At 38.8% G+C, this 144,179-nt stretch overlaps 1 protein-coding gene and 1 long non-coding RNA gene across 3 annotated transcripts; both read right to left on the bottom strand.

The window, feature by feature from the left end:
* Positions 1–43,737: 43,737 nt before the first annotated feature.
* Positions 43,738–127,255, bottom strand: LOC140311592 (uncharacterized). 2 transcript variants are annotated; one of them, XR_011916914.1, is made up of 6 exons: positions 126,576–127,255; positions 109,277–109,420; positions 89,953–90,246; positions 84,183–84,253; positions 62,451–62,527; positions 43,738–44,165 (listed from the first exon to the last, which is right to left on the bottom strand). It is a non-coding gene; the product is annotated as an uncharacterized lncRNA (long non-coding RNA). The 2 variants fall into 2 exon arrangements; XR_011916913.1 differs by lacking the exon at positions 84,183–84,253.
* sox2 (SRY-box transcription factor 2) lies at positions 84,510–86,753 on the bottom strand. The gene is made up of 2 exons (XM_072388996.1): positions 85,380–86,753; positions 84,510–85,200 (listed from the first exon to the last, which is right to left on the bottom strand). Exons 1-2 carry the CDS (start codon positions 86,342–86,344, stop codon positions 85,191–85,193), a joined length of 975 nt encoding a protein of 324 aa, XP_072245097.1. The 5' UTR covers positions 86,345–86,753; the 3' UTR covers positions 84,510–85,190.
* Positions 127,256–144,179: the final 16,924 nt, after the last annotated feature.

Below are 144,179 nucleotides of genomic sequence, written 5' to 3'. Positions count from 1 at the left end.
AACTACTACTACTAACAATAATGATAATGATAATAATAATCATGATATTGAGCATGTGGAGCACATGATTCAGAAGATTTGGCTGTAAGTTGATAAAGTTTTTGGTTCCAATTCAGGACTGTACATTACAGGCAATACACTTTCAACATCTGTTTCCACTTACATTATAATGTGTTTAATTTTCATAAGTCATAGTGTTACCACCCTTATGACTTATATCGAATGTAAAATGTAAAATTCATTTTAGTGACTGGTCCTAAATTCACTCTGTAACACACAGTATAAAGCTACTTAGTAGTTACCTCAGTGACTTGTGCATCTAATAAATGTTCATCCATACACTGTGTGGTTTAGTGAGGTGGTGGAGCTATGATAGTGGAGTATTTCGTGTCTATTCTGGTAACCTTGGTTTCTGTGCACACTTTCAGAAATGGAACATGTCTGAGAAATACCACAGAGTAGATGATTTGTCTACATATATGTTGATAGTTACCTTAATTTCAGTATTATCGAAGAGAAGGACAGGACTCTTCCAGAGTGTATCATTTGTGGCAAGAAGCAAGCTAATGACAGCATGAAGACAAGCAAAAATAAATCGGGAAACAAAACACAGAGACTGTTGGTGAAAGTCAGGATTTTTTTCAATGGAAAAAGCAGTTGGCACTATCAAAAAGACATTAGGAGAATGTTTGAAAGAGCACGCCGTGATCAGAACAGAGCCACAGAGGCACCGGCTGAATGCTCACTATTCATTGCTAAAGCTAAAAAGCCTCACAATATTGGATAGCAGCTTTTCAAAGGTCCACAGCTTTTTGGTAGTTACGTTAAGGGGGTCATCAAGGAAAAAAGGATAGGATGCCACTGATATAGAAGATACCGAGACACAAATCCAAAGGTGTTTGATTTATACTTTCCAAGTTTCCTTGGAATTGTTACTAAATATATAAAAAAGAGTGTTACTTTTCTTCAGCTTTTGGGCAGTAAAGAACTGAAATCTGATGCAGAACATGCAACTTTTTCTCTGGACGGGTAAGTAAAAAGCTTGTGCTGTTAACGTTGCCTATGCAGCCTATGCTGTAACTTTTCTCAGGCAATTCCACGATGTCAGCTATATGCCAGCGACGAGGAGATAATCCAGAACCCATATGCAAAAAGTGCTACAGTTTAAAAATGTTTGCTGGATGTTCGCTAGATTCTGTCATTGCTGATTGCGCGATGAACGCAACATTCTGCTTTGGAGAAACTAAGGTGGCCTGATGCTGCATGCAGCACACACTACCCAACACATCCATCACTCAAATGTGACACAATGTCTTCTCCATGTGAAACCACCTTCTCAAGTTCTGAAGTTACTTTTAGAGATATAAATTATAGATAGATGTTACATTTGGTTAGATATTCTATGAAAAGATAACTTACAGTGAATGGCACCGTTAGTTGTTAAGCATTAGTGTTTTATGGACCCCACCTGCGTCGTAATAAAAGCTAATATTAGCTACATAAGGTTAAAGGCTGTTTGTATTTAGTCTGATAGCGGGATAGCATTAGCAGTTGTATCTGGCTGACATTATCTTCAAAACCTCTTAGTATCACGTTACACTTTGATTGAAATCATCTGATCTCAGTAACATGACACCAAGTAATTTCTGTCCAGCTAGCAAAGCTAGTTAGCAGTTTTGGCTCATAAACTTATGTGAATCAACAGTTTTCAACAAGGACACAGAAAAAATGACGGCGGTATATGTAAATAAAAAGGTGAAATTTAAAGTAATAAAAACGTAACTCTTTCATAGGGTGACTATATAGCACTAGCAACAGTTATGTATAGTTGTTAGTTATAGTTATATGTATAGTTATGTGTATTATATTCCATTTCTGTTAATAAATCACCATCATTATTACACACTGCTCCTTTAAGTAACCTATAGCACTTTTCTTTTTTTCATTAAATAAAGCTTGCAGTATTGAATGTTGGAAATGAACTCCTGGTCAACATGAAATCTACCGACTGATATTACAGTGCACAGAAGTCTCTGTCTTAAATATCAGACCAGTAAAGTAGCATAGATTTGGAGTTAAATCCAACAATTTACAGCATATTTGTGCAGTTTTGTATTTGCATTGCATGCAGAAAATATCATATTACATCCCTGACACTGTGTAATCACACTGGATTTAACTCGCAAATCTGAAGCAAATGGTTGACTCAGTATTTTGATTTAATTTAATTTTTCTCCATCTTGCAATTTTTATTTATTCATTTCCACTGCTGCGTTGTTCATGTGCAGCCTAATCTTATCTGGGTCCTGCTGGCTTGTACCTTTGACTAAGACATTGAGGAATTAAGGAGGAGATTAAGGTGTGTCGGGTAATCTATATGCATGTGTTGATTTGTAAGGTGGAAACAGGGATAAAGATGACTTTCTGTGCCTCTCTGCAAGTGTGTGTGTGTGTGTGTGTGTATTTGAAGATTGCATAAATCATACTTTAACTTTTGAAAATAATCTGTGTTTTCTGAGCCAAGTTGCTTTTCAGACTGATAGTCAGACACAAACACACACAGACCCACACTGGACTTTGCATATACATGCTTATTAGGTCATACACAGATGCTCTCGTACACTGCCATTCATTCTCACAGTGATTTGTTTTGTCCGTTAAGATTAGTTGTCAGTCTCTTTGTTAAACAGTTGATTTATGTGTTGGTAGTAAGGCCTGTTTGGCTTCTATGTGATTTGCGTGTATGTATGACTCTTTGGGTTTGGGTGTGCGGGGAGCCTCGGGGTAAAGCAGCACAACAGCTGCGAGAGGCCTCAAAACAATCCACCCTTCCTGATTTTCTCTGTCCATTTTCCCTCGCCCAAATGTAGAAGTGATGGAGGCATATCAAAAGCATCTCTTGTTCTTGTACACATCGGTTCTACAAACTGTCTGAACTGACAACAGTACATAGAGCATTTCATATCTGAACACCATTTCTAACTTTGCACTGTGTAGTCAACAGGACATTATAATGTGAGTCAGAGTTTTACACAACTGAACAAGGAGGCTTCTGTCATATTAAAAATCATTCCTAAAATGAATGTAAATATAAATAATGACATTGTCATGAACACAGTACAAGGTGCAGGTTCTGGAGCTGTCCTCGGGACATGTGTATGCACAGAATATTATGTGCATTGATTTGTTTCTCTCCCACAATTGAAAACATGGATGTTAGGTTAATTGGTGACTCTAAATTGTCCTTAGGAGTGAGTGTGAGTGTGTTTGTGGTTGTTTGTCTCTGTGTGGCCCTGTGATGGACTGGGGACCTGTCCCCCGATGACTGCTGGGATAGGCTCCAGCCCCCCCGCGACCCGCCCGACGGATTGACGGTATAGGAAATGGATGGATTTGTTTCTTTTTTATTGAAAATAGAATTCTAAATATTGGAGGAAAAAAACAGTTAACTAAATTTTTTCAGCAGAGTCAACAGAATTCTGAGCACTTAAAAAATCAATTATACCTATCACACCTGTATGATTAAAATCCATTGTTTCAAAATATATGATCTGAATGTTGCAAACCTACACATGGCACCATGTTCCTCCTCGCAAACAGAGTCTGTCACAATACCTACCACTTCAGCCTACCTGTCATTTCAGCCTCTTGTGAACTTTCCAATTTTTTGCACCGTTTAAATAAGAAGGGAAATAGGAAGACCTGGAATTAGGAAAGGTGTTCAAGCAGTTCCATCTCTATAGATATCTATACAATCCATTCATGCATTCCTTTTCCATATCCTTTCTAGGATCATGGAGGAACCGCAGCAAATCCCAGCTTCCATCAGGCAAGCGGCAGGGTACACGCTGGACAGGTCTCCAGTCTGTCACAAGGCCTACACAGAGACAACATAGAGTACCTGAAGTAGCCAGGGAAACCCAATGCATGCACAGAGAGAACATGGCAACTTCCAGCCAAGATTTGAACTGGGAACCTTTTCAATGAGAGGCAACAGTTCTAACCACAACACCACTATCCTTGCCTGCCTTACTCCATTAAAAATTAAAGCAAAACTGTGCTTTTTCTACTCTCCTTGTTTGGTTTGGGGTTGTTTTTGCTGCTCTTTCCATTCTAACACTTTCACTCTTATGTAACTGTAACAGGTGGGCATGAAAGGAGAGCCCCACAGGGAAGGGGGCAGTATGATAGATTGATAGAGAGCACGGCTGATGCCAGCCTCTCTTTGACAAGGAGATGCAGCTGAAACAGACGTTGCGCCCTCCTTTATTTGTGTGTGTGTATGTGTGTGTGGGTTGTTATACTGCTTTGGCAGGGATGGCACAACCATCTGCCTGGTCAGGGTGGTGTGTATGTGTGTGTGTCTGGGGGAAGACAGGCCGAGATAAACGAGTGATTGAGTGTTTGAGACTGCCTGGTGTAAGTGAATGGACCACTGGCACTGGCCGCAGTGCACACACACAAAGTCAGCTGTATGAACATTAGGCTACAGTTGACCTGCTTGGAGACAGACTGGTTGCCATTTTTATTTACAGCTCAGTGTGTGTGTGTGAGTGTGTGTTTATGATACCGGGGAACTCTCCATCTCTGTCTCTTTAAAGACCTTGTGTGGGGAATAAATATTCTCTTTATGCCGTAGACAGAGTTGCCATATTATCTATTGTTTCTACACCAAAACAGTCTCATTATCTGATACAAACTCAGAATTAGCAGTTTAGAGGCTTGTTATTTATGTGAAACAGTGAAGTCTGTCTGGATAGAATGTGTTTTCCCAATAGAAACTAGGCCTTCATGTAAGAAGTCTGAAGATAGGTCCTATAATAGAACCTTCACAGAACTGTACAGCACGTGTTATTGTAGTTTATATACCAAAGAGTGTTTGAACCATAAAAGCTTCTGACTCATTCTGAAGTACTCTCACCTTTGCTATGCACATTCCCAGACCTGAAACTGCCCTGGAGTACCAAAGGGCTTAGATACCACAGGTCACAGCTTTGGTTTCCAGCCCAGCACTGTTAGATTTTGCTGTACAATACCAAGACATGGACCATTAACTAGATAACAACACACTTACACCATAATCAATTATTTTAATTTTTTCTTAAAGATATTTTTACCATAACAAATAAAGATTGATTCCATGGAGTTGTTGGTCCACCTTGGCCATCTTTCTATCTGAATAGGTTACATTTTATCAATAAAGTCGAATACTAATAAGAATGAAAATAGAAGACAGAACCACCAGAATGGGTTTAAAAAAAGAGAAATTGGTAAATACACGTATACAATGAAAACCATGAGTTTTGAGTAAAGTTGCTACAGTATTGTTGGCAAAACATTATTCTGATGACTTCCTATAATCTACAGCAATTTTCAAAAGGAAGATGCTGTGTCTATATTGTTCATAGAGAAACTTATCATCAATTCTGATTTTGACTTTGCATCACAAGTTGATAGAACTCTTATCACACCCACTGAGACAGCAGAGCACAAATAGCTGGTCTGTTCTGTTGTTTCATCTCTCTTCACTCTGTCTTTTCATCTCCCTTCATTTCTCTTGCAGAGACACAGTTAGAAAACGCTGAGCAGTGAGAGCAACAGTATCTGCTGTAATCACACTTGTCTGTCTGCAGGCTATTGACTCACTGGTTAACCGAGACCCTCTGTGTGTATGTATGTGTGTGAGTGTATGTGTTATGTGTATGCGATACCAATTTTGTATGTGTGTGTAGAGTGTGTGTGTGCGCACACATTTTAAAGACATCGTGTTTTCATACGTGTATACATTGTTACGCACACTTTCATCCTGCAAAAGCTATTTTTTTCCCCAATAGGGAATTGTGGCTCATCCTTGATGCTTTGATAATCATAAGACTTAAATCTGATGAATGCTTTATGTTGACTAAATTCTTATTTGGACATTAATTTTCCTTTGAAACATTGTTTTCTGCTTTTGAATATGAAAACTGTCCCAACTGAATCTAGTCTCCATCACAAATCTAAGGTAATAGATATGGAGTTGAACATATGATTTGCCCCACGGGCAAAATCTCTACGTCCTTCTGTTTGCACCCTCCATCCTCAACACCCTTCAGTCCATCACCTATCCACTTTCCCCTCCTCCCTTCACTTATCTCCTTCCACACTGCTTCCTTCCCTCCCTCCTTCTCTTCCTACCTGCCAGCTGCTGCTCAGGGCCTCCTGGCTCCTACAGTCCTCCCTCAGACAAAAGAGTGGATAAAACAACAAAAAACGAATGACAGCCATGAACTCCTTTGTTACCAGCATCTCTCTGTCTCCAGTCATTACCTTGCTCCAATCTAGTTGTCTGTTGCTCTATCCCTGAGGGACTCTTCATGGACTCTGGTGCCTCTTGTCTTGTCCAACGGTTATCCAGCCTGTACTCTACTCTAAACAGCTTAAACTACAATAGCCTCCTTTCTAACTGAAGGTGAAAACACATAAACAGTTCAGACTACATCTTCAAGACCTCAGCAAGGTTTTCTACGAACTTTATGCTTATAAGTCCAGTTTGTAATATTTATTTATTTGATTACCTTAAAGTTTGTACAAAGTTAAATCAGAGATTTGCATATTATATTCAGTATATTGGAAGATAACTTCTGAGACTTCTGAGAGTTAATTATTTAGTGAGAGTATTAAATTGCATTTTGGACATTATGGACATTTGTGTCCATACATCAGAAATACAACAAAAAGTTAATCCTATCAGTTGACGATTCACATGAACATTAATTTTACTGACTCAAGTAAAATGCAGATTAATTTATGTGTCTTCATTGACCACCTCCACTGTATTTAGAAAAAAATAATAAATCCTTAATTTGCTACCAGCAACACACTCAAAAACAAAAAATTGGAATAAAGGCCTGTTTGTCATGTTAAATATTAATACATTTAGGAACTGAGGATTCTAATTATTGCAAATTTGCAGAAAAACCTGTGTCCATCCTTGCTGAATAAAGGACTTCAGCAGCTCAACAATATGTGGTTGTAGTTTTCTGATTTTCCTCCTCAAGGTGCTTCATATATCATGAAGAAGATATAGCTCTGGACTGCTGGTAGACCAGTTAATCACACAGATTCAGATTACATTAGTGGATACAGTGGCAGATTGTACTGTGTGAAAACGGTTTTCCAAGGTTCCCCCTGAACCTATGTGGCTTTTCTGATCACAGTGTCATGATGCTTTCTCATGCAGGGACACCTAAAGTCACATACATCCAACAGTGATTTCTGTCCTTGGCCTTTATACACTGAAATTTCCTCTGACCCCCCTCATATTTCACAATTTTATACACTGCAGATTTCTAAAGACGACAGTTCATTGTAATTTTACATTGACAAACATCTTGCTAATTTAACTTTTATTTAAATTTCTGTGGCGCTGTTACACCAGATCAAATTCCTAAGTACGTTATATATTTAGCAAATAAAGAGATTCTGATTCTGATCTTTTGGTGCTCATGATTTGATTGAAAGGATAAAGTTGTTGGGGAATTTTTCTTCTATACTCAACCCTGACACCCTCACCTGTCATACATTAACCTCCTGAATCTACAATCTTTCAGAATGGTGATACTTATATTCCATGAACTTTGCCCCTTTACTTTTTCTTAGTGTGTTGCTGCATCAATTTCTGTCGCGGTGTGTGGAGCGAGAAGGGAAGACCCAGTTTTCAAAGTAAAACTCGATTTATTTACAAAACAAAAAGCACAAGGCAAGAACCAAGGACGTGGCTGAGTCGGATATCAAAATACTTAACAAAACAACAAGACCTGACAAGGAATAAATAAACAAGACTATGACTTTGAATAAATAACGTGGCGCAAAAACCTGACCTGAAAAGATTTGAACAAACGTGGCGTGAACATGAAGGAAAGGTGAGGATTTCACAACGACTGTGAGTAAACCTGGAAACTAAATACTGTGGGGAGGTGATTGGTGACGAGGTGCAGCTTTAGAACAGAAACAGGTGACTTCAGTGAAACTCAGTGACAGGGGAAAAAAACATGACAAGAATATAAACCAAAAACCTGAAAACAAAACAAAACTCAAGACTATTTCTATATGTGTTTACATTCTCTAAAGACTCTGAAGGTGGTAAAGGAAGTAAATCTGTACTTGTGACCGTTAAAAACGGTTTAAATGAGATTTTAAACGAGAAACATATTGCATTTACATTTTTTTGCATTTTGGAAAACTTTAAATCTCTCTGAAAAAGGGATATGTGAAATCCATAAACAGACAAGCGCACAAAAAAGATGTGCTTAAGTCTTTTTTTTGTGTATTTCACACACATGCATTAACATATTATGAGCTCTGATTGGTTGAGGGGTATTTGAATAGCTTTAGTGTGCTGAAAACAGATTCAATAGTTGCAAAAAGGCGTTGCCAATAAGGTGGACTTCAGTAAATTTCACTAGATAAAAACATCTCTGTTTGTCTCTGTCTCTGTCTCTGCAGCTTGTGTAGTTCACACAGTAAAATGATTCCAGAAGTGGAAGCAATGGAGCATAGATAAAAAAAATTTTTTTTTAAAAACAGTGGTCTGGGTTATGGGGATGTCGACTGATGTCCAGTATTTAAAATATATTAATTATGCTTGGCTGGAGTTGACCAGACCTAAACAATGTGCTTGTGTTTTTAATACTGTGGCAAACATAGATGAGCTGAACGGATGCACCAGCAAGCTGAAAAAGCTGTGCTGACCAATAAATCTGCAAATAGGATAATCTGTTAAACCCCAGTGATTACATTATATCACAGTTACTGTGACATTTTATTGGCTTAACGAGTGTTTGTAAAACAGTCGTGATGTAAAAGTATTCTTTTAACTAGAGTTTGTAGTTATTATATATATATATTATTTGTATAATTAATATTATTAGGAGTATTTCAGCAAACTCAGTATTGACAGAGTCCATCTGTCCTCAGTATAGAGGGGAAATGGGATGGAAATTTAACTTATTTTTTTTCAATAATCACTGAAAGTTTGTATTCATCCTGAATATTTTGGTTTGAGAACTCAAAAGTAATAGCGTAAGACATTTTCCGATATGCATCATCTTTTTTTTTCTTGCTCCCTGGAATTGAAGTTTATTAAATCACCACCTCACAGTGAAGTTTCAAGTGCAACTTTTTTTATAAGACTCATTTGCACTTTGAGGTGGTAATTTACTGTATGATTGCCACCTTCCATGTGGGAGTCCTGAGTTCAAATCCCCTGCATGAAAGGTACTGCCTCCAGTAGGTGTCCTTAGGCAAGACCCCCTTACCCTACATGCCTACCTGTAAGTCACTTTGGATAAAAGCGTCTGCTAAATGCATAAACATAGTCATGTTTTTATGATGTGCATGTTTTGTCTAGCACATGGAGTTTTTAACACAGATATGTTTTTTGCATCATTTTTCTAAGAAAAATAATAGATAAGCATGACGGATAACAGAGTTAAAAGAGAAAGATGTCTGAACATGATTAACCACTCATGATACATGATGACTAACAAACCTAAATGTTTCATTAGTCAGTCCATTATTTTTGCATTACGGTAGTAGTTCTAAATCTGGTGTCGTCAACCCTGTAAAAGAGTTCCCAAAGATCATGTAGGATGTGCAAGATTTACTAGATTACTTATTAAAGGAATTGTTTGTGTTCGGCCTCTATGTTTCCAGCCTCAAGGATGTGCATAATTCAGTTGTAAGGATTGGTTCTTGGCTTACAGAAATATTGGCAGGAAAACATATAAAAATGTTTCGTATGATCAAAGGACATGCTGTTGCACCCAGTCTGAAAAAACACACAGTTTCAGCAACAATTTCATCTATAGATCTATCTATGATTACAGAGTTTCTCTTATTAACCTCTTGCCCTTAGGGACATCAATAATACAAGAGGAACTAATTTTGAATTTGACACCAAGGATTACTGGCCTTTAGCTTTACAAAATACCTCCTCGATCAATTATTGAGAGAGCAAATCCAATATGGGAGAGGTGCAGGCTGCACGCACAGACCGACAGATCAACAGAATGAGAAACAACTGAAGCTGAAATGGACTGAAGTAGGTGATTGTCACATAAACATCAGTTTGTAATTGGGGTATTTTGAATTGTCATGCTGTTGAGCCGATTTGTGACGACATTGTGAAGTTTTCTTTTTTTTTTTTTTTTTTTTTTTTTTCTTTTTTTTTTTTTACAGACAGGGATTTAAGCTTGTGTTTTTTGAAAAAAAAAAAGCAACAAAGGTTTTTAAAAAAAGAAAAAAGCTTATATTTACATAATGGCATGCTAAATAAGTCATAAAATATTTTTTCAAACAAAGTCAGCAAAATTACATGAGATGTTTCTCGGATAAAATGAAGATTTCTTTGTTAGCAGCAGCTGTTGGAATATATCAGGTTATATAACAAATATTTATTCTATGCAAAATATTTACTCCATAACATAGATACCAGGCTAGATCAATCTGGGAAAACTGCATTCTTAAAGTAATTATAAATTAAAGCTGTGCATCAAATGTCACTTTGAGTGACATGTAAAATCAGGTGCAGCATCAAATAACAGCCTGGTGGCACTCTATCCTGCTTCGTGGTACCCCTCCAAGCAGGCCTGGCAAGACAATCATTTAATTAGAGCCAGTCAGAAAAAAAAGAAAAAACAAAAGACACTTCATCAAAAATTTATGTGCAAGCTCTTAAAATTTCTTTATATTGAAACCTTACTTTTATGAACTTGGAAAAACAGACTGCACTGATTTGCACATTTAAAAAAAAAATGTTGTCAATGTTGATTGTTATTCAGACATTTTGATACTTAAATTACAGTCAGTCATGTATTTTATTGTAGGAACATAGTCCAAAAAAGTTGTGACAAGCCATTTTTACCACTGTGCAGCATCCCCTTTTAACAACAGTCTATAAAGTCCTGGGATCTGAGGAGACCGGGTGTTGAACCTTTGGGAAAGAACAAAAACATCCCGTTCTTGGCTGATATAGGATGACATGCAGTTCTCAATGCCAGATACAGCTGAGCATGCACCCTCCTTCATCCAGAGCACAGTTCATTTATCCACGATAAAGTGGAATTTCCCCTTTCCGGATACTGTTGTTTTCTCCCATTTCTAGGAAACAGGCTCCTCCAACCAGCTCCTTCAATACTCGTCCTTTTTTTTGCCACTCGAAAGCGCCTCAGTTGTGCACCACTCTGGGCTGAGTGTTGCCACATCCAAAACACAGGAAACAAATTTATTTTTTATCATTTAAACGCATGACTTACTTGTAGTTACTTGCTTGAATATGTTTTTGTCTGTGAGTTTTCAATTGAGAATAGAATCTAATGGATAAAAAAACATGGGTGAAAAAGACTGGTGTGTTCAGCCAGGATGCTATCAGTTGCCATATTTTTCTAAACTCAAGACCCCCCTCTACCCATCCCACCCCCTCCAAAACCTGTTATGAAACACTTTGATGAAGGATAGAGGACAAGCTAAATGTGATCTGCTTGGGACTGGTGCGTGAGTATGATGTGGTGTGAGGATTACTGGTGCTAATACCAGGTGTTAAAGAGCAATCACCCTACCCATACACACGCAAATACACACACAAACATGTACACGTCACAGCCTGTTTCCAAGCACCTCAGCTCTCCATCCGCGCACAGATAGACAGAAGACAAACAACACCCACGCATGAGCATGTGACTCGTTATGCATGCATATACACACACACACTCAGGTATGCAAAAAACATGCACACCTATGGACTCACAGAAACACATTCAAAGAAAAAAGACATACATACATTATCGTTTACTTTTCCATGCACATACACACAAACACACATATAGTGGTGCATTTACAGAGCTGGCTGGCTGCCTAAGCTGCTAATTACAGCTGTGTGTGTGAACTCTCACTCTCACTGACTGAACAACCCAATATTAAACATGAGAGAGAGAAAGAACCTCAGGGTAGTTCCTCTATAATCCATATTTAATGGCTTATTATGGTACAGCTTGTGGTTGTGTTCTGCTTGTGTTTTCATTACACCGATTAGAAGAAACCTTCTGTTCTGTAAATAGTTTCTGGGTGTACATGATGATGCTTCCCCTGAGTTGTACAGCTTTTGACCTTCATGTCCTTTACTCCGTGATATGAATACAAAAAGAAAGTTATGAATGTCAAAGCCCATATGCCACAAAGGATATTGAAGAGTGAAAACACAACCCTAACCCCCCCTTCACTGGATTTCAAAGGGTGCACAAATAATTCTAACTTTAATTCCAATAATCAGCCATTGCTAAGATGTTATTAATTGGATCTTATTATGGAACTCATTATGTTTCTAGTCATTAAAAAACATCTCCACAGACTTATTTATAGTCACCTTAATAAAGTTATGTGTCTTTTAGACACAGACTTCCTAAATTTTAAATGGTGTGGGCAAAACAAAAAGCACCGTTTAGCTCCAATTTTTACACAACTCCCTCTCACACCCAGCTCATCACATGCAGAGGCCTTTCCGCAAAAGAAGTCCTTCAACATCTGAAATAGATGCACCAGCAGAGCCTGGTAATGTCACTGTCGCAGGGCTTGTCACAGTAACTGAGAAAAGGCTTGTTGCATAAGAGAGAAAAGCCTCATCTAACACGTGGTTAACATTAACAGAATGTATTTCAACACGTAGTTTTGTTGTGTATCTGCACACCTGATGAAAAACAATTACATGATCTCACAGAAGTGCTTGAAATAAGCACGCAACATGTTGAAAAGATGTCGTACCATGTCAAAAACAATCTCAACAAAATAATCCATTGGTACAGTTATTGAAATTCTTTCTCACTTTATGAAGGAAGTAGAAAGATCCCAAAAATGCATTTATTAGCAAAGGAAGAGACAGTAGTGGTGCTGAATGAGTGAAAGATTTGCCTCTAAGAGACTTTGAGTCAACATGTGTGTGGAATTTTTTGCTCCATGTCACAGTTCATTACTGTTTTTCAGAATGTTGTTGCTTTCGCTTGTTTGATTAGGGTTGGGCACCAAAGACTGTTTGGGTAGGATCAGGGAGAAAGGGGCCCTATATCACATGTTATTCTGAGGTATGGAGGAGAAAATACTCTATGTTACGTGGGAAACAACAGGACAGCTCAATTTCTGCTCTCCAACATTGTCACACAGTGGTGCTGTCATCATCACTCTGGGTGGGACTTTTAGTAGCCAAACAGGCTGGTCTGACAGACATAAATGAACATGACTTCAAGAAAACCATATTGTGGTGTTTAAATTTAGTGTCATGCTCATTTATTTCTATGAGATTACCCTTAAAATTGACTCATTTGAAATATAACCAACAGGCCATAAACTCCACTTTCCTGGTTCAGTGTTGTGGATTTTATTCCTGTACTACCACTCAAACTGCAGTGGTATTTGATTTATTTCTTTTTTAAACCTTCCCAGTCAGCAAAATTTCAATGCGTCATGACCCTGTAAGTTGAAAAGTGGTTCAGAGGGAGTGCCTAATGTGATCAAATGTGATGAGAGCCCCTGAGTGTGTTTGTGCTGTGTCACACCAGATATATAGTTCAGACTCTCATTTCCTTCTGTATTTGAGCATCCTTCTTAGCTTCTTCTCAGTCAAACTCTGTGACTTATATTTAGAAACTCAATTTCGGGTTGAGTTATAATAATAACATTGAAAGCAAATCAGAGAGTATAAAAAGAAGAGCTATTAAACTTGAAACAGAGAAAAGATTTATACCTGATGACGGGAATAGTTTGCGCCAACACTGACACCACAGACACTACTGTCTGTCATACTCTGTGACCCCAATTATACAAACATGGTTCGGTTCACATTTATTGAGCTCTTGAAACAGTTGTACTTATACACATTTTTCAAGTTTGTCCAACCAGAGTTGGTGGAATTAAGAATAGGCACTTTACTACCTTGCTATAGAAGTCAGTGTGCTGTTAAAACAATATATGAAACAGAATATGCTGCAATGGGCTCTCACTGGAAGAATGAAACACTAGTCTTCCAAGGATATCCCTTCAGTTGGTGCCAAAGATTCCCATAATTTGTATCCTCATCAAACCATGTAGAGACTCATTGTATCTTATGAATGGGGGCATTACCATACTAGAAACGATGCCAGCAAAATGCCCCTCTCAGATAAATTAGATCCACTCACTGTAGAAGTAAAGGGTTCAGCTAACCAACCAGCTTCATAAGTGAAAATAGCTACAGAAAAAATGCTATCTTTGCTGGAAGGAGACTAAATAAAATGGAATAACCTTCTTTGCATGAAAGAAGGCAACATAAACACCACACTAGACTGAAGAAAAAACCATCAAGTTTTAAACACTTAGCTAAATGGCAGTTGACCCTTGTTGAAACAGGACATCAGGCTAACAGCTTTGGCTTTCCACACCCTTTTAGTGGAAAACTTAGTTTCTAGTTGTTTGCTTATTCACTCATACCAGTATTTCCCAATGACTAGGTCAATATTCAAGTTATCTGCATGCATGCTTCACTGTGTTTGTATATGTGTGGGTTCTGGGTTTGTTTGTGTGCATGTGTTGCTGTGCCCTGGTGATTCAGTTAAGCCTTCCCTTAATCTCACACCTGTGGAATTTTCCCACTTTCCCTCCTCCTTACCCAGTATTCTTCTTCTTCAGTAGGCTACATTAGTTTTTAATGGAGAGAAAGTATTTGACATTTAATGACCTGACGTTGTGAAAAAGCAAAGTTATTATGGGGAATGGATTTAATAAATATGGTGAATTAAAACATAGGATAGCATATTTTCATTTCAAATATGAAAAATGAGTAAATGAGGTGTGCAGAGGATTACTTATATTGTACAACCCTACAGAGGTTAATCATCTGTCAGGGCAGTCGGGCTTTACTCTAAAGAGCTACTAAGCAACTGTCAAATCACTGTTTAGTTTTTAACGTGTACAACTTGTTAATTCTCACACCTCTCATTTGCAGGGTTTTTTTTGGACTGATGCCGCTGTCAGCCTGTACAGCATCTGCTCAGCATCAAATGGAAGAGAAAATCAGCAGTTAGCTAGTTAATGGGACATTTAGTACATAAAGAACCATATTTCCCTCTTGAGTTGGTAGATTGGAAAGAGAACATTAATGACACTGATCCAAATGAATACTAGAAAATACTTTAGAAAAGCATATATCATGAGCTTAAACCTTACTTCAACTGCAGAAGGGAATGATTTAAAAGATTAACTCAAGGGGTCAGAAACTGTAGAATGAAATGCCATCATTTACTTTTTTGTTTGCCACAGAAACCCACAAGGTTTGGCTACAGCTGCAGAGATGCAACTGCTTTGTGTGAGCAATCGTTGCTGTCTGGTTAAAACAGAACATTCTCTTTGAATCTGGCTCATGCTTACATACATTAAAAGTTATTTTGAATTTTAATTAAAGTCTGTGAATACCCACAGTCTGTACTTTTAGAAGAGGGAGAAGAGGACAATAATCACACCGTGTGAACACGCATATGTGTATATTCCTGTATAGTGTGAATAAGACAGATGCGTCTTTCCTTCGTCTGATGCTCCATCTTATGTGTGTGTGCAAGCATGCATGTCCTCCGATTATGCCTATTCTTTCTGCTCACATGTGTGTGTGGGCCTGTGTGTCCCACAATACTGTTAGTTTGAGGCGATGACAGAGAAGGAAGGTAACAGTTGTAGATTTTCCAGATGACTGCATAAACTGATGGCTCAGAATGATATAATACCATAATGACCAGACTGAACAGGTCAGACAGCACGTGGTTCTATCTATAGTTATGAAGGTTCCCACATGTAGAGTCTGCCTGCAAGATAATCAAGACCAAAATTCTACAAAAAAAACACCTGATCTTGTCAAAGGGCATTTTTGTTTGACATTCCGAGATTTTTGAAAATATTACTTTAATGTCAGTATTGTCCTCTGTATTCTGTGTTTTAATCTATTTGATAGTTTTGTTTTATTTTTTTTTTGACTAGATTAAGTTTTTACATATTTGTTTTATTGTTTAATTTGATATTTTTTGTTCTGCTCAGCTCCCTCTACAGATTTTACAGTCTGCAGTATTGTTGCAGTAAGTTTTATCATAATTTTCTATGATATTTACTGAATAAACAGATTTCAATCCAAGCTCATAGTTTACTTTTTCCTCTACACTCTTTTTCTTGCAGTATTTTTTTATAGCAAGTTTAAGCTCCCAATATGTAACATGTCTTAATTGTTGCAGTTCTTTCATTGATCACATAAAAATGTATTATTATTATTATTAATAATAATATTAATATTGTTGTTAATAATGATATTTATATGGTTATTAATATTATTATTAATAATAATACTTATTATTCTATGTATTGTATTTACTATTATGAGACTTTATTGAATGAATGACTGGCGATAAATATATATATATATAATATATATATAATATATATTTAGGCTTGAAAAGCAATTTTGAACATGTATGAAAGAGACTATGTAAAATAACGTTCATTATTATGCATAATCTGCTCTATATAAGGTATCTAATAGTTATGTTTCCCTATCAGCTGTACATATCTGCTCTACTGAAAACTGTAACACCTTTTAGTGAACAGTTTGAAGTTCTTATTAAACTTCAAACTCTGCTCAGCATTTGCTGATAACTCCAGAGCTGTCTTATTTACTTGTTAAATCATGTTATCCAGAGGTTTATTCATTAATACATCCAGACTCTCAAGCCAACAAACATTTGAGGTATAGCATCCAGCAATTTTAGTTGCTCCAATCTAACTGCCTCTTAAAATGTCAACATCACATTTTTAATACTCATCTTTGTTAGATATAGGAGCAACATGCACATCAGCAGCTTGAGTGCATTTTCCTGAAGTGGAGAGTAAACATACAAAGTGCAAAACATGTCTGTGACACAGGAATTTTCCAACTCCAGAAAAGTGTAACCTGAAAATTAAGGCTTGAACCTTTTGTGTCAAGCCCAGGCCAGCTGCTAAGAGTGCGTGCTAGTGTGAGGATATGTTCATGTGTGTGCATACGAGGAAGTGGTGGGGATGAGGCTCTGTCAGCAGGCAGGATTAGACCCAGAGCAGCTTCAACAAGAACAACCTTTTCAGTACTTCTCATCAAAGATTCTCAGCAGAGGTGTGTGCTGTATGCACAAACACACACACACACACACATAGCCAACCTTCCTGCACTGTTTGACACTCTGCATGAGCAAATCAGTATTCACACTGGGCACAACACACCTGTTGGCATGTGTGCATGTGTGTGTGTGTTTGCATCAGTGTAAACCTTCCTCCAAGCAGCAGGGTTTTAGTGAGTACATTTAGAGATCAGAGGTTTCTCAGGGCGATAATACACTAAACTCCACTCCCTCCCTCCCAGCCAAACCAAATACAAATACACCTGAAAACACTAACACAGGTGTGTATGTGTGTGTGTGACAAGGGGTGGGGGGCAGGGAAGGAGGAGGAGAAGGGGTGTGGAGGAGGAGGGAAAAGTGAACACACAAGCACTTGCTCTCGTATAAGGAATAAAACACACACAACATTACTCTCATATCTCATATTCTCTCTCTCTCTCTCTCTCACACACACACACATACATTGATCCAGGGCTGGCAAGCACAGGATTACGGCTCTGTGGTGCAGCTTAGCTTCAATGTGAAATGTGAGGAGGCCTTGGACTGAACTTTCAGACTAATTCAATAATTACAGCTGTTATGAGCAAGAAGATCAGCCAGCATGTCTGTCTCTGTACCTGTCTTTCTGACAAACATGTCTAACGATTTCTCTGTCTATAACTAAGACTTTCTCGCCCATATGTCCAACCAACGCTATATTTCCAAAAGTATTGGGATGACTACATTGACACGCACATGAGCTTTAATAATCTCATTCTTAATCTGTAGGGTTTAATATGGAGTTGGCCTATCATTTGCAGCTATAACAGCCTCAATTCTTCTGAGAGGGCTTTCCATAAGGTTTAGGAGTGTGTTTATGGGAATTTTTGACAATTCTTCCTGAAGCGCATTTCTGCATTTCTCAGACACTGATGTTGGGCGAGAAGGCCTGGGTCACAGTCTCTGCTCTAATTCATCCCAAAGGTGTTCTGTCAGGTTGAGGTCAGGACTCTGTGCAGCCCAATCAGGTTCCTTCACACCAAACTTACTCATCCATGTTTTTATGGACCTTGCTTTTGTTCATTGTCATACAGGAAGGGGCCATCCCTAAACTGTTTCCACAAAGTTGGGAGCATAAAATTGTCCAAAATCTCTTGGTACGCTGAAGCATTAAGAGTTCCTTTCACTGGAACTAAGGGGCCAAGCCCAGCACCTGAAAAACAACCCCACACCCTAAACTCCCTTCCACCAAACTTTACACTTGGCAGTCCCGTGTCAGCATGCTTTGCACCACCACAGCTGATGCCCATTCTATGAAGCTCTTGCCACACTATTCTTGAGCTCATCTGAAGGCCACAGGTAGTTTGAAGGTCTGTAGCGACTGACTCTTTCAGCTCACCTTATCCATTAGCATCTGCTGACCGTGCTCTGTGATTTTACATCGCCTACCACTTTGTGTCTGAGTTGCTGTTGTTCCTAGTTGCTTTCACTTTGTTATGATTATAATACCACTAACAGCTGACTGTGGAATATTTAGTATTGAGGATATTTCACAAATTGACTTATTCCACAGATGGTAACCTATCATGGTATCACACTTGAATTCACAGAGCTCCTGAGAGCAACCCATTCTTTCTGCCTGCCTGGTGCTTGATTGTATACACCTGTGACCATGGAAGTGACCTGAATTCAATTATTTGGTGAGATGTCCCAATACTTCTGATAATATAGTGTATGTGTCTGTCTCTCCCAAGCTATCTCTGCATATTTTACCTGCCTCCCTCCATGCCTGTCCATTCTGTGTATGTTATTTTTTTTCCTGCAATTTTTCCATCAGCCTGTTTCCACAAGTGAACTCATAAGTACAACTGAGATATTTTTCTTTAAATCTTGTAAAATGGCAGATAGCGGTGTTGTGGGGCCTCCATGATCGCCTCTATCTTGTGTGTCTCTGTGTATGCGTGTAACCTGGTAATTATCTGGTCACACAGGGTTTAGAGCTCGGCTGGTGGAAAGCTGGGTACACTGTAGTTGCTGTGGCAACATAATATGTAGAACTTGCTTAAGGTCTTAAACTCCACCCCCACAGACCTCACCTGTTGTCATACTTTGAGAAAGTTTGCATGCGGATATCTGGCCGACCAGGTTCAACTGACATTTACTAATGACTTTTATGGTTTAGTCATGCCTTGTTTATTTACTAATTCTACAATACGTGGCAAAAAGGAATGCAAGGAGTCCCAAGGAGGCCTTAGAAAATGACTGATGGCTTGCTTCACTTTATCTGATGTTTTAAAGGTCATCCACGATGATATCAAGGTTGATGTGGGTAGGTCTGAAAATATGAACTCAAGTTTGCTCAGAAGTGCTTTGTCATAGCTTAACATGGGCATTTAAAAACTGCTACCATAAGAAAAAACAATAAGATGGCATGACATCATCTCCACATAGAAAGGCCTGAGTGAAGAAACTGAGAACCTTCGTGCTATGAGGCGACTGTGCTAGTCACAGTGCAGTCCTATACATTCTACCTTTTGTGCCATCTGCGTTAAAGTTTCCATGCATTGGCATGAAATTGGTCAACAGTACATTGTAGAGGTGTGGATAATGGCAATTCTCCTGCAACTTACCTGTACTTCTTCAGCTCCTTGTATTCTTTGCTGAGGTCTTTTTATCAGCCATTTTAAGTCAAAGTGTAAGCTATGACTTCATTTCACTGTGCGTGAGAGCAGCACATGAGCAAAAGAACTTCAGAGCTCTGCTCCACAAGGCTAAACCTGTCGACTATTACCTTTTTATATGCAAGGTAAGCACAACGTTTATAGATTCTGTTGATATATACCATTCCAAAATGTTGTCATTTAACTTAAGGAAATTATTCCAGCTTCAAATAGCATAATTTTTCCCTTTTATACGTGACAAACGCCATCCTCTTTTTCTAACACAGGGTGCTGTGAGAACAATTTCAAAAGTGTTGGCTAAACAAAATATGAATCTAACGTTAAATAGTAGCTGATTTGGGTAATAACATACTGCTGTTTAACCACTTCATATCAAACGGGGGTTTCCCTTTGGAGTCCCGATTGCTCCGTCTGCATTCATCATCCCCATCCAAGCTGGTGGTTCATTTATTCTGTACTTAGTTTGTTTCAGCCTTTAGGGGTTAATACATTGATGAAAAAAATCCAAATTAAGAGCGTACTCTCTCTTTTTTTTTTTTTTAAAAGAGCATGTTGCAAAAATAAGCCAAATATACCAGCAACAGTTAGAAAAAAACAGGAAAAGTCTAAGTTATGGAAGAATCTATGATTTCATGTAAGATATTCAGCTTTGAAAATCAGTATGTGAATATGTATTTCTCACACAAAGCCTCCATTCAATAATTCAAACTAGAAAAGATGAACTAAGGTCACACAACAAAAGTTGAGCTCACCTTGTTTTTGTTATTACAGCAGATTTTGTGGTCAGTGAATGTTTACTGTATATGTGTTTATGTAAGTGACTGCATGCAAGTGCATTGTCTTCATCTGTGTTCAGAAAAGTGCATGGACATGTGCATGTGGATGTTGAGTGTGTGTGTGTATGTGTGTGAAATCAGATGAGCTCATTGTAACACTATGAATGGTAATCATCATACAGCCTCCTCTCAGCAGCCGTGTGTAACCTACTGAAACCCAAACAAGATATAAAGTGTGATAATACACACACATACATACACACGTGCACACATTCGGTATGATAGGATATGCACAGCTATTGTGGAACTTGAACCCTCATGTCTCACTGCTAGGTGATCTCATGTTTTGGGTGGTTTGAGGGAAGGAAACGGGGACAGTAATAAACACAGGAGCACTTTTCTCAAGACATATTTTCTTTATATCTTGAGAATGTTTCTAGTCATTGTAGAAGCAGTTACCCATACATAAATTTGCTTAATTTGGTACACTAAATGTCTTATGAATGGTGTGTTAGTCTTTAATGTTAAGATATTTGAAACAACATAAACTTCAATGATTGGTTCAGTTATTACATGTTGTTTTTTGGGTGATCCTATCATGGGTGGATATTACCTCAATTAATGATGAGAGGAAAATTATCCAGGTGACATACATATGTGAAATTTTTTAAAAGCTTTAAATTATTGATTTCATGAACATTTCACAGTTTTTCTTAAACTGAAAATGTGCTACCAAACTTTTGTTCAGTGCAATCAATTTCAATGATCACAACACGATATCAGCCTTTTTTTCTCTTTAAAAATAATCAATAAATCGTTTGAACAATGTTACAACCTTTGCTTCCCTAGAAAATGAAGAAGCTTGGGAAGTTCACAGCTTTTCTACCAATAAGTTGTTGAGGAAGGGCTTGCCTACAAACAGATGTGATGCATTCAGCTTTCCCCCACACCGAGTCTACAGATCCTCAGATTGCAAGAAAAATATGTATTGAGAAATGTAAGGACTATTGAAGATGACAAGAGCAGTACTATGAGCCAAAGTTCTGAACTCACATCCCATGTATGTCTCTTGCTATTCAGATCCAGGGATGCTGTAGCATTCAACTGACACAACCCTGTGAAACTATCTGTAACTAAGGTTTTGTTTCTCTAATTTTTCTCTGTCCCGTGGCTTTACTCGTCTCTCTTTAGTTAAGTTTAATGAAGAAATTTGGCCAGAAGTCAGTTTTGCAGTAGCTATACTTTGCCGTAAAGCTGCAGGGTGATATTATAAACATATTCCTTGTAGCTAAACGGCTCCTTTAAGAAAAGAGGGAGGCACTGGGGTAAGAATAATTAAAAAAAACACAAAAACGAATAAGGGAAGACTAGGGAAACAGAAGGGGAGAGATGGAGGGCAGTCACCTGTGGTGTGGGAATTGAGCAGTACTCTCCACAGGGGTTGGTGGTCAGTCCACCCCCCCCCCCCCCCCCACCCCCACCCCACTTCATTCACCCCTTTTTTAGGTCCTTTTTTTGGAAACAGCTGCAGGATTGGAGGCAGGAGGTTTGTGGGAGAGGCGGATGGGTGCAAAGTGATGGGAATAGAGTAGCGAAGCAAGAAAAGACAGGAAACTTAAAATAAAAAATAAAAATAAAGTCACTGCACGTAATAAATTACAGTTTCTTTTTGTTGTTGAAATTCACAGTGATTGTTGATATTAATACTGCAGAGATCCAACAACTCAATCCACAGAATTTGACAGTTGTGACACGTGCGCTAATGCTAATGCCTCCCTGTTCCTTTCTGTATCTGCTCACATTTGTCATGCAAGAAAAAGAAACTCGTTTCGTTTGGGTTTAATGGATACTAATAGCAGAACTTTTATTTGACCCTGTGTTTTTGTGCCACTGTGTTTTCTGTCACTGCCAATTTACTACAAATGTGTTAACAGAAGTTTGGTGACAACACACCTAACGATACATGATGACATCTTAAGAGTGCTTGTGTGTGTGTGTTACCCTCTCCCCCCAGGCAGCTGCTTCCAGATGACCCCAAGCAGCGAGCTGTCACTGGACATCTGCATCACACACACACAGGTTTGTGTGCCTGTTCATGTACATACAAGTGTGGTGGCCTCTTTTCTGCTTGGTTGGGATTCTGTCACAAGTATTTGAGGCGTCTTGCGGCCGCTCACACTCTGACAACCACTGACACTAACAACAGGAGATGGACAGATGTAAATGTGAATGCGGGTTGCTGATGCTAATGATGAGAAAGAGTTGTGTTACCACGGTGCCACATAAATGTAAGCAAACACACAAAATGGCTTTCAGTAAAATGCTTGTTCATCATGCTCTATTTTTTTGGTATCTGTTGATATTGTAAGATAGAGTTATGCATTGTGAAAAACTGTTAGAAAATATCTTTATTTTTCTTATTACCCACAAACTAGGTACCCTCCACCCAGAGTTCCTAGTTTATGGCAGCATGGTACCTTTGGTGGGAGAGTAAATACTCCAGTGACAAATCCATATTACTTTAGAGCACTATTTCACATACCAACAGGGCTTTCCAATGTCAAATGCAAGTTAGCTCAATGTTTTCTTCATCCATGAGGAGAGCAAGAGGTTAAACAAGACTTGGACTAGCTTTTACTTGCTTTGAAAAAAAAGGTTGCAAACAGTTGTGTTGCTGTTCTTGCATAATGCTTGACTGTGTCATCAAAGTCTTCAACATCTCAAAACATCACATATAAAGTCACAAACAATATTTTCTTCTATTGTGCTCATAATCCACACTCAACTGCATCTTATGGGATAAAATGCTAGCTTTGTCATTATTACTTATTAATCACATATTTTTTGCTCTGATCTTAAAGAAAAATAAAAGCCATGTGTGACAGCTGCCCGTCAGGATTAACTGATTTACCTTGTGTGTGAAACAGACAAACAGTTTAAGAAAAACCACACAAAGTTACCAGCATTTCATAGTGTTCATGTAAATTCTGATTTCCCGTTACTCTTAGCTTTGCTTTTACACCAAAAATACTTTCCAATAACAAATAGCTGTTTCCTGTCAACGACACAATTTTATAATAGAATAAATCTTAAAACTATTAGTATGACATAAATTAATATTTTGAATGTGCTATGAGTGTATGCATTATATTTTGCTGTCATTTGGATTCGGAAAATATGGCTTAAAAATGTAATTCATGATGTTGAGAAGAAAATGATGAAGTACTACATTTTGAATATAAGAAATTTTTAAATAAGTAAAGGTAAAATCACAAATCAGTTTCTTCCTGTGCTATTGTTGACTGTTTTGCAACTGACTGTATAGATCAGGAAATTTAAGGTCCTGATTTAGTTTTTTAACATAATCAACATAAGATAAGGTTGCAAACTTTATGTTAAATACCAAACAAACTAATCTAGAATGTTACTTAAAAGTAGAAAAAAATATAAATGTATGTTATAATTCCGTAAAAGAGCTTAACAACAGAATACATTCATGCAATTTACATATTCACCCCTTTAGATTCACTGTACATGCAGACAAGAGCAAGTCATGAATGACAAATAAGAGAGACACAGACAGGAAGTGAGAACATTTTTTAACTTGTTCTGCAGTTCATACAAGCTGCACGTCTGACAGAGTTTTCCAGCAGTCTCCTCTAATCTGTTGAAACAATGTGCTGAGGTGTGTGTGTATGAGTCTGTGTGAGTAGTGCTAGGTAGGACAGGGTCCCACACCACCGTGATTGGGGTTAGAGGTCATTGGGGAACCAGGGAGCTGTCATGCTCCATTAGACTGTGCTTTGGGACAGAACTAAACCAGATTGGGGCATACTGAAAACTTTCTTTTATTCCACTTAACAACCCCATTTTACACTCATCTGGACACTTACAGTCCATGCATGACCACACAAACACACACACAGGTTTGTACTGTATTTAAATGCATTGTACAATCATAGATTAAAAACAAAGAATTGCTCATATAGTGCACACAATCAGGAGCATGCATGCAGAGAAAATGTTCACAGTGTTAAAAAGTAAATGCTGATTTTGTTGTCCTAATATAACCAATAACCAAGGATATGTAACATGAAGTGAATCATGTCTAATTTTAAACTAATTAAATTTTAGCTATGGCCTAGCCAAGTCCAAAAAGGTTGAGATGGTGTGTCAAATGTCAATAAAAAAAATACAATTATTTGCACAGCTGATAAATCCATGTTTTATTCACAATTGAACGCAAAAAACACATTTCAATTTCAAGACAAATATTAGTTTGTCTTGAAACTGATGACAGCAACACGTCTCAAGGACAGAGACAACACAGAGACACAACCTTTTTGGAATTAGAGTTGTGATAAACACTTAATACAATTATCAGACTCAGTTGCCTGCTCTTAGATAATCACACAAAAATCTGTCACATTGAGGTACTATATATTTTGATATTACTTTGCCCATAAGGACTTAGTTAAGTCACATGTTTCTTATGGGTTAAAACAAAGTCTCAGACAGTTAGTACATTTCTATGGTTCTGGGTACTATATTATATCATATATTACTATACAAGCCTGATAAAATCATTTCAATTTAATCCATGTTGCTCATTCGGACTAGTATCATATTGATGTGAGCAAATGCCTTGTCATGAGATCATTCTTTCTTGTTTTGTCTAATAAGTTATCGGTTGTAAGATGTGGTAATAGTCTTCAAGATGTGGTAATAGTGAGTCAAAGCAGTTGATTTGAGATTTTTTCACACTTATCCAAGTACTGAATTGATCAAAGGTTAGTTCTTACACAGACAACTGTTACAATCTTGCTCTCGTTTTTCTGCTGCTATTTTTTAATGCAACCTTTGAAGGTAAGTAAGAAGACCATGTACCCACTCCTGATACTGCACTGACAACGCCTTTTGTCAATCAAATTGCTATTATTTTTTTAGCTCAACAACATGATGGACAAAGCTGAGAAAGTTGGAGGTGGAAGACTTTAAATGCATGCCTAAAAAAATTTTATTCAGTTAACATAAGTCTGACAATATAGACGGTGCTTTATGCAGAGAAAATACAAGAAGAACAGATGTTCACTGACGTCACAAGTGCCTGACAACTGATTATATCCTTGATATATGAGAGCCCTTGGTGGAAATGTGCATCGCTCACTGCACACATTATGAGTGCTGGAAATGAATTGCGAATTAGAAGTGATCATAAGTGGGCCTATTACATCAGTCTTCATTTCCTATATACTATCAGACTTGTCATGGCATTATCTTGAAAATATCAGTGATACCAGTCATAGGAAGAGATCAGCTTCTTGAACCACTGATGTCTTTGTCATGTTTGTCTGCACCAGACTACTCTAAAGATTAAATCATAAACTACAGTACCAACCGAGAATTTCTGACTTATTTTCTGACACAACTTTCAGTCTTGTACCATTCTGCGTGGAAACTGACTGCGTGGAGACCCACTGTAACCTTTGACAAATGTTGATTTGCAAAGGTTACAGTGGGTTTGTTCTTTTTATTCTAAGGCTTTCCGCCTTCTATGTACAGACTGTTCCCTTAATGGAAGGTGCTCTCAGCTGTCCGCAGCCTATTCATCACTGCAACAGGCTGGTTGACTTAATGTCTGCGAACTCTGTAGCGAGACATGTGTTGATGGAAAAGAAGATTGACTTGGGTAGTAGGTGTGTGTGTGTGTGTGTTTGTGTGAAAAGAGACACAGAAAGGTAGTCTTTTATCTCTCATCTTGTCTGGTTGCTCCAAGGTATGATCGATTAGTTGAGTGACTGAATTCACTATTAAAAACACAAGAAAGGGACAATTTTGCTGTTAAAAGTGTATTTCAAGTGCAACCGAAACCTACAGTCTGTTTTCCTCACAACTATACCAGATTCAGATGTGCTTTCTCTGTTTAATGTTATACTGGGTGAAGATATTGATGTCATAAGCATAGTTTTCAATGTGTATATTGTAAGATAAATCAGATGGGATGTACAGCGATGTTTTGTAGTGATTAGTTGACTGATTAGGAAATCACTGAATTTCTACTCAGTCAACTGAAAATAATTTCAAAAGCTGTTTTGGGGTAAAGGGCATGGTTTAATTCTAATCTTTCTAACACTTTCCACAGCTTCACTTTCAACATCCACATAGTTTTGTCCTCTTGAGCAGCATCACCCTGTTGAGCAACTTCAGCTTGTCGATAAGGAGACACAAAGGCCACCTGTGAGAGCTGCAGTGAGATATTAGGATTTCCAGCAGGTCTGTGTGAACTGGGTGGTGATGGTGCAAGCCTCTCCTGAGCAAGCACTGCATGTTTGGTCCCAGTCTAGTGGAAAAAACCTGCTTAACCTGTCCCCTCTGCTTTGCTATATGCATATGCGTGTGTGTGGGCTACTTACCTCACGAGCTGCTGCAGGAAAAACATCCGAACATTCATCAAAACAGCAAAACATCGATGAAGATAAGGCTGTTCTGTTTTTGTATGATAAATCTGTTTTTGAGCGTGTTCTCCCCTCAAAGAAGAGGGCAAGGGGTTTCTGTTTGTATGACAGAGGGAGGTAACGACATAGGGCAGGACATACAGACAGTGAGCAGGCTGCGACTAGTTTTAAAGCCATATGCTTTCCAAGTATCCGTCTCTGATTGGAGCTCTCCTGGAACCCTGATAAGAAAAGCTTCAGCAGGGTTTTTTGTGTGTGTGGTTTTCAAGCTGCAGCTGTTAAGGCATTTTTTCCCCCGAGGTCTGATAACGCACATTAAAGCCTTGTAGAGTTTGAAATCTTTATGGCAACAAGAACCAAAATATGGCAACAAGTTTGGCTAAACAAAATAAGCTGTTTGTCAGTGCCTTCAAAACTGACCCATATGAATCCCTCAAAAAATAAATAAATGAATGAAATAGAAATTGAATAGAAAATAGAATAGGACTTTGTGGATGTGCAGTCAGCATGTTCCATGAATGCATATCCAGAAGGAAATACTGTACGTATATATGTGTCCTTTTATTCTCTTAATATACAACACAGAACAGGTTCCCACCGAGGCTTGGAAAAGAGGCACATCAAACAACAAATCTAGTGTAATGACTGAAGAGTGGCCCTTTAAAACAACTTGTTAACTAGCAGACTAAATTACCACAGAGAACAACTATGCTTTTATTTTAAGTATAGGTATATTTACATGTACTCAGAGACAAAGGCAGTTCCAACAAATACTTCAACCCAATAGGTGTGTCCTCTAAATCTGCACCTTCACAGACTGCAAGGGATATAATATACCAGATTTATGTTTTCATTTTCATGCATTCACTCTTCCTTCGGACTGATTTGTCATTGCCGCATCACAACCACTTGATTAGGGTTTGATATCACAGTTCCCAGGTCAGGTTTAGGCATTAAAACTACTTGAGTGGTAAAGGTTAATGATCAAACTACCTGGTTAAGTTAGGAAAATATCAAGGATTTTGGATAAAAATGTTCTTTCACAATGCTTTTGGTATATTACAAAATGCGACTACGTTGGTTGCCTTAGTGACACGTTAACAGGGGTTTAACATGCACTTGTTCAGACGCCTGCCAAAGGTTATGTGCTTTTAAAACAATGTTTGAACAATTCATGGGGTGTTTCTTTTTCTTTTGTGAGTGGGATTGTTTGGTAGTTCACATATGCAACTCGCTGCTGTGCAGTCAGAAAGCCATATTGTACAGTTACTGTATGTATCTCAGTTCAAACTCACAGCAACAGTTCATAAATCTAAGTGGCCAAGTGAGATTATTCAAAGCCTGAAACTTTCACTTTATTTTGCATGACATTTCACAGATACATGTGCACACCAAACTGATCATTGATAAAACATCTACCAAACTATTAGATATCACTATTACCAAACTCAACTGCTGCCCCTAACCGTCTTTATGTAAGTAGCATGAACAATCTTAAAGAGGTCCTAATTTAGAGGTGGTAGAAAAATGTCAGACTTCAGACTTACTAGAACAAATCTCATATGTTAGCAACAAACTGAATAATGTCCACGGACAACGTAACCTGCTGTCACCATTTCACCCAAATTTTGCAGCAACACTAATTAAAGTATAGCTCATCAACAATCACAAGGAAATCTATATATAATAATGACAGTGTTTCCAGCTTGTGAATAGTATTTAGTCAAGTGTTAGTGGGATTTCATGTATCCTCATGAAGCTTCTGTTCCTCTCTTTTAAGGGAGCTAAACTTATAAGTGCAAGTGTGAAAATGCTTGATGAGGGATAGGCCGAGACTTTAAAGTGTTTAAGTCTTTCATCCCTCCTTCTCAGAGACATTTTAATATATTACACATTACCAGTACAGATGTTGTCGAAGGCGACAGACCAACACGCGCTTGGCATCGGCATGTAATTGTGCTGTCACTCGATTCCGCTGCTTGTTTTCTAAGCTAGAAGATGATTGGAGCTGATAAAATGAACCTCTAAATATAAAGTTGAAAAATCATTAAAACCATGTAAATATTCCCCTCCAATCCCTTTACTCTAATCCTCACCATGGCCAATGAAACTATTCATTAGAAAATCATCAGCTTTGCAACATTCCAGGATTTTTTTTACTTTAGGCTTGTATGTTTGTGTGTGTGTGTATGCATCAGCATGTGGGCATATGCATGGAAGACAGAGAGCCTTGGCTTGGCTCAGGTATGCATCCATTCGCTAGTTTTAAACTGCTTATTTATGCAAATCACTGCACCATTTTTATGTAGGTGTAACTGACAATATTAGGTCTAATCCTGATTTATTTTACAATCTTAGATATTGTCTTTTGTCCTTGTTCAGATTTGTAATCTATGAAAAGTATTTGTTACCTGGCAGAAAATCTGTCATTTCAACTTTTCTAGCTCAGCTTTAAGTTCAAGAAAACATAACATTTTCAAAGCCTTACAACCAGAAAATTTGCACTCCTGATTCAAGTTGAGGAAAAGGGTCTTCTGGTTATAACAGGATAAAATATTCTTAAGAACTCTTATGCTTAAGATGTAGTAATAGAATAGAAGCTTCCAGTATGGAAGTTTGTTTACAAAGTGAAAAACTGGTCTAAAGCTAAGGGGCTGAAACACAGACTACTGTAACTACATGTGTATCCACTACATAGTGAGTTGATGGTGTTGAAGTTAATATTAAATTATTAAATTAAAGAAATAGAATTACATCCATCGTGTATATCAGGGCCTGTCATGGGTGTACCAGACTGTTAGGCTTTTTGGGCTGATTTAAATCTAAATTATAGGCGTGGAACTTCTCCAACACCAAGTTGGGAACACAAGTGCCTCCTCCAGTTCTGACTAACAGAGGTAGTCTGGACCCAGATCAAACCAAAACACAGTTTTGTGTTTTTCTGGTGTCAGCAGTTAAAAGTAAAATGAAATAAAAAAAAAAAAAAGATTGAAGAAGATTAGAGGAGAATAAATGTGAAATTGTTTGTAGTTGTTGTTTGCTGCTGTTAGGAATGACCTAAAGATTAAATAGAAATTATGCGAACTCTATTCTTTCTTTTTTTCAATTTATCTAAGTAAAAATAAGATACATGCAAAATGGACAAGATGACAACATTGGGTGCAAGTATGGGGAGAAGCTTTGCACAATGTTGTGATAGAACGCATGCAAAGCTTTTTAATGAGCTTGCGTGGTTGTGATGTCCATTCAAAAGTGAATGGAAGGGAGTTTTTGTCTTCACTTGTTTGAGTAACAGTAATTAATCTTTCATTACTTTCTTTCAGGAAGCTTAAGAACACATTTTGAGATTATTTCAAGATGTATTGACAAAAGTTTACAGAAATTTAAGGATGAAACACAAATTCAAAATCGAGCCAAGCTGACTTAGGGCTTTCGCGTTGTGACAAACAGAAAGGCAGAAAAACTACCTGCCAGCAAGATGGAGGAGAGGGCCTCCATTTCAGACCAAGCAGTGGGTATCGGTGAACCTTCCCCCAGGTGTGTGTGAGTGAGTAAGAGGCACCCTCCTTGGCAGCCAGTTTAAGGAAAGATTATCTTGACAAATTGGATAAACATCTTGTGTGTGACAGGATGCTGATGGAGGGTCCGCCTGCCCACACACACATACAGAGTCACACACACCTCACCTGGGATAGTTGGTTTGTTTAGCCACAGACTGCATGTGCATATGTGTGTGTGTGTCAACCCAGCCTCAAGGCAGGTAACAACAGGTCTCCCTTCTCAAACAGAGAATGCAGGTTCTCAGGTGTGTCTGCCCGCTCTGCTTCAAATACTTTGCCACATCGCTCTGTGCGTGCTTGTGTGCGTGTGTATAGAGACTTACTCGATAAAGTTTAAAGTGACCTCATTGTTGTTTTCATCTTACATAAGTTTGGTGTAATTTCCTCATGCTGTGTCCACCCTGTGTGGATGAAGGGATGTAGTCTATTATTATTCTAAATTATTCATCTGATGAAAAACAACACATGAACACATTTCAGAAAATGCCAATACATTCACGCAAGGACAACAAAACAGGTCTGTGAATATTGCATTTTCTGAGTTTAAAATTTTTTTTTGGCAGGGTTGTCTGTTTCTTTCAGGACTGGTATGCAATATATTCTAAAATCTTATGTGACTGCTTTTGTGTAATTTTGTGGAAGCTTGCAAAGCCATGTTGTACTTAATGTATATATTGATGTCGTGTACATTTTACAGGTTTTTTTTCCACTTCCTGTATCATCACTGTCAGGACTGCATTAGGATCTTCAGTTATCAGCTGGGACATGAAGTGTTAAAGATGGGCTAAAAGAAAAAAATACTACTGACATGATATGAAGTGGAGTACTCTGCATTTTACCAATTAAATGCTATAAGTTTATCTAGTTTAGTAAGTACTTTATAACAACAGGCAGGACAGTCATGGAGAGTTTAATATATCCCCTTACTCCTTTTTGGTCTCATTTTGATGGACCCATATCTTTTTAAACACTGGATTTGGTGATTCTTCAGCACTCGCCCTCTCTTTTTATCTTTACATCGTTCCATTTCCTCTCTTCTCCACAGGAGTTCAGAGCTCTCATATTTGGAAGATTTTTCTGGAGCATTTTGTCTTAATTAAACTACCAGACCAGCTTCAAGCTTCACCAGAGGAACAGAGAGATGACTGTGATGAAGAGAGGGACACTGAAAACAATGTGTGCTTGTGTGTTTGAGTGTATGTGGGGTGGCAGAGAGGGGTCACTAGCTTTACTGTTAGCATTTCACCGACACGCTTGATTCCCTTACTTTCACACTTTCCATTTTTGGCATTTAAGGCTCTTATCCAGAGTGACGTTAAGTAAGTAAAAGCTAATATTATATCTCCCCATCATGGTTGATATCAGAGTAATGAAATACTACAAAGTAAAACCTAACCAAATAATTTAGTGGGGTGGTGGATTTAAGTTGGGAATGCTGTGAGGTAATAATCAACATTTTTTCATACACGCATCTCCTTGATCATAAAACCACATCTTAAGTTTTCTAATCATTATTCATAAATCTAGATTTATCAGAGTAAAACACAGCTGGTTCGAATGGGGGGATGTTTCCAGCCTGAGGACCTGCTACTGGTCCTTTAATATTCATGATTTGTACTTTTTTTTTTTTTTTTTTAAGTGGACGGGGTGAAAAAAGCTAAAAGTAGAGCTGTTTAACATATGTAATGTAGCGATGAAATTCTTTGAACAATATACGGAGTACCTCAATGTTAAATAGTAAAATGTCTGAATCAGTCAAACTGGATACTGGGGGAATTATATGCTGTCAGTTACCTTGTACAAAGTCACTGTGATGTCTGATTGAGCCCATGTGTCAACAGACTTCCTGATCTTTCTGTTTGATAATAATATCATTCAGATGGAGGATTGTTCCACGTATTTTGTCTCCTTGTAAATTAAAAAAAAGACAAAGACCAAGAGCACACGTCAATAGTTTTGTAGCATTTTGAAATAGAGAAGGTAATTGTGCAGAGAGTTCACATCTTTATCTACTTTACCTGTTGACTGTGACATGACCGGAAGAAAACAAACATTTGACAAGGAAGACAATGGATCATTTAACATGAAGATGTCAACAAAAGCATCTAACTGAGACAATCTCTGTCCCTAAAAGCCTACACTGAAATCATCAGACAAATTCAAGTAACAGGCTACAAACATGAAGGCAAAAACCTCTCAATTCAACCAGAGAGATCACATCTGGCATTAACAATCTCATGTGGTGCTCTGCATATGTAAAAAGGAAACGAGAATCTTGTGTGAAAATGGTTTAAGTAACAAACATGTGGCTGTGAGGAGTGGGTATCACCTGTCAAACTGTGTCAAGCAGTCATGAAAAGATAACTCGCTCTTCTTGTTCACTTCTTGTAGTCAGCTGCTTCTGTGTCTTTAAAAGCAACAAATAAAAAACTAAACTGTGGCTTAGCAATGATGAGCAAATATAAAACAGTGGAATGGATTTTCAGAAATTCAAACAAATATTTCATGAGTTTGTATTAAATAGCGAAATTTGCCAACTCTTCTTGCTATGCAGGTGCCACTTAATGTGGGGTTACAGTGTTTATCTGTGCCAAGATATGTATTAAGATGCAGTAGTCAATTTTTGGAAGGTCAAAAACCAAAACAAAAATTAAACCTTTGCCCATAAGATGAAATCCGAGTAGTCTACATCAAGAACAGAGCAAGATGAACACATCTGCAAGGACTGTCAGCAACAGTGGCAGGATTTACAACAGAATATAACAGGGATATTCAAGGTAAAACAACAGAACAAGATGGTTTCCTGCATGGCTTGAAGGGAATTTTTGAGTCGCAGTTGTATACATGTGTAAAGAAATATGTAAAATGCCTACAGAACATATTGCATGTATTTCAAGGTAAGATGCGGTGCAGAGGAATAAATGTCCTTCCACTGAATTCTTTCTCAGAAACAAATAGACTGATAAAGAAAGTCCGGTGATCCTTGGATTTCCATTACCAGGATGACTTCAGACTGTCCACCCATCTAACTTTCAGGATATGGTACATGAAAGTTTCTATTGCACTGAAGGCTTTAAAACTTTAAACTTTGAAAATACATCTCACTTTATTACTTAAATACCCTTGATTTAGATTAATTTTTTTAAGTAATGCTGTGCCACACTGGACTATGTGTCAATGTTTGTAGTGGTTACAGAGTGGTGGTGATAGTCACTAACAGACAACTGAAAGGATCTCTTTTCACTGAAAACAGGGTTCACTATTCTAGTTTTAGCAAACAGTGGTAAATGCAGACCCTCAACACTAAGTAATAACACACACTCAGTGGATACTTAGCATCTCTATGTTTTATTCTTACTTACACACACACTCTAAATAAAACCACAATTGTCAAAGCCTGCTCAGTACAATTTTGTCGGTCCATGCTTTACTAAAAATACATCATAGAAACAACCTAGTCTGCGTAGTGTGTGTGTGTGTGTGTGTGCGTGTATGCAAGAGAATGAGGCCACTAATCAACTAACAAAGAGCTCATGGAAGAGAGAAGAGGAAAAAAGACAGTGTGAGAGTGTTGAGAAGAAAGAGGAAGAGATAATTCACAACACAATTCTACATTGAAAGGGTACTGAGACAGAAGATAAATGAACAGATAAGAGTGGAGAGCTGAAAAGAGCAGTGTCATGACAAGGCAGAATAAATGTAACTAGTACTAAAACACAACTTCTGTAAATCCAGCCAGATTTTATTGATGTTGAAGAATGCCAACGATTTTTGTCTTTTATATAACGCCAAGCATGACTTTGATGACACTGATACATCTGAATTGGAGGTTTACTATCATGTCTGTGCAATGCTTGTATTGCTTGTAGATGTGAAAATACTTTTAGACTGATATAACCATAATATAGTCATGTTTAAGATAGCCATGTTTTTGTGCTGGCAAAGGCTAAATCTGCATTCTTTCATGTCATCCAGCGTACCTTCCAAAGTAATGTATTTCAATGGGGTGAGTGGTTTCTGTTTCCAACATATTTTGATTATTTAGCCAAGGGTGCGGGACACGGCAGCAGGAAAAAGGCTTTTTGATGCAATGCATTATTGGGTAAGTTGTAATGCAAACCATCTACAGCTTGGTTTTTAATTGTAAACATAGAGAGAATAAAATGTGTCTAAATGTAACCAGTCAGTTTTAAAGGACCAAACCTATAGTGAAAAAGTAATTTTGTATAAAAATAAATGATGAAAGTGCAGCTCATGCTTAAATTCATGAACTTTATCAACACCATACTGAAGTATTTCAAAAGCAACAAGCAGTGTCTCGTTTTCTGAGACAATATATAATGAGCATGGTTGTAGAAACTGCACACTGAGTAAAAACATATTTTAAAATGTTTTTTATTTCAATTTCAACCTAAAATATTATAAAGTGTAGGGCTTTGAATGAGTTATGTCATTTTCAAGTCCTTTCGTGTGTCTTTTGTCAGGACTGAAGAACAAAATGTTGCCATTTTTGCTGCAAATGAGAACAAAACTAAAAAAACAATGATTTCACATGGATGTCACAAGATACCAAAGCTGCCTTTTCTCACAATGTCTAAGGAAACAATATGTGATGAAACTATATTATTAGATAGGCCCAAGTATTCAGGTAGATTGTTTTGTAACATATTTCAAAATCCGGCCTCTGACATGTGAACAGTGGTGCAATAGTATGCATTTGGTGCATCAAAAATGACAGAACATGCTTAGCAAATCAAGAGTTAAACCTGTTAACCTAAGCAAAAATCGTGATTAAAAAAATAGGCCCAAATGCACAACAATTACACAATGAGGTGAAAGTAAACAGTTTAGTTAATGGGTTCAATTTATGAGACTGGTATCAAGGACAAAAAGGGTGAGGTAAAAATTTAGTCCAGGTTTACAGGCAAAGGTCAAAACAGGCTTTGAAGAGCTGGAAAGCTCTGGTGAGGTGAACAAAGGTTGCATGGAAGTGAATGGAGGGTAAATTGTGAGTCAACTGTGTACACTGAGGGGAACAACGCTGGAAGTGGAAGCAAGGATCGGATGATGCAACTGGCTGTAAAGCAGGGCATGTGGGACAACAGCATTATGTTGAAGAGGTTTTTGTATGAAAAGAAGAGTATATATAGAGTATATATGGGTAAACATCAACAGCCTGATCCCAGATGTGTTCAAATCTGAGCACTGTTCTAAAAAAAAGATGTGAAATACTGAGCTATCTTGTTTTTGAAGCTCTTTGACAAGATAGTTCTATAACTTGAGTTCAGATGGACTATGTTTTCCCCTGTGGTTCTGCAGGGCTAATTTACAGCTTAAACACAGGAAATGACCTTAATCCCTCGAGCTTCCCTTAATCTGCAAACTCTTTCTGTTCTTCATGCTCCAAATGATTGGGCAACACACATATCCTCATAGAGCCACACACACAGTCCTGAGCTGCTCAGTGGTCAATGGCAAAGGAGATCCTGTTCAAGGTGATTAAGCTTTCTCCTCAAAGCAACAAAGAAACAATACAGAAGACTAACGGTAATATCTTAGAGGCTGTCTGGCTGCTGTTTAACCTCCATGCTTTAAGTGAGGAGGGTTGTCAGTATCTATCTTCATGTCAGCATTTATGAGCTCTCCAAAAAATGTGATGGTGTCACCAGGAAATTCTACACATTTAGTTTCTGTCTATCATTGTGTGTGTTTTGACATGTTTTAGAAGAGGCTATGTCTTTGTGTTTATTAGGGTATACATGAGCCATACCTCTAAAGAATTACGTTTGGCACCCTGTGAACATGAAACTGCCAACTGAGGAGTCCCTGCCAGTTGATTTTTGGGATGTGGGCCCTCTCACCTTGGTGATGATATGAAGGATACAGTTAGGGCCAAAAACACTTAGCCTCGAGTGCTGCCAAGGTACAGAGCGTCCTCCCATGAAATGTCATCTGGCTTGTTTTTAAGTGGATAATGCATTATCTGTTGCCAAGACAACACAGCACCAACCAAAATTATGTATTAGATTTTTGGCTGTGCATAAGATTCATTTTCATCAAATAAAGCATAGACTTACACACAAATATTTGCAAGGAATTACTTTTTTTTTTCTTCAGCTGAGATGTGTCTCCATGTAGCACACCTTTCTGTTATAAGTAGTCATAGTCATGTAATACGAGAACTCATTTCAGATATTTTGCCCATTACAGATTACTTCTCAGCTAAGTGAACAAATATGTTTTTGGGCTCAAATGAATTCCTCCCTACCGGCAGAAATTTAAGACAAGTTTGTGAAAACACAGTAAAATAAATAAAAATGATTACGAATTGTGCATGTATGCACTAAAACTGAAAACAATTACCCCTATTCTGTATGTCCAAGAATAAATAGGATGGATGATGACTGTAATGAAAGACATCTGTGTAACAGACTAGACACTGGAAGCTGAGGGAGATGGGATGAGAGACAGAGCAAGACAGACATGACTGAGTTTCTCCTTGTTATCCTATGTAGAAAAGAGTCTTGTCTGCTATTATCTCTGACACTGAGATTGGATTGTTGTGGCAAGCAACACCATCAACCCAAGCAATAGCCTGGACTTCATTTGGACTCTGTGCTATTACTCATTCAGCAAGACTTGAAGGACAGTCTGACATGAAGTCAAATAGTTAGTTTATACTTCCCTGTAGGATGCTCTTTTTCATGACTTCTTGGAAATGTCATGGGGTTAAAAGAAGATTGTGAAATTCTTAAACACTTAGGAAAAGACAATTATGTAGCAATGAGAAGTCGAACTTGCACTAAGCTGTGATGTGGGTCTGCAACACTGACACCACAAATGTTTTATAAATATTCTTCAGAAAGTGCTTTGAATACGTTTGCAATATTATCATATTGTTACATGAAAATTATGTAACATATCATATTAGGGATAATATGGAATATTACTTTACTATCAAAGTTTGAAAGTAAGACAGGACAGAGAAATGAAAAAAATAAATATGGAGTTGCAGCAGGCTACTCATACATATCCTCCTGTCCTCGTATTTATCCACATGATAAATATGGATAATTTTCATCCAGTTAGTACGACTGGATGAAAATAACCTGGTGCCCCTATAAAAGTTGTTGCTGCAAGGAATTGTGGGACGGAATGGCCCGGTGTATCCTATGCTGAAGGAGATCATTAAGGAAGCATTGGAGTGCCTTTCTTTAATATTTAGAGGATTCAAACAGCTCTTATCTTGACTTCTTCTTGAATATTTCCAGGTTGTTTCACTCAGTTAGGAAGGTTCAGGTTCAGTTAGGAGTATTTGACCAGCTTGCATGATGATGCAATGTGCTATATATCCACCCACTTTCTGCTAAATGACAATCTGGAACTGTCAATTAGTTCTGCTTGATGACACCGTTCACCTGTGAGGTCTGTGTACACCCTGTTGATTATGTTGTTTATAAAGAGCTGCATAGGAGGAGGTTGGTGCTATTCCACAGATTTTCAGGAAAGAGACTACTAGTTCGAGTCCTGGATGATATTTTTTACAGTCCTCACACTTTTCTGTTTCTCCCCTAATTTTCTATTTTGTTCTCACTTTCAAATATCACAGTTTTTAAAATACATAGTTTGGGTTAAATATTCACATTAAGGGTTCTATATTTTAACAAATATTTATTTTTTTAGGGGAGAGTATTAGTACACTCTTTGGTCTGCATATAAAATTATCATTGTGCAAAATATTTTACATTGACATTGACATTCATCTGCCTGTAGATAGTTTCAGAATTACTTTTGGGAAAGAAGTCAGTGTGTGAAAGCCGGAAACATCCGATAAGAATTTTTATCAGTAACAAAAGGTATTCCTCAAGGATCAGTTCTGGGACCTGTTTTATTTACAATTCATATTGATATTGCCTCTGCACTAGAAAATTGTAACCCTCGTCTTTATGCAGATGACACTGTTTTGTATTGCTCTGCTGACACTGTACAACTTGCAGTTCAGAACCTGTAGCTCTCTTTTACTGCTATTCAAAATTCACTTGTTGATCTTAAACTAGTACTCAACGCAAACAAAACAAAGTTCATGTTTTTTTCTAGAGCAAGAGGTATTGAATAAGCACTTATTAATAACACTTGTGTTTTTATTCACAAAGCTCTCACTGGACACTTACCACCATATATATCATCAATGCTGGACTGGACCAGGGAAACTTACCAAACCCGCTCAACTGACTATCCTACACTTAAAGTCCCACGGATCCACTCTGAACTAGGACAATCTTTTTTTGTGCACCAACCGCATGGAACCATCTTCAAAACATTGTCATGATTGACACTCTCACTGCTCCTGGACATTGTGAAACTTTGCTCTCAAACCACCTTATTTCAGTATGCACCTGTTTTTATGGAGTATTGTCTCCTAATGTTTTAATTTAGTCTTTGCTTTGTCTGTATTTTTTCTGATGTTGTATCTCAACATCATTATAAATGAGGGAAACCTCAATGATTTTCAAGGCTTAAGTAAAGGTTTGAAATTAAATGAAACATTAAACCATAACTCAATTTCCAGCTGCCTAATTAATCTAAAAGCAAATATTTAAAACATAGAAAGTAATAAATGATGATATGAGACATTCTATACATACTCTGTGTTCACATAATGAAATAGTCCATCTGGATTGCTGGATTAAATAATAGTTTTCAGTCTCGAGCATGTTTTTTGATAGTTGAAAGGGTTTTTCTTTACAAAAAAAGCCCAACATAATGTCTACATGAAAGAAAATAGATCTAAAAACAAAGCAAGCCCTCATCTCTGGATACAAACTAATAGACAAGACTGTAATGATCAGCACAAGCACTTTAAACTGAATTTTTTAGGAGGTAACATAAAATAGAACAATTTGGTATGACAAGGAACTGTAACCATAACGTGATGCACAATAAATCAAACTGATTTCAAGTAGATGTTACTGTGTCACAAAGTCATAAGCAGCATAACAGCTTGTATTTGATTGCAATACTCATTCTCACATTGCCTCGCATTGCAGTAAGATCTGCTTGTCTTCCTTCCAAGTTCTAACAAATAATTAAGCAGAAGTCTTCTGCAAGAGTGAATTTGGTTTCTTTATTTTATGGCAGCTAGACAGAAAGAGAGAGAGTATAGAGGTGGGGGGTTATTTCAGAGGACTTAAGGGCATTCCAATGTGTTAAAGGTGCAGGTTTTCAATTACAGTGCTGGTGTGTGTTCATATGACAGTCGCATACACCTCTATTCCACACGCAGTAAAACATACCTTTATGACATAATAACTGACAAGTTAATATGCCGCACTGTTTGTTATTCTTGTAAGTGCTACATCAGATGTGAGAGGTCTGAGACATCAGCATGATTACAGTAAACAGAGGAGAGGCTCATCTCTACACTCAACTTCTATTATACTTACTGCAGTACCAAGCTGAAGATTTTCCACTTTCACACGGCTGTCAGTTGATGTAATAAAGCACAGAAATACAGATAAAGGATAAAACAAGATTCAACATGGGAGAGTGAAGTTTGTATCTGACTTCCTGTCATTTGTTTTTTTCCTTGTTAACATGAACTCATTCCCCAGGTTTTATCAGATATATGTTAGAAACTAAACTGAACCTAAATCAGTTGTCTCATTTTGCATCCTCGTCAGTTCCTTTAACATTTGTCAGTAGCAGCTAAAATCGGTTTGGTCATATTGTGTCTTTCTTTGTATCTTCTTGAGTTACCGGTGCCAATGGGAAAGTTATCGAACTGAGCTTTCCCAAGCCCAAGTAATGCCTGGAATAAAGAAAATCCACATAAGTTAGGTAAGGGAAGTAATAAGGGAGACACCAAAGATGACAGGTAGGAGCTAAACAAAGAGAAAATACGAGTACATAGGGATAATTTCTTCCCTTTATCTTCATGAGGAAAAAAAAAAAGCTGATGAGGATGCATCAGGAATATCAGGAATGCAGTATCATACGCATTTTTAGGACATCCACAATACAACTTGTGTTACAACTTTAAAATTCCAAACCACTTGCACATATTCCTTGATAATGGAGTCATTGAATATGATATCGTAAAACTTCTGAGATAAAGTCACAAACAACATTAATTTCCTGATTAAATTTCAATGTTTGCTAGGTGATAGTTTCAATGTAGTTATATGATGCAAATTGAAATTGGAGATGAGATTCAGCTCAGTTTTCAATAATTGCAGTTTAATCCATAGAAGCCATCAAAACCAGCAGGTGGGATCCAGAGTAAGCCACACTCGTATGCGTGTTTGAATTGGTTGAGTGCGTTCGTGTTTTTCCATTGGGAACAATGATTTTGCTTGTGTTTGTGACAGCTTGACCTCTTTCTCTCTCACACACATTAATGCACAGGGGATGGTTCTCGAATAGGGTTGGAGGTTAGCAGTCGGTTACACGTGACAAGTCATGGTTAATTCCAGCAACACAAAGGATACTCTGGGTGCCAGCAAATACCCTCTTCGACACTGTCACACACACCAGATCATCCCATCATTCCACTGGTCCAGTGAGTGAAGTGAAAACCACTCAAGATTAAAAAAATAACTTTCATTAAGTCACTACAACTTCAACTAATACTGTTTAAATTTGGTTTAAGTCTAATTTTGTAGTCAACTGTAGCAAGTGGATTTACATTACCTGTTTTTTTTTTTTTTTTTCTCCAGTAGGCCTACATTGATTTTCAAATATGTAAACTGTGTTTATTACATCACAATAAAGATTTTCACAATCCAGTTCATCTAGATTTATGCGAGAATAATGTTCCACTTCTGCTGCACAGCTGCTCACGTGCATTTAAACAGTAATGATAATAAAAGTCTGTAAATGTAGTTCAGTTTTTGCCATTTTTACTGTTATGGATAGTAGCTGAGGAAGCTGAAAACACAAGGTAAGAGGTGTACATAACATTCAGCACAGGCCGTTGTTTGATACCAACCATCCTGCTACCAATGAGGTTTGTTAAAAGTTTTTATTCAGAGACTGGGATGTCCATTAAACACAGGGCTGTTGGTTTAGTTCCCTGCTCTACATCTCCAAATATCCTCAGTCAACAAACTAAACACCACAGTACTCCTTAAGTCAGGTCACATCCTGATAGCTTGTTTGCTTTAAACTGCTAGGGTGTCCATCTTAGTAATTTATTTAATCTAATTAGATACTTTGAATAACTTCCTTTTTGGGAGAAATTGGTGAAAGTATTTCTTCTCTTTGTAGTTTGTATTTTCCTCTAAATCCATACATCTTTGGATATTGTAAAGTCTGACACCAACCCTGTCACTTACAGGAATTTTATATTGGTGTGACATTTGAAAGTAGCCTATCTATGTACAAATCTGTCTCTTACAAAGAAATGATGTTAAATTAAGACATTTCTTGCTGCTTCTTTATTTAGATGTGTTATGGGATAATGTGTAGGCCACCCACCTTCCTTTGTGACAATTTACTGTAAAATTTATATTTCGTAAGACTAAAATTGACAAGTAAGTTTTAATGAAATATTTATGCTACCTGTATCACCTTCTTTTTAAACTGAAACAACACTAAAATATTACTAAATTGAAAATTAGAACTAGTCACGAGAGAAATTGAGAGTGAGCTGTTGATGAAATAAATAATTAGATTTTTCTTTCATTAGTTCATTAGTAATACAAGCAAAATCTTTTACAACAGAACAAACTTTGAAAAACAGTTTCTGTGACTCCATCGTGCAAATACACCTCAGTCAAACATACTTTTATTTATTTTTTTCCACATTTTTACAAAATTGAGGTGTCATCATATTCGATATTTCCATACTCTTTCTAAGATGCAGCTTAAAAACATGCATTAGAAAATTTAAACATTTGAGATACTGAGTGCCTTTTTCATATGAAGCATCATTAATCTCTAGGACACACTCCATTTGCAGCCTTAGATTCCGTTTGCCTGCTTCATCTCCATGGTTGCTTCTCTCTTCAGCTCTAGAAAACCAGTGAGTGCTCACTGAGGTGAAGTGCATTGTTATTGGTGTGCCAGCACAGGAATGCTGATAATCATCATTGTGGACTCATTTAGCCAACAATTCAATGTTGTGGATATTCACCAATACATTAAAGTCTGCTCTCTGTCATTAATGTTGAGACATACATAATGTTTAACATACTGCATATCTGTAAAGGAACCTAATATAAATAATAATATCAGTTTATGTGTGTTATTGTGTGTGTTGCTACATACATTTTCAAAACAAACCAAATTCTGAAACAAAAGTTTTAGTTTGAGTGTAAAATCCATCCATAGCAACACTGAATGCACGAGTGTCTGTGCTCCTTAGTTCACTGCGTTTACTGATTAATCTGTCATCCATCACTATCAACTCATCTCCGCCCCATAAACAGAGATGTCGGTGATGGATTATCCTGATTTGTATCAATAGAAAACACTTAATCATTAAGGTCAAACACACTAATGTGGTTTTAGAGTGAGAACAAACAAATGTGTGTGTGTGTTTGTGGATGTGAGGAGGCTAAAGATGAACGGGGGGAAGAGTTGTTTGGTCTGATGTAACTGAGTCAGTTTCATCACCTGAGGCCTCGAGGATGAGGAGAAGGAAGGTGAAAAGAGAGAAGGGAGAGGAAGCAACATGAAGAGTCTAAAATGACTCACATACAAATGCATGTACTGGATGTCGGCTTCCCTGGGCACCCTGTATGACTGTGAGTTATGACCACAGCTATGTGATAATTTACACACACTGCTACAGAAAGTTATGTGTGTAAAGATTTACTTAATCGGATTTAATTTATGTTGTATCAAAATGAATGAAAGTCTTTCACTCTGGACAAATACTTTAAGAAGCTTTGACTTCATGTATATATATATATTTAGTAAATGTACAAGTATGTGTTTGATGTGCTTAATGTTAAGAAATATGTATAACAAAATATAAAGGACCAAAGACTGATCGATCCTTCCCAGAGACAGTGAGGTCTCTTAAAAAATATCTTTAAAAGTACATAAATAAACAAACAACACTGAAAAAAACACAGTGTACAGCGAGACAACAGATATCTGAACTTTATAGTGATAAATATATAAAAAAATTAAATACTGTCCATATGGACACAAGAGAAAGTTGACAATATAAGATATGATGTATGTTACACAATGTGACATAAATGTGACAAAACACCAAATACTGAAATGCAGCAAAACACATCCAGAATAGAAACAACAGGGATTGATCTGCGTTATTTCAAGGTTTTCTCCAGGTCTTCTTCAGAGACCTGTCCAGCTGAAGCCTCCGTTTAATTTCACTCTATGTCATCCCAGTTCACCTCCTTTCAGTTTAATCCAGTTTTCTTCACCTAGAAATGGATCTCACCCCTTACAGTAGACTCCCATTTACTACTGCGTGTGTGTGCATGTGTGAAATGTCGGCAACTTCTTCATCTCTTTTGCTGGATTGATGTTACACCATCAGCATCACCTACAGAAAGAAACAGAAACAGTGTAAGTGTTTATTGTGGAGACAGACACGAAGACAGATTCCGATTGTTTTCTTCTTTCTTTGTAGTATAACCATACTGAAGTGCTGTGATGAATAAAAAGAAAAATACCTCACTAATCTGCTTTTCAGAAAAAATAAGCTAAATTTTCTGTTGAAAAACACATTCATAATCATAATAAAAGTATTTTGCTTACTGCAAGGGCACATAATAAATTCTAAAATCAACCAACTGAAATCAAACATGACATACTGATGGAGGTACAGCAAAGAGATGAAGAGTTTTAGTTAAGTCAAACCAATGTCTCACACACACACGTGCGCGCACACACGCACACAAAATTCAATCATGTTTCTGCTGTTGCCCCGGGGAACACACAGTGGAAATCTCACTACAGTGGAAAATCACCTTTTCCGTGTTATTCTACACAGAAGCCACAGTATGACTACACGCACGTACACACACACACACACACACACACACACACACACACACACACACACACACAGTCAGGCTGGATTTACACATGGAACCAAGATCTCTGATTTATTTTTTTCATTTAACTCTTTGTGGTGCACAACTCACACAGTCATGCATGTCAAGCCAGAAGAGCCAGTAAGGAATGCGACTTTCATACAACTGTGAAAAATCAAATCTGGGCATCAAAGAGTTAATAAGATCTTCGTGAGAAAAAAAGGGTTTGGTGCTGGAAGCACGCTTAGTGAAGTTTGCATCAACATGATATCCGACCTGACTGCCAACAGTGGTTTAAGGAAAAACTCTGAGTCATAATATCAAGTGATACTCAGACTCTGAATTGTTATTTCACTGAGCCTAATCATGAGAAAAAGGTAAGAGGTTGCATCCACAATTCAATATTAACATGCTATTTATTTTGTACACTAAAATACTTTGAGATTTTTAGTATGACTGAAACTTTAATACAGACTCTAACACATAAATAGTAAACTATTCCCTTGATCAAAGTAATAGCTCAGCTGTGTATTTTCAATTTAAATGTAAAAATAAAGTTTAATTTTTGTACATATATTTGGTGCTACAAAACCTCTGGCCTCATTGTTCATAAACAAATCTAACGGGAGCATCAAAAACAATATTCAAAGTCCCTAAAAGAGGCAAGGTCACAGTTTTACTCTGATGCCATCAGAAACAACCCAGGAAATTCCAAACAGCTTTTCTCCACTGTCAACCATCTTCTCAAACCACAACCCCCTCCACTTACTAGTACTACAGCAGAACAGTGCAAACTTTTTCACCTCCAAGATTGCACTCATTCGCTCTTCTCTTCCTGGTCCCCTCACCCAAACTGTTCCCCCAACATCTGCATGCCCACAACCCCTGAGCTCCTTTCCCCTGGTCTCTTCAGAAGAGGTACAAAATATCATCAAGAAGATGAAACCCACCACCTGCGCCCTGGATACCCTCCCAACCTCCCTGGTAAAAACTCATATCACTGTCCTAAGTCCCCTGATCACCTCTGTTATAAACCATTCTCCCCAAACTGGCCACACCCCCTCCATTTTGAAGACAGCCATTATCAGACCACTTCTCAAAAAACACACCCTTGACCCACAGATCCTCTCAAACTACAGACCCATCTCCAATCTCCCCTTCATATCTAATCTTCATATCTAAAGAGAAAGCAGTGGCTACCCATCTTCAGAACCATCTAAAACTCAATAACATCTATGAAAAATTCTGGTTTCCACCCTGCTTCCACCCTGCTCACAGCACAGAGACTCCTGTAAGAGTCACAAATGACCTCCTGATGTCATCAGACTCCGGCTCCCCCTCCCTCCTCATTCTCCTGGACCTATCTGCTGCATTTGACACTGTCGACCATGCCATCTTATTAAACCGACTCCACCTCACCACTGGACTCACTGACACTGCCCTCAGCTGGTTCCATTCATATCTCACAAACCAGACAGAATACATCTCCATTGGCCGCTCCACTTCAAAGTCACCTGTGGTGTTCTCCAGGGGTCAGTTCTTGGTCCCATCTTCTTCATCCTCTACCTCACCCCTCTTGGTCAGGTCATCAGCCATCATGGTCTTTCATTTCATTGCTACGCCGATGACACACAGCTCTATGTCAATGCCACTGCTGCAGCCCCACCCTCATCAACGCCATCCTCCCTGTCTCAACTCACCACCTGTCTGGAGGACATAAAGGCATGGATGGGGTACAACTTCCGCCAACTCAATAGCTCTAAAACTGAAGTCACCCTGGTCAGCACTCCTCACCAAACCAAATCATCACCAATGACCAGTATCACCTTTTCTAGCTCCAATATTCCTCTCTCATCATCAGTCACAAATCTTGGTGTAAAAATGGACCCCCAACTCACCTTTAAATCCCATATCAAACATCTCTACAAGACCTTTTATCACCTCCAAAACATCTCTAAACTCCATCCCATTCTCCCCCTCTCAGATGCTGAAAAGCTTGTCCATGCCTTTATCTCCTCCAGGCTGGACTATTGTAATGCACTTCTCATCGGGATCCCGAGCAAGAGCCTGCAGAGGCTCTAACACATCTAAAACTCTGCAGCTAGGATCCTGATGAGAGCGCGCAAACATGAGCACATCACCCTCATCCTCCACTTACTCCCTGTCTCAACCAGGAGTACAAAGTTTCCCTCCTCACACCAATGCCTCTATGGACATGCCCCCCCCCCCCCCAAAAAAGAACTTCTCCATCTAAAAAAAACCTGTTTCTCCCGCTCCACTCTCTTAAACTTCTTCCACATACCCAGAACCAAACTCAGGACCATGGGAGATAGGGCATTCTGTGCTGCTGCCCCACACCTGTGGAAAGCCCTCCCTGACACATTGAGGGGACCACAACCCATTGACTCTTTTAAAAGGGGCCTAAAGACATAACTTTTTAGCAAAACATATGGTTGTTTTTATTTCTTCTTTTTAAACTGTAGCTCTTTGAGATCTTGCGATATAAAAGGCACTACAAATAAAATTTATTATTATTATAGATATTAATGATTTTGATCACATCTGTGTATAAATGGCATTGTTTAAAGGATACAGTGGCAACATCCCTGCATCTAGCTTTGAGGCTAGGTGTTACAACCCAGGCATTGTTAATAGAGTGAATGTCCTTCAATAAGAAGGTTGCTGGTTTGATTCTCAATCCCTCCTGCCCTCATGGTGTCAAACTGAACCCCACACTGGCTCTGATATACTTGTCAGTGTGTGATTGTAGGGGGAAAAAAAGTGCTACCTATACAGAGTTCAAATATACAGTATAACAATGAAGCACTGTATGAGTTTTTCTGTGAGTGGGTAAGTGTGTTAATCCACAGCTGAAAATAATCCATAAAAATATTGAGTCAGAGTAGCTGCTATCCACAGTGCTCAACTGTTTTGAGGAATTTTACTTTTACTGAGCAAAACTGAAACTTTCCCACAAAAGAAAAAAGAGCTGTCATTGAGAAGCAAACATGTTTGTATTGTTTTGCTTGGTCACATAAGTTGCCAACCTAATCCTTAAACACTCTGGATAGAACTGTGATATGTGGTTATATCCTTAAATGTTTGGCAACTTTCAAAGGATGCGCAGGTCAGAATAATCTTATATTTCAGGGGCAGGTTGACATATAAAGCCAGACAATACTCATCAGGAAGAGAAGCATCACACTTTGTTGGACAAATATCCACAGAAACTGTGAATCACTGAACTGAAGAGACATGAGTCAGAAGCGAGTGCAGATGTGTAATGTTCCGCTAATATTACAGACATTTCAGAGGCCTGTGGTGTAATTCAATGTGTCAGAGAGGAGTGAAAATAATGTGTTGAGCATCAAATTGCTCCAGCTAAATGGCCTCTCTCCAGAGTGTGTTTAGGAAATTAAAGTCCAGAGATTTTTTTCATAATTGTCTAGTTTATCATTTTATTACAGCTAGCTTTTTTCTGATGGGCTTCCTTTATGATTTATCAAATACAATTACTGCGTGACTTATTTCAGGAGTCTCTCCATTGCTGAGGACCATTAATGTATGTGTGTGTGTGTGTGTGTGTGTGCGGGTGTGTGTGTGTGTGTGTGTGTGTGTGTGTGTGTGTGTGTGTGTGTGTGTGTGTATGTGTGTGTGCGTCCCAGCTCTGGTGTATCTAAATAGCATTAAGTAATTGGAAAAATTGGAAGAGAAGCTGGAAAAGCTAAATTGTCTATATGGGTTTATACCTCCATCCCCCCACTTCCCTTTCCATTCATCCTTGTCTTATTTTATGTCTCAGAAAGAAAAGTTTCTATGTTTAAGGTAAAACACGAGATAATGAATTTCTATTATTACAGTAAAAATCCAAAATAGTTTACGTTTTTAGATGCTACAATATTTCTGCAGGAGAGTGGAAAGTGGGGAAACAGAGGAAGATGAAGAAAGGAAGAAAACAGAAAGATAGAAAGAGGTTAATTCCATTGTATCCTCTTCCTGTTAATGAAGTGTAGGTGATGTCCTGGTCAGTGCAGCTAATTGAACAGCTGGGATTGCAGCATCTGCTGATCCTCTGTGAAAATAGGGTCGTATGTATTAGTCATTGTCATTTAATTATCATTTTCTATAGGGATGTATGGGTGGCAATCTAAGCAAAGACTTGCTGGAATGATGCTAAAACTCCAAGTCCAAAAAATAAATATTAATGCCTGTAGTTGCCTAAAACTGAATTTAGAAGTGCATTCTGGTTGTTTAGTCTTTAGTTTTGTGTTTAATTTTGTCACCATATTCTGATTTTTAACATAAGCTGTATCAGCATGATTCACAGTTGAAATGAGAGTGTGGAGATTGTTAATAAATACTGGTTTCAAGTAATATCTTAATAATTCCTGAGTGGCTTAAGAAAGCAACAGTAACTATAGATTCAACAGTTGAGGATGCTCATCACACTTCACACTGACAGACTACATATGTCAGTGGATGCCATGTGTCATGAAAGCAAGGATACATCAAACACATGTCATCAGTCTGATAAACAAGTTGTGCACCAAAAACTGGCATCTTAATAATTAAAACTCGAGGGATTTTTGTGGAGCAAAACCTAGTAGGAAACTGGCTCATCAACAGGGGGCTGAGTGATTTCATGTAGTATTACTGTGGGAATTTTATATTTCATATATATACATAATAATCTAAGAGAAAAAAGTATTTATAAGTCATTGAAAGTGTATCTGGGAACAATGCTTTCTCATAATTTCATGGGTATTGTGCGTGTTGCTAATATCTCTGTAACTGCTCTAATGTCCATAAGAAACTGCTAATAATGATCAAAGGTGCTCTTGCCCAAATGATGCAGTAATTCTATGGCAAAGCATGTGTACACAGAAAAACTATGGGATCTTTTTTTGGACACACACATCTGATTAATGACTCTGGTATTACTTGTTATTTCCATAAATTCACACCTTTTTAACAATATTTATTTAAAAAAAAAACAATATTGTTTTCTACAATATTATCTATGTATTTTGGTGGATTTTTGTGGTCTGTGATAACAGCTTGGTGCGACAGCTTTAAGCCTGTATTACACTGTCAAGCATAATAAAAGAAGGTTGACACAGACGCATCATTTCTCTACAGGTCAGCAGTTTCCATAACTCATGTCCATGGAAGCCATGACAGCACTTCACTTTTAATAATTGCTTTGAAACATTTGAAAATTTTTTTTGCTGCTAATTAATTGTGTAGGAAATATCTTAAATAAGATTAGTTAGGAAAAATGAGCTAATAAGTTTGATTTTAGAGTCACCAATTAACCTAACATGCATGTTTTTGGACGGTGGGAGGAAGCCAGAGTGCCCGGAGAGAACCCACACATACACGGGGAGAGCATGCAAACTCCACACAGACAGGCCCCAGGTGGGGATGGAACCTGGAATCTCGCTGTGAGGCGACGGTGCTAACCACCATACCACAGTTGGGGTACTGTTTATTAAACTTGACTTCTTTTATGTTTATGTTTATGCATTTAGCAGACGCTTTTATCCAAAGCGACTTACAGGTAGGCAGATAGGGTTAGGGGGTCTTGCCTACTTGTCACATACTGCCGCTTGGGCAAGAGCCCCTCATGCACTTTACTTTAGTATTGGTTTCTGGTGAAAAGGAAGCTGCTCATCAGTTGAACCAGTTATCCTGCAGCGGTAAGGGTTGGGCCAGATGTGGCAATAGTAAACAGTGACAGGAAAACATTCTAAAGTGCTGATTTACATCAATGATTTACATGGACTGTGTAAAAAGAAAGTTGGAGAGAGGAGGGGTATAAACACCAGATTCCCAAGCATTTAAAGGCGACCCTTTGGGTTTGCCCTCTGCACTGAAAACTGATACAACGGGTTCCAATCCAAGCATCAGTACGTGATGAGTTAGGAGTGTGAACTGGCTGCGATGAACCAACCCTCCACCTAACATGGTTGTGCCAGATTCCAGCTGCAATGAGGCTTTCTTCCATCTTTAATGCACTTGTGTGCTGGATGTGATTATATGATTTGGAGTCTGCACATACTTTCATAGTGATTCATACATAATTACCTCTGTAAGACTATCTCTTTCTTATGTCGTTTGCATATTTGAGTTTTTTTAATAGATTCTTTATGGTATTTCTGTGTCTGACTTATATTTAGCAGACATTTAACAGTTTGTATAATGTTCTTGAGGTTGAATGTTTCACCTTTACTCTTCTAAAGCAACTTTTTGATCATTGTAACCAGTCAACTCAATATTTCTCTCATCTGACTGCCTCCTCCAGTAAGTTTTAAATTTTCAGCAGCAAAATGTTGTTCTGCTTTAAGGAGTTAAACTTTGAAGAAGGAGTCTCTTTCTTGAATGCTAGTCTCTCAGTCCTTGATGATGTATAACTTCTTTGATTGCGGACAACAACCAACTCCAGTTCATACCCATACTTTAGTCGCCTCTGGGTTGTAACTGAACATCAAAACCAACTTTCTCCCGGCTAAAGGGGACAATTTGGTCTCCAGATCTTGACAAAATGTCTACACTGTTTAATAACTTTATTATCTTGGAATCATCAGATTTTTTAAAATGTCTCTAAAGACAATATTCCTCACTTGTGTCTATCTATGATTGTCTTTTTCAGCTTTGCACTGCTTGGATTTTCCTATTATACCGTTTGTTGGTCAATCTAGTGAGTGTAGTGTAATGTAGTGTAGTGTAATATACCCTTATACCCTTATTAATTTGGCAGAAGGAGTGAACCATCTGCAGTTAGTCGTGATCATTAACAGGAAGTTAACAGGCTTTAAAAAGTTAAAAGCTATTTTGGAACCTTCAACACCACAAAAAAAAATCATCTAAGTTGGTATAAGGATATTTTTGACCTGTTTGAATATTTCTCACCGTGTTGATATCAGAAAATGCCAAATAAATTAAAACTTTAGATATATATGCCAGACAATCTGGCAATATGAATTGGTACTCTACAGTGCCTCAGTTTGCCTTCAAATGGTTTTCCATATTCTTTTAACTTAACTGTAGTATGTGTTGCATATTCATGCGATGAACAAGCAGCAGCAGTGCTGCACTCTGCAGTCACTGCTAATGGAAGTCAGTAGAAATCCAGCATGTCTTTATCAGTACAAAAACAAAACTCCTCTCCGCTTCTGTCACTTTTCTAACCCCACCAAACCCCTTCTTCCTCCTCCCACCCATCTTTGGTTGCCTTTCCAACTCAGTGGGACACTCTCTTTCTCTCTCCTCGCCTCTCTCTGTCCCTCTACCTCTCTCGCCCCCTCCCTTGGGGCAGAAGAAAACCACGCCTTGAGGCCCTGCTCCCATTGTGTGCCCTCCGCTACTTCTGTTTGGGGCCTTTGTGTGCTGGTAATCAGCCGTGGGGCCATGCTCAGCCCCAAATGTGTGTCTGCGAGTGTGCGTCTGTGTGTGTGTGTCTGTGTCCCTTGCCCTCATTACGTAGCCACACTGGGAGACCAGCATGGGAAGTTTCTGCTGCACTATACACCTCCCTCCATCCCTCCATTCTCCCTTTCCCTCCCACTAGCTGTCCATCACTCACTTCCTCCCCCTCTCATCTCGCTACTCTGAGACTTAAAGTAACACTGGCCACAATTTTCAACTAAAACTGCACCTGTTTCATCCTAAATTATAAAGTGATGCTGGAATAGAGAAGAAAACCTTTGCTCTGTTAAGAAGTTGTCAGGGTCACAGAGTCATTTTTTGTGTTAAAATTAAGTCATTTTGTCATGAGAAATTATTCTCAGAGTAATTGAAAAAGTCTTCCAAATAGATTTTAGACTGAACAAAACAGCTAACAAAGCATTAACCTTGGAGGATCTCTGCATATTGAAATTCTTGAGAGCCAAAGTTTTACTAAAACATCTTACTGCCTTTCAGGCAGGCTCATGTTTACCGCACTGTTAGCATAGACTTGAAGAGATATTTGAACCTATTTCATATTATTTCTGAGCAGTTATTATTTTTTACAAGCCTGAAAATTGTTATGAACTACGTATATACACACTCCAGGTATCAACGTTCTTTCTTTGCTGTGTAGAATCATTACTATTATGATATAAATACTGTATACAGCAAAGCTAGCTTATGTGACAACTTTCAAACTTTTATCAAGAGTCTTGTTAAATAGCGAACAAACAGGGTAATATAACATTTCCAAAACTTCAAATTTGAACTGATAGTAAACTACATTTTACAGTTAAATACTTTCTTTTTTTCCTTTAGTATGCAGGTTCAGTCACAGCAAACATGGGTTAGGGTTCTATGCTGAGGATGACAAAGAAGCAACTGAGAAGAAGAGGCAATTTCATGGGATATTAGTATTCTATTGTGATTCATGGATGAAAAACTGAAGGATTGTCTCTTTGATGATTATTTAATGTCACTGTCGTTAAGATAAGTCAGCTGGACTTAGTGAACTGTCTGTTGGCCTTTCATGCTACCCTCCATCACCCGCTGAGTGCCCCTTTACCCTTTTTGTCTCCTCCCACTTCACCTCCATCTCATCTGTCCATCCCTTCTCTCTCTCTCTGCCTCTTCCCCGTCTCCTCGTCCTCCTCCCAGACATAATATATCACCTGTCCCTGTGCGTGTGTCTCTCATCTAAACACATACACTCAAAGAGCTGTGTTTCTGTGACTCCAGAGGACCTTACTCTGACTTACTTTCAGCTCCTTGAGACTTACTCTAAACTAAACCATGTCTACCACTAACCTATGACTAACTTTAAACATGTTTTCACCTTTAAGTTCATGTTGTTGGAACTGGTTTTATGTCTCTGTAGATAGGACAAGTCCTTACATTATGTGAAGAATCCCTATGACATGAGTAATACCTTCCCAAAAACATGCACGCACACACTCTCTATTGCTGTCTCTCTATTCAGTCAACAGCGACACTGCTATCTCAGATTTCAGTGTGGGACTGAGAACATCTCTCCACCCATGTCAGTCTCCCCTATCCTTCTTCACCTGATTTTCACAGACTGTTCATCCTTCCTGAATCCTCCTCTCCTTTCCAACAACTTGGCTCTAGGTCACCAGCTTGCTGCCTTACTGACACATATTCCTGTTACAGCACATAATGAGGGTGTATGCTTGTTTCCATTTCCTCTTTCAAAGTCGAGTTGAGGGAGCTTGAGAAGCTTGAGAGATTTTCCTCTTCAGGTCCACTGTCTACTATAAGTCGTTTATTACTCAAAAAAACCTCTTCAACCACATTGTCACTATGATACCACTCCTGGTATTGTATAAACAGCAGGAAATATGCTATAACAAAGTGTAAGAAATTACTTTTTGTTTATTATTGTGGAAGTGGTGCTTTTTTTGAAAAAGATCACAGATAAAAAATAATAATAATATCATCGTTTCTGTAGTTTTGAATGTGGAAACAAATGCATTAAACTCACTTTTTTCCTCCAGTCTAGCTACCTCATCCTCCTCATTTGAGGCACTATTACAGCATCACCAGATTTCCTAATGGGAGAACAATGCAAATAGTGATAGGTCAAATGGCTATTTAACTCAATATATTATTATGCAATAATTAAAAAGAGGTGAACTTGAGGTGTAACCTCCTGAAACATTCCCTGAGGTTGAGCGCGTTCACTCTGCAAGACCTCAACTACAATACAGTCGATATTTCTTGAAACTTGAAATTTTTCTTGCTTTTTAAAAAAGGAATCTCACAGAAATTTCCACAAATGCTAAAATAATCTTCTAGTGTCTACAGTAACGTCTCCACTTCAAAATACAAAAGAGGGACATTCTGAGCTCGCCAAGACGTCTTAGTCACCTTTTAACGAAACTTTGGAGCTAAAACAGTAGTTTGTGGAATGACAAAACTGAAAGACGTGTACTTTGTTTCTGTGGTCAAACATTGAAGAAGTTAACGGTGACACAAGGAACTTCCACACAAAATTGTTACTCAATATGATGTAACAGTATAGGCTAAGCAAAGTAGCCAGATGTAGAGAAGCTGATATCTGGGCGCCATTGTTGTTATGGTTTCCAGCACATGCTCATTTCACCAAGAAACAGTGGACATGAGCAAAGTAAGGTGAGACACCCAAAACCTCAATTTGTCATGCACACATAGATACACTGAGAACTAAGATTTTAAAAATCTTCACTTTGGAAAGAATTTTTAAACATTCAGGATTTCTAACTTACAATTACGTTGCATTGCAGATAAGAGGTGCAAACGTAGAAGAAGAAGTTTGTTTTGTAAAATATGTGTGAACAGGGCCTAAATCAAACTTATTTCAAAAGCCGGCATCAATGATATCACAGAGGATGTCACATCCCATAATTCATGAACGTGAGTAAGGGACTGAACCAAACTACTCTATGTAGGGCAATACTAACACAAATGAATCATCTGCATAAAGAATATTTCTAATAGAATCAACAACAAGTAAGATGAAAAAAGGCCAACACTCACCTGGAACATACTCGATTTATTGCATGGGAACATACAGAATAGCTAAGAGTAGCACCACAGGAGACATGGCTGCAGGCCCCAAAGCAAATTTAGGTCATTATCTCTACAGGGGACCAAAAACCCTCTGAGGATCTGAGGAAGTTTACCTGTATTTCAATGACAAAAAAGGATGAGATTTCATCTTTGCAGAAGCACTACTGAAGAGGAAAAAAATGAAATACAAAAGAGAGCAGCTTTAACAAGGACCTTCTACTAAAACCTTACCATGCCAAATGCTTGGTAAGAAAACATGATTTTACATAAAACAAAGACAAAAAAGACTTTATCCCCAATAAATCACTGCTATGAAAGATTGGATAAGAAACTATGACCACAAAATATCAATTAAATCTTCTGAATTGTGTGTAAGAAGTGAAATACAGAGACTGTGAGTGTGTATGTGTCTGTGAGTATGAAAGAGAAGTAGATGGTAATTAGTGGTGACTCAAGGCTTCTCTGGCCATAATCCTCTGAACAATCTACACTCATACAGGTGTTCACTAAATCCAATTACTCAGAAGAGAAGGAGAGGAAAAGCAAGAGGGCTAAATTATTAGTAAAACTGAATAACATTTAAACGTAACCTTTGTTGCTATTTGATTTATTAATAATACAGCTGTGTGTTAGAGCCTTCATCTAATTAAAAAATGCTACGAAAATGCCACTTTTCATTAACTCAGGAATTGAGTACAAATTGAAATATAAGCAGCAAAATCAACCAGATTTTTGTTTGATTTTCCACTACCTTATAACTGAGTAGTCTAACAACTTTGTTCTTTTATCTAAGGTCAATAGGGCTACCAACCTGTAGTTTATGCACAACAATAACTGACAGTAAAGTGGACTCATGGGACTCTATGTTTACAGAGCACGACAACAAAAGATGAGACATTATATTTCAAAAGCTGGGAGAGCTCTTAGCGCAGATAGCTGAGCTTTGGTTCATGCATAATTACCTCTGTAAGACTCTCTCTGTTATGTCTTCTGCATACTTGAGTTTTTTAAATTTAAGTTAAGAGAGTGTGTGCAGAAGATCCAGTATGTGTCACTGTTGTATTGTGCAGACCTCATCTTCTGATCATTTGAATGGTTCGCTGACCACAGAGCTCTAACAAGACATTTGCAGCTTATTCAAATCAGCGCACCACTCCATTTGAGTTTTTGTTACCCTTACTGTACAGTTATTTGTAACCGAACACCTGGTCTTAAACCTCATGAGACTAAAAGTCTGTTTTTCTGATGAGCCTGAGTAAAACTGCTAATTATTCTGAAATCTAAATGTAAAGTGTCACCTTATTATTTACTAGTTTGTCCCCTCTATGGTTATATTTGTCTAAGACGTAAGTATATGTTGTCCCAACAGCACCAACAGCTCCCGTCTGGTTTCATCTAAAATTTGATTTTATAACTGATTTTATCATTTTTGATAACTGATGTTAGAATATGAACTGCTCTTTTCTCTGAACAGACCTGCTCCTCTGATGACTAACAAAGTTGGAAAAGAAAACAACAAAAAAATGGATTTTCCTCCATACTTGCCCTCAGACCATCCTGCAAAGTGTAAATAATAGACAGCTCATACCAACAGGCAGATTGTATGTATATATATATACATACAATCACAGTGTTAACAAATCTCTACCACAACTAGTTACTCCTCGGTGCTTTGTTTTCTCAGTTCAGAACAAACACATTACTGGTTGTAAGAAACTTTGCAAGCAGGGCCATCAGCACAACTTCAAACTTTGAATTGAGGTTGGGTTTGTACTTTAATAAATGCAGCATTTCAGTGGTTTTAACATCCATGTTAAAAGCTGGTTGTTCAAAATGTAAGACATTTGATACTCACCATAAACTTGACACAAATCTGTCAAGCCATACTTTTTTTTTCACACTGAATACACTGAAAGTTTATGCTATGGTAAAATACATAATTGCCCTTATGTCTGTACCACCAGATGTGCTGTGGAATATTTCAAAAGCATCCCAGAAACAGCTCTCTAACGAAAATATTGCTCTACTCTATTTTCTGATTGACACTGCATCAAGCTTCAAAGAGCATTTGAGCCAAACAAGCGGTCAGGCAAGGATATGACGTAAAAGCTGGTCAACTTTATTTCTAAATAAAACACACTTTTGCTCTCAAAATAATATATATGATGCCCACACCAGGATCAAAATAGCATGATAATCAAGACTGATACAATTACAGTCATATTACATAATATATTTAACATTTTTGTTTCATATTATATTTGTGTAAAGCAATATACACTATAGGTTTGACACAAAATGTAGTTACATAGACCACGTGGGAAGCTACACTATGTGTTACAATGTAGCTGTATGTCCGTCTGAAGAGTGCTATAAAGCAATCTTAGGAGAGGATGGAATAATCTCCATTGACACTGTTGTCAAGGATTTAAATCCACCATGCCAGCATTTTATTTGATAACTCACGAGATGGTACTACAATTAAAGGTGAGCAACTGGGGCATAACCAAGGAGTCTTAGCACCATTATACCACAATCTCTGCATGAAAAGAGATTGTGTATTCACATAAATGCTATTTGAGATCCAACACTGTCTCATTGAAGTACACTGAAGTCACTATTACAAACTTATCTATTGCTTCATGTACTGGGAATCAGTGTACATGCACAATAAAATACTTGAATAATACTTGTAATCAGTGCTTTTGTGATAGTTTCATGAAATGCAACTGTATTCACAAGTTTAAATAGCCAAAATAGTCTATAACTGGAGGCTGGAGGGGGTTGGTAGTGGAGTTACACAGGACAGTCAGCAATGAGACCAAACTCTTAAGGCACTTACTTGAGTTTTACACTTCACTTCCCAATATAACATTCCCTCTGACTAAAACTTTGCAAAAGATTAAAAAAATGTTATGCAGACATGAAAAACATATTACTTTAAAAATGATGTTGCATTTCATAAAAAGTGTGTCCATTAGCACAAATAAAATTATTTGTGTGCCCATTTCAGGTTTTTCTGTGAGACCAGGTTGTGTTATGTCTGAATTTCCCAGAATATAAATGCTGAGTTGTTTGAATGCTGCCATGCTACTGGTATACTTTCAGCACTTTCATCATATTACATGCTATTCAAGTGTGAGGGGAGTAAGTAAGGTGGAAATAAGAAAGAGGAACACCCGAGATACTTGCTTCATTCCCTCCAAACTTGTAATGGAGGTTTGATTAGCAGGCATGTAATGTACTTTACCCCCATGGCTGGAGACAGAAGAAGGGAGGAGGAGGGTGGGGGGAATGGAGAGGGATGGAGGCAGCGGTATAGCAGGAAGGAGGAGGAGTGCATATAGGCTGCCCTCTCAGCAGGTCTCCCACCCCTCAAGCTCTTACACTTTAGTTCTCTATTCCTTCAGAAAAAAATGCAAACCCCCCCACAACTCTAAAACCTAACATCGCCTCCTCTGCCTATGCACACACGCATAAAGCCTAATGCTCTCTCCCCATCATCTCCTCCTCCACTCCTATAGCTGCACCATGCTGTGTAAGTGCTGGGTGTGGGTGGGGTAGGATGAGGTTGGAGGTCAGAAGCAGGAAGACTTTTTTGGAACGGGGGGAGTCAACCCCCCACTAACAAACTGCATGTCTGCATGCAGGAAGTTGTTTGAGCACAGAAACAATGCAAGTTTGTTTGAATCCAGCAGGGAAAAGTCGGCTGTGTTGACACTCAGCTGGTTTTAGGGTTAAAGGCTAAGGAAAATGTTGAGGTAGCATCCACCAGCATGCTGCTTTTACTGGCAGAAAAGGACTGAAACCAGAAGTCACCAAAAGCAGAAGGATCTTGCAGCTCAGCTGTCAATGTATATGTTGTAACACCCACCTACTTTGCCACATATAACAAAGAAAACAAAATGTATTGATGTTCTCCTTAGTTTTACCAAAGAGCCTTTGGTAAAATTTAGTTTAGTGAGAAGAAAGCATGATTTGTGGCAATTCTGTCAGCAGACCAAATTTCATATAGCTTTCACCGTAAGTGAAAGCCCAAATAAATACCATGTATGTTGTTTCTTTTTCAGTTATTTTAACAGTTACTTGAAGTTTAAACATCCCTGGCACCTCCCTAAATGTCAGGACTGTACCCTCAGTCTTACTAAAAGTAAATATAAAACTGCTTTGAATCTGATTTGATAAATGGACAAAAGAATTAAACAGAGTTTCTCTTCATCCCTCTGTGCCTCCCACCATACCAGATCAGCGCTTCTCTGTCCCCCTCTGGCTCGCTGTGCTGTCGACTCAGGGTGTGAGCAGAGCGACATTAATGTGTGGAGACACCTGACAAGCCCGCTGGCCTTTAGGGCTCAGCCTAATCACTCTAGACCCGAACCCATCAGGAATTAAACCTGCAAAACCAAACAGTCACTGTGGGAGCTGGCTGGCATCTGCTGGAGCCACTCGATGGGCCGCTGAGGGAGAGGATGTTGCAAATAGGGTGTCAATGAAAACATGTTGCACGCAAGGGACAAAATGAAAATTTATGTCCAAACTTGTGGTTCAAATCTACAATTGTTCCTGTAAGCAATATAAAGCAGGACTTTGATTTGAAACTGTAAATCTGACAGGACTAAGATGTCAGGGTTGAATCCTGCAATCACATACCAACATTTCCACAGAGAATCATCTAAAAAAAAATTAATTTTGTATGTTGAAGGACAGAAGAACAGAGCAAATGTAAGTATGACAATATAAAGAAGATATGACAGTGAGAGGCCAAGAGTCAGTCTGAAAGTGTCACTGCAATGTGTTTGAACTAACATTAGAGCTGTTGTCCACCATTCAGAGTAGGGTATTGCGTTAAATTTAAAATTAATGGGGATTTTCCAGTGTTTAAAGTACAGTAGCTTGTTAACTGCGGTATCTCTTAAGCCACACAGGGTCCCTCTCCACTCTCTTACTCTCTCCAGATGCCCTCATTAATTTTAGATTGGCTCTAAATGAGTCTCCTTCATCACACCCAAGGTTTTCTAAATTAGATTCATTTAAATTTAAATTGTGAAACAGGCATGGTTAATGAGAGAATCTTCATTTTTGGGGTTATTTCAGATGGGCAGATAGTTTGGCAGCTCAATGCTGTGTGAACTAAAACCACAAGAAAAGGCAGACGGGGTGTGAGGCCCAGCGTATTTGAGCTTTTTGTTTTCATATTTTTAAAAATCTCTTTTTATATTTTGAAGAGATTTTTTTTACTGAACCAGAAGGATAATGTGTGACTTAAATTGTAAGCATCCGACATTTATAAACCTCTTGGATATAAACATCTGAAATGTTTTTTGTGTGGCAAAAACAAACTCAGAGAACAAACTAAATTGAAAATAAATGTTTTGGTCATTTTTCTTGTTAGAAAAAAAGCTGAGCAGCATCTATCTGCTAAAAGCATAAACACAACCGACCCTTGTTTGTTTCCTTTGTTAACACCTAATTTAACACTCTTTAAACTAATGTGTCACTTTCAACACATCTGTGTAGTTTTCAGCACCCCATGTGCCAAAACCATGTTACAAGGCACACATGTTGACCAAACAGGTGTCTCTATCAACACATGATTCCCTGGCAAAGCAGCAGGACGCCTCTCAACCTAAACTGCTAAATCTGCAGTGTTGAATATGTCACATCTGAGAAAAAAAGAACGTGAGGTGGGACAACAGAGCTTCACCCTCTCCACCCCTCACCCCCATGCACCCATCCATTCCTCTCATAAAAAAGCCAAATCACACAGTGCTTTACAGCTGTACGTCTCCTTACAAGGCTTCTTACAGCTCTCAGCGTCCTATAGCAACCCCCAGCTTCTCCACACCAGGAATTTGACTGTTAGGAATCTAAGTGCCAGGCGTTTAAAACCTGAGGAATGCTATTGTTCTGGTCACAGCTGCAATAGTTCTGGCCTGGCTTCTGCTGCCACTGTGTGTGTGGAGAGGGACGAGGGGGAAGGAGGAGGAGGAAGGAGGGCGGGAGGACTCGAAGGTGTGAAAAAGGCAACTTTTAGTGTTTCCAGTGCTCTGTGGTCTCATGACAAAGCAGCACATAGTTGACAGCAAGTTGACACATTCCTCAGACCTGGACATTTGCAGAGCTCTCGCACTTCCCCTCCCTCAACTATGCACCCTCTTGTTCTGTCCTTCTCCAGCATGATGTACTGTATCTCAGTTTATCTATATTTCTCTCTTATTGAAGATTAGATAAATGTACACAACCCATATGCTTAGAAATGCCAGACACACTGAGGTATGTATGCACATATGAATGAACTCATTATAAATTCAGCTGGTTTACTGCAGTGGGGGGAAATTACTATAGAGGGCTGTGAAAGCATGACTTTTTATTCTGTTATGTTGTGTTTTTAATTTGTGCAGAAAGTTTATTTAGTTTCTGTTTGTGGCAATGTTCTGAATCTCTGTTGGAGTCTGGATTCTTGCAATGTGCACCTCACTGCTCAGACCAAAATCGCTGGAATTCTCCCTATACCACAAAGATCTCACTTTATCTGGCATTCTGACATGACATCTGTCATAATTTGGCACTGCACAAATAAGATTGAAAATTTAAGTGAACGTTCTTTTGAGTCTACCTTCTTATCAAATTGTAACAGTCAGAAATGCTAAACACAAGGCTTTTACACAGAGTCCACAAAGTCCAAAAAATGGACTGATTTCCATTTTTTTTTTTTAAAGAACATTTATAAATACTGTAATGTTGATGTAAAAAAATGTAAAGTAAATTAAAGGAAGTTTCCCTGCAGGTCATTATTCCAAAATATTACCTGTGAGCATTTAGAATCTCCACAGGAAACTGTCACTGTTTGTGAATAAACTTAAAGCAAAAAAGTGGATCTCTTTTACTTTTGATGTCATCTATATAATATTGTCAATAACTACAAGTCTGCATCCTGCATTAAGGCCCAACATTGTGCATGCTCAGCAGTTGAATAATCACTCAACCCTATTCTATCATAGAAATATTTCCTCTACACACTCACTATAAGAGAGAGCAGTAGTGAGGTGGCAGAGCTACTCTTCTCTCTAGTAATTACCATCCAGCTGCTTGGTGGAACAATGCTTGGCTCTCTTCCAGACGGCTGACTTCATACACTCTGTGCCACGCTCAATTTGGAGCGCAGCGGAAGCTGGGCATGACTGGCACCCTCCAAGGCATTGCTGTCTCTCTCTATGAGAGAGACAGTGTGTGAGCATGCATGTGTGTGTGAGTGCGTTTATTTGGGTGCATACCGACTGGTTCCTGTTTTCCATGAAGTTCTTCTATTGTCCGGTTTTCCTGACTGTATCTTCACCCTCTGGGTACATCCCTGAAAAAGAAAAGAAAAGAAAAAAAAATTATATAAAAAATTCAAATGCAAAGCACATACTGAGATGTGGAACTCTGGAACTCCTCAGCAATCTACCCTTGATTGAAAAAAAACGTGTATTGCTGGCTTCATTATTTTGCTTTTTTAAAGGTGTTCAAGGTGTCAAGCATCTGGGTTGGAACAGCATTTGCAGTGATGGCCGAATAGAAAGGGAAGACTGCGACCTCTAAAAGTACTACAATATTTATTGGGTCATCAGGGCCCCAAAAAAATCTTTTCCGATTATTTAGTAGAAGAGATGTGGGTGAAATCATGGGAGGAAAATTTATAAAACACTCAGACTTGGTGAAAAGCTGCTGAGACTGAAAGGTCAGAGTTCACATTGAATCCTTGTACACCCACAATAGCTCCCAGTGTCTCTTGATCCAAGGTTGTGTTACCAGGCAACAAAGACAGATCAGGGCTAGCAACTTGCTGACTTTTTTCATGCAATCTGCTGCAGTAAAGTTTACTTTTAAAAAGTTTAAAGTAAACCTTTAAATGATGTCAAAGTTTGGCGAAAACTAATGTAACTGCAAATCAACAGTGGCCGTCTGAATATGAAGAACACCCTCATGACACGGGTCAAAGGAAACTATTGTTATCCTTCCTCTGCAACACACATGCACACACACACAAATAGACAGTCTGAAGAGGAGGGATGAGGGTTGATAAAATCATCCCTGTACAGTGTAAATACACACGCAAACAAAAGCATGTATACAAACACACACACACACACACATGCACACACTCCCCTCAACTTCAAACTTGGCTCAATAGTGTGCAGTACAACTGGGTTCTTCCTCCTCCAGTACAATGAGGACCTGTTTGGGTCCAGTATGCCCAGTTACCCTGATCCCACTGCTTAAAAAAAGAAAAAAGAAGCCACACAAACAAACATACACTTACACACACTACCAGTCCCAGTCTGGCTCTGACTGTTTTGGACAGAGGGGCATTTAAAGACCAGAGACAAACAGCAACAGTAGCTAATTGTTGTACAACAGTTCAACAAGGAAATACTATAGGAGCATTAAAAGAGAGAGCCGCACAATTCTTTGACTGTAACATGCTATCCAGCTGACATGTTGGGATTCGACCCGGTGACATCACACTTTATTTGACCAGTATAAATGGTACAAATTTTTCTGTCGTACAGGATTAAAGTATTAAACACTGCACCTTTTAATCAGTGATTAAAATCAGTGATCACCCTCTTACAAGTTAGATTTTAATACTGGACAGTTGATGCTTAGATTAAAACAACACAACGACAAGTGCAATGAAGTGGGTGTTAGAGAATGAATCATAATGTAGGAACTAAGTGACAACTCCATCAGTAAAACTTATACTAAACTGAAGAAGCAACATAACATATATTTTGTCTCAAATCAATAAGGAGAAAAGCCATTTTTTCCCCTCATGTTGTTGGTCCCCAACAGAAATATCAGCTGGTTAAAATCTGATGGAAATCTGAACTCTTACAATAAGTATTCATTTGAATCGCCCCATTAACAGCGATGAAAAAAGGAAATGATAAAACAAAACCTACACAGAGCAGCCTTACCTGTTCTAACAAATCAAATATTTGTATTTCTGAATTGAAGTTGACAGTTTCTGTTAGCATTTCTTTGCCTGTGATCACATGGCCTGTGCCATTATATCTAAACCCATAATCACATCCATATTAATGTCTGCCCTAACGCAGTCACAGCATATTCATATGAAAGAACACAGCAGAAACAGTAATGTCAAACCCTATTTGCAAGGCATATGGCTGAAGCCGGTACAGCGTGGCAGAAGGCCATGCCAATGCAAACAGAGGTGTGTTTCTGATTTGACTGCTTCCCCGCAGCTGTAACAAAGTTAATACAGACACACAATACAGTGTTGAATACAAGGTTGTAGTAGCAACTGACTAAGCACAACAAAAATAAAAAGGACATAACAGTTGGCTTAAAATGACTTCACAGTTGGGTTTAAATTACCAAAAAATAAATACAAGTACTTTCCTTAAAAGCAAGTAACTGCATTCCTCTCTAAAATACATCTTATTCTTCTATTAGTTTTAGTTTCCTGGATTTATGTCAATTTTGCTCAACAATTGAAAAAAAAAAAATATATATATATATATGTTTAAAATAAGTTCCAAGTTGGATCAGTTCCTGTGCAGGTGAACTTTAAAACAGCTTGCAGTGTATTTAAATGCTAGTAGATTTTAAATGTATAGAAACTATATGAGAGTCCTGGTATATTTATACAATGTGTGAGCTTACATGTGTACATGTATTATGAGTCAGTTTTTGTCATTTTTCTTTTATTAAAGTAATTAGCATAGGTGTTGGCCTCCTAACTTGTGTACGCAAGTGCATGTGTGATCACTTCTGTGCATCTGTACGTGTAAAGGCTTGAACTAACGTGTCTGTGTGTGCAGGACCCCAGAGCTGGGCCTCCCACAGTTTCCAGCAGGATTGTGGGTAGTTGGGAGAGGGTCTGGATTCTGGCTTTGTTTGTCTCTGTGTGCTGACATCACTGTGCTGATGGCACCAAATCCCTGTTCTACTGCACACAGCACTTTCTAAACAATACACCACCACACGCGTGCATACATACACACACATACACTGAGCCACATGGTACAAGTAATGCCAACTAGGCCCAAAAAAGAAGCTTTTTCTTTTCAACACACATGCAGACATCCACAAATGTATGTATGCACACAGCTAGCAGGTGATGCAGTGAGATCATCATACTTCTGCTTTCTCTACAAACTTCAGCTAGCACATGTAGTTGTAAAATAGACGTTTGACCTGGTCCTCCACCGGTTGATAAAGTTTTATACTCTCCCATGTCTTGACTTGAAACAACTAGAGGCTCAACTAATCACAAAAAAAAATGTTTCAGTTTTATGCTCAAGGTTCTGTTAATTTAATCAAACATGCTATCTATTTGCAGCATGCTACACAAGAGAAGAGTTTGGGAAGTTATCCACTCATGTTTTTATACATATTAAGTATTTCACTGTCACACCAGAGCTGCAGTATTTCTATACATTTTGGCCATTAAGCTGTTTGCTCATGAGCTCAGCTATCTGACTGTGTCTTTACATAGCCTGGTTAAATATTAACTGAGAGCCTTTCTTTTCCCTCTAGCGCTGTCTTTGGTATGTATGCAGCTCAGAGAAAGGCGGGAGGAGTTGGGTAATCGATTTGACGACACTTCCTCCCAGTCTGGAGGAAATGGCTGCCAGTTTTTCTCATCACTTAATTGTTTATTGGTTGCCTTCGTTTGTGCCATATAGAGAAACAAAGTCATCTTTTCCACTGGGCATTACTGTTAACAGGAAAAAAAGTTTTCAAGGTGGCAACTGAGTACAACAGTAAGTCTCAGCTTATTATAATATTCTTCAGAAACATGGAAAAAATAAAAAACTTAGTGTGTTTTTAGGACATGGATTAGAGTTGCAATACGTGACTTATTCAGCAGAGGAAACCGTTATTACATTTTTCTCAAACCTTTACAATCTCTTACTCAAGGACACTTCAGTGGAGCAGCTGCTTGCTGACGCAGTTTCAACCCTCATCCTCTGGGTGAATAGCAGTCTCTAAAACCACTCATCCTACTTGATGCCCTTGTATGTTTTTGTACTTTGCAGGGCATGGAGGGACTTATATGACCCTACAGACACATTTTTACACACAAAAAGAAATATACATGTGCGCACATACACCTACACACAACCCATTGCTCCTAAGGACCCAGTAAAGGTGTTAGGACGGACCCAGCACTCAGAGCCTCTCAAAGCCAATTAAAGCTTATGATAGCTCATCTATTTTCACTATTCATCAATCCACTGCGCACACATTTTTTACAAAATGTCTTCAGGCGTTCACATCATTACTACATTCCTCACAGCAAGAAATTAAAGGATGGATATATACCTACTATAGTTACATATATATCAAACGTAACAACAAACATATGGATATCAAGGCCACCCAAAGCTTAGCTAGGACTCCAACATGATAATAGTGATGACACTAAGGAATTCTTCAGTAACTTGCAGGAGTCTCAGCTCAATACAAAGGTTTTGAACTTGAGAGTTTTTCAACATTGTATTTTTAAAGAAACAATCCACTTTACATGTTTACTGTCATCTTTTTTTCATTTATTCATTTTTTTTTAATTATCATGAGTGTTATCAATCAACCTGACTGTAATAATCACACTCTTATGAAATACACTTGCATAACTTGATTGGCTGTTTTGATTTGTTGAAACATACAATTTTTCTGATCGTTTAAAAATATTGTAACATAATGATGCGTCATGATTAAAAAGTTATAATATATCAATTAATTACAGTATTATACTCCTAGGAAAGTAAATAAGTTTAGTTTTTGAGATCAGAAACCTGCTGAAAGTGTTCTTGTATAGTTACATATCGACAAACCTAAAGTAGATCATAACAGTAACAAAAAAGTTTATATTATATATAGTTTAAATTATATGGTGAGTTGCTTGATTTGCAAAAAAAAATATGGGCAGAAGTGATACAGAATATCATTTTAAAATAAGACAGTAACTGATTGTATACTAAGGCAGATGCACAGCGTAAGCACAGTTGCCTTAATGTTCACTGACTCTCAAACTCAATCTCCCAACAGAGAATATTTTTATAAACTTTTAATGACCACTCCAAGTACACACCCTATCCTCTGAGTAGTGCTGTTTCTGTCACTAACACACACATACATACATACTGGTTCCTGTCAGGGCTAACTAAGCACAGTGGAGGGCAGGACAGCATTTGGATTGGTTGGACAGAGGTTGCCGGGGGTTACGGTGGATTTGGTGGACCACCTGCTGAGGCTCAGCCGCCAAATGACTGAAAACATTTACATCAGAAACCATCCAGGATAGAGACAGAAAGAAAGCAGGGGGAAAAAATGGGGGAAGTGAAGAAAAGAAATAAAGTTTGTACTCAGCACTTTTTGGGGTTGTGTTACTATAATCATCACAGCTGTTAACTCAGGTTATCTGACTCACACAGGAGGCAGCATTGATGCAGTCTCGCTCACTTTCAAACACCAAATTTCATTATCCTATTTTCAGTATACGCTGGCCATCTGCAGAACTTTTGTAAGAGAGGAGAACGTTCCAATAGTTTGTTGTTTTACAGACATGAGCTCAGCTGCCCACTCATTTGTGTTTTACAGTTAGTGAGAATGAGAGAGCTGCACCTGCAGTGGCAGTGTGGTGGCAGTGGAGGACCTCTGTGTTTGCGCCAAGAGCTGCAGTTGTCCGGGACTGATGGGTAGAAACCACTATCCAATACCCGGAGAGTTTAAAGTGTGAGACTGCACACAGCCGGGGCTGTTTTTGTGCATGGGGAAAGTTTGGCCTACAGTCACGGCAACAACAAAGTTTCACTGACAATAGCACAAAAGTTTGGTAACCGTTGGACCTCGTCTGGGCCACAATTAATGGTTTTGTTTTTTGGGGTGTCTGCACAGTGCTGGTGTTGCGCCAACTTTTGTGACGTACACGTTGTGAGGACAAACCTGCACACTTGGAATGATAACAAATATCAGCAGACAGACTTGAAGTCTGAAGTACTTTTAGCTGTACAATAAAGGGACATTTGCTGGAAGTACAAGGTATTTTTACATTTTCACTTCAGCAAAATTTTCATTTTTCAGTATCTAGCTCTTCAGATTATGTTTTCATTATCAACTAAAATGTGAAAGTGAGGCTTACATGGTATTACAAAAGGAAATCAACTTCACAAATTACAACTTAATCAAATACAAAAGTTAGTGTTAGTGTAGCTTTTCAAACTGCAACATTTGTTTACATAAAAGATCTGATTATTATCCTTACTTTATTATTACTTTTTCCGAAACTAAAACCAGCTGTTGGGTCCTTCCTGATAAAGGAATATTACTAAAAAGTATAGAAGCTATAAAAGACGCAAAAGCATCCTCCTTTAAGGTGTAATAGAATATTCGTAATGACGGTATTGATTTGCTTACATTTTCTTTCATTAAGATCCGATTTCCTTCTCTTTTCAAAGATAGAATCTCTATTAGCATAAATCAGCTGTTGCTGAAACATAAGCTTACTGATCATCATTCTAAATGAATGGAAATTATTAGAGCTACTGAACTGCAAGAAATCTAAATATAACAATGTCTGATACCTCTCATAATCAGCTTAATTTCAATCCAAGAAATCTAAAAAGTTCTGACACCACGACTGTTTTAGAAGCAGAGCTTTGCAATGGCCCTTGCCCCTCCAAAAACATCAAGTCCCCCTCCTGATCCCCTCATGTAAAAGGGCCCAGGCCTGTATGGGGGTCCCCTCAACACCCCTCTGTGTGTGAATATGAGTGAGTGTGTGTATGTGGTATGTGTGTGGGGGGGAGGGGGGTTACCATGACCCGCAAACTGACCTCCTCAAACTTCAAACTGAATACTTTTGGCAGTTACCACGACGACAGAGCTCTCCAAGCCTTATCCTACTTACTGAGACGAGACGAGGAGCGAGGAAGAGGAGGAGGTCAGAGGAAGGAGAGCAGGACCAAAAAGTAAAGAGAAAGAAGCGGGAGAGAGGGTTCGGTGTGGCGAGAGGGAGAAAGAGGCTGGTGGAGAGGCAGAAAGGGAGGGGGAGGATGGCAGCCAGGCAGAAAGGGAGAGTTGCTGCTGTTGCATCTCTGTGTTTTTCATGAGTTGACAGTTTACAGGGAGATTATTCACAGTCTGGTATTTAGCCTTATTAGGCCACTGCTCCCAATACATACTTCCCCTCCTATTATCAACAGCCCCACTGAAGCTTTTTTGTGTTTGTTCACTTGTTTGTAGATTACATTTACTTCACTTTTTAATCATCTTCATACAATATGAATTCTTTTTTTTAATTAAATGCACATTGTATCCTTTCATAAAGTGAGGTCATTATTTTTGTTACTCAGGGACCAAGAAGTAAAGCACTCATTTATATTCTGCATAGACAACACTTAACATTCTATGTAAACAGCTACAGTCTGCGTGCATAATAGCTGAAAAATAAACTGCCAATAAGCACTTTGGTAGAGGTACCGTGTGCACACAGTTTAATGGACCTTTAACAGTCCAAGTCAAAACTTGATCTGTATGAATCTGCTGACTTTCAGATTCTGGACAAAGTCAACATTTCAGTTTGTTAAAAGAATAAATAGGATCTTTTAAAAGTTAAGATTAAAACAATGACAATGAGATTAAAACTGGGGAGACGTTATTTTTACTGTCAAAAGAAAGAGGAAACTACGCAGTGGTGTTTCATGCTTTTATTAACCCATTTTTTTGCGAGTTTTTCCTTTTTAATTGGATGCTGTCAATTAATGCGAGTTCTCTGCAATTCTGCTTTTGATACACAAAAAGCAACATTCTCAGTTGGCTTCTCCTCTATTAGGGGAGAGCATTGTCTAATAGCCTAGATTCTAGACAATGATGTATTTAGAGCAAAAACGTTTAAGTCATTAGAGAGACCAGAAAAAAATGTGTGAATTCTATAGTTATAATTATGTTTGCACTGATTATGGCTGACTGATCTTCACCTGAATTACACATTTTAGCAAACACAATTGGATTAAACTAATATAACATAATTCACAGTATAGGTTAAAAAAAAAAACTCCATTACTTTATTTAACTTTATTGTTCCATTTAAAGAGATGAAAAGTAAGGTGTGGATTGTAGAAATTCCCCAGCCTATATAAAGTGGGTTGGTTGGAGAAAATTATGCCCTTATCGTATCAGACTGGTTAGCGTGCAATCGATCACTCCCGCTTTCACAAGACCTTAGAAGATGGAAGTTAGAAAAACGCTCCCAAAAGAATTCTTGAAGACTTATGTTGTTTTGTTTTGTTTTTAAATCCACAAAACAATTAGGTCTGGAAATGCTTAGATGTGTTGGCTTGTTTCACTTTGATTGAAATGTTCCTCTGACTCAGTTCAGAGTAACAGTCTCCAAATACAAATGCCACACTTGCAATCAATTCCAGACCATTTACCACCTGAATTGGTAAAGAAATAACGGAAACAGCCCACTCCTGTCCATGAAATAGTTGAGTCAGTTGTCCAGTTATATTTGAGCTCATGAAAAAAAGAGCTGTAATCCCTAAATCTTTCCTCCAATTTGTGTATGGATGCCTTTAATTCAAACTGAGAGTCTGCACAATATCATTAAAAAACCACAACAAAAGGTGAAAAATTATTTCTAAACCTCATTGTAAAACAAATTTCAGCAAAGATTAAACAAAGGTCAACTGTGTTTTGAGCAAAAATGCCTCTTCACAGCCACATTAAACCTTACCCCAACTGTTAAACATGGTGGAAGAAGCATCAGGATAGGCTGCTTTGCTATCTCAGAAAACTCAAATGAGAAAGTTGTTTGAGACCACAATGTGAAGTTTTGGAACGGCTGGGTGATTGAACAATTTAATTATCCAAAACCTACAAATAAATCAACCTGGGAATGGCTGAATAATAAGAACATGTATCAAATCAGAAGCTCTTTTCGAATATTGGAGCAAAAAATGTCCTCATTAACCAGTCGCTGTTCCTCTTTGGCACTTATACATACCACACAGAGGAGGATTAGCCCAGCATCAGCGTGTGCTTACATATATCAAGCCGGTGTTGCGGAATCAGCTGAAAGATTACAGCTTTGTCGATTGGAACGGCAAACTCCGCAAAACTCCGCAAAGCCAGCTGGACCTTACACACAAGTGTTTATTTGTTAAGGAAAACTGAAGGTGTGATTAAGATTGATATGTTGGAAAAAACGTGGAATGAGCACCTCCTCCCCCCTTTACAAGGTTTATTGGCTTATTTGTAGACTCTTTTTCGTATTGACTTTAATGTTTGAACCTTTCCAGACTACACTTCTTCACAAGTTGTAAACTTCCTCGTATATAACATTTTATGGTTAATAGCTTCCTTTGAGTATTACAGAGGGCTCACTCCATGCTGTTAAATATCCCATAGGCAGTTTTGAGAACATGGCCAGAGGGCCATTCCTGCCTATGGAGCCTCACATGCAGCAAGTCCTGTCAACCAAGCTGCAAGTGACATGGACAGAAATACAAAAAGAAAGATTGTGTTAAAGAAGACCTGTCATGACTGTGTGTGGATGTGCCTGCAATTGTAAATGTCGGACTGCTTGTGTTTGCCTTGAGAAAAGCAATTCAGAGGGATCTGATGGAAGGCGACTCAAAATCAATAGTCTTCATGTTTGCGTCCCCAGGCTCACTGTCACTCACCCGCCCAGAGACTGAAGTGATTGATCCATCTCAGCTTTAATCTGTCCTCAACAGCTTCACCTGGCTCGTTCCCAAGGCCACGCACTCCATGTAAACCGAATGAGCCAAAACTCTCAGTACTGGGACGGCTGGCAGGGGTTTATATTACCAATTGTCTCTCCCGTCCCAGTACTGCCATAGCTGTTGACTGACCATACACAGGGGACTTCCCTTTTCTACACTTACTTATTCAGGCTTTTCCTTTTCTGTTCTTTCCTCTCAGGTCCAACAATATGTCCTCTTCTTGCGGCCTGTCCAGCGATCACTTCCTGCTATTTATCCACAGTACCCTGTTTCATGCCAATTATTTCCTAATTAGACCTTTTCCTGTCCTGTCCTAGCTCTACTCTTACCTGTAATATCCTTTTTTCTTATCTGTCTCTTTTATAGATTATTCTACACAGTCTTGTTCTACTTGTTCCTTTCTTGCCATATCCTTTTCTGTCCAGGTAAGTCCAGCTTTATCTTGTCATGTCTTCATCTTTTCCATCCCACCCATGTTCTGCCCTGATATTCCCTGTTCTATTTTGTCCTATCTTGCCCAGCTTCATCGTCTCATGTCACATCCTTTCCAGTCCATCCCTTGATTGTCCCATCCAATCATAACTGTCCCTGTTTTTTCCTGTAATGTCTTGTTCTTAGAGTGAGTTGTCCAGTTTTTAAAAGCCATGTATGCCTTATCCTTGTCTGTCCTGCGTGTGTACTCTTACTAAATCTGTGGAATAAGAACTGGTATGGAATATTTTACCCGTTTGCAATAAGAAATAAGAAAAGAAAAGCGAGGCTCCAAACTTCCAAAAAAAAATCTAATGACGGAAAAAAATGTGAGTGCGGGTTGTAATGCAGGAGTTTCTTCTTCTAAACAGCACGTTCTTACAGATTTGTCAGCCCGAATAATGTGTGGAATTTAGTGGCCAAATTCTTGCATGTGAGGAGGAATCATTAACCTCTGACTCTTGCATGTTTCCTCTGCTACACTCTGTCCATTTATGTTCCATACGGATATTTTCTGTCCAACATTTTGATGTTTTTTTGGCTTGACATTTAGATGTATAATTCTGCTGTGGTGTCTTGTGTAAACAGTACAATCTAATGCGCATCCTATGGGATCCTCAGTGGGATAGAGGATGATGTTCACATTAAAGTACTGCCTGTGAACATAAACTGAAAGCTGCCCAGGCAAACAGGCCTGAAAACTCCCTCAGGGCGACTGAGCTCCGTCAGTCGGTAAATCGGTAAATTATCCTAGATGTCATTTAATCAATATGAACAGGCAGCAGCTGTCCCACATCATCGTCTCCCCTGGGGGTCATAGTCAAGGTGGAGCATAAAAAACACATGTGAGTGTGTAAATATGTGTGTGTGTAGCATTTCATGTTGGATCTGATCCATTCCTCATAGGTCTTTATCTTGAAAACCGGCTAACTGAGTCGCATCTTCTTGTTGAATTGTTGTGTTCTAGTAAAAACAAGTGCACCTTCCGTATTGAAATAGCTCAAATCAATTAACCAAGAAATATTACTTTAAAAAAGTAAATTGGTGACTGACATAAATTAATTAAATTATATGCATTCCAAATAGAATAAACAATGATCAAATCAATCAATTTGCTCACCTACTCAAAAATTTGTTCTGTTCTGTTTTATATCACTATAAATCTAATAATTTGTGTTTTTATATTATTTACTGGATGAACAAGAAAAATCTATCAGGTGCGTTGGCTCTGTGAAAGTGTGATATTCTTTTCTTCTTTTTTTTTTTGGACATTTTTACAACTAAACAGTAAACTGCACAAAACCTGACAGACTGATATCAGACAGAGCATGTTGTTGTTGAAAATAAGATTACAATCAATAACAGCTTGCCAACGACAATTCCTAAATCTTAGATATAAGAAGCAGCATGAAACACCTAAATAAAGGGAGACATACTGTCTTAAATTAAATCAAATACATATTTTCTCTTTCCAGTCATAAAAACTTCCCTAAACCATCTGATATCTGCACAGAAATTATTGTTAAATTGGACTGATGACAAAAGGCAGAGACAGGAAATATCTCAGGGTTTTATACTCTAAGGGGGTCTTCCTCTCCTTTCCTCCAGTCCTTTCCTCTCTATCCTCTTCCCTCCTTTCCTTTTCTAACGTGAGACAGTGAAATCTCATCCAGCCACTCTGCCTGCCCTTATAGCCAGCAGGGAGGGACATGTCATTTCACTTGTGTGAGTGTGTATGTGTGTCCCTTACTGCGCAACACACAATGACGAGAGCAAAGGGGGGAGGCGGGTGGAGGGGGGTGACAGGGCTCTGATCTCTCAGATAGGAAGATAGCCACCTGATTCAAATGGCTCGCTTGTTCCCGGCAGTTACTTGATCGGCGTGTGAACTGACTCCTCTCTTATTTACAATCAAATGCTGCTGCAGTGACCTGCCCAACCCAACCCAGGCCAGACCGCTCTCTCTGTCTGCCCTATATTTACCATGTGTCTCTCTCTACCTCCTTTCCACACACATACGCACACGCACGCAGGTGTACTCAGGAAAGCTGTGATGGAAACTTCCAGCCATGAGGCTAGTTGTAATGATCATGCAGTCTTTTGAAAAATTAACACAAAGATCAAGCATTAGTGAATACCTTTTTAGCTACTGTCTATCTACATATGCCACACATTAGAGATTAAATGTAGAGCCAGTTTAAGGACAAGGTAATGAAAGAAGAGTTAAAGCAATTAAAATGATAATACATGTATGTAGACAGTATTTAAAGCACAATCAAAGTTAATCCAAAACATCTGTGTTAAGTTCAAACCTCAATAGGTTTCATGGTTTGTCTGAAGAGAAAAGACTTCAGGTGAAAACATGTCATATTGATTTCTGACAAATGTCTTTCTCCTACATAATCCAGACACAAGAAAGAACTTGTACGCAGGTTACATTTTTGCAAACCACAGAAAAGTCTAGCCTCAACGTTTCTGAGCTAAAACTGCCTGATTTCACCCCTGCCTCCTCAACAGACGCTTTGTAAGCAATCAGCAGGGTCATAGAACGCTGCTCAGAAAGCCAAATGATGGTTTGACACTAATCCAAAGCAATATTTGATACTTAAACAAACCAAAACACAACAGTCAAATAACATATGTATACTAAAACATGTATACTATATATATATATATATATGGTTGTTTTTCAGTTATTTACTGTCACATGTATGTAAATGTCCATCTTGCTCCTATTTGATAGATAATGCTATAAAGACCAGTCTAATCTAATCTAATTGGTGACTTGTTGAGTATTAGGATAAGAGAACACATTGCACATGTTTACCCTGTCCACAAAAAGGATTTAATACCTCTACGGTTTGAAGGGCAAAACAAATTTTAAAAAAAATACTAATTCTAAAAATGGCCCATATTGTACAACAGTTCATTCACAACTTGCAGTAACTAACAAGCACCCATCTCAAAATGTGCCTCAGAGTTGGAGAGAAACGGCTTCAGTCCACTGCATCTGCCTGCCTGTATGTCTGTCTGTAACTGTCCTGTCTGATTATCTCTCCCAGTTGGCCCCGAGGGGACACCCACACTGAAAGAGGCCACTCTTCCATTCAACAACAGCTTCTGTCAGAGAGACAGAGAGAAAGGGAAAGACTGAGACCTCAGAGTCACCAGCTCCAGAATAGCCTGATAGTGACTGATGCAATCAATCGAAATCTACACTGCAGTCAACACGATCGACTGGGAACGAGATTTTACACTTAATGAAAGAAAAAAGCTCTTCGTACAGAGATGGACAAAATCAGACATTTAAGAGTGAAGAGTCCAGAAACTTGACTTCTCTTGAAATTACAAATTTAATGTTGAGCAACGTAAAAAAATAAGATTTGAACCTATTCAGTCTTGTTTTTTCTAAGAACTACAAATAGCAGTAGGTGAGATTATCAGCACAGCATTTCACTTCATGTGCAATGCAACAGTTTGGCAAAGAAAAAAAAGAGTGAACGAGTCAAAACAAACAAATATAAAGATATGAGTAACTCACTCACAGATTTGGCATGTAAAATATAACATAATCTGCAATATGACAAAATGTCTAATGACATTAAAGCGTTGATTGTGATACAATTATGACATAATTTACTAAGATTAATGATGACAGTAAATGGATTTAAAAATTATTAATAAAAGCAGGGATTCCATCTATATAACAGGACACTATTGCTGGTGTTATTGCCATCAGTAAGAGTAGATAAACACGATCTTATGAGAGGGTTCAGTAATATCTTATCCACTTGTTTTTTTTAACAATAGTTCATTAGAAGGGGGAAGAAATCCCCTAGTTTAGTGGGTTTCTCTAGTTTATTCAAGAATTCACCCTAAATGCATATCGTTTAGAGTTATTTATGATCCCTAGTGCAAAAACAAAATGTAAAACATACAAAGTGCAAAATGTATGACTGGTACACTGTAAGAAAACCAGCTGAGGATAATGTGCTAGATGAATAATTCACTACTGAAAGAGATATGTCATTTCCACATACAGAAATGTAATCTGGGGTTTAGGTGTGTCTGTGTGTCAACATGTATAACAGCACGGCATCTGTGCAATGAAGGGTCAATACACCAGCGAATATACGTGTTAGGCCTGTGACACAACATGTGGTAAGTGGCATTTAGAGGATTATTCAGCCACTGGGCAAAGATACTTTTATTTGATGTGTTGATTCTTGAAGAAAAGAGAGAATAAGTGGATGGAAGAGAAAGCCCAAGTGTCTAGAAGATAATACATGTATGTGCAGCCTGTGTGTGTGTGTGTGTGTGTGTGTCTGTGAAATAGTGGGGGCTGTCATTTTGATGTCAGTATCTCTGTAACATGCTGTAATGTAAGCCTACCCTTAAAAACATGTTACCGTCAGGTTCTGTAGGTCTACTTAAAACACATACACACACATACCAGCCAGGCTTTGACAGGTGGAAATGTAATCTCCTCTGAAACACCAACTAATCTCATTTGTTTAAAGGTACTGACTGCTTTGGTAGTCTAAAGAGAATGTTTGTTAAAGGTTGTATGATTTAATTAGGCTTCTGAATGTGCACATATAACCATGGTATGGTTAAAAAAAAGCACATCAGCTGTTGAACTTTCATAGGTTTTGTAAAAGTTATTCAGTTTAGAGGAGCCACGTGATGGAACATCAGGAAGCTGTTAACATTTTTCTGTAATACTGCGCACTAAAATGAGCTGTGGTGCTGGGGATTTAGACCTGCATATCAGGGGCTCTTTAACAACTTGAAAACTTAAGGTTGTTCTTAAGATTATTTATCACTTTGAAATCACAAGATTAATTTTGAAATCATTGTGATCAAAGTCAGATTTAACAAAATCCCACACTTAAATTTGGCTTCGAAGATTTGGAGTAAAATAAATTTTGTCAGGTAATCAAATTCTAATTCATTGTAATCTATATCAAAATATACTATACATGAATAGAAAGATATTAGCAAGACACATTCACACACGCATTCTGTTTCTCCAGCGTCCATTCAGAGGCCTCGCGCATATCCCTGGGGGCTGAAAAGGCACGCGGGATTTGAAGTCCTCCTCTTCAAGTGCCTCACATCATTTCTTAAGTTTGTATCTTATAATAATAATACACGCAGCACTGGTGAGAAAACGCACCTGGTGCATTAACATCATACTGTGATACATATGGGCAACATGGGGGACTGCTGGGACAACTCATCTAAAAGCTAAGACGGTTCTTTTATTTTCTTGGCATTTCTGTTGACGCCGCCTTTTCTCTTTAATTAGTTTCTATTGTTTACTTGCTGGTTTTTTTTGTTTGTTTTTTTTAGCAACAGTGAATATCAATTTGATGAAAACGCTGAAAGCCACACCTTTTGAGCTTGCATTTCTGAATATGTCATATTCTAAAAGAGGACACCCCGCCTCCCCCCTGCCCGTTTAATGTGCGAGCGGAGTTGTTGGTCAACAGTTGGGTCGGGGGGCCAGGCAGAAGGAGGGAGGCCGGGAACAATGGACTGTGCTGTTGTATGCTAGAGTCGGTGGAGGGAGAGAGTCAGGCTGATGACAGAGTGAAAGAGGTTAGTGTCTATGCTGGGAAATGAGACCAGAGCGGCGGGGGGGCGGGGGGGTTCCTGTGCCTGTTGGCTTGTTAATGATGATTCAGTCCCATCAGCTCAACAGCCTTCTCTATCAAAGAATCTCCAAATGCCGACGAACTACCTCCAGCACAGCGATGCCACCAGACAACTGATTTGTGAAAGTAAAATCGGTTTCCTAACAACGATGTTAGAAGATGTCGTTGGATCATTTCTTTGCTCTGACACGAAGTATTGCTGAAGTCTGCCCCATGTTGCAGAAAAATATCACTTATTCTCAATCCTACATTGCATTTATAAAATCATTGATTTTTTTTTTTGGTTTCTTAACAGCAAAGAAACGAAAACGTGTCTGACATAGCTATATTATTATAAACGATCGTTTTATTTCACAGTGAAGGAACGAAAATCCATTCTCTTGACAAATCAGACATGGGCGCAGGCTTTGTCCTCTTTGCAAAGTTGTTGGTAATGTAACAAACACCGTTCATCTAAAGACGCAAATTCCACAAGCAGAGAAATTGAGAGCTCGGTTTCAAAATCATCCTGATTCAATGAAAGTTGTGCCCGGATGAGCTGAGACGCCTCTGCCAACTTGATCGAAATCAACGCATGTATGTTTAAAAGAAGAGAAGCCAGTAACTGCGGCCCTTTTTATTTCTCTACAACACATCCCAACCGTCCACTTTTCCCGTCCTCTCCCCAGATGGCCCTGCATGGGTGGCAGTCAGCCTGCAAACCCGATGATACTCCAGAGCAGCAACCCGCGGCGGCAGATCGTTTGTCCTGACTCAAGTCTAAAGATCATCACTTTATACGATCACTTCTCGGTATAGGCTGAATTACGTTATTGAATTTTCTTTTAACATACTTAACATTCTGTGATTTACAATTCCATTCATTTATCCTATATTTTCAGGGTTTGCAAGAATCAAGAAGTTAATGAAATAATTTAAGATGATTGTACAGACTGTATCACCCTAACACCTTTGTCCCTCACAACAAGCTCCAAATTTCCGGGCAACAAAAGACCAGCAGACCATTCAACACTTTCACTTCTAGCTGCAAGACAGAGCGAAGCCGCAAAGTCACCTGTTGCTTCAAGTTGTCTGCTGGAGCTTACAAGACGAATATATCCCACTTCAAAGCACATGATTAAATAATAATATTTAAAAGCCAGTCTTCTCTCATTGCTCTGTTTTATTTTCCACATTATCTCTATTTTTCAGTGACAATATAGCTCTTGAGGTAAACTCCTGACTTGTATCTGCATTGTCCTCTTCCCCACAGCAGCCACAGACTCAGCAGCCAGCACAGCCAGCCAAGCGTTTGACGTTATTAAATAATAAAGAGATGCTGAACTGGCTTCATTGTTGTGAAAGAAAAAAGGCCAATTAGCGTGCCGTTATACTATCATTATGGCTGTATTAACTTGAATTTGTTATAAGACAATGTGCACACTGACACTTGGGTTTTGTTGACTATAGGGGGAACTTATTTGCATGCTTAAATCAATTAATGTAGCTATCACAAAACGAAATGGCCGGGAGTCTCGGTCATTCAGTGGCGACGACATGAAATACAAATAGAAAAAGATACAAAGGGGGAATGGTGTGATGTGAAACTGAATCATGCTATATAATATAGGCAGGCTAAAAGTTATGTCACTTTAGTTGTAAAGAAAAAATCATTTTACTCAAAGTATGTAATGTTACCATGTTCGCGCTCAGACCAGTGCATAGCACACCAGGCCTTATACTGTTGTTTGCCCCCTCTACTCATTAAAAGGGTCCTTTCATCCCATTCATTTCTTTACCTCTTACTTCGGGCCTATATAAGGTAATATCTCCAAAACAGACACCACCTTAATCAATAACTTGATTAGAACGAGAGGATTCAAATCAAACCTGAGGAACTTGACTTGACTTTCAGGACATCCAAGGGCCCCGTTTGCCCTAAACAAAAGGTTAAAAGGTTTCTGGTGGGGATCAAAATTGGAAACGAGATCAACAAAGTACCTAAAAATGTGATATTTCACGCAGTCACATGTAAGAAACACGAGTTTTGAAACAGTCAACTGGAGCAATTATCAGGCATGGCACATGATGGGCAGCTGGTGATGGCTGCCACAATGCGCTCAGAAAAGAAAGAAAGAAAGAAAGGATAAGTGACACTCAACTGATATGTTAAGTAAAAGTTTAGAAACAATTCAGTAAAAAAATGTGGGCTGCACAATCGTGTAGGCAGGGTGGGCTGATTGCAAGTGCTGCCTAAGTATATCATTATAGCCTATTATGCAGTGAGTTTTAGACGGATTTTCTTTTCTTATTAGTGAAGTAGCATTCACCTAAATGCTCTTATGGAGCCCAATTAAAAATGTAAAACTTAATAAACTGCACATATGTACTGATGCAACTTTCCCTGAGTCCAGATGTAAGCTACAGTTACAGTAAAATCAGACAAAAATTGTTGTTTCTTCTTCACGAGTCATGATCCGCTGCAAACTGCGCATTCCTTTAATGATGGCGCTCTATAAAGCTGTCAGCATCAATGAGCAGAAATGATAAACGGAGCTTGAGCCGCTGGTGACGTGAAGGGGGAGGAAAGAGGGGACAAAGTAGGAGAGGAAGATGAGGAAGGAGGTGGGGGTGTCGCAGAGGCCTCGAGCCTCTGAGAATGCAGGCCGAGCAGAGAGCAGCGCGAGGCTGATGGCATGCTGGTCTGTGTCAGTGTGTGGTCCTATTCAATGGAAGTAAGGTGTGTGTGTGTGTGTGTGTATGTGCGTGTCAGTTGAGAGAGAGAGAGAGCGAGAACCCACTCCACACGCACGCACGCGCACACACCACCCGCTTCCCTTCCCTGCACCTGCGCTAGATCAGCAGGCTACTGGCTGCCATTCAGTCCCTCTACGCTCCAAACTCTCGGTCTCTCGCTCTCTCTCTCACACACACACGCAGCTGAAACACACGCAGCTGAAACACACGGCAGCTCTCTGCTCTGACAGTTTTGCTATTCATCCGTTCTGTGATGAACGCAGGGATGTCAGACAGCCTGAAAAAACAGGGCTGTAGAATAACGAACAAAAGAAAACACAAGTAATGTGTGTTTGATTATTTTTTAGAAGTTTTCAGTTTGATTTAGTTAGCGCTATCCAGATGCACTTTAGAGAGTCCGACTTCAACAACAATCCACATGGTGGGACACAAAAACCTGTAGTTAAATATAGTTTTTGGCCCAAAGATGCGTTTCTTTAATCAGATCTATTTAAATAGGATACCAAACATTTCTCTGATCTTGTTGATATATTGATATAGCTAATCTATTTTCAGAGAGCGAAAAGGATTTTAATGATAATGGCGTGAAAGGCATGCAGGTCTATAAGACACCGGAGTTTCTGCTGGGTAAGGAACACACATCACTGAAGACTAGTGGACCGTTTCATGTGTAGGTGACGTCATGCCCCTCCTCCTTATCGTCCGCAACGTGGTGAAAAAGGAAAGTGGCTCTCGTGGGATTACAGGGCAGCTTGTATTGTTTGCGTGTGTGCACGCGCGCGTGTGTAGGGGGGGGTCATTTGACCTAATTTTAAAAATCTTTTAATCTCAACAGCAAACACAGAGCATATAGGATTTGGAAAAGAGCCAGTGGCCTATAAACAATACACCGATACATCCATAGTTCTCACTGTCCAGCCTTTTATAATTAGATCTTCATTTCTACTCATTCTATCCGTTTTTTTGAGCAGGCTTCGTGGCTTGTTTCTTGTTTTAAATGCTTCATCACCGTCAATACCAAACACTATCCTTCAGTAAAATGAATTTTAAGCTTTATTCTAAGAGATAACCTGCGTTTTGTTGCCTGTAGAGAAGAAAACGCGCGCCTTCATAATGAAACAGGACTATGTTGTTACAAAGGCACACTACACGCCGGGTTATCATAGATAACATCTGGAAGCTTTTTTTCCTTCTTTTTATCCGGGGGCTAAAGAAGAGAAAAGGGGCAGAAAAAAAATGGAAAAAAAACTGTGGCGCGCGCTTACCACCTGTTGCAAGCTAAATATCCTCGAGCTGCGACCGCCAGACTCTGCACGCGAGGAACAGAAGGGTAGATGGGTGGATGGACGGGTGAACGGGTGAATGGGTAAATGGGTGGATGGATGAAAGGATGGAGGGAAAAACACCTTGACCGGGCCTCCCAGCTTTCACACAAACTCGGCTGTAAACGAAACTCGGTTGAAACTCTGTTTCCAACTTTTTCTTTAGGTTGATAAATAAAGTTGAAATATCTGACGCTTGATGAGCCAAGATCTTAATTCAGTGAGAGTCACTCAAAGTGTCACGGTAGATTCTGTCCACGTCTCCCACATTAACACCTGAGCTGTAACCTTTTAGACACTTGATTCCTTGTATCACCTGTATCATCTCAGTGCTGCCCGCGCAGCGCCTTTATTTAATGTTTGAACAGTAGCGCCACTGAGTTTAAAGCGCCCCAGAGATTAAATCAGATTTTGGAAAGCAAAGGGGCTAAATTCAGGCTAATATTTCATTTTGATAGTGAGTGTTTATGTTATAGTTTGTGACTGTTTGTGCCCACTCACTCGGAAAAGAGCTAATTCATAGAAGGGTTATTATCATTAATATCATTATTATTATATTTTTCAATTTTTTTAATTGATTTAAATAATATTTGATAGATTTAAACCGTATAAACTTGGGTTATGGCTTATAAATCATCAACTTCAAATAAAAAATATAAATGAAACATGCTGAGAAACTGCATCCTTAAAACTAAGTGTTCAAACACTTTGGCATAGGGTTTGTTTTCAGTTTTAAAAGCTTGCGTTAACATGAACTCTTCAGGCGTTTCCAACAGGTCTTATGATAAGCCTCAGAAAATAGAGGTTGATCATCAAATATATCAAGTAGTACTCTCCGTTCAAAAGGCTTTTTCATTACATCAAAGGTGCTACGCTCAGCCGGGAAAAATAATCATTTCGCAGGGCCTCCGGGCCTGCAGGGGCCCGGCGTTCATGGAAATAGAAAGAGGGAATTTAACGCGTCTGCTCCGACCTTTTAGAAACAAATTGTTTATCACCACCGTTCTCGGCTATTACAAGCAATTCGGCTGCTGGGATCAATAATTAATGGGGAAACCAACGATCCCTTGACCTCTTGAAGGTCCGCCTGAGAAAGAGAGGGGGGGGGGGGGGGGGGGGGTAGAGACGGAAAAGGACAAGTGGACGGATAAATACCGAGGGGCCTCTTCAAATATTCATCTGCCGCTCCCCCGGGACCAAGCCTGCAAAATACAACGGCCCTAATCTACCTCGCTGCACACAGACGCGCGCGCGCACACACACACTCCCTCCAGATTTAAAACCGTTAGTTAAATTCAGGGCGAGCTGTTAGCTCATCATAAGGATTATTATTATGAGAGGGGGAAATCAGCCTGCTTGGCAGAAAGATGCATGGGAAGATTTTTTTGGAACGGTTCTGTGTTTTTATTAAAGGCAGGGGGTGGTGCTGGTGCGCAGCGACAGTCACCGGAGAGCTTGAACCATGAGAAGCGGGGTTAACGGGAAACAGCAGGGCCCGTTTGATTAAACATTAAATTAAAATGGCCACACTCGAGAATCTGTGTGGAGTTATTACAGCACAGAGGGAAAAAAAGCTTCCACGCTGTTTCCTTTCAAGTGGGCTCACCTTCAATTTACAGCTAATTGGACATTTTAGCCTATTAAGACAACTCTGGGAAAAGCAGAGAGAGATTTCAAAATGAGCCCACGTTATAAGATACAACCAGACAGCACAAGACAATGGTACAGCATAAAACAAAGCTCGAGCTCAAAGTTTAGGCTGCTGTAAGTGTAAACATTAGGAAATGCTGTTGCATGGTGTCACTGCAAAAATACAATCTCTCGTGAGATTACAGAACTGTGAAATAATAACTGATTGTTGCCTGCCCAGAGGCAGGCGCCGTCAGACCGCTCCATTAGTCCTATGTCCCATTCAAAAGAAGGCCAAAAAGAAAAATACAAATACAAAAAAGTCTAAAATACATCTTTGATTAAGAAAACAAATCATTTCAAGATGTAAGTTTGGCCTTAATGACAAAACTAATTAACTATAGAAGAGGAGAAATGACAGGCTATACCTGGGGATGTTGGTGAAAAAATCTTCCCCCTTTTTTAGGAAACTTGGGCTTGATGGGGCCATCCGCAGACACTAGAAAATATAGAAACGTGGTTAACCACGACACACAAGCTCAGTGAGTTGCTCAATGGTGTTTGAAGCAGGCAAGTCGCCCTAAAAAAATGTCATTCTTGTAAGCTTGAGTCTGATACTTTATATTTATAAAGGTTAACTCAGATTTACAGTCAGGAATTAACATGAGAGGAAAAACAGAAAAAGTCAGCATGTGATGGCTGCCTACATATAAAAGAGTGAGAGAAACAAAAATCAAAACTCATACAATGTCAAGTATCCAAATTTCCAAAATTTATTCATTTCAAACTGCATATTGAAAAAAAAATATATACTCAGCTGAAATTAACTGTTATAAGGATGGTATTAGTGTCGGTATATATACATGGAGTGGTTGGCTTCTGCGTACAGGCCACAATTTTCAAAATACAACTACGGGAATGAAATTTGAAATAAAAACTTAAAATATCACAGTAAATATACAGAAATTGTACAAATCAATTAGAAAATAAAGAGCACAAGCGTCATACCTCAAACAGATGAAAAGTGGGAGACGGAAATATAAATTAACAACCTATATTTTAAGAAAAAGTGTCTCACTTTTAAAAAAAAATAATGTTTAGTAATGTTGAGCTTAAATGAAAAAAACAGTGTTACCTGTGTCTTATGTCCCTTTTCATTCCAATGTTTGCAGTAATTAAGGAGCATAACTGATCGCTCCCATGATTCCAGTACTGCCATTTTTCACTTTTAATATTTTCTGCAGTACTGGCGTTGTTTTGTAAAACAAAAAAAGCAACCTCTTGCAGTTTAACAAACAATTTAATCTGATTGTAATGTTTCTTTGATAAATACTGTACAAAAGGTGATTGCAATAATAAAACATTTGATTGCGACTCCCACTTTCTAGTCTTCCAAACTTCGTCCACCAGTGAAGAGGGGGTCTCCTACCGTTCCTCTACAGCTTCCTTAGAATAAAATGAAAGAAAAAGAAAAGAGTCGTGTGTCCTTTTTTTCCTCGAGACTTCTATACAACTTTTCCCACCCCGAAATTTTTCTGTACAAAAATAGTCCAACGTTAAGTAGTCCACAGTTTCTCTTATAAAAGTTCTTTTTTTTTCTTTTCTCTCTGTTTTGTGTCTCTTACATGTGTGTTAATGGCAGCGTGCCGTTGATCGTCGTCCCGGGCACGGTGCTCTGGTAGTGCCCGGACATGTGTAGCCTGGTCTGGGCTGTCTGCTCACTAACCTCCGCCCCTGGCAGGTACATGCTGATCATGTCCCTCAGATCTCCGCTTTGGCAGCCCGGGGCGGCCCGGTGGGACGATGAGGTGACGACGGGAGGGCTGGAGCTGCTGGACTCGGACTTCACCACCGAGGAGGGCCCCATGGAGCCCAGGGCGGTCATACCCGGTGTGGTTTGCTGGGAATAGGACATGGAGTATGTCGGGGAGCCGTTCATGTAGCTCTGGGAGCTGGTCATGGAGTTGTACTGCAGAGCGCTCATGTCGTAGCGGTGCATGGACTGCATCTGGCTCGGGTTGTGCGCGTTCAGGCCCGGATGCTGATAGCTCAGCTGGTCCTGCATCATTCCGTAGCCCCCGTTGGTCCAGCCGTTCATGTGTGCCGCATAGCTGTCCATCCTCTGGTTCACCCCACCGCCCAGTCCGGCCCCTACGCCAACACCGACCCCAGAGCCCATTCCGTTTCCTCCCGGAGCCAGCAGACCTCCGGGCAAGGTGTACTTGTCCTTCTTCATGAGGGTCTTGGTTTTCCGTCGGGGCCGGTATTTGTAATCCGGATGCTCCTTCATGTGTAGGGCCCTCAGCCGCTTTGCTTCGTCGATGAAAGGTCTTTTCTCGCTCTCCGACAGAAGTTTCCACTCAGCGCCCAACCTCTTGCTTATCTCCGAGTTGTGCATTTTGGGATTTTCTTGCGCCATCTTCCTCCTCTGGCCTCGGGACCACACCATGAACGCGTTCATGGGTCTCTTGACCCGTTCCGGACTATTTTTCTGGTTGGGGCCGTTGCCGGACGTGTTGGTGTTGCCCGTGCCCCCAGTGTTGGTCTGGGGAGCAGGGGGCTTCAGTTCAGTTTCCATCATGTTATACATCTTGGGAAAGCTTTTAGTTGGAGCTCCAGAGCAGACGAAAAGAAAAAAACGGAGACAAACTCCACAAGCCCGAGACAGAAGAGTGAGGAGCTCAAGACTGCTGCTAAAAGTTACCTGTCGATTTTCTCTGCAACTTTTCTCTGGACAAAAACAAGCATCAAGCCGCGTCTTCACACACTCTCCCTCTCTCTCTTCCTCTCACCGAGTGTGTCAGACTATGTGTGTGAGTGTGTGTGACAGAGAGCCTTTTCCCAATAGGTCCCTGCTATGTTGTGTCCACAAAACTTCTCCCGTCTCGTCTCCGAAAAAGCATCAACAAACTGTACTTTTTCGCCTCTGTCCGCCTGAGCCTTGACAACTCCAGATACTTTTTGAACAAGTTAATAGACAACCATTCATGTGACGGGGCTGTCAGCGAATAAATGGCTTCAACCTGGCCAATCAGAGAAGGCCTTCTCCACTGACACGCCAATGGGAGACCACAATTAGCATAAATGGGCGGGGTCTGCCTGCCCCGACACACACAGGCATACACTCACACTCAGGCTGCCCACATGAGCCAATACAAAGTACATATTTACTATTTCCAGGCATATGGATTTTTTTCTTGGACTATTTATATACAGTAGGACATTATTATTTTCCATCTTTATGAGGAGGAAGAATTCGATGCAGAGACTCATTGGATGTTTCGGTTAATTAGACGGTGTTTGTCTCGAAAACTTTAAACCCAATTAGGTAAAAAATTGTTTCCTGATGAGTAGAAAATGTGTCAAAATATCTAGATACCGGAGAAATTCTTACATCTTTTTTCTCTACTAAAAGTTAAAATCAAATAGCAAATACATTGACAAAGGGACACGTGCATATCATAAACTGAGAGCAAAAGTCATTAAAAAAATGGTAATGAAATTTCAACTGTTGACATTAATGGTGTGCCATCATCTGTTCTCCAAGGTGGAAACTACATTGTTCCGACATAAGTCACGGCCCGTGTCACTGCTGTTGTTCAAAATCAAAAAGTCACTAATTCCCCCACTTAGAGGCCCAATAACACTACAACACTTAAATAAACTTTGTTAGTTAACTCAAAGCATTGAATGGCCGTGCTGTGTGTGAATGTGTGCGTGAAAAAAAAAAAAGGGGGGGGGGGGTACGGCTGGTTTTTAGCGTTGAAAGGGGGAAAGGTAATCCAAGATGTTTCCCCCAGTCCTTTTGTTTAGTGAAGTTGAATGCCAACACACAGAAGGCAGACGGGCTCATCTCAGCACAAATAAGCGGTTTTTGTTTGGGATGTTGTCGCTACATCTGTCCGGACAAAGACCCGACTCCACTCTACTTCCACTGCCAGTGCTGCTGTTGTTGTTAGGGCTTTGTAGTGGGGTGGGACAGGCCCTACCGGGGACACGAGGGGAGGAGGAAAAAAAAGGTGAGGCCATATTTTAAGATAAAGTGTGTTCGTACAAAAGACGCAGCTCATTCATATAAACCCCAACAAGCGTGTCAGCCAATTAGTGTGAATGAAAAGCGGCCTCTACCTGCTTCACTCAGCTCTGGATCAAACCGACCAGGCTGCGATTATAGAGAAATAACTGGTATCACACACACTCATACTATAAAACTAAGTCATTCACTCATGCGGCTTAAATGGAAAAATGAATAAAGTTTTTAGAGGCTGGATGTGTTGGTGCCACTTGTTTATCGTTTTATCCTGAATCTCCATCGAAGACAAAACCGCGCTGCTGCGTGACACCAGTGCCGCCTACTGGAGAGAAGGTGAACTGCAAACGAATCCTAAAGAGGGTTCTCTCCTAGTACAGAGAAGTAGCGACGAATCACTCCTTTTAGGAGTTCAGGTCAACACATAAGAAATGCTGAAACGTAGTCAGATTGATATTTATCCCACAACAACATGTTAATTGGACAACTCTGCCATCACATCTGCTGCTTGTCTGGCTCTGCCAGTCAGACAGTCCCAATAATTAGAAATAGATCAAGTACACACACCTGAAATAATTTAATCTATATTCGTGTTTCCAGATTAAATCGTAATTGAAATTGAATAGATCAAGCCTTATTATTTTGTTTTAGTCATTTTATAATAAATGGAGGAGTAGAGCCCTAGTGCTCTTATTATGCCGGCCCCGGCAACCTTACATAAGATTCATCTTGTGCTTAATAGGCTGCGAGAGGCGACACATGCAGCTCGGTCCATTATAATGCAAGGTTGAAATGGGCCGCTCGGCTGCTATCTGCATCTGAGTGTGTTCCCCGCTACCTCTAATCTGCTTATGATAATAAAGGAACAGCGGGGCCCTGCAGCTCTCTGAAAGCAGGCCCCAGCCAGCCGGGAATGGCCCTGCATCCACAATCATCCTGAATTAAAACCGTTGTTTGACAAAAAACAGGAGAAACTAGTGGGGCGGCTCCCTCGGACCACTTGTAAGCCCCCCCGCTACATTAGGTTGGGATGGATCCTGCAAATACAACGTGCAGCACGCTGTGATCCCAAAATACAGTTGTATGGCTGCACAAATTTAGGCGATGGGATCTCTGCAAAACATGCCAGAAAAGTAGTAAAGAAAAGAAATGAAAAATTGCCATAATCTGCTGTGATTTACAAAAATATTTACGCGGGATGGACTTCGTCTGTTAACTCCCACCGTAACACCATCTGAAATACTTTTTTTTGTTGTAATATCTGATGATGTCATTTAATCTTAACAAAACTCACACATGTCTAAACCCAAACAGGGACTATTTATATGATATTTTGTTAAAGTGAAACAAAATATTAATGATTTATGGCCTGGAAGAGAGACAGATTTCAGGCAATACACCTTTATTTTCTTCCACTAGGGGCCGTACCACGGGCACATAAAATACTTTATCAAAACATTTAGAAGTCAGTCTTGATTAATTATGTGGAAAACAGGGACAATTTTCGCCAAAAATTAATAGAGGAGGGAGTTTTTCCTTTATTTCTTTTTTTTTTTTAAGTAATGGGTTTCAGATGAATATCCACAAGTTGTCATTTCGATTTAAATATTGTTCCTTAAAGATTTAGCAAATTTAGTTAAGCTCAAGTGAAATCAGTTACCTTCGTTAAATCAATTAAGTATAATTCAACACGGAAGTTCGGGAGAAATTCCATGAGGTGGTGATGGAATAAAAGCCGAGAAAGCGAAAATAAAATGTCATCATGATTTCACAGCAGAGTAAAATACAAAGAGGCCAATAAAAAGCGCAGAGTAATATAAGGTCTGATTTGTTCCTGAATTCCTATATTAGGATAGTTATCATTGAAATGAAATACGAAAAGAGAAAAAGTCAGCAACAATTTAGGCACAAAAATGTGCCTAAAAAACGAATCTGAAACTTAAACATGACACATGTTCTGTCTGCATGAATCCCCGTGTGATGGGGAAAAATCTAACCGGCCAACAACAACTCCGACAATCAGTCAAGCTCTTGATGCCATGCGGTGTCATTCCTCAACACCGCTGGGTTTACACGCACACACACCGACTCAAACACACACTTACATGCACACTAACACACACACCGACACACACAGGGCTTTTCCTCTCCACCGCACTCCAACTTACTGCCAGTTTGGGAGTTGTCCTCCTCTCGTCTTGATTGGCAGAAATTAAACAAGATGCCATTTCGTTCAACCTCCTCCGTGTCCTCCTCTCGTTTCAACCGATGAGGCAGTCTCAGTCAGTCCGGGGCAGAGCCCCTTTCGCCGGCATCCATCCCGCACCCTCTGTATGCTGCCACCCTCCATAGTCCGGTAGTCCACGTAGTTTTGATGCCGCAGTCGGTGTGTTTCAGTCGGCGTGCAGTCCCGCACAGCCCCGCTCTCAGTCTGGAGCTCCGCTGTCTTCTCTGCGCTAGCCCTGCAACAAGAAAAGCCGTTTATGGCGACACACAATGTGAAAAGGGGGCCGATTTAAAAAGGAGAAGAATGCAAGCAAGAACAACAAAAGTCAGTTATAGCAAAGTCTATGCCTCTCCTATCTTCCACCCCCTAGCTTAGCCCACATAATGAGCAGGAAAAAGCTTTATATTTTGTTCACTGGGTATTCACAGATAATTTGAAGCCATTGTTTCTGCCACAGATGGTTCTTTTTAATACAATAACGGTGCTCTTTGTGAATAGCGAGCCCACAATAAAAATCTAAAGCGTCCTCCTGAATAACCATTTTGTTCTCTCTTGTATAGGCCGAACAAAAGCGCCAGTGAGGTAATGGCCTGCCTTATTGAAAGCCTCAGAATGGGGATTTGATAAAGATTTTTTTCGCTCCTTTTTCTTTTTGCAAAGTACACGGCAATGTCAAAGAGGAACTGACACGGGATGAAAAGCAAAAAGGTTAGGAAAAAGTGCCTGCCACTGCAAGCTGCAAAGCTGATCATTATTATTATTATTATTGTTATTATTATTATTATCATTATTATTATTATTATTAGTAGTAGTAGTAGTAGTAGTAGTAGTAGTAGTAAACTTTGTGAAAAAGTCAGTTTTTAGGAGGTTGTTTTGGGGGGCTGAAGGAGAGCAGGTCAGGTGCTGGCATGTTATGGATTTCACAATAGAGCTTAAATCCAGAATACATTAGCCTACAGAGGTCTGCTGTGGGTTGAGCACAGTCTCATAATTTTGCATAGGGTGTGTCAAGTTGTGTTCTATAGAATTAAGTATTCAGTGCGGTGAAATCTCCTGTTTCTAATTGTACCCTTCTCAGTACAATCACCTAGAATATATTGCATGCCCCTAAAGCACCGATAAGGCACTGTGAAATGTCATAAATGCATGGAAGTTAATGGGGGAAATTGAGGATGACTAATGTAACCTGCGAAGGTTGAGATGCCTGCCTGTAGGCGTGCGCAGTCAACATGTAATAGTTGCTCCAGGATGGATCCTGCAGTCATGTACAAGCCACCTTATTCTGCCCACGGTTGATGTAATTTGTAATTAACTCGTGGCTAATCAATAAAGCATTTAACAGAGGCACAATGGACATACAGGGGATGATCCCAAGCCAAACATATTGGATGTCACTGATCGTTACAAGGTGAGGACACCCTGTCTATCACAAGGATGGAGGGTGGAAGGCAACAGGGGGAGATAGGAGCACTAGATGAAGGGATGAGGAGAGAGGATGAGAGGGATGAATAGCAGGAAGGGAGAGAGGGGATAAAAACAGGAATAATGAAGGGTGGAAAAGGTTAGGAGAGGAGAAGATCCCATTTTAAAAAGGTCTGACATAGAGCCACACACGCTGTTCTCCCATAGCCATTAGCCTTCAGCATCAACTTAAAAGGAAACATATACTTGTCAGCCCACATTCAGAGGAATGAGAACAAGGCCAAACATCCTCTTCAGATATTTGTTAGGATTGTTTACTGAAATGATTAATTTTTACAAGAAAAATGCCAGCAGTTACAAAATGCCTGTGACTGTGGGACTGTTTGCAACAAACACCCTCAACTAAAATTCAGGAGCCCAAACCTTTTCACATTTATTAGGATTAAAGTGCTTCCTCTCCAGATGTGAAATACAACATATGTGTGTGATATAAACTGATTTGTTGCAATTGACTCATCACCCACACAACAGCAATTTCTGACTACCATTCACAGGTAAACAGACTTAGTGAGGCATTTAACATTTCTAGAATTTTACTGTTTGATATCAACTGAAAATCAAACAAGAGCCAGCTACAGAAATTCAAGGAAAACAGAAAACAAGGCAGATGCATAGTGACAGGATCTACTCATCACTGAGCTTATGGAAGAATTACATCTACCCTGAAGTATCCGGGCATAGAGTTATTAATAGGTGAACTCTGGAGGTGCAATGCAGAAATTTGGCAAGAGCTAAGGTCAGACAGACATTTTAAGTGAAAGTAAGGAAAGAAAAGCAACAGAGGAAGATTCAAAGAGGAGAACGAGGACGACAGACACAGATAGAGGGAGGATCAGTGCTCTCCATGTGAATAGGCTTAGAAGTAGCGAAATATGACTCTTTTGCTTTATCTGATCAATCTGTGCCACACAATTTAAATCACAGTCATATTAGAGAGCCGGAGTAGTTTTAATCATAAAATGATCCACAGAGGCAGGCGAATGTGATAGCACGTCTGAAAAACCAGAGATTGAGGAAGAGAAAGTCCACTGGCACCATGAGAACCTTTAGAAAGGCCAACATGATCACTGAATGCTAATGTGATTTGCACTGAAGCTGTCCATTGACACACACTCACACAGCAAACGTTCACTCACACATTTATGTTCTTAGAGACAAGCATGCAATTGCATATTACCCATACATGCTAATGTTTCCATATGCATGAGAGTAGACACATTTGTAGTGTCTGTTTTGTGCGTTTTTTGCAGCTCGGCCTGATGTGAGAATCACAGTGGGTTTTTCTCCTTTTGTGTGTCTGCATAGCATTGTGTGTGAGTGTGATGCAGACACATTGACACAGTATTCAGTGAAAAGGAGGGCCCTGGCTGAAGAAGATGCAGCCAGCCAACTGTCAATCATGTCACACGCACAAACATTATCATACAAATACCCACGAATTAGCACTCATATGCTCTTCCTTGAGCAGAGATAGTTACATTGTTGAGGGGCTGTTTTCAGGTTTAGCCAAGGTTCTTGACATTACCTAAACAAATTTCAATATTATATGTCCAAGTCTGCTTTAAAGCCACGCTTTCTCACCGGTGTGCATCCAAACAATATAGACATTTTTAAACCAAAAAGTTTACTCGTTTACCTGAACTGCAAATGGAGAATCAGTAGATACTGTGAATGCTGGAATTTACACTAGCCTAAAAGATACAAATAATCTACTATTGTTATACATTTATTTCTATTTCACCTGCAAGCAAAATTAATCTTCAAAATAATGACAAACCTAAAGAAAAATTAAACTTCGGAATATTAATTTGTTAGTCATTACAGGTCATTCAATATATTACTAGATTTTATCTTACTGACATGCAGTCCTGTAATCTCATAATGAATAGTGGGTTAAAATCTGCCTAAAAGTATAATTCTGATGTAAAACAAAGAGCTTATGAGGCCCTTGTACATTCCGGTTTCATGTGAAAACAAAATTATGATGCGTTTCCATTATCTCAGAATTTTTTTCATGTCTGACTTTGTCCCAACTACATCAAGAGAAATAAAGCAAGTAAAAAAAGAGCCACATTCTAATACTAAATGTTAAAGCTAAATGTCAGTTTCTAAATGATGACGTATGTCAGCTAAAACAAGGCAGACAGTGGGTGCCACACGACAGTGTCTACTCTCGCTTTGGATATGAAAAGAGATCACACAGCTGTTAATGATGTCAGACAACTTTGAAGGAGAAAAAAGCTCTTTCATTTTGTAGCAGAGCAAGAATGCTGTGCCTATCTTGGTAAGAAACTTCATCTTGCGCAATCTTTCAGTTGTTTTACATCCATGAAATACATCAGCTCTGCTCTACAAATGTGGTCATGAAGTCTTAAAGTGAATACTTTATAGAAGCTGGTCTGTGACTGTCCAAATTCTCTAGATAAGGTAATGCACAGTTTTGATGCCACTTTCGAGTTTCACTTTGGGTTGACAACTTTTCAAAGATATTTAAAAATGCTAGAGTGGACATAAATTTGTTGTCGTTTATAGCATTTTTAAATTTATCTGCTTTAATGTGGACATGGTCACACTTTGAGTGCAGGACAGAAGCTGGAAAGTTGAGGATTAAAGCTTTGAAGATATCAAAGTGCTGACCACCATCAGAGTGTGGCTGGTTGGTCAGTCCTGCAGCCGTTTGTTCAGGAGGCGGCAGGAGAATACACGGACACAGCTGTCAGATACTTTCTGAACAACACACCATACCGGCACCTCATTAAGAATGCAACACACTGTTTAAAAAAAGCAGCACGGAAATTTTGCCACATTTTTTAAGTCAACTGCCAGTTTGCTGCTTTGGTCCACACTGACAATCACTCATGGTCACTTGATAATGTATTCCAATGACTTTGGTGATCATGAGTTTTTCTGTCAATACGATGAAAAAAATTGCTTGGATTGCTTTTTCAGTAATTTTGTTGGTCACCTGACATTTTCTGTCGTGCCAATGTGAGGAAAAAATAATAATCTATTCAAGGCATTCTGTTTATTAATAGATACCTTTTTCTTTTTTTTTTTTACTTTGTTGTACAAAGTCTTTACATTGTAACAAACAGAAAAGGAATGCCAACATCCATTTGCCTGAGTCAACAAATGTATATCCTTCCACTCCACATGAAACAAGGGTTTCCAGACAGAAAACAAAAGCTGATGAGTGTCGAGGGAGAGCAAATGAATGACAAATAAGAGCCATTGATGCAGCACTTGCTCTTTTTGGAACAACCAGGCAGAGGTAATGAAGTGGAGGAACATGCTAAGCTGCTTTTTACTCTTCTCCCTTGCAACATCCCTCCGAACTAACCATAATGTTTTCCTAAACTTAACTAAGTACTTTTTATGTGTAACAAAGTTGCACAGTAGTAGAACAAAGGAATACAAAATAAATAAAGGAAACAAAGTGAAAAATTTGAGTGTCAAGGTTAGACTGAACTCATGTCCCATCCCAGACGTGAGAGTCAGGCTGTAAAGTGTAAAGTGGTTCTGTGTGTGTCAGAAAGTGATAGTAATGGAGAGTTAAAAACTGATGTGAAGGACTCTTGACCATGGTCAGTATGTGGTGAACTGGACATGAGGAGGTATTGCTTAGGATGATCCAATGGTGTCTACTGATTGTTCAGGAAAAAATGAATAAATCAAACATCCTCATCTACAGAAATCATTTGGAGGCAATGCCAGACTGAATCTGGAAACAGTGTAACACATTGACAGTTCTGTATGATATCAGACAAACTGTACCATGTTACTTGACTTGAAATTATGTTTGACTGGCTTATGCACTAGACTCCTCTGTACTTGTTGCTTGGAGTTAATAAACTAGACCAAAGTGGCAATGACGTCTACATTAATGGGAAATCAGAGCTGATTCTCCTAAAGTGTTGACCAACCAATCAAAACAGAAACACACAGAAAACATTTTTTTAGGATGTTGTTGACTGTATTACCTTAATTCATCCAAAATCTTTCACACTGGGTCTGATCCAAAATGTTTTTTACAGCGGAAATTAAACATTGAATGCCATGGTACAAGTTACATTTGATGAGGCAGACATCGAAGGGTACTATCAAAAGTGATTGTAAATAAACTTGCAGCTGTAGCAAAGCTAGCCAGATGTTGGGGAATTGGTATATTGGTACAATCGCTGTTGCAGTTTCCAATGCATGAACATTACACAAAGCAACAGAGGGAATGTGCTTTTTAAGTGACAATGTCATTGTTCCTCTATGTACACATTGATACTCTGAAAAGCAAGTCTTCAGTTTGGAAAGTGAAAATCTCAGATTTCTGATTAATATAGAGGTGCAAATGTAGACAAAAGTTGGACAGGATCTAAGAAAGAAGGTCACAAACTTAAACTGACATGGCACTCAGATTATTCACAGCTAGTCCATATACAGCTGCAGGTTAACAGGGGTACATTATCAGACAATCACAATGCAGTTTTTATTTTCAAGACTTCAGAGACATCAGAGCTACACGAAAGTGGTGTGAACCTTCTTTTACAGCGTGTGTTATTGCACTTATTGTCTTAGAATAACCAGGCCCATTCTATCATGAAATCATACACCACTCTAAACTAACAAGAGGACTTTCAACATGCAGAGATCATAAAACATCAATTACAGACTTAGTTAAATGTCACTCTGTGGTATCACATATCCAAACATTTAGAGTGCAGTGTAAGATTGAAGATTAAACATGACATTAAGGCTAACTGGATAGATGACTGCAGTCACTACCACATACTTAGATTATCTTGACGGTGATGAAAATGTCATTTCAGCTGATTTAGTGCTATTTTGGATGTTTTTTAATTTTTTTATTATGTTTAAACATTTGATTTCTCAATTGCAAAATGTAATGGCTGCTTTATTGCAAACATTTATTACTGGTGACTGATGGTGATTAGTGCTCACGTCGGGATTTCTTCAAAAACTGATAAACCGGAAAATTACAATAATCAGTCACTGATCAAATACTTGACAACAATACTGATCATCAGATCAGAAACATACCCACTTAAATCACGTTTTCATTTATATGTTTATATTAAAGCCCTGTCAATTAATTTGATTTCCAGCTAATAATGATTACAACCAATAATAACTGGTGCATGTGCATCAGAAAATGTGACTGATGGTTAATATGACCGACCGTCTGGGGAAATTAAGTTAAAAAAAAATCTAGTCTAAACATTAGATTCACAGACCAGACAGATGAAAAAGCTGCCTTTAAAACAAATTCCTCTCTGAGCTGATTGATGGATATTAGTGATCACAGTAGTAGACTGGCTCAAAGGAGGACTCTCATCATTTGAGTGACAGTTAAAAATGTACTGCAGAGCCTGTTACAGTGGCTTCATTCAGCAGACTGAAAAAAAAGAGTAGAAAATGAAATAATTTGAATCTGGTTTACATCCATCTGTCACATGAGAGGAAAACCAAATGACAGGACACACTGCCACTCATCACTTCGACACACATTCACATTAAACCAGCCACACCTGACACTATACACTGCTAGCACACTTGAGCACATGAGGAGAGGATTAGACCAGTAGTTAGTTACATTAGTTTAGGTTTTGAGGATTACAAAACTAAAAACTTGCTCTTTAGCTTTTATAAAGAGAACAATGAATTCCCACACACAGGAGAGAACAACATATCTATATCAACAGGCTGCAATTACCAACTACAATTAAACAAAATAGGTATCCCTTCATCAGCAGTTATTTAAGGAATCCTTAGAATAAGACATAATGCAGATGTCAAGATGTTCTGAGTGTAATATTTTTGTCTGATGTACCTGTCAATCAAGATTACATTTGACACTTAGTTTTAATTCAGTTCTGCTAAAGCTCTCAGTACCAGTACTGAAATTCCACATCTTCCATTGTTTAAAAGAGTAGCATAAGTCTCACAGACAGATGTCTCAAACCCCGGACAAATAAACAAGATAAGTTCATGCCAAGACACATGCATACACGCAGCAGCAAGAAAGAACACATGCTTTTTCATCATTTGGGTGAGCTGTGGGATTGAAATTAAACTCTATCCATTTCTAAGCCTCACACACATGCTTTGATTCTATCCAGTGTTAAAACACAGACTCTTTCATATATACAATCCAATGTGCACACAGTTATATTACACATGTACACATATAGGATATTTCACACTCTCTCCATCATACACTCATCTCTCCTCTCTCTCATCTCTCTCCCAGCCACTGCTGGTTTTGTTTACAGGCCAATTTGAATGAGAATGAATCTCTCTCGGATGTTTCTAGAAAGCAGTCTAATCCACGTGGGCTGCTGCGAGGCCCCGGCCCTTTGTTTGGGATTACTGCAGCTTAGCGCTAGCTAACAATGAGGAGATGAGCAGCTCACCTCATCGCTGTTAATGAAGTGTGGAGAGTCATTTAGCCGCTAGCTAGCTGCTACCAAGCTGGGATGATACCTTCACACACGCACACACACACACACGGATGCATATACACAGTTATGTTCCTACACGAGTGAGGACACTGACTGATGATATCTATTTATAAATGTCTCACAGTTACACACTGCACAACCTTATCTCAAATGTTGACCCTAAATTTACTCATAAGTAGCTTCAAAGTTACAAATAAAGCACAACCATGTTACTGTGCCTTTTACTCTTAAATCAAGATATTAGCAACATGTTGCCATTTGCAGGGCATCAAATACTGCTGATTTAGTGGCTGTGAAGCTCTTTCCACACAGCTTTTCACAGAGCCCCCAAATGGTCAAGGATGCATAAATATAACCAAACAGCAAGTAAAACAGAGTTACACAAAACGTAAACAGTAAGTGAAGGAATGAATGAATTAAAACAAGGAAGTGGAAAATAAAGATGAGCAAAGTAGACCTCAAACCTGAGTCTGTATGGTTGCTTTGGCTTACCCCTCTTTATGAGGACTTTGCTACATGTTTAAACAATCCAGAACATTTGTTGTATTCATTATCAGTGAGTAGTATTTCTGCAGCCACTGCATCAGATAAGTTAAAGGACACCTTGTATGTATTTCAGAGACACCAGGGTCTTGGACAAAATGGCTGAACCTCCTTGATTTCATTCACTCACTCTTTATACGCTTTAACTAACGGCTTGGCTCGATTTGGTTTAGGGATCAAAATTGTTTGATAAGGTTTATGCTCCAAAACTACTTTGTTAGGATTAGGAAAAAAATCTGGTTGCTTTTAAAATAAATCCCTTCCTGACATTAATTCAGCTAGCTGACACGTTATAAGCTTTTGCTTTAGGCATGCCTGGATTGCTCTTTGTTGAGGTAGTGCCTGCTTTGGTCAGTACTGCTACTGTTTGTTCATGGGCTGGCTTTAGTATATTTTTTTGTGCCTAATTACTAAAAACAAACTGCGGTGATATTGCTGCAAACATTGGAAAAATACATGCTTACTAGTTCATATGTGTGTGGGGGAGAACGTAAGCCATGGTCACCAGGGTAGTGAGGCAGTGAGGCAACAGGAGAAGCATGAAGATTTAAGCTTGCCAGAAACACACAGAAATTGCAGTGGTGCACACTGAGAGTATGTTGGCACGTCTTCTAACAAAGTGTCTGAGCCTGGTGTTTGATTAGTTAAGAGAGGGGTGAGGAGAGGAAAAGAGACAGTGGGAAGAGATTTATGTTCATCCAGGTTTGTGGATGAACATGGCAAAAGCAAACCTCTGTGATGGACTTGGATGGTTAGCAAAGAAATGCCTCCTCAATGGTAACATACCAGGAGATTCCCTGGCTTTTACATACGCTGGGACAAGTGGTATAAACAGGTACACAAAAGCTCTGATAAAATTAAGAGAATTATAAAATAATATTTTTTAACTGTCGAGTAAATTAAGTATTTTTAAATCTTTTGTCTTCTGTTGTTTAATTTGTTTTGAATTTCTTGGAAATTATGATTGTTTTTTTTAAAAAACAATTCTGTTTATTAATTTATTTTCTTACACCAAATTATTTCTGAAAAAGGTAAACTCAAAGTGGGTTGCTAAAACCCTTGTATAGATAACTACTTCTAATTAATAGAGTAAGATAAAGGAGAATGACACATGAATTGCATAAGAAGTCAATAATGAAAGAATTTTCAGATCAGTTATTTGACCAATCATCCCAGCTCTGGAACGAAGTGCATTTTTACAGATATTAAACACATCACGTTGACACTTGCACGGCATACACCTCTCTGTTGTGACGTATAGAAAATGCATCCCTGGTTACTGTCACAGTATGGTGTCATATCTACTGCAGGACATCAGCTTGATGGATTAACACTTCTATTGTGTAAATAACTGAGGCTTGCTTTGTTTCACCTTTTCTTTATTTGTTTAGCAGGTAATTAAAGAAACAACTTCTATAAGGAGGGGAAGCAAAGAAAAACATTTTCTCTGTGAGCTTACCAAAAGATTTCACTTACTGCATCGATGGGATTATTTTAATGTCCTCATAAATTAAATAAATATAATTTGGTGTCTGGTATTATGGACTTCAAAAGTTCCTGATTTGGTTTAAAGGAAGAGAATAGGCAATTTAGACAATCAATTAAAAGATTGATCTTCATTAAGGTCTTCAAGTTATGCAGTTTTATTTCAGAACTTCGAGAAGGGTTATTTAAAAACACATTGGTTTGTGTTAAATAAACTGTTTTGGAAAATCTCCAGGTACACAAGTAGAGATGCAAGAAAAGCTAGAATAATGAAATTAAAACCACAATAACCAGTTGAAAAAAAAACAGCTATCTTTAAACAACTCAAACTCCAGTAAACTACAAAATGCCAGCACACTTCAAGTTACTGATTGAACAAGAGTATTTGCTTTTCTGCAAGACCTGGCCACATGCGCTAAGTCACATAGACACAGTTATTTCATCCTACAGTCAAACATTATGTCCAAATCACAGAGTCAATAAGCTGCAAAGTCAAAAAGTCAGAAATTTTTAGTGTTTATCTTCAGGCTGAGAAACCTAGCACCTTACTGATAATGTGTGTGTGTGTGTGTGTGTGTGTGTGTGTGTGTGTGTGTGCCTCGGGAAAGCCTCAAACACTGGTCAGAGCAAGTCGTGACTTACACTCCCTGAAGACACACACACTTGTCTCCATCTTATTTAAACAGTGTCTGTTGAATTTCACAACTAGTTCTTAAAAGACACAGAATGTGTTGAGGTCCACGGGAAAAATAAATCATGACTGTTTGCTTCACTCTTTATGTGCTTTTATGTCAGTGCGTAAATATGCAAGTGTGTGAGAGGTAGAGTGTCGCGCCAAACCCTACTGACAGGATGTACTCCAAGCACAATGTTGTGGCTGCAAAGGTCAACTTTATAAGTCCCTTCCTACTAAAGAGAGCATTTTAATACAAGAATCAGTTGAAAAGTAGAGGAAAATATGTAAAAAAAAGAAAAAAACTACATCAAGATTAAATAATTGGGATACTTCAAAATAATAGATACGTTATCAATATCGTTCATGGGGTTAGCAAGACTATAAAAACTGATGTTTCTTTGAAATGAATGTGAAGAGCAAATGGAGGATCTGAAAGAGAACAGCAGAAGACATGCCCATATAGAAGCGTCAACGAAAAAGATTCCCTGTGGCCTATCCTGTTCTGTCATCTATTTTCCTTTAAATGAGACCATCATTTAAAAAAGATAAATACATATGTATTAGTGTAAAAGTAAAAGTACTTTACATATGTAAAAGTGAGAAAATAGCAATTGAGACCATAAACTAATGAGAAAAATCTTTGCTGAGGTAAGCGAGAATCTTGTTCATCCAACTATTGATTTGGATTAAAACTCGGGGTTAAGAAAAACTAAACTCCCTATCTAAAATATTTTACGCATTGTATTGTTGTACTCAAAGCAGAAGGCATAAGCTATAAAAGTATGGTTGTGTGTTGATTGTAACAATATCTGGCAGCAAAGTTGGCAACAACCAACCTGCAAGACTGTGTTATTGAGTTTTTGGTACAGCTGTTTTCATTCAAGCTTTGTTTTTATGCTTTTTAGCATTTTTTTGACTAGAACATTCTACAGAAAGCAACATCTGCCTTTCATGCATGTAAGTGTGTGAGTTCACCAGCATATACATTGTAGTACCAGAGAATGTTTATGCCTCTTTTTCCCGCTGATATGTTTTCCTGTGTCATCCCATGAGTGCGTGCCACTAATTATCCTCATGCGTGTGTGAAGTGTGTGTGTTTGCCTTCAACCAGAGAGCTGCAAGCTGTCATGTTTTGGCCTCCTATGGTTAACATCTGCTGCATTTATCACTGCCACGTTCTTCTCTGCTACACAGATCATCAAACAGATTCAAATAATCGCACACGGCCAATGTTTGTCATGTAACATGCAAACGTGCACAAACACAAGCTTTAAAAATGTTGTTTGCATTTTGTCTTTATGACATATGTTAAATACACATGTAGAACTAGTGAAGGGTGTGGAATCTACTCCCTGCTCATGTGGAAATGAGATCGTCCTATTCTATCAGGATTATTTAATGTGATGCCATTTATATAGAAAAACATATCATGTTTGTACGTCCTACGTATGTACAGTCATGCTTTGAAAGACTCATTTGCCAACATCTCTGCATCAATATATAAGAAATCAATTCATTCTGACACAGATTACTAACAAAACTCAATAAAGAAGACTTTATAAACAGTGAAATAGCTTTTTAGATTTTTGCTTTTTCTTTTTGCACCATAAAACATTTCAGACTGCAACACAGCTGAACTCTTTTTGGCTCAATATTTCAGTTTTTTGAAAGTACCTAAAATCACTACACACTCACTTTCGCACACAGACAACCATAAAGTTCAATCTTCATAATAGCTTCAGCCCTATTAGCGCTGATGTGGACAACTAGACAGCTCCACTGATGATCACATCTTCAGTCCCAATATCAAATATTTCTGCGCTCTCGAACCCAAACAATGCAGGCATCTGCTACCAGACCAATTCTTTAATGGGAAACCCTCTTGCAGTCCCTCTGTGTCCTTCATTCGGCCATCCAGGCACTAATGTAAATGAAAAGCAGTGGGACAGGGTGTGTTGCTAATGTGTGAACAGGGACAAAAAGCTAAGATTCAGGGGTATTGTATTGGCCCTGTGACACACATCCCAACAACAGCAGCATACACTCACCTCCTTCTCTTCCCCTCCCCTCCCATCTCCTCTATTGATGGCTCCTCAAAATCAATAAAAATGATCTTGGAGTCCATCCACCATTTGGCTGCATCATCTTGGAAGTGCCTTCTTTAGAATATAGCAGCCATACTGTACAATGGACCAGCCGAGCACATGTAATTTGCCATTGATTTACCCACCTCCTCCCTCTCTCTTCTCGACTCCTTAGCCCCTAGTCACTGCACAGAACACAAAAAACTAACTTCATCATACACCCTGTTAATGCACATGCACAATAACCTTCTTTTCTCCTGCCCTCTGGTAATTTCACTCTTTCATTATCTTTTTTCACTTTCTCTCCTTTTCCTCCTTTATCTCCCTCGCCGTCCCCTCACTTTGTGCCCTGTTCCTATTCGTGAAATCTCTTCACAGGTCACCGTTCTTTCTCTGCAGTGCTGTGTTGTGGAACTACACACTGAGTCTGATTTCTTTTTGATATTCATTGTATCTTATATCTTGGCTCTTATATATATGGCTCTTAATTTGATGCAATATATATATATTCTATTATACTAGCTTCTAATATTATAGCTTCAAAATATATTCATATTTACAGTTTTTTATTACAGTCACACATCTCTGAATCTCAGCTTAAACACTATTTAAAAATATGAGTTTCATCTTTACATTTGTTTCTACATCAAGCTAATGAACTAAGATTGATTGTTTGCTCAGTATCATTGACAGTGATAAAGTATATTAACATGATCAGTACTAGACAAGAATACAATTATTTTTAAAACTTAATTCAGCAGTCATTAAACTGGAATTATCTAGTAAGCAGATATATTACATATATTACTGCTCTTCTGCTCTTTGAATAAATTAACTTAGTAATATAAGACCTACATTCCTAAATTTGATTATATTTAAACAGTCATTTTTGCTCAGAAATAATTCAAATAATCAATAAATCACCCAGCTTTTTTTTTAAACTGATGCAGTTCTAAATAACCCTCAGTAACCTGTTGACTTTCTGCAGGATTTCAGGTTTCAAGATACAAAAAGTGCTGAAATTAAAGCCCAGGTTTTGATCAAGTCTGTGTCATACATTTAAATTTCTGTCATTCCAGACAATGATTCCAGACATGTGCAGATACATCTGCTTACAGTGATGACCTTTAAAAACCGGGTGCTGATGTGTCTGGCCACAGTGATGACATTCCTTCACTTGGTGGGGTTGTTTCAAAGGTAATAACTTGATTCTTGATTAAGGGACACCTGTCACCTGTAGTTTTGCTTGACTGGTGACAACCTAGTTTGTGTGGGAGATGACATTTTCAACCTTAGCGAGTGACGTTGAAACAGCAGTGATGATGTTTGGAAAGGTCTCGATCCAATTGTAAGAGCTGTTGTGTATCAGGACAGATGTGCAACAGCACATGTTCAACTTAAACCTGTGTCTGCAGAGCTTGTTGCACAATGAATAACATACAACATTCATGTATACACATGCAGCATATGTTCACACGTACATCACCCACACATACGTACACAGACAGCTGTCAGTCGGTCTTTGAGAACATTGTGTTGTTTGCTAAGTCTGACACTCCACTTCAGCCACTCTAAGCCTATTACTGTATTCTTTCTCTGCTGTTCACAACACACACAAACCTACACACACATTACTGTGCTATCATGGAGACCTCATTCAATAAGCCTAGCATATCCTCAAGCCATATCGCACATCATTCTCCGTACAAACAGACCCTGCCTCAGACATACATACGCATACACACACACACACGTGCAGTATCTGAATCTGTTTTTTCCTGAGTGGTGCTGTCGTTGCTGTTTGTTAAGAGTATCATTTACAGCCAAGGTGTTTGAAGAAAGACACCTCTCTTGTGGCGTGGTGTGTGTGTGTGTCTCTTTAGAGTGGGGCTTTGCTGCTCCTGACACCGTTATCAGCTCTAGTCGAATGTATTTCTTATCGAGGTGGAGGTGTGGAAGGAGGTGGGGAAGGGGGGCGACCGACAATACAAGCTTATCAAACGTCTTCAGCCACGATTCGGCCTGTCACTCAAGACCTATGTGCACGCTCGTACATACACACACACATATATAGACACAGACAAGCAGCAGGCCTTTTTTTGATTGATAGATGGCTTTCCCAGCAAACAGAAAGCTGGGATCAACATCCTTGTGGCCCCTTTTTACTTTACACACACTTGTGCAATAGCATAACATATGTATAGATGTGTATGTGTGTGTGTGGATGAGTGTGAGAGGATGTATGTGTGTGTGTGTGTGTGTGTGTGTAAGTGTGAGATAGAGAAAACATTCCAGACTAACAAAGGTGGGATTAGGAATGCATTAGTTGGCCATGGAGCGAGAGGCCTGTCAATAACAGCAGTCAGAATAAACCCTGAAACCTCGATAAGAAGACAAAGACAGAGGTAGATAGCAGCAAGTGGAGAGAGGGAGTGGGGTGGGGGAGATCAATAGAGGAAGAGAAGAGGAGTGAGAAGGAGATGGATGGATGAAGATGGAGAGAGAGGATCAATAGCAGGAGAGGCAGGAGGAGAAAGTTTTAAAAACCACTGGAAGTGCTGTGGCTGCATGAGGATAGAGAGAGGATAGAGGGATGGTGGAAAGGAAGTCGCTTTGGATAAAGGTGTCTTCCAAATGCATAAACACAAGGAAATAATGATAATAGATTGATGGACAGAGGAGAAGATGCTGAGAATTGGCATCTAAGTCAAAAGCAGGGACTGAGTTAGATGCATCAGTGATGATAGCTGTAACATTGTGTCACATCCTCCTGCAGCCAAATGTTACTTTGAGTATTTCTACTAGAAAAAGAGGGCTGACATTCAATAAAACAAAAAAAAATATTACATCTGTGAGTTTCACCAAAGTAGCCTTTGTCAAGAAGTCTAAGTTTGGCTGTGGGGAATTTGTATTTTTTACAGTATTTCCTTTCCCCTTTTAAGCGACAGTAATGATTAAGCCATGGTTTGAGACATTTTTTATGTGCAAAACAATTTCCACGTATTATTGTCAATAGAATTATTTGAATCTGAGTTTAGACTTGTTCATGTACCTCATCTTGAGATTCATCTACCATTTCAGTCAATAGAGTCAAAGCCCTTCAACTGAGCTCTGCGACCACAGTTCTGGAGATAAAAGGTAAGTCCCCAGACCATTGAAACAGCCCCATTCCCTGTTAATCTACTTGCTTCTTAAATACTGGAACTGGGCCCTAGTTTTACCCTGACATAATTTGTATGAACTATACTAGAGCTACTTAGTCTAACCAGAAAACGTGTTTTGTATGTTTGTCTGCAAAACGAAGTAGATTCACAATCTCTGACAACAAAATTATGAGATTGTAACGTATTTCTGACTTGTTGCAATCCAGCTTCATGACAAGTTATTTAAATAGCTACAATGAGCCACGGCACAAAATAATGAAGTTTCACAAGGCTCAAAATTCTTGTTTTTCTTATTCGTCTCCACACAGATTAAGCTTAAGTTTCAACGATCTTTGTCAGAATATCGATGTTCAACATCTCCACATGTTCCTATGTGATGACATCACCTTACGTGTCTAATTGGTGTCAATGAAGAGGAAGAATACAATGGTGGAAATCACTAATCCACAGACCATCATGCAAGTAATTGCTAGTTTGACACTCATCCTACGCAAGAGTCATTGCACTTTTCTACTTCTTTTCTACTGTGCTCTCATCTATGAATAGTTAAGGTTTGTTATTGTGATTAATTTAAATGGCTAGATCTGCAGGTTAAACATTTCAAGGTTAGACATTTGCAAAAGTTTACATGTTTAAGGTTTACACTTATTCATGCATCATATTTCCAGGCATGGGTCAGTAAATGCTGACCAACAATGGCCAACAGCCCAGAGATGTGTTACCTTCCAATTTACAGCCATAGATTGTAATATTACTATGTTTTGGAAATGCATCAAATATACCTATCACTTTCTGCAGATACTTTCTGGTAGTGGAGCATACTTGCATGTTGCCTTGACTTTTACCAGGCTGTATGTCAATACATAAAATGGACATAGCTGGTGTGAAGACTGTTGTTAGCATGCCTTAAGTTTTGTATTTAGCCATAGCCACCTTAGGTTTCTGCAATTTATGATGAGGTGCAAGAGATGAATCTAGATGACAATCTGAGGCCACTGTGAATGCTCATTGAACAACTCACCTGTCACTCCAACTTATTGTCATAAGACACAGGCTACAGAGACTTAAGCATTTTTGTTTTTTTTTAGAGTGAGGTTGGGAATTTTCAAATGGGAACTGACCCACTGTTGAAGCAATCCTAAACTGATATTTATGGTGTGTCTGCATAATTTAAATTTTTTCACCCCGGGGTTCCCACTTCCACACGCCTAAAAGTTTTTGAAGACCAAGCACATCATCCCATTGCAACAGTTCTCCCCTTGAGAGAAAAAGTGTTAATGGCTCATAAACCACAGGCACCATCCTGCATCCCACAGGATCAAAATGATCCTCAGACATGACACGACACCCCCACAAGTCCAGCTATCATGTCCTGAAAAGTTAAGATTGTTCTGGCCGGAATAAATGTTCTGGCCAACAGCTAGAACCTCTAATTGTAAATACCTAAATACCGTGTATTTGACAGTTAAACATGCTACTAATATCAGCATTGCAAATATGGTGACTTAACAGTTGACAGTGATAGTGCAGTAAAGCTAGGAATTAGAAAACAGACCATATAGATTACAAAAATTAGATAAGAAATTAACACATCCAGTGTATTGACATTATTTCTGTATGTTATTACTTTTATCTTTTATATCATTTTATTTGGTTGAGCTGATATATTGCTGTTTCTCAGTACTGATTTTTGAAAATGTGGTTGTTGATTATGAAATTTAAGACAATAAATCAAAATAAAACTCTAAGGCAGGCAGTATGAGGGATCACAATACCATTTTTCATTGCAGTTGTCATAACATTATGCCTTAATGAATTCATAATTCCACTTTTTATTTACATGGCTTTATAAAGTCAAATATTTTAGACTGCATCATAAACTTTTAGATCAATTATAATTACCAGCTTTTTGATTTGAACTCAGGAAAAAAAGTGCTCGAGTAGAGAATCTGACTTGAGGTCTGGCCAGAATAAAGTATCAAGATATTTCAGGCTATATGAGCTGTGTCTTTTACTGTAAAAGGAGCTATATAACTAGCTTGTACATTGTTTATCATCCTGCCAAATACATTCCATCCTGAATAGGAGGTTGAAGAGCGGGCTCTTAGTCACAACAATCCCACATAGACTTGAACCAATGACAGCAAGGCGGCAGGCAGTGGCGGGTGGGGAGGGGCATGTAATTGTTTCAGTGACTCTCAGTAATTAATTTCCCTCCTTCATTTATCCTGGAAATACTACATAGGTCTGGGAGGTATAGGTAATGATACAGAAGGAGAGACATGAATACTGAGAGAGTGTGCATCCTGTTCCCGTCAGCATGGCAGCGAGCAGCTAGCTGTCACACAAAGACACAATGAGACCCGGCAACAAACAGCCACTTAAAAAACAGCCTGGCAACAGAGAGCAAATTCAATTAGAGAAGTAATTAGTAGATACAGGGCCAGGCAGCAGGCTGCGGCGACGCCACAACACAGAAATTAATAGACGAGGATAGGAGGAGGACGCTGTCATAATTAAGAGGCAATCACCTATGTCAATGAATACCTAAAAAAAACACAGCCCCCTAATGCAAAACTATTAATTCAGTGATCAAAAATATTTCAGGAGATGATTAATACAGCAAATTCATTTTAAAAGACTAATTTCTGGAAAGATAGCAAGACAATTGCACATAATGTACTCTGCCCGGCATTTATATTGCTAATTAAATTTTTTCCTTCTGATAATTTATTGAAGGATTGCTCTTCCCTCTGTTTCGCTCCTCCTGTGTGTGTTTGTTTCCTCCAGAGTTTTGGGCCAATGGAGGCAGTGTTGAAGAAGTAAATATAAAGCAGAGAGCTGTGTCTCCAGACATCTCACTATAAAATGCTGCCGCACGATGCAAAAAAGGAAAAGACACAGAACAACACAAAACACTCTCTGCCTCTTCCCACGTCAACTCTGCACCATCCTTCCATCCTCGCTATATTTATCTTCCCCAACACCACCAGAGCCTCCCTCACGACTCCTCAAACACAAAAGAGTCAGCAATTAAATTAGACGATAAGGACGTGAAATAAATCAGCAGGTTATTGATTGATTTGTCTCTCTCTTGGGGTGGAGGGGCAGGAAGGAGGTCTGTCTCAGCTATCATTTCACACCAACAGCTTCTCTATCCCTAACTAATTACTTTGTTTCTAAAATCTCTCAGAAGAGCTGCAGAGGTTTCACAAAACAGATAGTGGAGCTTTGCAAAACCGCATACAAATCCACTGAAGCAAAGGACAATGAAAAGGATTAAAAAAAATAATAATCAGAGCGAGTAAACAAGAGAAATGTTCTTTGGGGTAATCCTGGTATGTAGGCATGTCGGTACCTTGTTTGGCCTGATGCTGTTGTCACCTCTGTCAGTGTAAAAATCCTGATGTTGTTGAAAGTCATCAATCTGAACAATAATTGCCCCGAAGCTCAGAGAGGAGGCAGGGTGATCCATGACCATCCAATGTTTCCATCCCCACATCTGTGGGAAAAAGCAGAAGATAAACATGGAACTGAATAATGTGTTTAGGCAGCATAACTAGCAAATATGTGCAGACAAGTGCGTTTTCACTTTGTCCCTTCAAGGAAAGATGACCTTTCAGCAGCCTTTACAAATGAAACAGTCAATATGCAGTTAGAAACCGTTTGGGATAGAATCACCATCCATAATTTGAGGCAGAATTCTCTCCACAAAATTAGTTAAATCCAAGTAATCGTGTGAAAGTTCTGACCAAAAAGGTTGCTTTGTATCTCCACTGTGTTAACACAGGTTTATCTGCTTTTGGTCATTTTTAATATTTCATGTATTTTCTAAAATTAGTTTTATGTACCAATAAGTTCCGTCATAACTGCTCATCGAGAGATGGACCTGAAAGTGGAAGAGGTTGCACTGCCTTAATATAACAGCACAATACTATTCTGGTTAATTGGGAGGGTGATCAATTCAAAACAAACAGAGTATATATATATATGAAAGACACAAACACAACATAAAACACAGACTTTCTTTAAGTGGGACATTATGAAAAATCACTTTTTCTGTGCTAGAGATCTTATGTTTGGATCTCTGAGGTTACTATTATAAAAAAAAATCTGAACAAACACAAACCTGATATTATGTTTGGGCCCTAACAGGTGTGAAAATATGTCAATCAGTGAGTCATTCAGATTTGCAGTGAGGTGGTACATTTAACTCAATGAGCACAAATATCTATCTACCTCCAGCCAACTTCATCTACAAATTATACTGCATACTTTAAATGCTTTTTGGTTCATACTTAACAGTAAATTCTTATCAGCTGTTATCTAGTTCACTTCAGAAAGAAATCTCAGGGAAAAAAAAACACGATTTTAAAACGGAGAACTAGTCTGTCTGCTCGTTGGTACGTAGCCTCAGCCTTCTTATCTGTGGTGCTATATTATAACGTCCTGGGCTGATTCAACAGATGCCTTGTAATGAGATTGTGCTAAAAGAGGGGTCAGTACCAGCTGTCTGTAGTTGAACCACGGATGAGGGAATTGTAATTATTAGAGATTAAAACTGCCAGTAAAGTATTTTTCTATTAGTTTGGTAGGTGCTGCTCTGAGCTTGGTTTGCTGTGTGTACTAGTGTGAGCTCTTAGGCTAGGCACTCTATTCTCTCACATACTGTAATAATGCACCTCAAGGGTTATTTAGTGTAGTTTGTGTACATTACATTGTAGCTCAAAGCTGTTCAACAGATTTTAAATTAAAAAACAATCCGCAAAAGAAAGTGGTGGAGTTTGGTTGGGTTGATCATGCCATGCCCTAAAACCAGCTATTATAAAAAAAAAAAAAAACGAGCTGGAAATTTGTGTCATTAAAGGGGAAGTGTAATACTGCCTTTCTTTGATTATTTCGTTAATAGTAAAAGAGCTAAAAGTCAATTGCTTTTATTTGAGAGTCTTCTGTTGGTTTTTATTGTGACATCAGTCCTACTTGTGTCTGTGAGTAATTAGCACCCCCTTAAATTGCGTTTAACTTTTAGGAATCTTTCATTAAAATTTCACGAAAACACCTTTATTGACAAGGTGCATCTACACAGTATCTCTCCAAACAAAAGAAAGAGTTACATTTGCAATGTACTTTTTTTCCCACCCTAGACCTCATCCAGACACTTTGTTAAAGCCACTCTTCCACAGAACCAAATACTACTAAATACACTCTAAATTTTGTGGGTTTTACATCCACATGCATTGACTGATTTAGACATATTGAGAAAGCTGACATCCAAGTGGTTAATCTTTAGAATTCCATTTCAGGGTGACATATGTAGACATTAGGAACAGAATTTGTGAATGCACACCAGTGGTCTAAAAGCTCCTCTACTTGTTATTTATGGCAATACAAGAAATGCCAAAAGACAAAATAGCACCATTTGTGTGTCATTGTAGGCTTACTCTGTAAACAAAAAAAAAAACAACGCTGTGGATCATGAAGAAAAACCTTTCACAGACTCACAGAAAGCATGTTTAGCATGTACTCATAGAACTTTATATAGTAAACAATTAATTCTGTATTCTTGGCTGATAGTTGATGCACTTGTGTACAGTTTGAATGGAGACAAATTATGAGCTTCTTAGGGACTTGTGCAGATATTAAAATGCACATCAAGCAGACTTCCGCAGAGCCTTGCAGAGACCTAATCCATTAATTTACCTTAAATTGGCACATCTACATAATTCACGGATTAAGTACCAATGAAATTTTTTTCCTAAATTGTAACTTTGAAACTGATCTATAAAGCTGATATTAGAATGAAAAAATAAGGCTGGACTTCTTGGTGTTAAGTAAAAACAAACAAATCTGGGATTTTGAAAGTCCTAAAAAATGCTAAACAAAATGTGAATGAAAATGTACAGCGATCTAAACAGTCTGAATTTCAGCACAAGAGAGAAATGCCATCATATTTTATCGTCTATGTGGAATTGAAAAGGGAGGCCAACACTGAGGATGGGGGGCTGTCTATGATGATGAGTTGAATTTTCACATCCACATCTTTTAAATACAGATTTGGTTTCTTAGACTTGGTGAAAAAATAGAGAAAGATCTCCATACACAGAATTTACATATTCATCTATAACAGCTGGGGTTTATTTGGAGCCCGATTTGGGAGTGATGTGAGAAAAAAAAAAATCCACTTAGCCATATCATCGCCAACAATCGGGACTCATAAGCTTGGCAATAGGCTGAGAGGGGAGGATAACACTAATATGGCCTCAGATTTCTATGCAGGACTAGTTAATAATATTTACTGAGGAAGGTAGAAGATCGACTGGGGTGCAGAGGGGCAAAGGAAGGAAAGGAGAAGGACATTAAGTGGCCTTCGAAGTCTGTGGATGCTGCTTTAAGAGCCAATTACCAGGCTAATGGAGTTAATGCCAGAGATGAGATGAGTTTGGGAGATGAGAGAAGAGAGAGGATGGAAGGGAATCCTGACACAGAGGCAAACAGAAGAGAGAACGATTATGTTTGTTAATCTGATGGGCAAATCATTAAGCATCAAACATTCTGTAGCACATCCAGAAACTGAAATGGGATGGAGGGGCAAGGAAACATGCCACAAGATACACTGGGATGAGATCTGTCTTGGTTTCATGGTCTGTCATGTTCGGCTGAAGATTAAAAGTGTGATCTCCAGGCTTATAAACGATTTAGCCAATTACCAACGTTATCTAAAAATGCTTTAATTTGCCATTCAGAGCTGCAAGAGGGGCCCTCTGAGCCATCAATGAGAGTGATTAGAGCCCAGATTGCTGCTTCGAAAGGCCAAAAACATCTGCTGTCAGACTTACTTGAGGATGTCAGCGCACGGGAAGAAAAAAAAAAAAAAAGAACTCCTCTTCAGAGCATGGCATCGGAGAGGAGAGGAGAGGAGAGGAGAGGAGAGGAGAGGAGAGGAGAGGAGAGGAGAGGAGAGGAGAGGAGAGGAGAGGAGAGGAGAGGAGAGGAGAGGAGAGGAGAGGAGAGGAGAGGAGAGGAGAGGAGAGGAGAGGAGAGGAGAGGAGAGGAGAGGAGAGGAGAGGAGAGGAGAGGAGAGAGACCTGAGTTGGTTGGCTGCCAACGAGCTCAGTGTGACAGGGAAGGCCCATCTGCGCTCCCTGACACTCAAGATGGCAGATGTAGAAGCAGATTGATTTTCATTCAACTGTCATGATACACAAGTGGAAAAAAAACACTCCCGAGTGCACACACTCACACAATCATGGTGTTTGAAAGCTCTGTCAAGTGCCTGGGCTGCTGTTGACTGTCGGTCTGCCAAGCTGTTTCTCTCCTTCCTGTCATTTCCTCATTCTGATTCCCTCCCTCTCAGTGTTTCTCTCTTCCTCCCTCTGTCTCTCTCAACGAGTGCTAGCAGAATCTAAACGCCACATCTGGCGCTCAAATTAAATCATTTACAGTCCATAGTGAGAAGCGGCGTTTAGTGACAATACAGCGGGTGGGGAATCAGTGTGTTTTCTCTAAGCTCTGACACCATCGTCTCCTCTGGCATCTGATTAGATATCATTGCGGTGCTGTTCAGATGTGCGAGACGTGTTTTCGTGCTGCGTGTTATAAATCGGAGGGTTGAAAATGCCATGGAGGGAGCTGATCATCTGTTGGCATCGCCTCTGACACCTGCACTCCTTTCTCTTCATGCCATGGCCTCCATCTGCAGGTCCCTCAACTTCAGCAGATTTGATCATGTTTGTGGACGCAAAACAGGATGTTTGGCCTTTTACTTTTGCAAATGTTTACAAGGTCACTAAAGTCTTAAAATGTAGTCTTCAAATATATATATATACACACATTTAAAAAAAAAAGTTATTACAGTCTCTTCAAAGTCGGTCTGGCCTTTGAGAAAATCACTTAAAATCAAACTGCAGGTGGAGCTGCTGTCTGTACTGGTCAGCTCCCAGGTTATACAGTACTGTAGAAGAAACCTGAGCACAACGCAAAGTTGATATCAGGGATTCAAACTGCATAAATGACACCAGCGTTGACACCATAATGTTGCGCCAATTATCAAGCTATTGTTGAAAAAATAAGCAGCAGTGCTTGTTTTTTCACACTGTTTCTGCTGTGTAAAGGGCATTTTTGTTCTCCTTTGATAATGTAATCATCATTCACAAAATCACAGGGGATCCCTGCTCCTCTCAGATCCTTTTGGGTCTCAAACACACTAACACAAACACACATGACCTGTAGCGATGTAACTGGAGCCTGTCTGATGCAGTTAAGCAAAACACATTTCAATCAGTTTCAAGTCGGTTCTTGTGCACAAAGATGGGAGTAGACCCATGAAGATCTGTAACTTTAACATTCTTTGAACAAGACTTATCTGCCTCATATGACCCATGGTCTGAAACTCCAGACAGCATTGTAACAGGGTCACAAAATGCAGCAGAGGCATCAGTCAGACAACACTCTACATCTCTTGATCACTTCTAATTTTATAACTGCAAACAGCTATTTACATATCTGTAGGTCTATGAATTCAAATAGTATAAAGAGGACCTGAATTTCTATCAGCTGTAGTGGTCAGGTAAAAATATTCTAAACATAATCTTATTTCCTGAGCCAGAGGTTAGCGCTGGTGCAGGAAGCTGTGCAAGACTTTCAAGCATCTTCTTACGGATGTAAAATTAACAGACATGTTATGAATGGAATTTTCTGTATCTATAATTAAGGGGCCTGGGTCAAAACTCTACCATAATCATATCTTATTGGACATTACCACAGTCATTCTCTTTTGCAGAGCATTGTATCTCGAGTTAGCAGAATATCAGCAATTTATTTGTCTGGACAACCTGATCTCGGTACACAAAACAAAAATCATTGGATTCCTACTGATGGTTTAGTGCTTATATGTAACCGAACAGGGACTTGAAGAAAAAAGTTAAGACTAAATTTAGAATATCAACAGAGAGCACTGAATCAAACAGGAGATGCACACAAAAACCACTCATGTATCTTCTGTAACTCCACAGCCAAAGGGATCGAATCTCCTAATTTAGATTACTTTTCATGCTAAAACTGGTACTCCTTTTGTGACAGTTTGATGAAATGGTGCAAGACTGCATTCCTATATGCATTTATTTTCATATACACACGTGGACAAAATTGTTGGTACCCCTCAGTTAAAGAAGGAAAAGCCCACAATTCTCACTGAAAGCACTTGAAACCTACAAAAGTAACAATAAATAAAAATTAATTGAAAATTAAATAATCAAAATCAGCCATTACTTTTGAAATGTTGATTAACATAATTATTTAAAAAAACAAACTAATGAAATAGGGCTGCACAAAAATGATGGTACCTCTATAAAAGATTGAAAACTATTTGACCAGAGTGACATGATTAACTCAGGTGTGTCCTTTAACTGACATCATAGGTGTTTCCAAACTCATAATCAGTCAGTCTGCCTATTTAAAGGGAGACAAGTAGTCACTCTGCTGTTTGGTGAAAAGGTGTGTACCACACTGAACATGGACAGAAAGCGGAGGAGAGAATTGTCCCAGGACATCCGAAAAAAAATTATAGACAAACATCTTAAAGTTGCAGGCTATAAGACCATCTCTAAACAGCTTGAAGTTCCTGTGACAACAGTGGCTCATATTATTCAGAAGTTCAAGACCCACGGGACAGTAGCCAACCTCCCTGGACGTGGCCGCAAGAGGAAAATTGATGACAGATTGAAGAGACAGATCGTTCGAATTGTATCCAAAGAGCCCAGGACAACCTCCAAAGAAATTAAAGGTGAACTCCAAGGCCAAGGTACATCAGTGTCAGATCGCACCATTCGTCGTTGTTTGGGCCAAGGTGGACTTCATGGGAGACGACCAAGGAGGACACCACTGCTGAAAAAAAATCATAAAAAAGCGAGACTGGAATTTGCAAAAATGCATGTTGACAAGCCACAAAGCTTCTGGGAGAATGTCCTTTGGATAGATGAGACCAAACTGGAGCTTTTTGGTAAGGCACATCAACTCTATGTTCATAGACTCAAAAACCAAGCTTACGAAGAAAAGAACACTGTCCCTACGGTGAAACATGGAGGAGGCTCAGCAATGTTTTGGGGCTGCTTTGCTGCATCTGGCACAGGGTGTCTTGAATGTGTGCAAGGTAAAATGAAATCTGACAACTATCAAGGCATTCTGGAGAGAAATGTGCTGCCTAGTGTCAGAAAGCTTGGTCTCAGTCGCAGGTCATGGGTCTTTCAACAGGACAACGATCCAAAACACACAGCCAAAAACACCCAAGAATGGCTGAGAGAAAAGCGTTGGACTATTCTAAAGTGGCCTTCCATGAGCCCAGATCTGAATCCCATTGAACATCTGTGGAAGGAGCTGAAACATGCCATTTGGAGAAGACACCCATCAAACCTGAGACAACTGGAGCAGTTTGCTCATGAGGAGTGGGCCAAAATACCCGTTGACAGCTGCAGAACGCTCATTGACAAATACAGAAATCGTTTAATTGCAGTGATTGCCTCAAAAGGTTGTGCAACAAAATATTAAGTTATGGGTACCATCATTTTTGTCCAGCCCTATTTCATTAGTTTTTTTTTTAAATAATTATGTTAATCAACAATTCAAAAGTAATGACTGATTTTGATCATTTCATTTTCATTTATTGTTACTTTTGTAAGTTTCAAGTGATTTCAGTGAGAATTGTGGGTTTTTCCTTCTTTAACTGAGGGGTACCAACAATTTTGTCCACGTGTGTATATTAACACAAAGACTGTAAACCCGCAGGACAGATTATATTTTATGACAAACTTTCAAGAGACTGTGTTGGTCTGAAGGTCAGAATTTCTACAATACAACTCTTTTAAAGAATTCCCAAAATCAGAATGATACTTATGGAAAAACAAGCCTCCGAATTTTTCTGACTGACACTTTTGATAAGATTTGTAATGGCTTCAATAGTGCCTTTGTTCTGCTAAACCTTAAAAGGTCCATCACACAGTTTGTTCAGCTTTTAAAGATTAGTACGCAGAAAATGTATCATACAAAAAAAATGCAGGATTCCCTTTTTTCTGATAGTAGTTTTGGGGACAGAAAGCACAAGTTTGACTGTAGCATTAGAAAAAACAAGAGAAACTCCCTTTGATTTCTGAAAATGTTTAAAAGAAAATGATTCAAATGAACTTTAATAATAAAACCCCCTTTATAGAAGCTTGTCTTTAGAAAGCAGGATTTCAGGTCTCAGTAAAAAGCTAAATGATTAAGACAGAGATTTACTCCTTACTCCAAAAGCAGCTATCCAATCCCACTAAAAGCACAAACCATGCTCTCAAGTGGCTACCACTGTGCACAATATGTCCTCAGACTGTAAAAGTGAACAATAATGACCACTGGGGTTCTGTCAATCAGCTGATACAGACACTGATAAAACATTCCACTCCCTGCTAATTACATTCAGCTTTCATTAACTGCTGCTCTGTAGACAGTTAATTCAGGACTAATAAAATCATAAAATATTTCTGCTTTTTTCAAGATTTCAAAAACCCAATTTTTGAGACTTTGGGAAGCCGAATAGAAGGCTATTGACTTGAAGCTCAGTCTGGGAATGGACTGACTCCTGTGAAATCCCTATAAAATATGAGTCTGTTGGTCATCCATCATTACAGTCAGACAGCATAGGTCTTTGTTAGTCCAGCACCAACCAGCATTGGACTTGTCTGACCACTGGAAAGACTGTGTATGAGAACATTTCTGGGAGAAAGACAGCTGAAACAGAAAGAGTGTAAAAGAGAAAGCAGTGTGAGTGTGTGAAAGAGGGAGGCAGTTGACCTGGTGTCAATTAGGAGCCCATATCGTTCCATTCCCTGGGGGCGAGGCCGTCTCTGAAACATTAAATCATTTCATTCACTCAAACTGATCCTGCTGTTTCCCTCCCTCTCACAGTCTGTGCTTGAAATCTCCCACTGCCCCCTGCCTTGGTGACATTTCCTCTAAACTGCGAAAGTAGCTTGGATCTAAGAGGCTATGATAGTGCAGCAGAGCCTCATTTAACAGACAGAGAGGCAAAAGAGCAAAGAATTCAGAAAAAGTGTTTTCATAATCAGTTTTTGAATAAACTCTGGTTGGCATTTGTTTAATGCAGAGAGCAGAAGCATGCATTTGTTTAATGCAGAGGACAGAAGCATGCATTTGTTTAATGCAGAGGACAGAAGCATGCATTTGTTTAATGCAGAGAGCAGAAGCATGCATTTGTTTAATGCAGAGGACAGAAGCATGCATTTGTTTAATGCAGAGGACAGAAGCATGCATTTGTTTAATGCAGAGAGCAGAAGCTTGCATTTGTTTAATGCAGAGAGCAGAAGCATGCATTTGTTTAATGCAGAGAGCAGAAGCATGCATTTGTTTAATGCAGAGAGCAGAAGCATGCATTTGTTTAATGCAGAGAGCAGAAGCATGCATTTGTTTAATGCAGAGAGCAGAAGCATGCATTTGTTTAATGCAGAGAGCAGAAGCATGCATTTGTTTAATGCAGAGAGCAGAAGCATGCATTTGTTTAATGCAGAGAGCAGAAGCATGCATTTGTTTAATGCAGAGAGCAGAAGCATGCATTTGTTTAATGCAGAGGACAGAAGCATGCATTTGTTTAATGCAGAGAGCAGAAGCATGCATTTGTTTAATGCAGAGGACAGAAGCATGCATTTGTTTAATGCAGAGAGCAGAAGCATGCATTTGTTTAATGCAGAGAGCAGAAGCATGCATTTGTTTAATGCAGAGAGCAGAAGCATGCATTTGTTTAATGCAGAGAGCAGAAGCATGCATTTGTTTAATGCAGAGGACAGAAGCATGCATTTGTTTAATGCAGAGGACAGAAGCATGCATTTGTTTAATGCAGAGGACAGAAGCATGCATTTGTTTAATGCAGAGGACAGAAGCTTGCATTTGTTTAATGCAGAGGACAGAAGCTTGCATTTGTTTAATGCAGAGGACAGAAGCATGCATTTGTTTAATGCAGAGGACAGAAGCATGCATTTGTTTAATGCAGAGAGCAGAAGCATGCATTTGTTTAATGCAGAGGACAGAAGCATGCATTTGTTTAATGCAGAGGACAGAAGCATGCATTTGTTTAATGCAGAGGACAGAAGCTTGCATTTGTTTAATGCAGAGAGCAGAAGCATGCATTTGTTTAATGCAGAGGACAGAAGCATGCATTTGTTTAATGCAGAGAGCAGAAGCATGCATTTGTTTAATGCAGAGGACAGAAGCATGCATTTGTTTAATGCAGAGAGCAGAAGCATGCATTTGTTTAATGCAGAGGACAGAAGCATGCATTTGTTTAATGCAGAGGACAGAAGCATGCATTTGTTTAATGCAGAGGACAGAAGCATGCATTTGTTTAATGCAGAGAGCAGAAGCATGCATTTGTTTAATGCAGAGGGCAGAAGCATGCATTTGTTTAATGCAGAGAGCAGAAGCATGCATTTGTTTAATGCAGAGGACAGAAGCATGCATTTGTTTAATGCAGAGAGCAGAAGCATGCATTTGTTTAATGCAGAGAGCAGAAGCATGCATTTGTTTAATGCAGAGAGCAGAAGCATGCATTTGTTTAATGCAGAGAGCAGAAGCATGCATTTGCAAAGAACACATTTTGACCAGCTAAAACAACTCAAATATAAAAACCTTCATACCGATTCAAGTGAAGCCTGTATATAGTTTTTATTTTTTATTAATTGTCACTTTTGTGTCAGACTGTTGTTTACTCTATTTCCTGAACCAGAGAACATCCATTTTATGTACACATAGATGCACAGCGGATACACAATGAATCCTACTGCTGATCAGCTGTGACTCACAATTCTGCCTATCTGATCCCAAAACACAAACTACGAGAAGGTTAAAAGAGGAATAAAAGGCAGGAAAAGCAAAATACCATAATTTAATGCCTCGAAGGAAGCTATCCAACTAGTCTGACAACTCCCGAGGAACAGATTAATGGGAGTATGAATTTGCTCGGCCACTGTTCACTATTTCTCTTCAGTAATTCACACAGATCAAACAGAGAGAGATCAGTGCCAAATTAGAGTGTGCTCACAGAGCAATTCAGCTTTGTGGTATCAGCAGAGACGGCAGAGTTATTGGTCAGAGTATCGTGTTCCTTGGTGCCAGCTCTTCTTTAAACACAGACTGTACCACCTCTAGGACTAACCTCTGTTTTCTGCTAAGAGGTATATAAGCAGCATATCAGCTTCAATACGCTGTTGCAATTATAAACTTTCACACAGGAAACAGTGCGCAATGATGGTGCGCAATGATGATGACTGTGAAAAGAGCTAAAGTAGCAGACTAAGCTTGACTTCCTCTATGAAAATGGTTCTGCCGAACCTAAAAAACTACTCAGGAGCTGCTCAAGGAGCAAGACAAAGACCTAAAGGGACTGACTTGGCCTAACACTCCCCAAACACCAAATGAGCACACACAGGATGCAGCAGAACATTCATGATCCCACTGAGTCTTCACTGAGATTGAAACGATCTGCCGCCAACGTACCAGTTTCAGACACCAATGTCCACCCACTCTGGTCTTATGTCCAGTATCTGACCGGTTTAGGGGAACCTTTGAAACTCTCGGAAAATGGTTTTAATGTCATATTAGGCTGATTGGTGTATAATTGATTGCCTGATCAATGCACCTGCAGACAAATATAAAATAAGTATATTGAATGAATTGGCATAATTGTGAAACATTACGTCCCGCATCCCATCACTTGGTTTGCCTAAATAATGACTAATCAATGTCTCCTTTTATCTCCAGTACAGTCTGATAATGTGTACAATCTAAAACCTCTTAACACAGAAGTATATATCAGTAGTTAATATAGTATCCAGCATGAACACATACCAATACAATGGTCACATGCTCAACTTAAATCAGCTCTTAAATCACATTTTAATGTTGAAACATTCTTCTTTTAAGATGTTGTTTGAGTTTTCCTGAACAAACATTTGAAAAGTATCAAGCACACTTAGGCATTATTAAACTTCCTGCAAATTCTCAAACTGATTTAGTAATAAATCCCATATTTCCGATTGTTGTTTGTTGGTGGCAGACTCCAAATCAGCTTTTCCGTAAAATCCTCTCTCACAAAATGTGACAAACTATTGTTGTTCTTTGTCTCCCTATCACTCTAATCCTCTTTCTATGTCTCTCTTCCTCTTCATCCCTCCATCCATACTCCCCAACCAGAGGGAAAGGCCTCAGTGCTGACCGCTGTGAACACACACACATCTACACAGGCAGCTATGTTGCTGATGTGGGTCTTACTGGGGGGGCTAAGCTGTGTGGTCACACTTTACATATGTGTGTATGTGTTAAATGGGAAGTTGGCCAGGACATAACCAGGTTTTGGCTGTCGAGCAGTGCATGTTTGTGTGTGGCTACAGTGGCCAGACTTGGCTGGACTTTGGAGAGGGCTAGTCGGATTTGGCTATCCTGGCTGTGTGTGTGTGTGTGTGTGTGTCTTGTTGGCACATGTTCATACTAACTGGAGTTGCTGTACACATACATGTGCATGCCTGCATCCATGTGTGTGCATATGATTGGCTGTTGTTGTAGGTATGCAGCAGATCAGTTTAAGCCTTATAAACCTATTGTTGTGCAATAAACCTATCCCCTTTTATCTCCTATAACCTCTTTGTTTGATAGTCCATCCGTGCTTCTGCTAATATGGGAAAACACTAGGTTTAATATTCTATAATACACTGCTGCAGAAAGACAATGTTACACCTCTATAAATCAGTCAAGCTAAACCTTCAGAATAAAACTTTATAAATTGATGGAGGGGATAAAATTAAGTTATCAAAGTAATAGCTGTGAGATTCATAATTCATTCATAATTTGTGAAGATTTTTCAAACACAGCCAAATCCTGCTCTGCTGCAAGAGGCTTCAGATAAATATGCTTACAAAGATCAGTTAATTTAGCAGACTCCTTTATCTAATGCCACTTACATGTAAGGAAACTATATAGTGAGGTGGCCTCCATGAGGCACTTTGATATGTAGGCTGTGAAAGTTGGAGATTGAACCAGCAATCTTCCAATAGAAGGACGACCACTCTTCACGAGAAAGAGGGAAAAAAAAGCAGCTGTCATCATGGCTGAGAATTTCTTTACCAACAGTGTAAAGTCCAATCAACACAGACATGCAGTATTTAAAATATAATAAACTTAAGAAACTGGCTCAGTCAACTCACAAGTTGTTTATTTTTGGGGCCTCAAAACATTTATAAAAACAGCGTGGAAATAACCACATTATAAAGCACACACACGAGAATGTATTCATTCAGTTTCCATCACATTTATCACTGGTGCCACTGGGTGAGAGGCAGATTACAGCCAGGACAGGTCCCTCACCCATTACCAGGCTAACACAGAAACAAACGGCACAAACAAGCATGCACGTTCGCATTCACTCTTCGGGACATTTTAGAATCACAGATTAACTTAACGTGTGAGTTTCTGGACTGCAAGTTTTCCAACATCACATTTCTAAAATTTTATACCAGTAGCTCCCTTTACTTCTCTCTCATCACCTATATAACATAGACTAATGTAGCCTTTTGGAATGTTTGTCAAATTATAGCCATTATGCAGGATTCACACAGACGTGTTTAAGGTGTCCACAGGTTTCATTCACTTCGAATGGGGTGATGTCTCTCATTGCCAAATTGGATTCTGTGTTTGTTTTATTAACTCTGGGTGAACAAGTTGACAGAAACATTACTACACTTACAAATTATATTCTGCTTTATTGCCTACATCTGATTATTATCCTTCAATGGTGTTGCTATGCTTTTTCATGCCCAACATGAAAATTGACATCCAATCACAAGTGGTGCATCAAGATAGATATGAAAAGTCATTTTAATGCCAAATGTGAGCTCACAAAATTACAGTTGTGATCCCCAAGATGCATTGTAATGTCAAAACTACATGACACAGTAATCAATAATAGTAACTACTTGTTCATTGAGTGTGTCACTCAAACCCTCGCATCCAGACTGACTTTTAAAGATGGTCTTTAGAGCAACTTTAGATTCATTAAAGCTTATTAGGACAAACAAAAGTGTTAGTAATTATGCGTTTATTCCCCAGTTGCTCAGAAAACTCCCAAAGCTGCAGTTGTTGTAAAATCTCCTGATTAAAGTGGATTTAGAGCTTGTTGCGTTTGATCAAAGTCCAGCTGATATCAGAATCGCAGACAAGCTAAGCTCTGAGAGCCAAATCCGTAATAATGCTCCTACGCCACTCACAACAAAGAGACAGCCAATGCAAGTAAATAAACGTAGGCAGAAAATATGATTTGCGTATCTTCCCATCTGTGTGAAATAACACTGCTGAATAAAAAAATGGCATAATTGGTCTGAGAATTAGGCTGATAAAAAAGGGAGCTGGACAGTAAATCCATTCAGCTCATCTGTTTATATTGAAGTTTTTGAAAAAAAGTGTCTCACAAAGATTAGTGCCACAAAGAGTTATGGATTTGTAAAGTTATGTTATTTCATTTTCTATTGATCTCTTAACCAAGTAGAGAAGCTTCAGTTTTCCAACCAAAAATATCACTGTTACAACGAGGCCCTGAGTTTGATCATGATTGAATTTTTTAATTTTCTGTGTTGCAAATTCAAAAGCAGTCTTGTAAAACCTGCAAACAGCCTTTTCAGCACTGTTAATGTGCTGCATCCAACTTCACTCCTTAGGTATTAAACCTAACAACAGCTGCACAGCAGGGACGTTAAAACACTAATGTATAAAGTCTTAATGTACACTGTAAACACAGGCAACTTTTAGACAAAATGCAAGCACACACTTTCCTTTCCCATCCACGTGTACGCCTCTCCTTTTAGGGAGCGGAAAAGTTTTTTCTTTCAGCTTCTTAAGTGTCTGGCCCTAAGCTGTATTACCCTCTTTTCCTCCTCCCTCCACCTATCCCTCCATCACATCTTAATGTGTTTGATAAAACATCAGGCACAGAGGGAAGGGCATGCGGCAAATGATGTGCTTTTTTTGGCCAAAACAGGCATCAGCTAAAGGGTGAGGATAAAGGGCTGAGTCTGCTCTGTCTGTCTATCCAAGTGTGTCCGTCCACTCGCTGCATTAAGAAGCCGTTCAGCTTCTTTTCAAAGCCAGCCACTTTCGTTGGACCGCTGCATCTCAGGCCTTTTGTGCCCTCTCAATCTCCACATCATACCACCGCAGCCACACACCCCCACCTCTCAGCCCGCCTGAGTGTCTGTAATGGCCCAGACGTGGGGGGAAAAAGTAAGGAAGTGAGAGGAATGGAGCAAGAAAAAGAGACCAAGCAGGAGGAACTGGAGGGTGAAAGAGGGAAGGGACAAAAGGACGAGAGAGGGTAGTGATGGAGAGCGTGGTGGCAGAGGAGAAAGAAGAGACACAGGAGCAAGATGCACAGGGGGGAAAGAAGGCCGTGTCTTTAGGAGGAAGCCAGGCGGCACTAAGCATCTCTGTTGCTGCCCAGTCAGGCCTGCCTTCCCCCTTGGCTATGAAAACCTTCCCCCCTCCTTCAGACCACATCCTGCCCTGACCACAGAGTTATCCTCTGCTGTCCACTTCACCCTCTCATCCCACCTCAAAAACTCCCAATTTCATCTGGATTTACTACTTTTATCAGGACTCTCAATTAGATTACATTAAATCTATGAACCTGAGGTTGTTTTGTACTCTTTTTTTTATAGGTTTATGACAGCCATTTCTTGTGAAGCCATTCATTTTTTTGAGGACAAGTTAGAGTACCTGGCATGATATAAACTGACATAGAACACTCAGTGATGAGGAATGTAATATTGCAATTGCTATTTATACAAAAATATAAAAAAGGAATAAATAATGCGTATTTTCTGTAGTTTGCACCAAGATGGTTGAAGGTTTCAAATGTCCTTTGATTTTTTTTTAAGTCTTAAATGATTAATACAATCTCAGTAAACCCAAAATGTGAGCATTTATCAATTTGTCCTGCCTAACTGCACTAATTGTTGGAGAATAGCATTACATTTTCCACAGTCAATGTGGGTAAATTGAATTTTTAGAATATGTAAAACTAACTTCCAAATTCCCTAAAGACAGGTTAAAGCCAGGCATGTCCTGTTATTGTACTGTGATGTCATACATCATGCCATCTCCAGTGTCTTTTATTAATAATAAATCCATTTAAAAATTACATAAACAAGACTGAAGAACAATATCTCAGCCTCAGTCCTTCACAATTTATCTCAAAATCTTCTGCCCTCCATGACAGTGCAAAAGAGCAGAAATTAATCTGACGTTCTGTTAATGGAAAAAATTTTATCTGAAATAATTTTGGCTGAAATTATTGTGTACATATATATAAATTGCTGTTGCCAACATCAGTTTTCTTTGGTCCTCAGAAGAACACACACGCACATACACAGGCAGTGGCCTCAGGACTAATTGCTAGATTGGAGCAGATTTTCTAGTTCAGTTCAGAGCTGTAATTGTGAGGAGAGCTGGGAGGAATGACAGGGCTTCAAGCTGAGAGGACAAACCACCAGGGGCCGCCGATTAGACTGCAGTGATGTTCACATGTCCGTGTGAGTGTGTATATGTGTGTGTGTTTTGGAGGTGAGGGGTTAAGCCAACCATTTTTCAGTTCCAGGTTTCCGTGGCAGTGACAAACACAATCCCTACTGACCCCTATAGACCCCACAGTGCCACACAGAAGCCAACAATGCCAGAAACAACTCAAGTTAGACTAACCAGAGAAGAGAAAAGTAAAGTAATTTGGGGTCATTTCAATTTGTAACTTATAAAACCTTCCATCCTTACAACATATACTATATTAGTGCAATATTGTTAATCTGAAACAAAGAAAAGAAAAGAAAGCTAAAAGATGGTGCTTAAAGATGAAGAATAATATACTGACATGAGATACTGTCTTATCACAAGAAACTCTAATAACTCAATAAGAATTCAGTATGGAATTGGAACATAGGAAGTAAAATGTCTTTCTTCAGTTGCTGTGCCCTTCAGCAAGGCATCTGCTCTAATAACTGCTGTGGCTGTACACTGCTGTTAGCTCCTTGAGTGAATTTCTGCAGGAAGCTGGTTGAAGTGCATTGCTCTGAATGGATGAATGAAGCTCAAAATGCCATGCAGATAAATATTTTCCAAAAGCAAATTTAGCAGAAAACTGCTAATTTACTTTAATGTTACTAACCCATAACTCCAAGATGAATATAGAGGAGATGTCAGCCTCAAACAAAGATGAAAATACTGCATATGGTCTGCATCCCATCTTTATCTGTACTTTTCTCACAGCAGGAGACACATCAGACACAGTAGGACAGAAAGGAGACATGCCGAGAGGGAAAGCAACACACACACATGCAGACAGGCATTTTGCTATGACATACACCTGTATGAAAACACAAGCACAGTCAGGAAGGCCTATGTGGAGGCAGCTTTCCTGGCTCACTCTAAATCTGCATCCACACCTGCACTCTATACTGGTATAGTTTAATTTATTGAAAGTAAAAAAAAAAAAGAAAAGAACAGGATAAGATGTTTTAGCAGGCAGTTCATCTATTCTGTAACTCAATCAGTCAATCATTCCCCCGATCTTTCAGTCAACTTACCTTGTCATGATGTCATGGTTGTCATTATGACAGGGGCAGTGATCCTGTTGTCTGATTGGACATCAGCTGCTGTCCAAACCAGCATTACATCCAAACCAGGAAAGGGAAAATGGACTCCCTGCTGACAAAACTGTAAAACTAAATTTCTGTGTTTTTCTCCCTCTGTTTCGGTCTTTAATGGTTTTCCCTGTTGTCTGTCTTTACTCTCTCCAGCCTGAGCGTACACTAGTCCTATATCCTCTCCTTCAGCTTCTAAACTCTCCAGTGCTTCCATTACTTCTATGCTGGGAAGTAATGTTTATCTCTGCTTCACCCCCTGCCATCCTCGGCAGAACCATATCCCAACATCCTACATTTTTATCACTATCATCTTATCTTATCGGTCTTACTTGGCCTTCTTTGCCCACGTTTAGCCTAGAATTCCTCTCCATGCTACGGCATCTTCATCATGGCCTCTTCTCACCCTCTACCCCCCTCACCTTTTTCTCACCTTAGTTGGGTTTCACCTTACCCTCCCACTTTCACATTTTCTACCTCAAGCCTCCCCTGGTCTGTCATCTTCCTTATCCTCCCTAGCCTTGGAGCTCCAACCACAGCCTCAGCTCTCCTTCTCCCTGCTTCTTATCCAGCCTGCCTTCCCCTCTTCTCTGCCTCCCTCAGCCCCAGCCTTCTGCTCAGTGTTCAAGGGGAGAGCCAGCTAGGAATGCTGTGGCTCTAGACGTTTTGTCCAAGCCCTAGGTCTCTTTCACTGAGGCAAGATTAGTTCATACAAAAACTCAACAATACACCACTGAAAGCCATTGTTGATATTCAACATTTTTCACATAGCGGAGCAGAATAGACAATACGGCAGCCAGGAAAGCCCGAAGCGGACTAGCAGGGTTGATGGCTGATGGTATCTCAGCTGAGCGAGGCCTTAATCCCTTTCATACACACACACACAGTCACACAAGTATACACACTCAACAGCTTGGAGACAGCAAAATCAATACTGCTCGCCATGTCTCTGTGTGTGGATCAGTGGGTGGATGAGTGTGATAGGGAGGAAAAAGAGAGTAGCAGTGTTTGTATCCTGTGTGTGTGTTTAGTGTTGGATCGTCTTGGTACATAAACCTTCTCAGATATGTGTACATGAAGTACTTCTCAAGGTTCTCTTGTACAGGAACTTACAGAATCAACATCTTCAACATCTCAATCATTAATAAGTTGCAATCCTCTTGAAATCCACAGAAAACATGTGGCGATCCTGAATATAAAAGCAGATATCTAAATTAAGACTGAACAATATTTCATAACATAACACGTCTACTCTCTGTAGAATTGTAGCGCTGTGTTTCAAAATGAGTTAACAGTGTACAAACTTTTGATACATGCAATATAAACAGGAAAAGCAACAGAGAACAGAGAATTGGACTAAATTTCACAAGAAAATGTGTATTGGGTATATTTGTCCACTGTATTGTACAACATAGTATTGTCATCATAAGGGAGAGAACATTGTGAGATGATATCCCTGCTGTCTTGTATTGGAGAGCATTTACCCAACAACATATGTTACATATTGTGAAATATGAATTCTTGGAAAATATTGAGCTGAATTAGGTTTGAACTCGGTCCTGTGATGCGACAGTATAATGTCACTATTCATCCACTCCTATCTTCTCTTGTTTAACATCCATTTGTGCAATATCTCTGATGTGCAGTGTCACATAATTCAAGCCATTGCCATGTTAGAATTTTCAAAGTAATACATAGGCTTTTTATATTTTTGGAGCCTATACAAAGTAATACTTTAAAAATCTTTGAGCATGCTTGACAGGCTAACGTAGGTGTAATGCAAAATTTACTCGTATCACAATTTAACAAGGCAAACCTTTGTGTCTAACGATTCTCATGCACAATAAGTTAGCCTTTATTCTGAAACTGCTACTATTTGGGCTGTAAATCAGTATGGCTATTTTTCCATTTTGTTAGCACTGCCATCACAGCAACATCAAACAAGAAGGTTCCTGGTTCAAACCCTGGCTTGGGTGTTCCTGTGTGGGATTTTCATGGTCTCCCTGTCTCAATAAACATGCATGTTACGTTAATTAGTGATCCAAATTTTACCCTAAGAGTGAGTGTGAGAGTGCATGGTTGTTTGTCTCTGTATTGGCCTTGTGATAGACAGGCGACCCATCCAGGGTGTACCCGGCCTTTCACCCAATGGCAGCTGGGATACGCTCAAGTCCCCCCAGGACCTTATATTAGAAAACAGATGGATGGAAGGATATTCCACATTCTGTAATTCACTGTTATTCAGTGTAGGAGCTGTAATGTAACTGCACACCGCTAATATACATTGTTGTTTTAATTTTAGAACACTTCTTCCTTGGTCTCAAAGGACACTAACCATCAGTTTGAACAGGGTGACTTTTGATCATAGTTGCAAGTAAAAATGGTGGGGCAGCCCTTAAATAACAAGAAAAGAAGCCTAAAATACATATAACACCCCTTCTAAAAATCCTTACGGTGTAGGTTAGGGGCATAATCCTTACTGAAAGACTTCCACACTCTGCAGTACAATATGTTGCTAACAACCCATTTCTGCATGTAAAAGAGTCAACAGGTCAACAAAACAGCTGGGTTGGAAATTATAGATAGAAAAAATGTAAAAATTTGGCTCACCTCATTTAAACTGCTTTTTGGTGGCCCAGAATTTAAAAGAAAATAAAAATTGCATTCCTGGAAGATTAAGAGCAAGGAGCCAATGAAATGATGGAGAAAAAAAGTCAACCCCTCTGTCCAATTTTCAGTCACAAGGACAGTTTTAGGACAGGATTTAGACTTTGGACACTGAATCAGTCCGCACCAGTTGGGTAATGTAATGAAGGCACGTCATGTAAAACTCATAAATCATGTTACGCCGGCGGAAACATTTAATAAAACATGATTAAAAGTGTCGTGTAACATTGGTAGCGGTGGTGTCAGAGCGAGACGTGTTAATTGAGCACTAATGATATATAATGAATGTCATCAGCCCTGAAGCTTTGGCTAACGAGCTAAATGAACTGGCACTAATGGGTCTGTTAGCTTATCTTAGCACTAACATTAGCTAGCATAATGAAGGGCTTGTCTTCTGCTGACAGCGGCCAACGACTGTGAGTGGAACAGCAAGTTTCCAGAAGTGTCATATTACAATTAGATACTTCAATTAAAAAGCTTTTTGACATGAACAATAACAAGCAAACAAAGATTTAGAGGAGTTCTTCAAAGACAGTGAACATGTGAAAGCAGACAGTTATTCTTCTTCTCTTTGATTTACTCTTTATATTCCTCTTGCCCTCCACCTGTACTCCAGATCCAGATCCAGAGCTGGATCCAGCTGCCAGACTTTCCAAAGACCCCCCAAGTCTGCTAGGTAGCAGAGGAGTAGAAGAAGAAGAGAATGAAGAGGGAGGGAGAAATCAGGGGCCTCTTCTTTCTCTCACTCCCTTTCAACCAGCTGACAGGTGATTGATAGCTATCTCTACAGCCCAACAAAAAGAAGCATTAGCATGGCTAAAACAATGTACAGTAGATTTGGGCAAACAGTAAATTACATGTTATCCTCCAAATTCCACTCTCACCAGGCTCTCTTTACCTTTCACTCTCACTCTCTGTCTCTCACTCTCCCACTTACACATTCAGCTGAACACGACAGCAGGCAAACAAAACAAAACAAAGTATGCTTTTTGTCCCTTCTGTGAGCCCTTCCACAGTGCGTCTTGACAGCTTCTTTAGAAGGAGACACACAAAAGCCTGACAGTGAGAGAGGGAAGAGACACACACACACACAGACAGAAACACACTCTACAGTACAATTTGAATAAGATACTGACCTTGGGGGAGTTGCTGTGCTGTTGTTTGAGATGGCTTTGTGTGTGTGTGTGTGTGTGTGTGTGTGTGACAGAGAGAGAGAGATAAAGAAGTGTGAACAGTAACCAGAAAGAATTTTGCTGGTGAAGTGTGTATTCAGACAGAGCCTTGTTCTTCTTCGATATTCTAATCCACATGAGGTCTCCAAAAGGAATGACAAAACAGGTAATTGGCACTTTCCTTATATGAGTGCTCTCTAAAGTTATTTCCCTACGCAGGATATCTGTTAAAGCCCTCAGAACCACCAAGTTTAGGTTAAAACAGTTCCTAAACATTTGTATTTTTACATTTTTCCAGATTCAGATTTTAACATTTATCTACATTTTTACCACATTTAACATCCAAGTACAAGTTATTAAGCATTTATTTAGTTAAAAAATGGAATCCAATTGTTCACATGCAACTGACACTCACATTAAACGTTTTAAACTGACATATAATTACAATAGAATTGTTATTCTGGGTACTGAACCTCATTTCAATCAGTTAATGCCAATCCCATAAATCAAATGCATATGGAGGTACCTGCAAGACTGTCAAGCCAAACAACCAAGTTAGACTCCCCTCCCAACCTCTGATATTTTAAAGTAACTCTACTTTGAAATGCAATTTTTAAGGTTCAGTCACTGCTGAGAAGTCAATAATGTTACATATCTGAAAATGTTACAGAAAAGCACAACAATGCTCATTGAGACACTACATACATTTAGTTGCAATTAAATTATTAGAAAGTGGTGCATGTCTGAAAGAGGCTAAAACTAAATCTGACAATAATCTAACTACATAATCTAATCTAAATCACCCAAATCCTGATAATTTTTCAGCAATCTAATAACATAAACAGAATTGTGTTTAAATAGTAATAATAACTAAAAACCACCTGCATCATCTGTTTCACAGTAAAATATAAGTAAGATGAGCTCTACTTGTAGAAGAATACGCTTTAGAATGTCCAAAATCACATTTTTCTTTTAAGAGATTCTGTTTCTACATTCATCTGACTCATCTCGTTCATCTATGAGATGGCAGCTTTTCATTCTTCAGCTGGATTTTGCCCTCACTTTGTGATTGGCCAACACTTTGTGCATGCAAGTTGGTTTTAAGAAGCTTTAAACTACTTGGTCAAGAATAGATCATGGCCACTTTTAAAGGTAAACAACACAAGTGTATAAAAAAAAAAAAAAAAAGTCTTATCCAGTTTTACAAGATGTGCATTTTTCAAAAGTAACACTACTCACTACTTTAACTCTGCATGAATACATGTAACTGTTGTTTTTCATTTCAATAGGAGAACCAGACTAATGCAGAAGGGTCCCAACAAAAAAAGTGCTGAAATTCAGAGCTGTAAGATTACAAGATGAATCATGCATTGGTCACTGAGATGTATGCAAGCTCGTGTACTCTGCAATATGAACCATGCGATTCCATTTTTGGTATTTTCACATTGTCTTCTAGTTCTTGGCTCCTACTGAATTTTTGTGTGAACAGTGCAACACAAATATTTTATATATATTTTACAGTTGTCTTTCAAGAAACCAACCAGCTCCAGAGGGAGAAAAAATATCTGTCTGAATTAGTTAGAATGTTAATGCAGATGTTTATAGAAGCAGTTTCTTGCTAAATCGATGCATGGATGGACAAACCGAGGGATGACCATGCACTGGCCCCATTTTCTTTCTCCTGTCTCTCCCCCACTTAGTCCGACAATCTGTTCTCTAATTGTTCATTCATGGTGTGAATCTTTAAATAGGGGGCCCTAGCCTGGCACTAAGATAATGACTTGCTCTGTGTCGTTAGCTAGCAAGGCTAAATTACAGCTCGGTGGAGGGTTACCATGGAAATAGGCCACAATGAGAGTGATTAGTCTTGTGTCTTTTACACACATTGAGACGTTTTGCAGTTCAGCAGGAAACACGGAAACCCTGATTCAGTTCCTCCCCCTGCTTCTGTGCACATATCAGGTCAGTCACATTACTTCTATTCCAAGTTTACTCAGGTTGCCTCTTTGAATTAGTACCAGCGGCATGAAAATGAAATGCAACAGCGTTTGTAAAAAACAAAATTCAGCTGTCAGATTGGCTGAGGGAGATTTTCAGGTGCAGATCTGATATGGAGATCACTTTTGCTTTAAACAAAGATATCAGTGTCATCTTCAATCTTATTTTGTTTGCTGTGTCAACACTTGCTTTCAGATGATTTTTCTTGCCAGGAGTTTCTATGACAACATTTTTTAATTACAGTCACACTGTATAATCTTTTGTTGGGGGGTTTTCTCTCCTGTACTGAAGCAGGGTAGCATGGAGTTCAGCTAAATTTCAATGTCTTATGCTTGATCTGAAGGTGTTATTTTTTTGGAATCGTTTTATTCATTCACTGAAAACTTTTTAATCTACTGGCCTATTTTGTTGTGTGATTTCATTTGTTTACTTTGCACCGTTTGCATTTTCTTCCCATTAATGTCAAGTATTTTTTGTCCTCTTTCCTCTGACTCTCGTTTGCTTCTCTCCTCCATCATTTCTTTTGCTCTTTTTCTCTGTTGAAACATATGATTGCAGGTGTGTTGATATAAATGTATGTGTGTGTACTTAATCATCCACATTTAAGAATCTTCTGGGCGAGAGTGGCACATCACTGATACCCAACAGGAGAGTATTCGGCTCACTTCCTATTTGCCTCGTTTCCAAACAAGGCAACATGGCAGGAGAGGAGAGGAGGAGGAGGTAATCTGTCTCAGTGTGAGGCTGATCGTGTGCGAGGTGTAGAGAAAACTGAATAGCCATCATTACCTGGTCTTCTGCTGGCACCCAATAAGAGGTCTGAGACTATGTGTCTGCCAGTCAAATCAAGTGGACTCCAGAAAACCAGTTATCATATTTCTCACCAAAGAAAGATGAATTGTTATCAGTGGAGGAATGATATGATGATTAAGCCCATAAACACAAACAGCTAACATTCTGCTGTGGTGTTAGCTGTGAAATATTTAATAACTTGTAGTGAATAGCTTTCTTCACCATCAGCTACACTGTAAACCCGAATAAATTCAGAATACTCAAAACTTTTGAGGAAACCGATTACCTCAACGTTTTTGAGTAAGTAAGTTAGAATATTTAACATTGGAGTACTTGCATTTTTAAATAATTTACACTCAAATAGTTTTTTTTTATTTTTTTAATTTGTGAGTGTACTGTACTCAAAACATTTGTTTCAATTTGTAAATACACTGGTTAGTAACCAAAAGGATAATTTTACACAGCTCATAAACTACTACTTTTTTTAACTTCAGAATACTCAAACTTCTTCACACAACAAATGTAGAATATTTCAGTGTTTTTATTCAGGTGTCATTTTCTCCAAACCACTTTGAACATATCTTATAACGAAAGTCTGAACTATTTGCATGTATCCCACTTTTGTGTGTATTAAAAGAAGAATACACATTTGTTTAGTTACAGTTTTTAAATGGGCATGTTATCGTCTCACGTTTTTTTATAAAAGGCCCCTTAAATGAGTGAACAATGTTTCTTGTGAGAAGGGCTGTTTCAAGTTACACACAGAACAGGTAAAAGCTGCCCTTTCTGCTTGTGCTCTGTCACTTGCACTGGGCCTACACACATTTCTGTGAAACCCTGACAAATTCATTTTCAAGGCATTAAAGGACAAAAATGTACAAATACAAGAGTCATGGAGACATGTAGAATAATGGCTGTGTTTCAAGCAATAATGCCGGAATAACTGTGCCTGGGTGTCTGCAGACACAGTACACAATTTTCACTTCCACTCAATTACTTAAACAAAAGTCGTCTTCGGTGTCTTTCTTTCAATATCAATGTTTACCATAGAGGTTTTGTGCCATTCACTGGTCTCAGTGCTCTTCACTGGTCTCAGGTGTCTGATCCTGTGGGATGACATAAAATAGTACTCTGAAACCACTCAAAGTCTAAATTTCTAATTAGAATATTTTAGCAAAAAAATAAATAAAGTAATTTATAAATGTTAAAAAATTTGTGAACTCTTTCCAATCTTTGTTAAAAGCTGTGGACTAAGCTATTTTTCTGACGAAAAATACTAAACAACCGTGCAACATATAGAGCCTAGCCTTTATTATAGTTAATCGAATCTCTTAACAATTAGGGATGAAATTTGCCTTCATAGTTATTTATTTTATCCCTTTAAACATAGAAAACCACATTATCAGCCTCACCAAAAAATACAGTTAAAAGCAAAGACAATTATCACCAATATTAAATTTAAAGGATACATTTTACATTAAAAATTAACATAAACATTCCCTTGTTTGCCAAGGATGCCTTGTGCTGGGTACCAACTTTAGCCTACAGGGAAAGACAAATAATTAGTACGGAGATATAAGAAATGTGTGTCATTAAAAGAACAATTCCAGGCGAATTCAACCTGGGGCTATAGTTCACTAACATTTTAGGCCGCCGCCGCCCTCCACCTTCTTCATACATTGAGGGGGAGGCGGTTTTACCGGATCATAACGGCTTATTTTCAATCAAAAGTTAACATTACCAGCAGAAACACATTCATAAAGAATAACAATGCTGTCGACTGAAAATGTTTATGTGATTTTGATTATTGCACTCAGTTCACCAACTGACACGTCCTGAATGTGTAAAAAAAAAAAAAGTGCAGACAAACAAAAAAAAAAGTATGATTTCGTTGTGGAATTTATGCAATTAAACAACATGCAGGTGAGTTTTAAAAGACTTATTATAACTACATTCCTCGTTCGGAACACTTAGTAACTTAAAATTGGGTTGACTTGATTGCGGATTTTGATTGCTGTTTTCACAATACTTTTGAGTTAGTAGTTTGTGTCTGGGTTTACAGTGTTAACATTAACAGTGTACAACAGTGTAAACCACAGACAAGGGGAAGTGAGTAACTCTGATTATCTTGCTACAAATCATTGTGTTCCAAGGAAAATTTACGTAAATCCTACATTTGACATGCACTATGTAACTAAACATCAACATAAACCAAGCAACCCCATGTCAACAGTATTCCCTGACAGCACTGTACCCATGCTGAACACAAAAAGTGCTCATGGAGCAGTTAGAAGCCTCCAAGCTGCCTAAATCCCAATCTGATCCAACATCCACTTGTTCTACTGAATGTGCCCGAGTAGCCCACACAAAGGCCCAACACATTGAAACCACAAGATCCAAGATAATCTGATCATTTTCCATGACCATAACCAACAGACCCAGCTCTTGAGAGAGCATCTCCTATCCTAGCACTTACCCCTGTACTTCCCCACCCCCTCTACTGCACTTTATCTTTCTGTACCTCCCTCTATCTCGACGCTGTTATTCCTGTCACCTCTGACAGCCTGACTAGTGGTTTCCTTCTTTGTAGCTTATTGTTAGCTTTGATGTTAACTGTAATGTTATATCCTCATTTGTAAGTCGATTTGGATAAAAGCATAAATTCATAAACATAACATGTTATTTCCTAAAGTCAACCAACTGAAATTTGGTTGTAATGTTTTGAGTAACTAAGACAACCAGCAAAATGGCAGCCGTGAGTGTAACGATCACATTGTAAAAAGAACATAATTTAGCCCTAACCGTGATCATTGTCTAACCCTAACCAATGTATGTAATGTAATTGCCTGAGCCCAGCCAGGAAGTGAAAAGAGTGTTTGGGTGAAATGTTGTCATTAATGCCTGAACATAAGTCATAAGTGAAAAAACAATGAACAAACAAACAATAATCTTATATCCTATGAGGGCGCAAGCTTGAAAGCGCTGCATGTAACTATTACATCCAACCCGCTCCTTTCCCTACTACATGATGCCACGACTAATAATGGCCATTTGTATGAACAAATGACGTATATGCCCATATCAATTGGAAGAGTTGTTGACTGAGAAACTCTTATTCAGTGTAACAAGTTCATAGAAAAACAGTTTAGGATACACTGTGATGTTACCACAAGCTTTACCTTAAGATTCAGCAAAACAAATTTAAAAAAGTGATAACAATACACACCTTGTTTTAACTTTTAACCCGATGTTAACCAATTACATTATTCCAGCAAAGATAATTTGATATGATTCACTGTAAAAAGAATTTTATTCAATTCATAAATAACAGATGGAATGCATGATAAAGAATTCTGGGATTCTATCAAAGTGAATTGTTTGCTGAAAAATAATTCACAAGACCAGAATCAAAATCCAACCCCTTGAACTCTGACAGCATCATATTCCGCTGTTCTATCAGGATCCCTAGTGTCACATTCAACTCAGAAGATAGACTTTAGTTTTCAAAATGTCTGGTGAAAACAGAGAAACTGTAATTTTGTGAGTCAGTTAATTTCTGATATCTTGGATTAACATAGCGAAGCTGTGTATTTTCAATTAAAAATTAAAACGAAAAAGTCAAAGAATTCAAGGAAGTGAAAAAAATCTGTTCTTGATCTCTAGTCTCATGTTTGTGGGTCCTATGACATTCCTCCCAACCCCTATTGGGCTGCTTTATGAAGAAACAGGGGCCCAAACGATGAGAAATAGACAAACATTTTCACACTATTCTTTTTCAAAATCATACTGAAGCATCATACATGAAGCTTGTAAATAATTCAAACAATAACTGACTAATATTTTATTTTTGCTAGATGTGCCAAATATTGTGACTTTGAGCTACACATATAAAAATGTTCCTTTATTGTTTGAAGTCTTTCATAACACTACAATACAACTTTTAGCTTGTAAGAATGAAGTCTAAAAGTTTGGGGTCAGAGGTGCATTTTGTTTTAGAAAATCAGTGTGATGAATAATGCTTTGGAAGTATGGACGAATGTAAGTATGAAAATAACACTTTAATCTGTTAATGCAATACACCTGATTAACATTTCATACAGTCTAAAATGGAGTGAAATCAATTTGAAATCCTCAAATTTTAGCTATCAATCTGGAATACTTAAAATATTCAGAATATTTAGGGATCTCTTCAAATGAACACCTGCATCTCTGTGCATTGAGTGAGACCAAACAAAGAAAAAAAACCAATTGAAATATGGTGAAATGCATGTTTGAGCAACACGTGTCCACATTTTGAAAGACAATAGTCAAGACAATAGTCATCAAAATCTCAGCTGTTAATGACTTCTGTTTCCGGGATTTTGGGTAAGCAGATAAAGTTCACTTTCCTCTGCTGTTTCACAGGTCACGTTCAAAGATTCAAATATACTACATGTGTCATGTACATTAGTTATAAACACAAACTTAAATAATGACTTACTTAGAAAATACCAAGCTTTTTGTTTCACCACCATTAGTCAATTATTGCCAGTTCCTGGTTATTATCTGCTACTTTCTAACAATCTATTACACACCCAAGCCCAAGCTAATGCTCTTAACACACATTACTAGCACTAATCCTCATCTCCAAGCTAAAGGCATTGTGTCTGGACAAGTGAGTGGAACTGCAGCAGTGACAGCAGGTGCTAAAGCTGCAGCTAACCCCGACTAACACCGCCTGAGCTTCATAAGACAGGAAATGCTGGGAGGGATACTTACGTTCCTACCTACTTACACATATGCATCATGTGCACTCACACACACACACACACTGACACACGCATGTGCATACAAAGGGCGGAGGCTTAAAACAAAGGTGGCATGCTAAACGTAGGGGATGATCGTTAAGTCATATATAAATGACAGTGCAGCTCTGCAGGAAAACGACTGGGCTTCCTAACCCCTGGGAGGACTGCTGTTAGCCCCCGGGACAATGTACTGCATGTAAGTGTGAGTATGTGTTTGAGTGTAAGTGTGTGTGGCTAAATAATAAGGCATTTAAAATTCTAACTACTTCTACTGTTAGGATAAACAGCACACACGTCACTGGCATTAACATTTGGAAAAACTTAACAGCTGTTTAAAGAGGTGAAAGTCAAAGGAGTCAACAACTGAACTAATACTTTATTTGATCAATTTTCGAGCGTGACATTTGTCTTTTCTGATCTCAGGAAGAGCATGAGAGACAGCAGATTTATTGAAAATCAAAGGAAGGGTGGAATGTCAGTTTTTAGTTAAACAAGCCTGGCTGGCAAAGGCTCAAGTCACCATATTTTAAGACAAGAATAGAAGCTTAGGAAAATATGTTATTTCAATTACAGTGCTCCCACTGGGCTGACTTTGAAGAAATTGTAGAAAAGATTCAATTATCTAAGTTTAGACAAAAAATTAAGAACAAAAGGGGAAAAAGGAAAATGATAACCTGTCAAAATGATGGGGAAAATCCGCGTAAAGGTAATAGCATTGTGAAAACTGAGCTGTCTCATCGTCATATGCCTCTGCTAGCCAAATCAAATTTAAAAGGGTTTAGCAGAGCATTTGAACACTACAGGAAAGATGTTCTTTGAACATTTGGTTATTAATGTCATCATCTTGTTTAGATATTTGTGATATATATATATTTTTAATCATTTTGGGGTTTGTTTTCATTTGTTCAACCACTTGCTTTGGTTTTGGTTAAAGCTAATAATGAAATAAAAAGGTGAGATAAAGAAATAATTTATATTCCATAACACAAAATGTCCATTTATGTTAGTTACTGGAGCAAAGACAAATCTTAATATTGCAAGTAATGCATAACAAAAACCTTCATCATGAGTGTGCATGATTCTGTTCAAATGAAAAGATGATAGGATTGGTTCATCAAGTTTCTTTTTAACAAACTCTGTCTGCTTCAGCTAAAGTTTTTTGAGATGGTAATGCTGCTGTACCATAGTGGAAAGACAATGACTGCTTTTATTGCGTGCAATATCTCTTTTAGCATGTAAAAAACACCATTTGGATGTGTACGTTGATTGGAAGAGGTCTCTAACTCGTTCACTACTTCAACAACAAATCGAAGCTAATTCCACCCAAAAAAACAATAACAAACACAGATAATAGGGCCAAGCTTACTCTTGTCATTTTAATCTGGCAAAGACAGCAAAAATCTGCCCAGTGTTGGAAAAACAAAAGCAGAGAGAGTTGTTGTGAAATAAGAGAATTTCCAACACCTTGGCGTAACGTCCAGGTTGTCTTAAACACAACCACGCAACACAGTTTTTGTAGTTTTATCAAATTTCTCTACAAATCATATAAAGGGGTTTCACTAAGTGAAAATGACATTGATACACAGTTTCAATGTAACTGGATAATACAGTGCCTTTCTTCTTGCTGCTAGGACTTCATTTTGGGAAAGGTGTTTTATGTTGGAAATAGTTTGGTATTCGTGTAATTTCTGCAGCTATTTCCTCATGGGTGTTGAGTTGGAAATGCCATAAGATAAACATCACCACTTTGAGAAGAAATATCAACATATCTGACAGAATAAAAAAAAAAGTTAAACTCTATGTGATAATAGTGGAAATGATGAGCTAAAACAGACAAATATCCCATTTTAACCTCACAGGATAAGCCGTTTCTCACAGGGCTTCTCCATCAGATCACCATTACATACAGCCCTGAGTTCACTTATGATAATATGGCAGACTGTTGAAAACTTGTTCATCGTGCTGCTCATTTTCAGACTTTAGGAAAGAAATAAAATGCTGTTTTCATCGCTCCTCTCTGGAGGTCAAACTATCAATCAACATATTGATTAGCACTAATTAGGATCAATCCCACTGTATTTAGCTCAGCGGGAGAAGTCTGCTATGTGTATTTGGGCAGTCATGCATGTATTTGCCTCCATATATATATATGTGTGTGTGTGTGTTTATCTGTATACACTCTTCTCAGTATGTGTATTTGTGTCTTTGTCTTGTCTGTCACCCTGAAGGTTATCTCCGTGGTGGCAGCATCGTCAGGTGACAGCCATTTCCCATGATGCCAAGCGAGACGTCAAAATGTCCTTCCAACCACGGTTCCCTTGACGACTAGAGATACACACATAAACACACATATACACATGCAGACAAAGACACATGGGTATACACATCAAACACACCCTCATCTAGTAGGTAAAGACTGTGTGTGTCTGTGTGTGTGTGTGTGTGTGTGTGTGTGGGGGGGGGGGGGGGGGGGGGGGGGGTCATTGCAGACGAAGGGCTGCTCAGACTTTGATAAGCTATCACATGTCCCAGGTGATGGTCTCGAACAGCACATCAGTCCGAAGGCATTGCTTGACACCCGAAACGAACACACCCAGACCAGACATCCTGGCAACCAAAACCAAACAAACCAAAACTGACAATATATATTCCACATACATTTCCCTGAAACACATTTGCGAAAAGTAAGCTTTTCATCTGTGACTGGTTACCCTACCCTCCCAGATAAGAAAATGTATTTTAAGGACACACTTGTGGTTCACAATGTTGGATCAGAGGGCCACTGGAGGGCCTTGTAGCACAAAAAGACCCTTTGAAAGTGAGGTTTCACTGCCGTGCAGTTTCCAATCACTGCAAAAACTGTCGGTCAAACGCTATGTCCTATTTATCCCTTTATTCAAATCTTGGGCTGATATAATTCTATCATTATTCTTAGCTTGTCTGAGAAATTTAATTTACAGAAGACATGACATGGAGAGCTCTTTGTGGGTGCTGACAAAGAACAGGTAAAACAACTTTGATTGTTATCCAGTGTCTTTTTAACACAAAAGTTTAAAGGATGTGAGAAACGGCTCATCCTGTGAGGTTAAAATGGGATATTTGTCTGTTTTAGCTCTTCATTTCAACTTTTTTTTAATTCTGTCAGATAGGGTGATATTTCTTCTCAAAGTGGTGATGTTTATCTTATGGCATTTCCAACTCAACACCCACGAGGAAATAGCTGCAGAAATCTTTCTTCCTTTCTTTTTTTTGAGCTTTCCTGATATGATATAGGGGCATTATTCTTGACAGGTAAAACCACTATTCTATAGTGCAGCTTCATTTACAGACTTACCTGATGCGTTCTGAAAGAAAGAAAGAAATCAAGAGTAAGAAAAATGAAGAATCAAATTGATTCTCAGAAGTATACATACTGTATATATTCCTGTTGTAGCTGATTCAAACAGAATGCGTTCACTCTTTGTCCCACACACTGCATGCACTGCATGCATGCCTTGTACAATTACAGAATTACAGCATCTTGGAAATGAAACATGACAGAGGAAGCCTGCTTGCACTGCAGAGAGCTGTGTTTCCTTTCACTCACCTCTCTCTGTCTCACACACACTTACACACAGAGCTATCCCATAATGAAGTGTTTCCTGTGCATGTGATGTCAGTGGCTCAGGATCCATTACCTGACCTGTCACTACATTGCGTGGTGACAGCCTGTCAGATACTGTTTGGCTGCCATAGAGCCAACCCAAAGCTTTGATTGGTTTTAAAATTATATAGCAAGGTCAGCATGCAATGCTGTTGTTGCTCCGTATTATATACTATATGAGTTGATTAATATAACAAGGTATGGACATACCTTTTTTTCTTAATTAACCTTTATCTTAACAGGAAAACCTCATTGAGATTAAAAATCTCTTTTTCAAGAGTGTCCTGGCCAAGATGGGCAACAGCACATTAAACAGTCTCTTTCTAGATTCAAAATAGAGAAATTATGGTTATACAAAAGAAAAAAACCTAGTTTCAGTTTTATTTTTTAATAAGCTGCTGAATTTGAGCAGTAAAAGAAAAGGAATTGTCAATTAAAATGCCTAGATATTCGTAGGTATAGACAAATTCCCTGAGCAGTGATAACTGAAGGCAGGTTTGAAAGTTTGGACTCTAAATTAGAAAACACAATCATGACTTTTGTTTTGTCTGTGTTTAAAACCAGTTTTAACGGTGTTAAAAGCAAGTTTTAACTGGGTAAGGGCCTGTGACGACTGTCTCGTCAGCATATAAATAAAATTTTATATTTGATATAACGTAATTGATGTTATCATGTTTTTTTAGCTATAATGCGGTAGCACACTGCTTTTATTGGTTGCAAAACTGTGACATCAACATGGAGCAATAAATGTTTACACCAGTGTTGTCACTGACAAAGTGGCAGCTTGACACTCTGGGAGAAGCATTGTAAAGTGTCATACTGGGAATATATTGTTGATACATAAAATACACCATTTCAGTTTATCTCATTCACTTTTAAAAGTTTTGATGTTTAGTAACATTTGGAAAAAAAATTCCCTCCTGAGTTTGTATGGTTCAGAGAGATGCCTGTAGAGACAAATCTGCCCACACATTCTAGTTTTGGCCATTTATTTTTATTTTTTAAATGTACCACTCACACGTTACAGGACAGGTTACAAAAATTGCGAGAGGCAGGAATGGTGGAAAAGACACAAAAGGGCTTGTGAAACTGCTTCAGAGGGAGAGAATGACAGTAAAATGAGTTTGCTCTTGCAACTGGGTAATGTGAGTTTATAGGTTAATCTCACCGTTGTTAATGTTGAGGGTGGCGATACAAGCCAACATTGACATCAGGATACCTGGCATGCTGGAAACATTGGGATTGTTTCAGCCAGTTGTGCACCTCATGATATTTGTAACCTTGTGTGAACTGCAATAATTCATTTGGAAAACAGGAAGAGCTGCAGGGAGAAATATACAAGCAGGTCCGCTTCTACAAGCATCTGTATGACCCATCAATCCCAAGAAGGTACAACTACTGAAAATATTACAAAAACTATCACTAACAAAAATATCACTAACAAAAAAGTTTGAACTGTGTAATTATATTTAAGTATATGTTATATACTTCCTCTAGAAGTTTTTCAACTGCTGTTTCTGATTCAGTGCACCCCAAGTGTTGGAGTAAAACAACGATGTGTTGACGTCAAATTTCGTACATGCAAAGACAAATACAGCGAGCAGAATAACTTACGGTATCAAAGGCAGAGTGGGCAGAGAAGTCTGTGGAAACCCCTGTCCGAGTTTTCCTTAAAACTTAAGATTTTCACATGAAATATGAAGAGCTTATAAGATATTGTCTACAAGTAGATATTCAAAAATTGTACTTATTAACTTTGACTATAATAAAAGCACATAGACCATATATCTTTGAATTTGCAAACGTGATCATAATATGGACCTTATGAATGAATTGTTATGGTGTTATTTCTAGCTCTGAGAATAATTTCTCAATTTAGAGGTTTAGTAAATCTGATAAAAAAAAATAAAATAAATAAGGAGGCAACTATCTTCAAGTCCACAACTGACATGTTTATCTCCTGTGTGACATTTTTTAAAAGTTCAGAGTAAGATTTGTTGGCTGATAGGTAATCAACCAATCACAGAAGAGTGAGGCATCCCTACAGCTCCTGTATAGTACCAACTTTGGTGAAACAAACACTTGCGTACAGCATGTTTATGCTGACTACTCTGATTGTAAGTGTTAAATACACATTTGGCAAAGAAAGCTGATTACACAGAGACACACAGTATGGAGGGTAAATGAGCTTTAGATAACCAAGGAGGAGGAGTTCTGGTTCCATTCATTTGAGCTCTGCAGTGGCCCTTGTGTGTTTTTCCCCACAGCAGAGTGAAAATAAAAGTAATTGATTTCAGTGTTTTCTTCCCTTGTCAGATCTGATGCTGTTTATCATCATCAAATCTATCCCTCTGTCCTTCTTCTCCTCCTTTCCATCCCTCTGTCTCTCCCCTTGTTTGTTCTGCTAATTAACTTTATTACCCTGATAGCTCCCCACTGCCTCTGACTAAAACAATTACCATCACTTCCCCCTCCACCTCTGTCTCTC

This window comes from Leuresthes tenuis, unplaced genomic scaffold (assembly GCF_036924035.1).
Source record: "Leuresthes tenuis unplaced genomic scaffold, fLeuTen1.0.hap1 SCAF_7, whole genome shotgun sequence".
Taxonomy (NCBI): domain Eukaryota; kingdom Metazoa; phylum Chordata; class Actinopteri; order Atheriniformes; family Atherinopsidae; genus Leuresthes; species Leuresthes tenuis.
The sequence above is the reverse complement of the archived record's forward strand: the minus strand, read 5'-3'. Positions and strand labels throughout refer to the sequence as shown.

What these genes read in the sequence shown, in the direction of transcription:
- sox2 (XM_072388996.1), bottom strand. Translation starts at nt 86,344, where the DNA reads ATGTATAACATGATGGAAACTGAACTGAAGCCCCCTGCTCCCCAGACC.